General features: G+C 37.5%; 1 protein-coding gene and 2 long non-coding RNA genes across 5 annotated transcripts; 1 reads left to right on the forward strand and 2 right to left on the reverse strand.

Annotated features, from left to right (window-relative positions):
• Positions 1-48,658: 48,658 nt before the first annotated feature.
• Positions 48,659-74,213, reverse strand: ANKEF1 (ankyrin repeat and EF-hand domain containing 1). Of its 2 annotated transcripts, XM_012455430.3 has the most exons (10): positions 74,188-74,213; positions 69,101-69,490; positions 64,419-64,618; positions 63,214-63,363; positions 62,063-62,186; positions 57,523-58,345; positions 55,825-56,051; positions 54,456-54,616; positions 53,098-53,235; positions 48,659-50,287 (listed from the first exon to the last, which is right to left on the reverse strand). In XM_012455430.3, the coding sequence occupies exons 2-10, from the start codon at positions 69,444-69,446 to the stop codon at positions 50,129-50,131; spliced, it is 2,328 nt and encodes a 775-aa protein (XP_012310853.3). In that variant the 5' UTR covers positions 69,447-69,490; positions 74,188-74,213; the 3' UTR covers positions 48,659-50,128. The 2 variants fall into 2 exon arrangements, with proteins under 2 accessions (XP_012310853.3, XP_012310854.3); XM_012455431.3 differs by lacking the exon at positions 74,188-74,213 and having other exon boundaries at positions 69,101-69,521.
• Positions 74,214-75,142: 929 nt separating this feature from the next.
• On the forward strand, positions 75,143-87,481 carry LOC105719122 (uncharacterized). The gene is made up of 3 exons (XR_001107902.2): positions 75,143-76,147; positions 81,296-81,405; positions 85,043-87,481. It is a non-coding gene; the product is annotated as an uncharacterized LOC105719122 (long non-coding RNA).
• Positions 87,482-92,880: 5,399 nt separating this feature from the next.
• On the reverse strand, positions 92,881-119,888 carry LOC105719374 (uncharacterized). Of its 2 annotated transcripts, XR_001107967.3 has the most exons (3): positions 119,821-119,888; positions 119,375-119,641; positions 92,881-100,221 (listed from the first exon to the last, which is right to left on the reverse strand). It is a non-coding gene; the product is annotated as an uncharacterized LOC105719374 (long non-coding RNA). The 2 variants fall into 2 exon arrangements; XR_001107966.3 differs by having other exon boundaries at positions 119,375-119,886.
• Positions 119,889-131,376: the final 11,488 nt, after the last annotated feature.

Genomic DNA, 131,376 nt, shown 5'->3' on the forward strand with positions numbered 1-131,376 from the left:
GGTGTCATATTTTGTGTGAATCAGATACTGCTGAATAAAAAGCACTACTAAAATGGAGTAGTTTAGTACAGCAGTTGTTAATTCTCACTGATTTTTCCTGGATTTGGCCAATCTGGGCTGGGCGCAGCTGGGTAACTGTGCTTTATTCTGCAGGAAGTGAAATGGGGAATAGAAACCGTGGCTTCTTTATCTCCCTGCTCTCCAGTCTTCTGTTGGTGTCCCTGATAGCTAAGCCTGATTATAGCCAAAGGACTAGGGTGACATTGATGCATACATAAAGCCAGTCTCCTGGGCACAGAGTTGAGTAGGGAAGGTGACAGAAAGCAACAGAGAATGTCCAGTGCATGACCCAAGGGGAACCATGGGCAGTTGGAAAATCACTGGGAGACATAGGCCACGTGCAAATACGAAACGAGGAAGACTCACAAGTTTAAAAAAGATGTGATCACCCAAGACATGTTTTGGAAACCTACTTTCTTGGGCTTTTAGAAATTGGCAACTCTTGGCTCAGATGGAGGATACAGAGGCAGAGGGGACCACGTTTCTCTAAATGGGAAAATCCTGTCACCTTTGGAAGCTTGTCTTACACTCAAAGAAATATAGCACCCTGTGGACTTTTATGACTTAGATCTCATTAATCTAGGGTTTTATACTAAAAATAATGAAAAGAGAGCAAATTTTTCCATTCAATGGATGCTGCAGTGACAGTCAGAAAAGCTATTGAGTTCCAGCTCAGCTGCTGTCAAGCTCTGTGACCTTGGACAATTCACAGGGCTTCCTTAGCCTCCAGTTTCCTGCTGTAGAAAGCAAGGAGATTGAATCAAATGCCTTCACATCTCTAAAAACTCAGATACCTACAGCTTATAGGTGGGATAAATGGCTTGCATTTAAACATTTTTATTCAAAAATATTTAACAGTAACTACCCATGTTCTGATTTCTTTGTTGAATCACCTAAACTAACAGGAAACTTAAAAAATAACTTTATATTTTCCATCTTCTCTACTGTAATTCTTAAGTCCATTGTTTTCTTCTATGCCCCCAAGCAAAGCAAAGCCATCTCTGACAGCCGCTCAAGGCAAAACACGGTTTGATAATGGTAAAAGGAGAAGCTAGCAGTCTATAAATTTAGATTTCCAGCATGTGTACTGATTTCCTGGCCTCATAGACATCCCAGTAATTATCTAGAATTATACATAATTTACCTACTTTCATTTTCTAAGAAATTGTCAGTTTTGAGGTCAGAGTTGGACAATTTATTGGTTTGTCCTGTAGAAATAAATTGGGGGCATTTGGAGCTGGAGTCTTTAATGTGTGCGGTTGGGGCGGTAAATGTGAAGCTGCCTCCTATTTATAGCTGGGTAAGCTTAATCATTGCTTTTCAATCTAAATAGAAAGGCTCTGTTTACTGCTGCTTTTAATTGTAGCAAGCTGGTGAAAAAGCATGCAGGGCCTCTTCAGTAAAGTCAACTCAATAAAAGCATTTTGTCAATAAATTATTATTGCCATCATGAAAACCATGCACAGCATTCAAATATAAAGCAAGAACTAGCTCAGATTCTCTCTTCAGTGGAAGAATCTTTGATGAACCCAGTGTATGGCTTTTAAATGTTCTTAACTCATTTTTTTCTCATTGTCTTAGAATATTAGAGCTGATAAAGTCGTGGTTCTCCTTATTCTTCAGATTTAATTTTAAGGATGAAAACCTGAGTTCCTTCCTCAGATCTGAGACATGTTTGTGTCCAAATAAAAAGGAAAGATTATTTGGGAAATCAGAAGGTCAACCCCTTTTCTGTATGTGCCTGTTTGAAAGAGAATTATGAGGCACACTGAACCTTTATTTAGAGAGTTCCCTCTTTGACAAAGATCTTCTCAAAAGTTTTCTGCCAAATGTATCATTTTATTCTCAAATCCCTGGAAGTTGGGTAGCATAGTGTAAGGATCCAATTCTGATCTGGAAAAAAATCACAAACCCAAGTGTTTGAAAGAAAGCTCCAGAAGGAGAAGCTTTGTGTGGGAAGGTAGGTATGAATGGAGGATTATATTCTCCCAAAATGACCACAGCAGTAAATTCAGTTCCACATATTCTTCTAGACCTTGACAGTCTCCATAAAAAAAAGGAGTCTGTTTTCCCATCTCTTGAACTTTGATAGTCTTTATAAATGCCTCAAATGAGTAGAATGCAACAGAAGTAATTTTGAGTGACTTTTGAAGTTAGGTCATAAAAAGCACTACAATTTCCACTTTTTGTCTTTCAGGATGCTCACGGAGACCAGCAACAATGTGTGAGGAAGCCCAGGCCACGTGGAGAGGCCCCACGTAGGTGTCCAGTTAAGGTCCCAGCTGACAGCTGGCATTGACACGTGAGTGAGACTTTGAACTCTCCCAGCTGATGACGAGTACAGTTTGAGTGAGCTATCCGTGTTGGGCCTGTTTCAAAACTGCAGATTTCATGAAGAAAGTAAGTGTTGTCGATTTAAACCAGTAAGTTTTGACATAATATGTTACACAGACATAGTAACTGGAAGAGTGCAAAACAAATACTACTCTCTTGTGTCTCATTTCTTTATAAAGTATATCTTCCCCCTTACCTGCATAGGGATTCTTTCTCCTTTTCTCTCAGACAGTTCTGCTGTTATTCCTACTAGTGATGCTATTACTACTATTGTTTCTATATCTATTACTACTACTGAAAATAAGGTAATTTTATAACCAATATTGAGTATGCATCTACTGTATAGATTTACATCCTTAACAAATATTAATTCACTTAATCCTTATATCCAAAGCATGGAACTGTATCACCCCCAAGACTCATCTGTTGAAGTCCTCACCTTCAGTATTCACAATGTGACCTATTTGGAGATAGTCTTTAAAGATGTGAAATGAAGCCATTAAAGTAGTCCTTAATTTAATATGACCAATGTCCTTATAGGAAGAAAAGATAGGACACAGACACACACAGAAGAAAGATCAGGTGAAGATATAGAGAAAAGATGGCCATATACAAGCCAAGGAAAAAAGTCCTCAGAATAAACCAACTCTGTCGACACCTTGATCTTGGCGTTCTAGCTTCCCAAATTTGAGAAAACAAATTTCTGTTGCTTAAGCCACACAGTCTGTGGTACTTTGTCAGGGGAAAACCTGGAAAACTAATACAACTTTATGAGTAAAGTACTATTAAACTTTAGATAAGGAATTCACAAATGAGAAAGCTGGCACACTGTAAAGGTGTGTTATAACCTTGCCCGAGGTTATACAGTTTTATTTCCTTTCAGAAATAAGAAAACAAGGGCCAAATAATTTGACTTCCATGAAGTTTCACAGTCAATTTAAAGAAAGATCCAAAACTAAAAAAGTCAAACACTACCCTATATTTGCACTATTTAGTATCAGAGTCCTCCAAAATATGCCACTTAATCCTAAGACTTAATTTAATCCTAAGACTTAATTTAATCCTAAATTAAGTTAGGATTAAGACCACTTAATCCTAAAGCTAAGTTAAGATAAGAAGGCAGCATTATTGAGCGCCAACTACTCACATAGCACTTAACAACCTCCGTTTTTCTTCCTAACAGAACCTCAATTTTGTTCAAGTGCCCTGTCTTCACGTAGCCCCTGTGACTCCAAGGAGTCCCCTCAGCTTCAGGAGTAAATCCGATTGGGCTAAGGGTTAGCTCATGCCCCCTTGTCTGTGATTGGTTTCTAAGAAGTCCTGTGACCCAGTTCTGACCAGTGATATGTGATGGGAGGTTCGTGGGAGACTTCTGGAAAAGTTCGACCTTGCTCTAAAGAACAAGCTATTCTACCACGCTCTCCCCAGATTTGAATGAAAGTGGATGACTCCACAATTGTCCTCTGGTGGGAACCAGCCTTTAAAATGAAGCCATCATGTGTATAGAAAAGACAAGAAATGTAGAGAACCTGAGCCCCAGGTAATAACATTGGGGTGCTGAATCCACCAGCTCTTATTAAACTTCCTATTAAATGGGCTTATAAATTTCCTCATTTTAAAAAGCCAGTTTAGAGTATATTGAAATCACTGAAAGTTAATGGCTGAAAAAGCGTCCCAGTAGAGTTGACCCTTGAACAAGGTCGGGGTTAGGAGTATAGGCGTCCTGTGCAGCCAAAAATTCACATCTAATTTTTGATTCCTCCCAAACCTAACTAGTAGTGGCCAACTGTGTGCCAGGAGCCTTCCTGATAATGTAAACAGCCAATTAACACAATTTTATATGTTATATATATTATACACTGTATTTTATTCTTACAACAAAATAACCTTGAGAAAAGAAAATGTTATTAAGAAAATCATTACTATTCATTAAGTAGAAGTGAATCATCATAAAGGTCTTCATCCTCTTCTCATTTGAGTAGGATGAGGAGGAAAAGGAGGGGCTGGTCTTGCTGTCTCGGGGTGGCAGAGGCAGAAGAGGTGGAGGAGGTGGAAAGGGAGGCAAGAGAGACAGGTGCTTTTACTGAAAAAAGTCCACATATACGTGGACCCACACAGTTCAAACCCATGTTGTTCAAGGGTCGACTGTAGTTCCAAATTTCTCCGATGGACCAAATGATCTCTACCCTCTGTCCCCATAGCAGCAATAGCCAAGATTGGCTTTATCCCGCCTAGCTCTGTCTCCTTATGATATAAATGCCCAAATGGTTTCATTCTCACATGAAGGATCGTAGGATGAACTCTGTGCAATCTCCCCAAACCAGTCCTGAAATAGAAAATGTTGGAACCTCAGCATTAAGGTGGTCCATTCTGTACAACATAGCTTAAATGAGGTTATTTCACAGCAACCCTTGCAGCAGAAAGAGAACATGTGGCATATCCCTGGCTTCTTGAGTGAGTCATAGGGCTGGAAAAGAGATCAGGCTCTTCTCTTCTCTAGTCCGGATTGTTCTTTGCTTATATTTCTGAGATTTACTGACTGATGATGAAAGTGAAATTAGTTGGTAGTCTTAGTCAGGTAATTGTATTTCTAAACTACCAGGAGAAATAGGCTTTGAGGCATCATTTATGTAATGCAAGCTTTTAAATACCAAATATTTATATAGAGCCTTGGTTCTTACGTTTTTAAAGTTTTTATCTTAATTAGTATAATTTTTACCTATTATCAACTCTGGGAGATAACTGTAGTAGGTCTTGTCAATCGCATTATACAAATAATTTTGGACAAGAGGAGTTATTTTCTCAAGTTGGTTGAATCAAAACTTGAATCTAAAACTCCTGACCCCAAGTCCAGAACTCTTTCCAATTATTTCTCCACTTGACTTCTTTCACATTTAAAATTCACTTTGGCCTTAATTTTTTTAAAAAAATAAACTTCTTGAGATAATTGTAGATTCACATCAAGTTATAAAAAATGATGCAGAGAAATCTTGTATATTCTCCCAATGGTGACATCTTACAAAACCATAGTGTAATATCACAGCAAGCATATTGATATTGATACCGCCAGGATATAGAATTTTTGCATCACCGCAAGGATCATTCATGCTATACTTTTATAGTCAAACCAACTTTCCTTCCACCCTTACCTGGTCCTTAATCCCTAGCAACTACTAATCTGTTTTTCATTTCTCTAATTTTGCCATTTTAAGAATGCTATATAAAAGGAGCCTTATCATATGAAACCTTTGGGGACTGGCTTTTCTTTTCACTCAGTGTAATTCCGTGGAGATTCATTCAGATTGTTGCATGTATCAATAACTCCTTCCACTGTCTTGCTGAGTAGTATTTCATGGCATGGAATAGTTTGTTTAACTATGTATTACCTGAAGGGCATCTGGGTGCCTTGTAGTTTTGGGCTATTATGAATAAATCTGCTATAAGCATTCATGTACAGGTTTTCGTGTGAACATAAATTTTATTTATCTAAGATAAATGCTCAGGAGAGCAATTGCTGGGCCATGTAGCAGGTGCCTGTTTGTTCTTTTTTAAAGAAACTGTGAAACTCTTTCCAGAATGGCCACACCACTTTATATTCCCAGCAGGAATATATGAGTGATATGGTATCTCTGCATCCTTTGCAATATTTGGTTTTGTTAATTCTTTTTTTAATTTATCTGTTCTGATAGCTGTATAATGATATCTCAATGTGGTTTTAATTTGCTTTTTCCAAGTGGCTAATGATGTTGAACATCTTTTTATGTGTTTAATTTCCATCAATATAACATCTTCAGTGAGATGTCTCTTTCGCCTATTTTCTAATTGAATTGTTTGTTTACTGTTGCATTTAAGAGCTTTTTATGTATCTTAGATACTAGTCCTTTGGCATGTATGTGATTTGCAAATATTTTCTTCTAGTTTGTATCTTGTCTTTTTATCTCCTTAGTAGTTTCTTCACAGAGAAAAATTTTCTAACTTTGGTGGAGTTCACTTTTTCAATTTTTCTTTTTATTGATCACGTTTTTGGCATCTAATCTAAGAATTCTTTGCCTAGTCTTATATACCAAAGAGTTTTCTTGTGTTTTTTTCCCTAAAAGTTTTAGAGGTTTAGTTCATTTTCATACTGCTATGAAAAAATACTCAAGACTAGGTAATTTTTAAAGAAAAAGAGGTTTAATAGACTCAACAGTTCCACATGGCTGGGGAGGCCTCACAATCATGGTGGAAGGTGAAGGAGGAGCAAAGTCATGTCTTACATGGTGGCAGGCAAGAGACCATGTGCGGGGGAGCTGCCCTTTATAAAACCATCAGATCTCATGAGACTTATTCACTAAGAACAGCATGGAGAAACCCACCCCCGTAATTCAATTACTTCCCACCGGTTCCCTCCCACAACACCTGGGAATTACGGGAGCTACAATTCAAGGTGAGATTTCAGTGGTTGGTGGCACAGCCATATCACAAGTGGATAAGAAAGTTTTTAGTTAGTTTTTGTCTAAGATGTGAAACTTATTTATTTTATAGTTTATGGATGTTTAATTGTCCCATCACCTTTTGTTGAAAACATCTGTAGTGATATTCCCTGTTTCTTCCCGATATTGACCTTTCTCCTCTTTTATCTGCTTTAATTGAGTTTTGTAAATATTATTGTTGTTTTCAAGAAATCAGCTCCTCACTGATTTTAAGTTTTCAATTTCATTGATTTTTGCTCTTCTTTTTGTCATTCCCTTCCTTCTCTTTGAAATGGAGGTTAGATTTTTGATTTGAGACTTTTCTCCTTTTGCAATGTATCCACGTAGTGATATACATTTCACTCTCAGCACTACTTTAGCTATGTCCTACACATTGGTTACTTGACACTTAATAATTGTATAAATGTATGTAGTACAGTATATTTTGACTCCTATATACAATGTGTAATGATCAAATCAAGGTAATTAGCATACCCATTTTCTCAAACATTTATCATTTCTTTGTGTTAGAAACGTTTAAAATTCTTACTTCTAGTTATTTCAAAATATAAAATATTGCTAACTGTAGTAACCTTAGAGTTAGGTTAGGACTTATTTATCTTACCTAGCTGTAATTTTATATCTGTTAGCCAACCTCTCCCTGTCTCCTCCTTCCCCCTTCTCTGACCAGCCTTTAGTAACCACTGTTCTACTCTTTACTTCCATTGCTCAACTTTTTTAGCTTCCACATATAAGTAAAAACATGCAGTATTTCACTTAACAGAATGTCCTCCAGGCTCATCCATGTTGCCACAAATGGCAGGATTTTACTTTTTATATGGCTGAATAGTATCCCATTGTGTATATCGTATTTTCTTTATCCATTCATCTTTTTTTGTTGTTACCAAACATTCATTTCCATTAATCTGTGGATGCATACTTATGTTGATCTATATCTTAGCCATTGTGAATAAATGAACATTGGAGTTTATTGTGGATAAATAATAAACATGAAAATGCACATATCTCTTTGAAATACTGACAGTCTTTCCTTTAAATATATATCCAGTAGTGGCATTGCTGAATCATAAGATAGTTCTATTTTTAGTTTTTTGAGAAAATTCTCTACTGTTACTCATGTCTGTACTAATTTATATTCCCACCAGCAATGTACAATAGTTCCCCTTTTCTCTACAGTTTTGCCAGCATTTGCTATTTTTAATTTTTTTTTTATAATTAGCCATCTTATGGATCAAAGACTTAAATCTAAGCCCTGAAACTATAAAAATTTTAGAAGATAACATCCCCAAAGTCTTCTAGGCATTGGCTTAGGCAAAGAGCTCATGACCAGGAATCCAAAAGCAAATGCAACAAAAACAAAGATAAATAGGTGGGACTTAATTAAACTAAAAAGCTTCTGCACAGCAAAAGAAATAATCTACAGAGTAAACAGACAACCCACAAAGTGGGAGAAAATATTCACAAACTATGCACCCAAAAAGGACTAATATCCAGAATATACAAGGAACTCAAGCAAATTAGCAAGAACAAACAAATAATCCCATCAAAAAGTGGGCTAGGGACATGAATAGACAATTCTCAAAAGAAGATATACAAATGGCCAAAAAACATATGAGAAAATGCTCAACATCACTAATTATCAGGGAAATGCAAATTAAAACCACAACGTGATACCACCTTACTCCTTGCTGGTGGGAATGTAAACTAGTCCAATCACCGTGGAAAACAGTACGGAGACTCCTTAAAGAACTAAAAATAGAACTGCCATTTGATCTAGCAATTCTACTACTAGCTATCTGCCCAGAGGAAAATAAATCATTATATGAAAAAGTCACTTGTGCACACATGTTTATAGCAGCACAATTTGCAATTGCAAAATAAAGAACTAGCCTAAAGGCCCATTGACCAACGAGTGGATAAAGCAAATGTGGTATATGAATATACACCATGGAATACTACTCAGCCATAAAAAGAAATGAAATAATGGCATTCACAGCAACCTGGATGGAGGTGGAGCTCATCATTCTAAGTGAAGTAACTCAGGAATGGAAAACCAAACATCATATGTTCTCAGTTATAAATGGGATCTAAGCTATGAGGATGCAAAGGCATAAGAATGGTATAATGAACTCTGGGGACTCAAGGAAAAGGGTGGTACTACACATTGAGTACAGTGTACACTGCTCAGGTGATGGGTACACCAAAATCTCAGAAATCACCACAAAAGAACTTATTCATGTAACCAAATGCCACCTGTTCCCCCTCAAACTATTGAAATAATAAGAAAAAAGAAAAAAATAATTAGCTATTGGAACTGTGATGACATGATATCTCACTGTGGTTTTGGTTTGCATTTTCCTGATGATCAGTGATGCTGAGCATATTTTCTTATACTTTTTGGCCATTTGTATGTCTCCTTTTGAGAAATGTCTAGTTAGACCATTTGTACATTTTAAAAACTGGATGATGATGATGATGATGATGATGGTTTGCTGAGTTACTTGTATATTCTGGTTGTGAATCCCTTGTCAGATGAATAGTTTGCAAATATTTTCTCTCATTCTCCAGGTTGTCTCTTTACTCTGTTGATTGTTTTCTTTGCTGTACAGAAGGTATTTAGTTTGATGCAATCCCGTTTGCCTGTTTTTACTTTTGTGGTCTGTGCTGTTGAGGTCTTATTTATAAAATCTTTGCCCAGGCCAATGTCCTGAAGCATTTACCTTATTTTTTTTTCTAGTAGTTTCATCATTTCAGGTCTTACATTTAGATCTTTAATTTGTTTTGAGGTGATCTTTGTATATGGTGAGAGATGGGGATCTAGTTTTATTATTGTGTGTGTGGATATTGAGTTTTCCCAGCACTCTTTATTGAAGAGACTGTCCTTTCTTATTATACTCAAAAAAGGCAGTATCTCTTTACAGGCCACACCAAGACACCTAAGCCTGTTCTAGAAGTACATTAGCTGCTCCTTCAAAGTAGATTTTAAAGCCTTGGGGAAAGTTGGGAATATTTACTGTTATATTCCAGAATCCCCTTTTCCATAAGAGGAGATGTCTCTTCACCCATATATCCAAAAACTATTTTCTGTTTTTTTTCTTTCTTAGACTAACTCTGTCTCTGGATTGAGAGGACTCAGGATAAGTCTTTATTTAAGATTTTTTTGTTTCTAACCACATCCAGACAACCAGCCAATTGCATGGTTTGACTCAGTGAGAAGGATGAACCTAACTAATCCTTGTACTCACATTGGTGTTGGTGATGGCTGGTGAGGGTCCCAGGCAAGCAAGCATTTTTTGAGGGACCCCTTTGCTTTGGGGACTGTGCCCTCCTTGCTTTAGACACTATGAGTACATTATTTTATTTGAGGTTTATGACAATTCCCTGACATCAGTACTATCATTATCCTCATTTTATAAACAAGAAAATGGAAACTCAGTAAAAGGTAGTATTTGTCAACAGTTACTCAAAATCTGTATCAGTGTCACCTCTTGAACCCTATCAACCCTTGCTAATTACAGGAGAACGTCATATTCTTTCCTCTCATTTTTTGAAATTTAAGATAAAGATAATAAGATAACATCCACCTAATATCCATTATGAGGAACTGATTAACATTTTATCTCATTTGTTTAAAATATTTTAAAGAGACTGTTAAATGCTTTTGACCCTCACTTTCAACCTCATCCTATTGTCACTCTCATTTCCACTCCTACCCCCAAGAATAAATTCCTTTATTATTATTATTTTTTTTTTGGTAGAGACTGGGTTTCACCATGTTGGCTAGGCTGGTCTTGAACTCCTGATCTCCTCAGGTGATCTGCCTGCTTTGGCCTCCCAAAGTGCTGTGATTACAAGTGTGAGCCACCACACCTGGCCCCTCTTTTTCTTATAGCATTTTGTGAAGGCTAGCTCTGGGGTTTCTCTAAGTTTGCAAAAGACATCAAGCGTTCTCTCTCATTTACACTCAAGGGAGAAAGGCAGTATCTCTTTAAGGCCACACCAAGACACCTAACTTATAGCAAAGAATAAATGTTTACTATTACTATAGCAAGAATAAATCCTTACTAGAGTTTATTGTTTTTTCTTGCAGTCCGTTTTTCTGTACATCTCAAAGATCTATCTTGAACTATAAGGCTTCGTTCTCCGTATTGCTTCTCTTCCTAGGGGTTTTGTGAATTCCAGATTTTAGAAAATGCCACCTACTGTAGCCTGTCCCTTTGTGCTTTGGCCCCCATGGTTTGCGACGTTGCTGCCAAGGTGCGAGCTCAAGACAGAGTGGTGGCCTTGGTAGAGTGGAAGCGACCCATCATCGCTTTGGCTGGGACAGTTGTTTGCTCTCAACTCATGCTGGTAATTGTTAAATTCCAAAGACGACTAGGAACATCCCTTTGCATTTTGCTTCCTGAGTTATAGGACAACTTAATACAATGCCATCTAGTGTTCTAACCTTTGCCAGCAAGAGAAATGAGGTATCACCCAAAATACAGTCAACAGACTTAAAAAAAGAAAAAAAGACATTTTGACTAAAATAATGTAAATCTGAAACTTGAGGTTTTTGTTTTTTCTTCTTAATAACCATTGCACTGTAGGAGATGCTGTGGGTTCCCTACTCATACCCTCCTTCCCCTTTTATTCTCTTTGCCTAATCGCAGGCCACAATGGTCCAGCTAAGCTAGCTGCACCTGCACATCTTTTTTTTTTTTTTTTTTTGCAAAAGGCTCTCTCTGACCTCTTAAGCCACATTGCCCACAGTGGAAGGCTGAAATGATAGGGAATTTCTGTGCTCTGAGAGCAGCCCTCAGTAAATGACCATTATGGACTCTATTCTTGCATTGAGGTATATGTAAAGTTCCAGTTCCTCCCATTAAGAAGTGGGCTCACCTTGGGTCTTGCTTTGGCCAGTAGAATACGGAGGACATGATAACATGCCAGTTGCAAGCCTAGGCTTCAAGGGATCTGGCACATTTCTCCTTTTTCTCAGAGACTTGTGAGCAAGAATACATGGTGGTCGTTTAAAGAAACTAAGTATTGGGTGATTTGTCACGCAACAGAAACTGATACGACTCCCACCCCAAGCACATTTTTGAAACCCTCTTGTGTGTTTATTCCCTTGAATGAGGGTATTGTTTTCCCTAAAGAAAAGCATCTTTTCAGGCACAGAGAGGTTAAATGACCTTCTCAGATTTGCTCAGGAGAATCTGGGTGCCCGTTGTTGGCAGTATCCTGGCGTATTCCCTAGCCTCAGGGCCTCTATGCTGAATCACCTTGTCTAGGTTTGCTTGCTAGCTGCTGCAGTTCCTCTCTGCCACAGTGGCCAGCACAGCTGCTGTTTTTTTCCAAAGCCCTCTTTTACAGAGCTGTTAGGTAGGAGACCACTGCATTTCCATGATTGTGTGGATGACATATGTGTCTCACAGGGATTCTAGCACCTGCAAAGCTGGCCTGGGATGGAGAGCTCACCAAAAAAAAAAAATACTGCAGTTGTTGGATTCCAGGGAATTTATTGAGCTTTGGAGCCAGCAGGATGTGGAGTAAACAGCATAGAAAGAGAGTGAGTCAGGATGCTTAATCCTGGCTTTTCCTCTTGGCTAATTGTATGGCCTTGAGTGGGACCCCTGACCTGCATTTCTTTGAGACCAGGTAGCCTCTGAAGTCCCTTTCAGCTCTAACATGCTAGAATTCAAGGACTGAATAGTTTTTTTATAAAAATGAAAAACCAGAAAGCATGGAGTTAGTTGTCTACTTAGAGGAAATTCTGATAGGCTATACCAGTGGCTCTCAAAGTGGGGTCCCTATACCTGCAGCACTGCATCATTACCTAGGAACTTGTTAGGTCATAGCTCACTGCAGCCTTGAACTTCTCAGCTCAAGGGATCTTCCTCCCAAGTAGATGGGATGACAGGCATGTACCATAATGCCTGACTAATTTTTTAAGTTTTGTAGAGATGGGTTCTCACTATATTGCTCAGGCTGGTCTCAAACTCCTGGACTCAAGTAATACTCTTGCCTCGGCTTCCCAAAGCACTGGGATTACAGGCATGAGCCACCAAGCTGGGCTTTCTAACAGAACTTGTTAGAAAGGCAAATTTTCAGGCTCCCCTCCAGACCCTCCGAAGCACCTTCTCAGTAGGTACTCATGTTGACATGAGAAAGAAGTAATCAGCTCTGTTAGCAAAGTTAGATAATTAATTGATCCATTTATTCATGGATAACCTATTTCTGTGTGCGAGAAATGGTTCTATTTTTGGGGTGAGGGTAAAGGCGTAGGTGCAGGGCTATTATAAGAGAGTCTTAGAGTAGGGCCCGGCAATCTGTGTATTAACAAGCTTTCCAGGTGACTTGAATACAGGTTCAAGTTTGAGACTTACTGATCTAAAGCTGTGTTATTCCAAGCGTGGCTCACAGCATTGGCATCATCTGGAAACTGCTTAAAGAAGCAACAGCTTAGCACCACCTCTTTAGAACTCCTGCACCGGAATTTCCATTTAACAAGATTCCCAGGTGATTTGAGTGAACATAACAGTTGAAAAATCCTGGGTATAGCCTCCATTCTTGGAGACTGTAATTCAATAGAAGCGGAGTGGGGGGAGTGGTGGCAGGAGAGCCGCAATTTATATTTCTAGAAAGCTCCGAAATACGGCTGATGTTGCCAGTTCAGGGACCACTTTGAGTAACAAGGCTCTAGATTTCAGTCCGGGCTTAGAATCTTGAACATGGAAGTGTTTCAACCCAGAAGTTGGTTTCGGCTACACGGTACAGATGTGCAGGTTGTGCACTGCTGAACTCCAGAAGGCACCGTTTTCATAGACTGAGTCAAGAACCTGAACCCCAAAGCTAAGGCAGGGGCTAAAGAGTGTGCTTTAGAGAGTGTTAGAAGTGGGTTTGGATCCTAATCCTGACACTTACTTAGTTGAACCTGAAAAATACATTTAACTCTGAGCCTCAATTTCCTCATCTGTAAAATGGAGATGAACATACTTGTGTCCCAATATAAGATACTCAGTAGTGAGCACCCAGTAGAAGCCCAGCTATTTGCAAATAGCTTTTCTCTCTGGCCTTTCCTTTCAGCCAAGGGAACCACACTCATTATCAGATGGTATAGGTTCCTTTCCTCTTTCAGTCTCATCCTGGCCAGTGGCCTAATCGCCTGGTCAGGCTGAAGGCCAGGTGAGTATGATGGGGTTTCTTTAGAGCTCCCAGGGGTCAGATGAAGGTGATACCACCATAATGCAGATTGTTTATATTAAGAAAGCTTCCCAAGGGTTTGTACAAATCAATTCATAAAAATGACCAACACGGCCAGTTTCAAATCATGCCCTGAGTTCACCTACTTACCAAAGTCACAAAAAACAGTAATAGTTCCTGGTCCCACCAAGGCTTTGGTACTTGGAATCACTCAAGGGCTTTGCAGGGGAAGGCACCTTGGCCCATCGGGCCTGGAAATCTTCACTCTTCTGCATAAAGAACCCACTTAGACCCCTTGTGTTTTTGTGCAAAAAAGACAGTCAGGAATTCTCTGAAACAAACCTAAAGATGCATTTGGGGTGAGGGAGAGCCATTTGGGGTACAAGCAGGCAAGCAGGATACTTTTGAAAACCAGTTGCTTATATATGTATAGGTCTGTGTGTGGAGTCTGTACTCTGTCCATTGATAGTTATGTCTATCCTTATGTCAATCCATGCTGTCTTGGTTACTGTAAGTCTCTGGTATAATCTTTCAACTGAAAAGTAAAAGCTCATTAAAACACAAACCAGGGGAAGGCTATGAGACCAGATAAACCTTGATAAGAAGCTAGACATAATTAAATTTGTTTTTTTGTTTGCAATTTAAGAGAAGCTAAATAATTTTCTTTTTTTTTAATTCAGGGGCTGGTTGAATTTTTAGCAGGAACTGAGAGGCTGGGTTCTGAGGGATTTCAGCCTAAGAACAGCCACTAGAGGGCCTAGGAGATCAGAAAAACTGCTTGGTGTTTGCAGGAGCCCCGCCCAGAGAGCGGCCAAGGTCTTAGTATGGTGTTCAGGTGAACCTGATTCCTGAGAACCTTCTCACCAGGTGCTCACCTTTGCATGAGAAAGAAGTAACCAGCTCTGTTAGGGAAGCTAGATAATTCATTAACCAATTTATTCACCAATAAGCTATTTCTGTATGCAAGACACCGTTCTATTCTTGGGGTTAAGGAAAGGTGAGGATGCAGGACTATTAAAAGCAAGTCTCTCACTTAGGGCTCAGTGGTGGCATCAAGGACCAGCTTGGGAGGCATGGGCTTTAGTGCCCATTATTTCCATGTGCTGCACCCATAAACTTAAAATCAAGATAAAAATAGCATGTGTGCTATGCAAATATAGCTTCAAGCAAAATCCCATTAGGTCACCAGACTGCCATACTTTAATCCCACAGTAGAAATTCTAGGGTTTTGTGACTGGAGCTTTGTGATGTATGTTGAAGCAGGGATGAAACTGATTTTTTTATTATTGTTTAAAAAGTCCTTAAAGTATACAGTAAGACAGAATACAAAGAAGTTTAGAAACTCACCTTTCCTAGAGAGATCTGCAAAATAGGAGGGGCTATCTAGTTACGGCATGTGCTAGAAAATGACCTCCAAAGTATGTTCTAGCCTGAGGAATTGCTGGCATGTGAATCATGAGGACAGATGCATGGGCAGAATACACTGTTTCCTCTGTCAGCATCTGCTAGGCAAGAGATGCCTTCTCCTCCGCCCCTTGGCTCTGCAGTTTTCCCAGCTATGGGAGGCCCTTTACTAACATGACGTCTGCCACCCACCCTCACTCCCACATCACCACATCTGGCAGCAAATTTTGTGAGCCAGGAAGGCTGGGAGCGGGTAGGAAAGGGGACTCCTTAAAGTGAGAGAAAGGTCTCCCAGTCCATGGATAGCTCTAAAAGAGCTGAGTCCTGGATGACTTGCAGATATGGTCTCCTCTGTGGGCAGGGCTTCTAAAAGAGGAAAGAAATTCGTTTCAGCATGCTTCCTGGGCCACAGGAGAGAAACAGATAAAACAAGCGAGATAAAACAGATGATATTAAGCAATGCAATGATGCTTCCCTTTATTATAGAAATTTCCTTTTCAGAGGCTAAAAACCCAGTTAACTTGTCATATACCAGTTTCATCAGGATATAAGGAGGGTCTTGACGGTCAGCTGTCTGGATTACTGAGGCCAGCCCCTCTGACTTCTTTCTCTCTTTCCACCTGTTTATATTAGGAAAGCTTCCCATGGGTTTGCACAAATCGATTCATAAAAATGACCGACACTGTGAGTTTCAAACCATGCCCTGGGTTCATCTACTTACCAAAGTAAAAAAAACAACAGTAATAGTTCCTGGTTCTGGGAAGAGAGAGGTCAGAGGGACTGGCCTCAGTAATCCACATCCATCCTCCTATGGATACAACTTTTGTCTGGTCACCCTTTGCTCCATAGCTTCTATCATGAGTTCAAGCGTCCTTACCCAACTCCCAAGGACAAGCCATCCTTTCCACCCGCTACTCACCCTTTACTCGTGTAACTGCTCAGCGGGTTCATTCTGCCAGCTGTCCAGATAGAAATGATTTATCAAGACAGAGAATTGCCATAAAGAGTTTAATTATTGCAGAGCCGGCAGAATGGGAGACCAGAGTTTTATTATTACCCAAATCAATCTCACCAAAAAGTCGGAGACTGGGGTTTTTAAGGATAAATTGATGGGTAGGGGGCCAGGAGGTGGGGAGTGCTGATGGGTTGGGTTGGAGATGAAATCATGACAAATTGAAGCTGTTCTCTTGTCCTCATTCCCACATGGTTAGGGATTCTAAGTCACAGGATGAGATAGGAGGTCGGCACAAGATACAGGCCATAAAGACCTTGCTGATAAAACAGCATGCGGTAAGAAGCTGGCCAAAACCCACCAAAGCCAAGACAGCAATGAGAGTGACCACTGTTCATCCTCACTGCACATTATAGGTGAACTGCAATGCATTAGCATGCTAAGAGACACTCCTACCAGCGCCATGACAGTTTGCGGATGCCATGGCAATGTCAGGAAGTTACCCTATATGGTCTAAAAGGCTGAGGAACCCTCAGTTCCAGGAATTTCCCAGCCCTTTCCCAGAAACTCATGAATTGTTTAGCATATAATCAAGAAATAACCATAAAAATGGGCAACCAGCAGCCCTCACTGCTCTGCCTATGGAGTAACCATTCTTTACTCCTTTACTTTTTAAATAAACTTGCTTTCACTTTATGGATTGGCCTTGAAATCTTTCTTGTGCAAAATGCAAAACCCTCTCTCGGGTTGGGATCGAGACCCTTTTCCTAACAGTCTTAGTCTCAACTTCTCATCTCACTCTCTTATGTAAAGATCATTGATATTGACCCTTCTGGACTTCTGCTCATGCAGTTCCCTTTGTTAGGCAAGCCTTTCCTTCTGGCTGGCGTAAGTGTACCTAAGCTACTTTTCCTCTGGAGTCTTTCCTGACTACTTTAGCCCTTATTGATTGCTTTTCTTTTGAACTCCATCTTTTTACAGATACTGAGGGCCTTAATCTAATACCGGTGGGGATTTTTCTGTTATTTTAGGAAACTTGATTGTGGCTTGGCAATCGGATCGCTAGATCCTTGAGGACAGAGGTTTGTGTCCCAAGACTCCCCGTTGCACACATTAGAAGCCCAATTAACATTTACCTGGTTAACTCCCATGCATCCTTGAGATCTTAGGTTGACCCTCACTTCCTGAGGGCAGCCCACCCCATTAGATCCAAATCTCCCACTACAGATTCTAATACAACCAGGCATCATCCCTGCATAGCACTACTCAAAGATGCACAGTTTTATTTGTTTGATTTTATTACTCAGTTCCCTCCATGACGGCTGGAAAATACATTTGGTTTTATTTCGTGCCTGGCATACACTGAGTAATCTATCAATATTTATTAAATTAGTGAATACGTGTTGGTTGGCTGAACTGAACTGTGATGCAAGCTTCTTGGGAAATGAGAATAAAGTTGAAGATGTTAATCTCCTGGGAGCCAGTGCCCTTGAGCACGGTCCTCAACAGACTCTAACAACTAAGGCTCAGATGGGCCAAATGAGCAAAATTATTGCAGGACCATTAGTGGCAAGGACTGGCGTGATACATAATATATATTTTCAGAGATTTTATAAAAAATCTTTATAGTAATAAAAGTAATATATGGCCATGTGGAAAACATGAAAACTTTAGAAAATTATAACTGGGGGAAAGTAACTACAATCCCACCACTCAAAATTATTTAAAAGTTAACATTTTCTTCCAATATTGGTTCAGTCCATGTTTTTTACAGTGTGGAAATCCTGCCAGATATACAATTTTAGATCTTGCCTTTTAAGAAACCACTTAATATTAAATTATAAATGCCTTTCCTTTTTATTGAAAGCTCTGAATCATAATTTTATATAAATTCAGAATATGTGCTATATGGATGTACTCTACTGTTCCCGCAATACAGGACAGGAAGGTTGATAAATATAAGTTTTGACCCTTATGATTTTGAAGGCATTCTAACTCTAAAGACAATTAAGATCAACGGGGGATGTATTCTATTATAGGCTTCCCAGGCAGTTTCAACAGAACGCCTATTGTTGTTTGTTGAGACCTGGCTATACAGTTGTCAGCCATCCCCAGGTGAGTGCTCCTCATTCCCTGCTCTCTCATCCTCCAGCCCCTACTCTGTTACCCTCTACTTTTCCCCATATAGCAGACATGATTGGTGCCCTATTTATATATCATCAATACTCAGCATTCCTGCACATGCCAGTGGTTTCTTACTGCAAGCATCTTGGATTCTCTGCTGAAGAACTTACTTTGGCTGCCGGAGCACGATCAGTTATGAGTAAGGCAGGCTAGGAGTGCCCAGGTGCAAATGGGAGTTATTGGGTAAGTATCCCAGCTCCTCATCACACATGGGGAACAATTTGGAGCTGTGTTCTACACAGAGCTTTCCACAGGGACTGATTTCCAGTTACCCGCTCGTTAATGCACCTGTGTTAGCTTCTTTCCCTTCACTGTCTCTTTTCCACATTTTCCTACAATAGTTACTGGGGTCACCTCACAAATAAACCATTTGGACTCAAACCCTTATTTCAGTGCCTGCTTCTGGGGAACTAGTGTAAGATACTCCTCCTTCTTAATTATGAGTTCTAGCACTCTCCAGCTTAGACTTGCCCTCTACTTTTTTTTTTTTTGACTAAAGTGGAAGCTAAAAAGTCTAAATGATTCAACATATATTTTAAGGAACAGTGTAAATATGCAAAACGGTGCCAGATTGCTAACTCTCTTTTCGTCAGAACTCTGATAGAAATGCTCCCAACAGGGAATAAATTATACAGAGACTCCGGTCTCTCTGGAGGTGACTTTGAATTGTTCTTTGTTTCTCCTCTCTGTTGTCCTCTCTTGTTTCTCTCCTAATCTATTTCCTCTGCAGTAGAAGAGGAATAGCTGACTGTTTTTGCTACCAATCCCTAATTAAGTTTCCAGATATACCCATAGGCAGGGGTGTGATGCTAGGGATGTTATAAAGGAAGTTTATATGTTTATTTTATATAATTAATTGTTACTCCTAGTTACTAAAGACCTGATATATGCTGAGCATTTACTAGGTTCTGCAGGAGATTCTGCAGAGATCAAGATGTCTTTGTAGGGAAGATAAGACAAATTATACAGGTGGCCTCAAGCACACGTAGATCAAAACCAGTAAACAACTCTGGATATTCAGAAAAAGCTGTCATTCATTCTGGTTGGATTTTGAGAAATCTTCATGGAAGATGCTAGGAATGGATGGGTTGAGTTTTAATAGGTTAAATAGGTCAAGACGCAGAGAAGAAAGGTGATCCAAGCCTTCCCCATTTCAATTCCTAGGGGACTTCTATATGAAGTTAAAGAATGAGACTGCTGCTTCCATGCTGTCCCCTCCTTCTGCCCTCAGTAGGCCATAACATCTTCAGTTTCTTTCTATCTTAGTTTCTCCAATACCCAACGGGGGAAACTGTACCATCTTTCTAATGTAAATAGGCTAAGCCAGTTCCAAGCCAAACTATAAATTAGGCACATAAGTTCGAAATTCATTTAATTTTAGATATCACATTAGCTATCACCTATCTAATAGGGGCTTCAACAAAATGAACATGAATTTTAGCTTTAAGAAAAAGAAGACTGAGGCATTTGTTACTGGTGGTTTAACTAACTCAGCAACATCATCAAAGATCCATGCTTTTTCCATCTTGCCACTCTTCCCTCCTTAAGCTGTTGACTTTTCAACCTCATGCTGCTCCCTTCCTGGCTGTACCATGGCTGCATTAGGTTCGGCCATCATGGCTACCTTCAAGGCAGGAAGATGGGAGAAAAGCAGTAACAGAAATCTCTTTTCACGATGGCAAAAGTTTTCCCAGGAGATCCTGCAAGAAAAAAAAAAGACACATGTATCACTGGCTAGAAATGCATCATATGGCTACTCCTAGCTGTAAAAAATTCTAGGAACTTGAGTATTTCACTCTTTAGATTCTATAATTAAGCAAGGAAAAGGGGCCAGGGAATGGCTACAGTGAAGTCTACAAATTCTGCCTTTTCTCTTACAGGAAACTCTACTTGCTGTGTTAAGACATTCAGAGCCTCTCTCTGTCTTAGCTGAATAACTAGTGTATAACTTAGCTGAATAACTTGTGTCTTGGCTGAATAACTAGTCAACTGTTACTTTGACCATACTGCACAACAAACCACCCCAAATCTCAGCGGTGTGTAATGATTAGCATTGATGATTGGCCAGGATGCCTCTGTTCCATATGGCTCACATTCTCTAGAATAGAAGAATGGTGTGGCAGAAATACAAAAGGGGTGAGCAGAAAGTGACAGCATTTTTGGGGGTGTAGGCTCAGAACAGTACATCCTCACTTTTTCCCATATGTCACTGGCCAAAGCAAGCCACGTGGAACAAAGCACACTTCCTAGTAGAAGGAACTGGAGAGTTCTTAGGCAAGGACATGGGTATGGGGAGTGAGGAATGGGGAACGTTCCCACACCCCAGCTGAGTAATTTAATACATTACCTACACAACAGTGGTGGTGGGGCTAGAATGTTAATGTGTTTCCCCCCAGGTAGCAAATGTTCCTGTAATGAGCAAGGGCCTACTTGAGGCAATGCCTAATCAGAGAACTGACCCTAGGGTTGTAATTTTAGACTAATCTTTTTGGAATAACAGAGTATGTGGTCCCTTGAATAACCTTTTATAAGTGGCTCTTTCCTTTTATTTATTGAATGTATCCAACAATTAAGGGACTCTAAGACTCTGTTATTCCCCATATATCAATTTGGCATTTTCAGGAGCAGGCAATTCCTATTCCCAGTCTTCCTCTGTGTCTGTGAGTTTTTGTGTCTTAAGTAGGGACTGAATTCTTCCTTCCCCAGCAGTGGTGTCTGGAGATGTGACCTTCATATCACAAGGAGTTCTTTCCCAGTCAAACTACATTTGCTATAATTAATATCCTATATAACTTAATTAAACCAAATATTGTGACAATAAGAATAGAATGGGGATGGAAACATTTCCTCATGATACTCGTAATATCCAGACTGTTCCCTGATGCTGTTACATTAGGCAGAGCTTCCTTGACAGGAGGACTGCATTGGTGTTAATTTAATTACATTCTAATGTAGACTCACAGAAATTACAATACAGATGAGCTGCATTAAAGGACATCCATGTGTCTTAAAAAGTGTCTACGTCCTTTCCTTTGAAAATGAGACTCATTCATTTAGTAAACATTTCCAGTAGTTTCTCATGTCTCTGGAGGCCACCTTGATGGGAAGAAGCCTAGATGAATTCATTTGAGAAGTCAATGAATCGTCTCTTCTGAGAAAAATGTATAATACCACACTTCTGCATATTTATTTAGTGGGTTTTCTTTTTAGCCCTTGTCATCTGCCAGACTCTATTGCAAGAACTTCACAAATAAGAACAAATAGGAATGATCATAGGACCTACCTCATGCATTTATAATAAAGATTACATTTAATCTTATATAATAAGATAATGTAATAAAGATTATATTTAATTTTTATTATATTATAGGACCTACCTCATACATTTATAATAAAGATTACGTTTAATCTTATATAAAAAGATAATATAATAAAGATTATATTTAATCTTTTATAAATGTATGAGGTAGGTCCTATTATCATTTCCATTTTATAGATGGAAATTCTGAATCATGGTGAGAGTAAACAACTTTTTCAAGGTTAGGTAGCTTTAAAAAGGTATGAATTCCCACATGACTGACTAATGGGGAAAGGAGATTAGGCGTTTGGCAGATGATACAATTTTCTTTGTAAAACACTTGAAGTCTGAATAAATTATTTTGGGAGAACCGACCAGCCTCCTTATTGCCAAAAATCTTGATATGACACGCAAGAAATTTTTCCTGCCCAGCATCCATTCCCTCTTCTCCTAGCTATAGCAACCTGATTTTCCTTTGGGAGAACAAAGCACTCTCCCTTTTCTAATTCATGAAGTTGAGTGGTCAGATCCAATCCTCCATCTTCAAGGCTGGGAAATTCATCAGGCCTGGCAATGAGTGGAGGAATGAACGTGAGCTCCATGCCCAGACCAAAAGCATCGGCCCAGGACATTGGCTGGGGCTTTGCAGAAAGAAGTATTCTCTTTTTGATAGAGATGTTAAGAATAGACATAGGCTGGGGTAGTTGGTGGCCATCTTTCTACTGTGGTGAAACTTTGATTGGGATTTAAAGCAACACAGAGACATTGATGCAGCGAGATTAAGAAAAATAACTTTGTGATGACATTATTTGATCCTCTGGATTTAGCCATGCCTGAGCTTCTCACTACAGAGCATGTGGATGTTTTATTTACTTGAATTGATAGAGTATTTTTATTGTCAAAGTCAGTTTGAATCAAGTTTCTGTCATCTGTAAACAAGAGCCCCATCTGAAAGAGTGCTAGAACAATTTCCAGGCCCATCCTATTGCCCTGGGAACCTCTATTCTTTCTGCCCAACAGATCTTGGAGGGTTAGCTGAAGCTTCCACCAGCATCCTCCCATTCTTTCATGGAACTTCTCTCCTTTTCTAACCTTTTTCACTTCCTTATTGACACCAGTGACAAGAACACAAGGGCTTCTCACTTAAAGGCTTCAGACTAAACATTATGAAGAAAAAAATGGGTCACATAGAAAATTAGCAGAAAAAACTTATGAAGTTGAAACAAGTCTGACACTCTTACAGTAATTGTCTATGATCTAGTATTGTGATGTTCAATATGGTAGCCATAAACTACAGGTGTCAATGAGGCATGTAAAATGTGGCTACTGTGGTTTTTTTCTTTTTCTTTTCTTTTCTTTTTTTGTTTTTTTGAGATGGAGTCTCTCTCTGTCATCAGGCTGGAGTACAGTGGTGCGATCTCGGCTCACTGCAACCTCTGCCTCCCAGGTTCAAGCGAATCTCCTCCCTCAGCCTCCAGAGTAGCGGGGACTAAAGGTACACACCACCACTCCCAGCTCTTTTTTTTTTTTTTTTTGTATTTTAGTAGAGACAGGGTTTTACTGTGTTGGCCAGGATGGTCTCGATCTCCTAACCTCATGATCTGCCCTCCGCGGCCTCCCAAAGTGCTGGGATTATAGGCGTGAGCCATCATGCCCGGCCGGCTACTGTGATTAAAGAACTGAATTTCTGTTTGAGATCAGCCTGGCCAATAACATAGTGAAACCCCATCTCTACTATAAATACAAAAAAATTAGCTGGATGTGGTGGCGTGCACCTGTAGTCCCCGCTACTTGGGAGGCTGAGGCAGAAGAATAGCTTGAACCCGGGAGGCGGAGGTTGCAGTGAGCCGAGATTGTGCCATTGCACTCCAGCCTGAGCAGCAAGAGCAGAACTCTGTCTCAAGAAAAAAAGAACTGAATTTCTAATTTTATTTAGTTGTAATTAGAAATTAAAATGAAAAAAATTGTGATTCACTTATTGGAAACTTTTTAGTGTACACTTGGAGCAACTTGAGTATGTGCATATTACTTGTCAATTATAAATTTTATGAAATCTAAATACAGATTATTTCTGATAAATTTTAGTATCTAAATTGAGATATGGTATAAGTATAAAATACATATCACATTTCAAAAATAGATTTGAAAAAGCAAAATATTTTGTTAATTTTTATATTTGTTACATGTTGAAATAACATTTTTGCTATACCAAGTTAAATAAGATAGATTCTTACCAATAATTTCATATGTTTTCTTTAAGTTTTTTGAGCATGGTTCATGCTGTATTTCCAATGGATGTTTCTGGTCTATAGCTTCTGTCTAACCTGTGATTTGAAGTACTCTGGAGGGTGTTTACCACACCTAAGATTGGGCGTAGTCTTTTGTTCTTAAACCATTGAGGATTTGAGCTTTTATTCTGGAAATACTCATTGAAGAAATGTGTCAGCAAATTTATATTAGTCTTCCTTATAAAAGTCTGGAACAGTCTAACTAAACAGTTTTTATTATTTTTCATGTCATTAATTGGTGTTTGAACAATCTTTTTGGTTGTTTTCTTGACCTGCATGATGCTTTTCTAGTTCAAGTGTACAATACCTGAGTTTCTGAAAAATAAGGAATAAAAAAGTCATTGTATTTAATGCAAAATATAAGATGTTATGAATTGTTTTCTGAAATCTTTCCATATAGCATTTTTGTTGCTATTTTGTCCATTTTTTTTTTACTCACACATGTCTGGTATTTTTATTAAAATAATTTGGCAACTCTGGAAAAAACTCCATTTTGCTTCATTTTCCACCCTTTCCAGAAATCACAACTCTTCCTTTCAGTAGACTCCTTCTTCCCATTCAGAAACCTAGAGATATAGTTTCAGCAGAATGGTAAATGAAGGCGAGTGTCTACCCATGTACCTAAAGTGTAAAGGGACTTGCCAACTGGAGGGGTCCAGTCCCCGTGGGCCCCATGCTGTGTGAGGTAACATATTTAGTTTCCAAGGATTAGAATGTGGACATTTTTGGGGAGAAGGCCATTATGCTGCCTACCACAATAATTAACAGCGGGAGGACATTCTGTATCTGTAAACTAAAGGCTCTTGTTAACCCCTCCTCCATCTAGTATGCTCTTTTTCTTAGAAGATAAGTTTTATTCAAGTTCAAATTCACAGCAGTGAGGATTTCTCTTCTTATTATGCATAGCCAAGCAGAAAATTTGTGTACGTTTTTACAATAGAAGACAATGAAGAATTAACATATTCATTAAGATGGTTTTCAGTGCTCTTCTACATTTTCCTTAATGAAGGGACAGGCATCATTTGCTCTGATTGTTGCTTTGCTATAACAAATCGTTTTGGCCATAATGACAGATTAACACTGTTCTATGAGATAGTGCATCTTTCACTGGTTACAGTGCTTCTACTGAAAATAGATCAATTTCTTGGGAACCAGGGCTGAACTTGGTAGGTATCTAGAAACTGGATCTTGGAACTAATTATTAGAAAGTGCTAATGTTTGCTGACCTATGATGAATAAACCTTCCAAGCCAAGTAGATTAATTTCTCTTTAAGGAAAGAGCTAATGAAGTTTAGAAACTCCCAAATAGATCATGTGTAGACATTTGATTAAGCAAGCAAGTTAAAGCAAGAACTTGGCACATAACCATGAAAACAGTTCTTGACAAGTCTCTTCACATTTCATTGAGCAATTGCATTCCTCTAGCAACCAAGAGGATGGCACATTAAATGTTCAAGAACTGAAATCATGCAGTCAACCATCAGAAATGCTCAAGCTGCCCTTCCAGTTAGTCAGAAGTAACTGGTTTTTCCCATCATCCTCCAAGCATTTGTACGGTTTTGTCTGTTGTATTCCTGAAGGACTATTTTAACAGGAAGAATTTGTTCCAAAATTAAGATTGAGAAAGGGACATTTCTCTGATTTCATAGCTCAAGTCAAATGCTGCTCACCAAGGTTAGCAGAAAATCTAATAGTTGTCATTATTATTATTATTATCATCATTATTGTTTTTTTCCTCTTTTTTTAGATTAATGAAAACCAAGACTAATGGGGATGTGGCTTCTGGGCTGCCAAGATATATATTAACTATCCCAAATTGGACCAGTAAATTGTTGGCAGTCATGTTGGCAGTACTTGCCCTCTCTAGGAGTCCTGGTTGGGTGCAATGCACTTCACAGATGCCCCCAAGGATGCAATGCTTTGTGTTTTAAACTGATTCCCATAGAATCTCTTCTTGAAAGGTGCTTCCATGGGAGTGGAGTCCTCTATCCTGTTAGTCTTGAGAAATCCAACCCTGTCCATGGCCTAGCTTCTCTACCTGTGAAGGGGAAGGTGAAAATGACCTTTTCAACCTTTCCATTGGTATTTATTGAATGTTGTCTTACTTTAGGTTTCCTTAAAAGCAGACTCAGAGACAAGAATTCAAGTGTAAGTGGTTTATTTTGGAGGTGATCCCAGGAAACACTAACAGGGAAGTGTAGAAATGGGACAGGAAGGAAAGGCAGACACAAGGAGGCGAGGCCATTATCAAGTAAGTTACCACTGTGGGCAGCTGGAGCTCAAGCCCACTGGGGAACTCTGGGAAACAGTGTAGAACACCCAGAGTTGACCAATGGAGGTGTGAGCGAGCTGGCTTACATCCACCAGCTCCTGGATTGAGTGCTGCCAGCAATTAATTTCCCAGACTGTCCAGTCTACTATGCCTGAGGCCAGACAGGCTTCCTGCTACTTGGGAAAAAAGCTCTCTGGCAAAGAGATACAGATGCTTGCAGCAGGAGGTGGAATAGTCTCATGCTGCAGTGGTGAGGCCCAAGGGGCAGTAGTATAAAAAGTTTCTTATCCAGACTATGGTTAAGGCACTGAAATAGGTGCTGCAGGAAAGCTTTATCTACTTCATTTAGTCCATTAGGGAGAAGCAGCTATGTTTTGCTGACTACATGCTCAGAATCATGCCAAATGATGTAGGGGAAACAGAAGAAATAGGAGGCATAGTCTCTCCCTGATTTGGAGGAACTTAGTAAGTAAGGAAAACAACCCTGGCTCTACCATCCACCAATGGGTAAATGGACAAAATAAAATGGTGATTTAGGCATTAGGAGACAATTGGAATTCTGGGAAAGGCTTCATGGGGAAAGTAGGAAATGAAGGATAGTGTTTTCAGAGAAGAGCCAAAGCCTATGTAATTTGAGGGACAAAGAGAGAGGAAGCCTGGAGCCAAATTTAGCCCAGCATGTTGGTAGACAGTGAGCAAGCCCATGAGAATGGAGAAGGAACATGTTCAAGAGGATGGGGAATCTTCACACTTGACTGAATAGGGCAGGGCCAACATTGAGAGGCTTGAAAGCTAAATACAATCTTGGCTTGTTATTGTCCTGAGTGCACATTTCCTCCTGAAAAAGTCCACTCATGCCTGCAGTACTGTCAAAGAAGTGGTTGTGTCGTGGCAGATGACCCTGCTTCCACAGTTGAATCTGATTGGGATGGGGCAGGCACTTGACCTTGGATGGGCTCATCCGACTCTGTTTTTTTTTCTCTTTTCTTTTTATCTGGCATTTGGACCTACAGAATTAAGGGACTGGAAAAATTGGTTCTCTGTGGAGCCAGGGCAAGAATTTATTTTCCTTAAGAAGCCACAGTCATGTGCAAACACATTACATTAGAGTAAAGCATCATAGGCAATATGGGACTACAGCAAAAAAAGACAACTGCAAGACAAGAAACAGAAGAGAGAGACCACGTGACTCTAGCAAGTAAGGGTGACTTCCAAATTCCCCCAAGGCCATCAAGTACTTCTAGCAAGGTAGTCTTCTGTAAACTTTCCACTCAAGCTAATTTGAGTGGAAATCGAGGCTCCTTCTCTAAGACGACATGGCAGTCATTAATTCCCTATTGCCTACTTTGCTTCCAGTGCTCTGTTTTTTGTTTTTGTCCTATGGGTTGATGTCATAGCTGTTGATCTCCATAAGCAAACCCTGATAATTGTGTGCAAGTGGTTTACTAAAGAAGGCTTCTCAGAGACATGAAGATGGTGGCGAATTCAGACCACGTCTCTGGAGCCTGCAGGGGGCGCTGCAGTGGACTCTTGCCTCGTGCGTGCTTTTCTCCTTACCTGGACAGGGGAACTGGGGTAAGAGTCCACTGCAGCGCCCCCTGCAGGCTCCACAGACGTGCTTATTGTTCTGGGGATGTAGAGGTAAATTAGACAAGATCCGTGCTCTCATTTCATTTACAACCAGTTGGGGGAGACAGGCTTGCAAACACAGGCAACTAGAAAAAAGGCTTCTGGGTGGAGGAAAATGAGAAACATTCCACCTAAAGGAGGTTCTCTGCCAAGGGTGAATGATTTAACATCTACGTGCCTCTCCCCCACCAAACATGTTAGAATCACTCAGCAACAAAAGCATGGCTCATTTCCTCCCACGTACTATTTTCTTATCTCTTCCAGAAAACAGAACTTCCTGAAAAACAACTATTGAAGGAATATGGTAAGAACCTGGCAGGAGCCCAGTTTATACTCAGTAGCTTTGACCTAAGAAAGAGAAAAGTAAATATCAAACCCAAAGTCAGTAAGACTTTTGTGTATTTTTTCTGTTTCCTTTAAAGGTATGTTTGTTCTTTTAAGAACCGGGAATTTATTGTTTATAGTATTTTTGGTGCAAGGGTCAGGCTGCCAGGAAAGCAGTGAGCATCTTTTTGTGGTTCTTGGGGTTTTATCCAGTGTCTGCAACCTCAATCTAGTGCAGGAAGAAAGTGTGGTCCAGCATCTACCTGCCTATCAGGTGTCTTAAGGGCTCAAACTGATAGAACTCTAATAGTTTTTTCCTTATTATGGGAAATGATATGCAATATGATATCATTTCATTTTTAAATATATAACCAAATGCCACCTGCTAGTAAGTTACTATATTAGGAACTCACATTTAGTAAGATTTGGTAATTCGTACATTTGAAATAGCACAATACTGAAACTTATTGAGAATAGTAATTCAGGATTCTGTGAAAGTCAGTTTCCACTAAATATTTCACAGCACTGCAAAACTTGCACTGCTGCTGCACACAGGCAAACAGTATGAATTCCCACAGGGCTTGGCCAAGACACTGTGTTATCAGTGCAGCCCTCGTGTTATCTATAGTTTCCAATTGCAGCTATTCTTGCTGCTTAATCCTCATTGTTGATTCCAAACCATCTTACTCTACAGTCTTTTGTATTTGATTTTCCTTTGTAAAAAATGCCTTTTGAGTTTGTGTCTCCCCAAAAGTAGACTCTAAGAGAAGGATGTGAGCACAAGTGATTTGTTCCAGGAGTGACCTCAGGAAACACTGGACAAGAGTGGGGAAATAAGATAGGAAAGGAAGAAAATTACTAAAGGAGTGTGCTAATGTGCAGAATTACTGCTGTGGGTAACTGGGGATCAGGCCCTTGAGAACTCTGGGGAGACTCTGCAGGACATTCCTCAGTGTTGTCCTACCCAAGAGGCGAGGAGTTGGGATGTTTATCCAACATTTTCCATCTGATGTCTGTTGAGGGCTACTTCGAGAGGCATCAATTCACAGATTCTTCCAGTCTGCCCTGCGTGCTGAAGCATGCTCCTGCAGCCAGAGAAAACCCTCAGGAGAGCACCAGTACTTGGTGAGAGGCTGTCAGTAAGAAGAAGAATCAGAGGAGACTGTTAACAGGAATTGGGTGTGTATGGGAGCTCTGACAGCATCTGGTATAAATGTATACTTCCATAAACAGCAGTTAGGGCCCATAGTCTTCTAATCACTTGACTTTGAAACACACGTGTTGCATTTCAATGTGTTATGTAAGATCAAATTGCTAATCTAATTGCTAAGTATTCAGAGAAAACTGTATATAAGGATGTGATCTTAAAATTGAAACCTGGATAATGGGAAGAAGCCAGCCATATGAACAGTGAGGCGAGAGTGGTCTTAAAGTCTTTCTTGTTGCCCATTTGCTCTTTTATTTTATTTTATTTTTATTCTTTTAGATACAGTCTTGCTCTGTTGTACCCACGCTGGAGTGTAGAGGCACGATCATAGCTCATACAGCCTCGAACTCCTGCATTTTGCCCATTTAAATTCTGAGCCTAGAACAAGGAAATTTAAATCCTGGATTGCTTGAAGACTGATTCTTGGCAATCACATTCTCATTCAAAATAAAATCGTTTTTAGCCATCTCCTTCAAAATAAACTTTCAAATTGTCCATTTGATATCGTTATAATGTTCATGCTTCTCTTATCTAGTCAGTTTCTCTATGCCCATCGTTAGTGAAATTTCCCCATCTCATTTCCCCAAACACTGCTCTGGCAGTTCCCGTTTTCCATGTTAAGTTTCTCTAAGCCCCCTCAGAGCTGCATGGAAACTATAGTTCCTTAGATAAAAGAAAACCTTATTTAAGACTCCAAAATCTCAATCCCCTGTGGCAACAGCAGAGGGGACAATTTGGATACCTGAGCCTGGATTTGCTCAAATCTTTCTAGTTACAAACTGCCCCCATTCTGCCCAGCATCTCAGGCAAAAGGTAATTCCATATCTCTTAGACACAACTGTTGAAATTTTTTAGACTCTTAATGTTCTCTGAGTAATTACATGGCATGGGGGAGAAAAAAAAAGATGAGTTTTTGAAGGGGGGGTCTTCCCTCCTAGGACCTGAGTCACAGATTTTTTTCTTGCCATAGAGTCACTGTCAAAATTGTGAGTCATCCATTTCTTTTTGCCATTGCAGCACACTCCCAAGGGACATGTGGCTTCGCTCCTGAACAAGTTCAGTAAGCAGTGCTGGAGAGAATACTGAAAACCTTAAAAATACAGCTCAGATCTCACTTTTTTTTTTAGATTTTGGAAATTCATTCAGGTAGAAATAGCATTTTTTGCCATCACATGATGGTGCTGTCCCCCTCTGCCATAGTCCTTGTCAATTCCATCTTGCAGTTTCTCTAGACATGTCTGACTTTTGAAAGAATCATTTTCTCCAACATGTATTTTGAATTATCTTCTCTGTACATAATTATCTTCTATCTCCTAGAAATTCTTCACCTTGTTTGTTCCTTTAATGGAAAATTTCTTATGTACTATTATGGATTATTTTAATAAATCCTTCTTTTTTTGCTAAGGTTTTACCGTGAGAGTAGATACCTGTACTCAGTTTGTAAGTTGATAAAAATTTTTAATAGCCCACTATATATGATTTATTTTTGCATATCCAGCAACATAAAATTGGTTTCAATAAAGGTTGAGTAAATAAAATGTTTAAATTGTTGCTTTTTAAAAAGTTCCAACCTAGTGAAGTTGTAAGCAAACTTGAATGATGTGTGTTAAAATAATTCTGGGTATCAGGTTTTCCAACCTCGTATCTGAAATCTTGTATCAACTTAGTTGAATTTGTTTATGCAGTCTTAGGTAGCAGGAAAAACAATTAATACATAAGCATATCTTCACATAGCTCCAACAGAAAGAAAAATGCCCTCAAAACTATAAACCAGTATTTTAATGTATGTATAATTCCTGCTTGATACTTCTCATTTACTGATATTCTAGGATTTTTTTTTTTTTTTAATACTTCCAATGGCAGCAGACTCCTGATACCCTCATAAGGCAATTGAAAGCAGTTTTGGAAAGTTCTAATTGTTGGGGGAAAATTATTTAGGAGCCAAATTATGTATTATGGACTGTTTTAAGTGCAGTGCTAAAAAATGTAGATAGGTTTCTGTGTCAGTCACCTTAAGAAAACTGCAAATAAATCATGTTAGCAATAAAAATGGAAAAGGAAAACCATTAATATTGAGCCTCAATGTCCCCTACTATGTGTAAAGCCCTGATTCCCTATGCAACACATTTGTTTACCTAGCAAATGTGTATCCATTTGAGTACCTGTCTCATTGGAGGACTATAAATGACTATGGTTCAGTAAGTATGTTGTTCAGAACAGATTTATTATCTCTTCAACTTCTAGCCTCGATAAATTATCATGGGCCAAAGGAATACTTCCCTACTTCTTTTGCAAAAGTCATGTTGCCCAAAGAGAAGTTCTTGAGGTGATCACTCTGAGCCATCTGCTCTCCATATGTGACATAGCATAGGTCCCTTTTACTGGATTTCAGTTGTAGTGTCAGAATCTTAACCAGGTTTCTTACACTGATCCCTTTAGAATAGAATCCAAGATTTATTATTTGCCTTGTTTTTAACCTCATATTTTAAGACTGAAAGGAGATTATCAAAGTGGGCCTTGAGATATTGTCTTATTAATAATTTGGCAAGCATGATCAACAGCTAACATTAATCCCAAACTGCATGTAGATAGGAATAGTCTAAGCCTCCTTGACATCCTTAATATTTATTATATTACTGCTGCCTTCATTTAGGCTCTCTCCATTTCTAATCTGGATGATGACCACTGTTTACCGTTCTCTTTAGCTTCAGCCTTGCCACATGTCTTATCCGTCCCCTCCTGCAGCCAGAGTGCTCTTTCTTAAATGCATACCTGAATATGTCACTCTGCTGCTTAACTGCTTTGTTGTCTTTTGCATAAAATTCAGGCTCCTTATTATGGAATACAAATCTTGCAGGCCAACTTCTCCCACCTCATCTTCTGTCACTATCTTCCTATCCTCCAACCATGTGGAATTACCTTTGATCCTGAACTGTGTATGCTTGCTGGTGACTCTCTTCCTCTGTCTTTGTCTGCATCCATGAAGAACTAGTCTTACTGCACAGCCCCCAGGAAGCTTTTGATTTCCCTGAAACCTTCTTCTGTACCAGACTAGGTTTGTGTTCCATCGCAGTGCCATTGCATCCTGAACTTATCTCAAATTCTAGCATTAATCACTCGGCATTATAATTGTTTCATAGTCTACATGCTCAGACCTGGAGCTTTGGGAGAGGACAGGCTAAGTTTTATTTACATTGATAACACCAGGGTGTAACACATTGTTGTTTCCTCATATTGCAAATGCATGATGTGTGTGGGTGCTCAAACTCAGAAGTGAACAAATATTTGGCACTCTGGAAAATGCAATGGCACTGCTAAGGACCATTCTGCAGAATACACCTTTTGAGTGAACACTAAAGTAGCTAAGTAATGGCTGCTTTTAGGGGAAGCACTAAAATATGAATAATGATTATCTCTGATGGTTTTTTCCCTGGGTTATGTTTTTGTCTTAATAATTTTTCATATTTCCTTATAAGGATCTATATAGATTGTATTTATAATTACACATGAAGATTTAAAAACAGCATATGTTATTTTGTGTTCTATTGCACCTTTATGGCAAATGTTGGCAGAATAAAAGGACGAGGGTAAAGTCCTCAAGTAGTTAACAATGATATTTTTCTGGGGTTGGAATGATGAATGATTCTTTTCTTCCTTGTAATTTTCAGGTTTTTCTCTGATATGATTTTTTTATTCCTTTTATAAGAAAAAATCATTTTAGTATTAAAAATTAAATAGATAGCATGATGATTAATAATTTGAATAATCAAATAATCAAACCACCCCTGTCAAGGGATTACGAATTTAATCGATTCTTACTTATTGTCAAGTCATTTAAGCTGTCATTTTGAGAACACATGGAAAACAACATAAATATTGCTATATTTTTTAATGGAGAAAAATATGACTCTGGACATTATAAAACTGGCAAATGGGTTTTAGAGCTTTGGGAGCTAAGTGTGCCATTGGGTTGGAAGCAGAACCCATGTCCAGTCATGAATTATGGAATTGGTTTTTAATGGAATGTAACCATTTTTGCTGCCAAATCTATTAGCCTTTAGTACATAATACACCGGAGATTAAGACCCCACATATTGAGCAAAAGATTTACTGTGAAGCATTAAAAATAGATTTAGTCATAATTTATACAGGTGCATATTTATAGGTAGAGCATGTTTGTAAAAAAGGCAATGAGAGAAATAATTCAATATTATTTTAGAATGTTTCATTTTGATTTTCTCCTTTAAACCCAAACAGTTTACATCTATAATGAATTAAAACTAAACACTTCTTTAATATTTTCAAACAGTTAAGATTTATCTCAATTACATTTGGCAAGAGCTGAGTTAATCAGTTGCATGTCATTACTTATTGAAAAGGAGATTAGATATGTTTTCAGCCATTATGAGTTTACGTTTGTGAGCAAAGTAATGTTAAGTTATTGGAGGTTCTTGCATATCATCAATTATCATAAATCAAAAATATGATTTACAAACTTGATGACCAATAATTTGCGTGTGTAATTAAATGTCAGAGTAAATGTTTCTAATGGTAACTTGAATCATTCATTTCTAGGCTTGAAAATTAAATCCTGAAAGCTATGAAAATACTAACACTTGGGCAGAGTAATCCAATAATGCTTATCTGAAATACAGAAACATATTTTTAGCACTTTGTAGTGTGCCAGATAGTACAGCAATTGCCTAGTGTCTATTATCCCGTTAGGTTCTGGTATGGTTTGGATCTGTGTCCCCACCCAAATCTCATGTCAAATTATAATCCCCAATGTTGGAGAAGGGGCCTGGTGGGAGGTGAATGGATCGTGGGGACAGAGTCCTCATGAATGGTTTAGCATCATCCCCTGCTTGGTACTGTATAGTGAGTGAATTCTCATTAGAGCTGATTGTTTAAAAGTGTGTAGCACCTCCCCCCATCTCTCTTCCTCTTCCTCTGGCCATGGAGCGCCTCGCTCCCCCTTTGCCTTCTGTAATAATTGGAAGCTTTCTGTGATCTCCCCTAAGCCAGAAGCTACTATACTTCCTGAATAGCCTGCAGAACTGTGAGCCAATCAAACCTCTTTTCTTTATTAATTACCCAGGCTTAGGTACTTTTTTATAGTGGTGCAAGAATGGACTAATACAAGTTCTTATGGCAAACCTATGAAGTAAGTCTGTTAGTGAGGCTGGTCAGCAACCTGAAGTCCCATTTGTTTATAACCCACCATGTCCATTAATGGGCAACTCTGCATCCTACTCCATATATCCTAGGCTAACAGAGCAGCCAGCAGCAGAGGGGAGGAGAACTCAAAGAGCCTCACACCTGCAATCAAAAGCTCCAGCCTGGAAATGGCAAACATCATTTTCATGCATAGCTTATTTGCCAGAACTAATCGCCTGACACCACCTAACTATAAGGGAATGAAACAGGGAGTGTAATTCTACCATGTGTCCAGAGTGGAGGGAACAGGAAATATTTGGTGAATAGTACTAATCACTACTGTAGTGTGTCCCTATTTTGTACACGAGGAAACAGAATCTGAGAGGTCAAACAGCTTGCCAAGTCACATAACTGGTGAGCAGAAGAGCTAAGATACTATTAAAGAACAAAGCATGAATTTAACAATTTCTATAGCAAATTCAAAGCCTACCAATTCTGTGTCACTTAGAAAGAGACAGGAAAATTAGAGATTGAACAGAGACTAGCAGATGTCTCTTGGTCTCACATTTGAGAAATCTGAAGTTCTTTGGCTATACTTCCGGCTGACTATTTCAAAAGCTAGAGACTAAAAATACTGATTTTCTATTATCAGAGCTGAGTCCTTTATAAAATTGTTATGACCCTAGGAGTTCTTGAGGATAATTTAGGGATGATACAGAGCCATGTGACTTATAATCACTTGGGAGATGCTATCAGCAATGTGAAGACCAATAGTTCTTAGGAAGAGACAGTACTATCTATCCAACCTGTCTTAAAGGAGTGCATTTTTTATTAAGATGAATTATAGACAAAGCTGTCATGTCACACAATTCCAGGAGGAATTCCATATAGTATTTATGTTAATGGGGCCACCTGGAGTTGTGCAGTGCATTGGTGAAAAAACTGTATATGGGGACAAATGTCCTATTTTGCCTCCAATTTCAGCTCTTCTCAATAGTATTTTGCATCTTATGAATAGGCATTGGTAGGGAATTATCAATAAAATCTTAAAATCTTCAGAAGTCTACAAACTTCACACTTCCATTGAGAGACTTGGCCAATAGAGTTTCTTTCTATCATTTTCCTTTTAGCATCTGGTATCTTGTGATCTTCAGCACTTGCCCATAAGTATTGAAGAATCCCCACTTCCCTAGATATTCCAGCACCAAGAAAACAACAAACTGACAAATTCTACACAGTACCAAAAAAGTGGCCTCCACCTTGGCTGCACGTTAGTGTCCTGGGGTGTTTTTTTAAAAAAACCCTTTTCCTATTCCCATTCTTAAGATCTGATTTAATTGAACTGAGGTAGAAGAAACAGATTATGAACATTTTTTAAAAGCTCCCAGATGGTTCTAATAGTAGATTGGGTTGAGAACTACAGACTAGGAAATCACTAAAAAGTGTCCTACAACAAGATTATTTCCAAGTGTAGTAGTTTTGTTTAGTAGATAAGGAATGTGGGAAGGATTGAACACTGCTCTACCAAAAGAATGTAAGACCATAATAGATTTGACTCCTTAACCAACTTAACTTGCCTGCTGTCTCCAACATTTCTCCAAAATGGCTCTTGCCAAGGTCTGTAAATACTTCCACATCACAAAATCCATTAAACCATTGGTTCCTAACTTTGTATGTTAGAATCTCCTAGAAAGATTTTGGAATCCAGACACCAATCCACACTTAAGCCCAATTAAATCAGAATGTTTATGGGTAGAACCTGGGCATCTGTATTTATTTAACATTCTTCAGGGGATTCTGAAATATAGCTGAGGTCAGGAATCACTGCACTAGTCACTTTTCAGTTAATATTGTACAAAACTTCTCAGCAATTTTTGACATTGGCTTCTTCTTCCTTCTTGGGAAACTATGATCTGGGCTTCCATGATGCCATACTCTCTGTTTTTCTCTTTCCTTCCAACTCTTCTTACCATTATTTTTCCCTTTGCTGGCACATACCAGTTTCTCTTCTTTAGATTTCTACATTATGGAAATCTTCAGACTTTGGCTCTTGAGGCAGAATCATCATCTTGGTCTAATTGATGTAATTCATTCTTATGACTCTAAGTTCCATCACTAAGCCAAAAACTCTAAAATTTGTATCACTAGCCCAGATTTCTTTTTTGAGCTTCTTTACCTACTTGGATGTTTTCAGGCATCTTTAACTAAACATTTCTCAAACTAGACCTTTTACTTCAGACGTGGTTCTTTTTTTTTTTTGAGACGGAGTTTCGCTCTTGTTACCCAGGCTGGAGTGCAATGGTGCGATATCAGCTCACCGCAACCTCCGCCTCCTCGGTTCAGGCAATTCTCCTGCCTCAGCCTCCTGAGTAGCTGGGATTACAGGTGTGCGCCACCATGTCCAGCTAATTTTTTGTATTTTTAGTATAGACGGGGTTTCACCATGTTGACCAGGATGGTCTTGATCTCTTGACCTCGTGATCCATCCACCTCGGCCTCCCAAAGTGCTGGGATTACAGACGTGAGCCACCGCGCCCAGCCCAGACGTGGTTCTTTTTGATGCCTTTCTTACACTCACTATCTGCTACAATGTCTGCTGTTGCACAAGCCAGAAACCTGGGAGACGTTCTCAGTACTGCCCTCCTCAACCTCACCCAGAAATGCAGGCTTTCATCACACCTTACCTGGTTTTCCTCTAAAGTATGCACTCTCTTCTTTATTCTTCCATGACTAAATTAGTCGTCTCTTCCTGTATAATATTTTGTCCTAAACTTTAGTGCTTTAAAAAAATGAGTGTTTTCTATCACATACAGTTTCTGTGTGTCATGGCTTAGCTGGATCATTCTGGCTAAGAATCTCTTATGAGATTGCAGTAAAGTTCTTGGCCAAGGCCACAGTCATCTGAAAGCTTGGCTAGAGCAGGAAGGCCTACTTCCAACATGGCTCACTCACATGGCTGTGGAGTTTGTGCTGGTTGTTGGTGGGAGGCCTCGGTTTCTCTCCACAGGGAACTCTCCCCTCGCAGCTGCTTGAGTGTCCTCACAACATGGCAGTTGGCTACTTCCCAAGTGAGTGATCCATTAGAGAGCCATCAGAGGCTGCAATGTCTCTTACAGTTTCCCTTTGGAAGTCCCATACACTGTCATTTTTGCATGGTCTTTTTGGTTGCACAGGTCAACACTAATTAATATATGAGGAAACTACACCAGGATGTGAAAACAAGGAGGAAAGTATTCATTGGGACTAATTTGAAGACTGGCTAACACAACAGCCAACACTCTTAAGCTATGCTACAATCATTTCACATCAAGAGTACTACTATACCCTTACTGATCAGCTTCACATCTAACTTTGTCCTCATTTCTGCCTTTTCCACAAAACACTCAGAATGACATTTTACTGAAATGAATTGGATTATGTCATTTGTCAGCTTAGATTCTTTTATGCCATTACATTGAATGTAGAAAGAAATCCACATTCCTTACTCTTCCCTGCAAGGTCCTCCATATCTGGCCCAGTTTTCCTCTTCCTCCTCATCCTAAGCTGGCTTCCCCTTGCCACCACCATCTTTGTTCAAGCTTTTCTGGTTTTATTCCTGCTTTTTACCAAGCCAGGCTCTTTCTGGCCTCAGACATGTGGCAGGTACTGCCCCTTCATGTGTCGATTGCCTGTCATTGCTATAGTTTGAGTATCCCCTTTGAAAATCATGTTGAATTTTAACATAATGTTTTATTTGTAGTTTTTGTGGGTACATAGTAGTTGCATTATAGGGTACATGAGATGTTTAGATATAGGTATGCAATGTGTAATCACATCATAAAAAATGGGGTATCCATCACCTCAAGCATCTGTCTTTTGCATTGCAAACAATCCATTTATACTCTTTTAGTTATTTTAAAATGTAAAACTAAATTACTATTGACTACAGTCACCCTGTTGTGCTATCAAATACTAGGCCTTATTCATTCATTGTAATTATTGTTCATACTCATTAGCCATTCCTACCCTTTCTCCCCTCCCCTCACTACCCTTTCCTAGCCTCTTGTAACCATCCTTCTCTCTATCTCCATGGGTTCAATTGTTTTGATTTTTAGATACCACAAACAGGTGACAACATGCACTGTTTGTCTTTCTGTGCCTGGCTTATTTTACTTAACAAATGACCTCCAGTTCCATCCATGTTGCTGCAAATGACAGGGTCTCATTCTTTTTTATGGCTGAATAGTACTCCATTGTGTGTAAGTACCACGTTTTCTTTATCCATTTATCTCTGATGGACACTTAGGTTGCTTCTGAATCTTGGCTATTGTGATTCAGAGAGCTGCAACAAACATGGGAGTGCAGATACTGCTTCAGTATACTGATTTCCTTTCTTTTGTGTATATACCCATCAGTGGGACTGCTGGATCACATGGCTGCTATTTTTTTAGCTTCTTGAGGAACCTCCAAACTGTTCTCCAGAGTTAATATTGAACTTCAATTGTTAATGTAATTCTATCAAGCAGTGAGGCTTTTAAGAGGTTAGTCATGAGGGCTCTGTCTTTATGAATGGGTTAATGCTGTTAATCTTGGGTTAGTTGTCTTGAGAGTTTGGCCTCCTTTTCCTCTCTGTCTCACATACTTGTTTGCCCTTCCATTTTGTTATGGTGCAAAAAGAGGGCGCTCACAAAATGCAGCCCCTTGACCCTGGACTTTCCAGCCTCCAGAACTGTAAACCAAATAAATGTCTATTGTTTATAAATTACCCAGTTTGTGATATTCTGTTATAGTAGCAGAAGACAGACTAAAACACCTTTCTTACCCCTAATCTGACAGCTTCTACTCATTCTTTAGATGTCACCGTAGACATTTCTTCAGAGAGGCACTCCCTGACTCTCAAACTAAAACTCCACCCAGTACTTTTCCATGGTAATATGCATCCCAATTTATAATAATGTAGTTGTGTTTATTCAATTGCTATCTCCCTATCATAGTGGCAGGAACCAAGGGAGCAGTGACAGCTGTGCGTAGCAGCAGTGTCAAAGAGGTCAACTGGAAAATGGCAGATCTTTAGTGTTTATAGAAAGAAATAAATGAATGACTTTTAATCTTTAAGTGAGGATTTCAAGTGAGTTCCCAAAATCTGAATTTGTTTCTCTTCTTTTTTTTTTTTTGAAATGGAGTTTCGCTCTTGTTACCCAGACTGGAGTGCAATGGCGCGATCTTGGCTCACTGCAACCTCCTCCTCCTGGGTTCAGGCAATTCTCCTGCCTCAGCCTCCTGAGTAACTGGGATTACAGGCACGCGCCACCATGCCCAGCTAATTTTTTGTATTTTTAGTATAGACGGGATTTCACCATGTTGACCAGGATGGTCTCGATCTCTTGACCTCGTGATCTACCTGCCTCGGCCTCCCAAAGTGCTGAGATTACAGGCGTGAGCCACCGCGCCCGGCCCTGTTTCTCTTCTTTAAAGCTTTATCAATAATTCCAGTGTTAGCAATAATGAAGTAGAGATGGAAAAACCAGAAAGAAGCAGAAAAGTTTAGCTAAAAAATGAAAACATTTATCCTCTCTATTCTGGTTTTTGGTTTGTTTTTCAAAAGTCTGAAAAGAGTTAACCTCTTTGGACTATTGATTTTTAGAATGAAGTATAAAAGATTTAAGAACATTTTGCTGCATTTGAGATGAATTTTACAAGTAGAAAGGATAATATAGAAAACCACCAACCCAATTACTGCACTTGAATCGATACATATGTTTTCTTTTTTCTTGTCAGACATTTCTTACCAAATGGCTTAAATAATATCATCTGTTCTTGTTTTTTTGTACATTCCTACTCATATATATCAAATGAAGAAAAGCCAAAGGCTTTATAAAGCACTGGAAAGAATTTTGTTGTCAACCAGTTCATGCTACTGCAATTCTGTGTGTGGGTCCATGACACAGAGGAAAATATATAAGGCTATGTACTGATTTGCATCACAAAACACATGGCACATCCAGGAATGAGCACCACAAGGGTAATTTTAATGCTGCAGAACACATGTATCTGCTGATATATGGTCTAGGAATACACTGTTTTTATTCTGCCAGTTCTGACTCCCACTATTCCTTCTAAAAAAGGAAAAAACTCTTGCAAGGTCATTTACAAAGAATGTTTAAAACTACTTTCTCTTTGCATATTTGCAATCCCTTCACTTCTTAGGAATGATTGGCAATGTTTATGTATCCTGAAACCTGGCGCGGAGTTAAGATTCTAACAGGAGACTAATGGAGTAAAGGAGCCCATCTCCTGGTCGGCAGAAATTATAAGCAGCCATTTAGGCTACTTATAGACCTGGGATGGCTACAAACAGCTATGTTCCCAGTGGCAAAAGGGAAAGCTAATAGAGTCTAGCAGAAAAAAAAATAGGAACCATTCAAAAGAATGGAGGCAGGAACTCAGGAGTACAACAGTCAGGGCTGAATTAGTATGAGAGAAACTTCTCTCTCCACATAATGAGGCACTGAGAAAGTACATATGTGGTTTTCAGTTGTGCACAAGTTGTAAAATAATGCAAATTTATATTATGTTATAATCTCATCAGTGTGGCTAGAAAATATGTGGTATATTTTGGAATGTTCAGTCATGATAGTTATGGGGTCAAATAATTGCACAGGTGAAGATATAGCTGCAGCTGTGGTAAGTGCTGTGAAGGAAGGTGCATTGTGATCTATGAATGTATATAGGAAGATAGTTTAACTTCATGTGAAGGTGAGGAAGGCTGCCCTAAACAAAGAGATGATTTCTCTGCGATGAAAAAGGAATGGAAAATTAAGTAGATGAGGGGTTGGGGGAGAGGAGGGAGAATGAATTCCTGGACAAGGAGGATACAGTTTATGCAAAAACTTAATGGAAGGTGGAAGCATGTACATAAAATAAAATAACAGACTGTCTATAGCAGAGTGTTTAAAGGCCTGATCTGGGGGAGGAGTAAGTGTGGCCAGACCACTCAGGGGCTATGTTCACATACATTGTCTTGTATTATTAAGAAAAATGATAATTTTGAAAGTATTTTAATTAGATGGTAGGTAGAGTACTGAAATAATCACTTTTCATCTTTGAAAAGATTTCTCTGGCATCGATATATAAATAGACTGCAGGAGAGAAGGAGATAAAAAGAACAGATCAGAATATTTCTCATTCATTTTCTGAGTAAGATGATAAGGTAGATTACGGTGGTATGGGTGGAGATAGCAGAAGGAAGAGTCACAAGAATTTAAGAGATTAAATGGAGTTAAATTGGGGTGGATGTGTGCTGGGGAAAGAAAGTTATGGTAATATCTGGGAGTCTGGCTTTCGTAGTAGAATGGTTGGTGGTTCCTTTACTGAACCCTTACAGGCTGAATGGACAGAGGGAGTGGGTAGTGCTACCAGAGCCTAGAGATCAGGGTCACCTGGGGGAGGCTAGGACCATACCAGGATAGTCAGTGGGGAGCTGGGGCTATGGGGGAGACAGACACAGCTGTTGCCAGGGATGCTGGTGAAGGCGAAGATGGAAAGGCAGAGCGACCTGGCTCTTCCTCTCCTCCCTCTCTCACCTTCTCTTGTCTCCTGTTGTCTGGATCCAACTGGAAGCCAAATAACGCAGAAACCTGGGACATACAAACTGGATGAATTGCTCTCCTGTCATGCACCATGAAGAGAGTAAGAGGCAGACCTTGGATTTTCATTATCAGTGTTCAATAAATATTTGCTGAATGAATAAAACCAAATTGTGTGTAGAGCAAAGACTGCTGATATATTCAGCATTCTAGTGGTACCAGCCCTTGACAGCATGAAAAGTCTAGATCTCTACTGAGATGCATGTTTATTATGGACTAGAGTTCTGCAGAGTCTGAACACACAATGTCTGCCTAGGTACTCTCATTTTGTGATCTTCTATTGCTGATCAATCCTCTTTTTTGTTGACTTGTTAGCTTTAGGAAGTGCTGCTTTGGCTTGAGATATATTCAGACATCAATAATACTCATTACACATTTCATTCTTTATGTGTTAATTTCACTATTTAATTTTTATGAGGGAATACTTATTTCTCTCACTCCTAGTGCTTTTCAGAGGAAAGCATAGAACTGTAGCCTGCGGGTCTCAATAATGAAGAACCTAACAATCTCCCGTATTTTGAAAAATGTATGGCTATTTCAAAACATCTTATAAAAAGTCAATAAGCCTATGAAAAATAAATCATCTCTTTGCATATTAATTCCTCTTCTAAGTCTTATCTACTGAAGATAAAAGAAAAATACCGTCATTATTAATCCTGAATAAACACATACCTACACACACATCACATCACGTCACACATCACATCACATCACACAATACTCAATTATTAATCTAGGATAAAAGAAATCTCCAGTCAGTTTCAGAATCTTAACATAATATTCAGTTATTCCTTATTACTCAGATGAAATTCACAATGCAGTAATAACTACCTAAGGATCTAAGAATATTAACATGAGGTTCTTTGATATGTACAAACACCCCTTCTACTTTCATTTGTAAACTTCCCCTAGGATGCATTGTTACAGAAACAGAAATCCACATAACAAAATATACATACGGTATGAATAGTTAATAATACCATAGTTCAGCAGATGACTATTTACTTCACATTTATGCCTGGTGTGGAGAAGGCATTTGAATTTTCCTATTTCTCTCTTTTTATACCACCCTTTTTAACAACCAAGTACAGGCTCAGTAGTTCTCTTGGGCACTTTTCATGGCTAAACTGTGAATTTAATAAAAGTTGCTAAACTAACTTCACTGGGGATGATTGATTTGTATCAATTAGACGTGACCTTATCCTGAGCATAAGGCTGAGTACATCTTTCTGTCTGTCATGTTTATAATTTTTAACAATTGATAACACTCAAGTTTGAAGAAACAGAAACCACCAGTGGGATTTGTGATACCCCTTTCAAGTAGCTGCCAAGTCAGTTCTCAACGCTGTTCTTGCTCATTCATCTTTATTCATAACAATGAGGCAAGTTCGGAAGTTTGTTGAAGTTACATTCTTTTTAAAAACAGTGCGTCATGCTAAACGATCTCGAGGAGTCACCTTCTGAAATTTTGCACCTAAACTTTGCACACAAGAGCGTGCCATTCGTAGAAGATGCTGTTGGTGCGCTGCCCAGATCCCCTTAACCAGCTGGCCTACCCAGTGCTCAGCTGCTGTGGTTGGAGGCTAAGCGCTACCCACTTCTCTGGAGATTGCCTTTGGCTGGTCACAGCCACCTTGCCAATCAGGCAGGTGATATTTGTAAGGTTTCTCTCCCAACAAGGGGCCAGCAAATGACTGATCGATGCAAGATAGAATAGCCCAGGCTTCTTGCCTCTGGGCAGGACAACCTCTGTGGTTCCATTCATCTTCCACAGCTCCCCGTGAAATTAGGCTGGTGCTAAATCCCTCCTGAGATCACATCCTTCCCTCAGGTCTTTCCCTGCTTTATTCTGCTTCTCTCATTCCCTGACACATTCCCCCTCAGTAAGTCACCTGCACTAGATTCCCCATCTAAGCTTCTATTTCTCGGAAACTTGACATAAGACATTGTTTTAACTACCTTATTAGTAATTACCTAGATAACCTTTGGGCCACAATCCACTGGAACTACTACTGAAATTAGTAACTATATCTCATGGCAAATAGGAATTTTTCATTTTTCTCTGATTGTCAGAAACTAGATAAAGTGGATAAATATGCAGATAAAATATCTGCATGTTTAGGACCAGGTGCGGTCTAATTACAGGCTCAGGCCTGTAATCCTAGTATTTTGGGAGGCGGAAGCAGACTGATCACTTGAGGTCGGAAGTTTGAGACCAGCCTGACCAACATGGTGAAACTCTATCTCTACTAAAAATTTTTTTTAAAAAATCAGTAGGCAGAGGCAGGAGGATCGCTTGAACCCAGGAGGGAAAGGTTGCAATGAGCTCTGACTGTGCCACTTGTGCTCCAGTAAGACCCTGTCTCAAAAAAAAATTCTCTCTATAGATAGATAGATATGATAGATAGTGGTGATATAAAGATATATAGTGGTGATATATATATAGCGTGATATATATATGGTGTTATATCTATATGTATATATGGATAGACACACCCACACATATATCTGTTTAAATCACTTTGATGGTTTGAAAGTGAATCTGCTCCAGGAAGCCCTTTCTGTTCTGACTGCCCAGGTCTGGGTCCTTATTCCTTCCTGTGCCTTCTTTTGATTCACTTCTCCTCCTGAAAGATGATTAAAAACAAACCACATATGACCACCAACTAGGCATAGGCACAGACTGAGCACCCTTAAAGACATTATTCCACTAGAGTCTCATAAGAGTTCATTGAGGGACATATTATTATCCCCACTTTATAAATGATAAAATTGGGAGTCATGACCATTCATAACTTAATCCACAGGCAAGCAGGCAGTAAATGCAGATTACTAACAGTATGCAGATTCAAATCCAGGTCTGCTAATATAAAACCCAAAGTCTTACCCAGTTCACCAAAGTGTAAGTTTGAAGGTAAGTGCTTGTGTCCCCTTTCCTGTGCTATGCCTGCAGCTGTAGCTTCTGCATGCTTTCTAGCCAATAGTTCCCACCATGACCTTTGCAGACTTGCCCTTGAGCACTGGATCAGCCTTGCTAGTAGACCTTCAAGCCTGCAGCTATTGGCTGATACAGGAACCTCGCAGCCCAGCTCCTTGCCTGTGCACTACAGATCCCGCGGGCTACTCGGAAACTGTGGCTTCATCTGAAAGCTCACCCTTCTTTGGCTCCTTTCATGTCCCTCTCCTGTTTCACACTCCTTACCCCATACTGCTCTCCCCTGGGAACACTCCCTTCACACATTATTTCCTCCTGAATTCTTGGCTCCATGTCTTCTGAGAGAATCTTAATGCGATGCACAAAAAGGCATAAAAGTGGCAAATACTAATAAACTCACTTTGGTATTAGGGACTTCTGTGTTAACTTGTGTTTTTTCTTTTTTTAAAAAAATTGTTAATTACAAAGTACATGTACAATACATGTACATTGTAAAAGAGAGAGAAAGAGAGAGAAGAAAAGAGAGAGAGAAACAGAAAATACAAGTAAGCCAAAATAAAACAATAAAGGTCGATAACTCATAATTCTAAGACCCACAAAAATTACTATTTATGTGCGTGTTGTGCATTTACAAGTTTGATATTATACTACTTACTTGTAGTATACTTTTCATGCAAGATTGATGGTCTTTTTATGCCAGTAAGATTTCCTCTACAACTTTTTTGTTATGCTCATATAGACTTCAGTACTATAACTTTGGGCAGCGGGGAGTGGGACCAATCTCACCGTGATGCTGATGCTGCTGGCCCATGGACCACTCTCTGAATAGCATTGATGTTCTTCTAGGCCACTGTTAGAACTGTGGCTCTGCTCTGTTTGGGTTTAGTATCAAACTCCAAATAAACTCAGTCAATTGTGTAACTGTTCCCCTCACACAATTCCCCTTTAAACATGTTGTTGAGGCATTAAAATAAAACACTCCATATGTGGGTAAAGTTAATAGGACCTAACATTAATGCTCACTCTCAGTTTATATTTGCGAGTTGCTGAAGGTGATCCCAGGACACCACTATATATCAAACTGACATTTAAAAAATGTTGTACTCACTAGAGTGAAAACAGAAAGTGATCACCTCTGAAAATCTGCTGTTGCACTCATTTTCCTTGTTCCTGAGGGAAGCCAAGGGTAGGCATTTTCTCTCACATTTAAGAAATAAAGAGTCCTCTGATTATTTTAGACAATAAAATGTCTTTCTATCAGGAGCCAGCTTGAAGGGTTTTCCACCAGTTAAATTAGGAACAATTTGAACATCAAAATTAATAATGATAGTAAACGATCATATAGGGGAGAATTAACTTTTCCTCTACCCTCTTAGGTTCAATGCCTGGGGCCTGTGAATTAAACTGACAAAAGGCATTTTAACAGGCGAAAAAAAAATTATTTATGCATGCAAGGCATATACACTTGGGAGAACTCAGTGATGAGTAACTCAAAGGGATAGTTTAAATTGGTGGCTCCTATATCATCTTGATAAGTAAAGGGGAGGGGGAGAAGGCATTTATGTAAACACAATGACTTTTTTAAAAGATACATGGGTTTTCAGGTGAACAAACAGGAGATAAAAATACATGTGATAATGTTTATCTATACAGGTATAAATGGTCTTTAAATTTCCTTCAGGACCATAAAACACTTGTGGAGAAGAGATTTGGGGTAGGATTATTTGTGTTCTAGAAGCAGATGAAACCTGAAGGGAATTTATGGCAGCCTTATTTTCTAGAAGTTACTGCTTGTAGTCAGATAAGCAAAGGTGTGAGAAGGCTTTTCTTTCCTTGCATATGGTATGTTAAATCTCAAATGTCTTTGGCTTAAAATAATCTTTATATCAACTCGGGAGTTCTGAGTTGGTCCCCACACATATACAATTCCCATTAAATAAAAAGGGAATTCATGAGTCTACACTGATTTGAATACATAAATCAATGAGGAAGAAAGAAAGCTCTGCCCAACAGCAGAAGGCTAAATAAGAAATGGAAATAATGATAAAATGTAGAAATTATTTTACTGCAACTGATACTGTAATAATTATTTTAGGCAAGAATCATCCACAGATGGTAAAATTAGTAGGTGAAAGTATAAAAGTAAAAGCGAATTTCCATAGTTTCAAAGTACCTATCCATAAGCTATTCATTACGTATAAGGAAAACTACTAGCGAGTTAGGGGTACTGACTCTCCTTGCAGTCAAAAGTCCATGTATAAGGTTTGCCTCCCAAAACGTTAGCTACTAATAGCTTACTATTGACTATAAGCCTTACTGATAGCATAATCAGTCAATTAACACATAGTCAGTATGTTATATATATTGTATTCTTACAATAAAGTTGAGAAAAGACAACATTTGAACTCGACACAACAGCAACAGGAGGTGGCTATGAAATTATTACAGTTGTACAGTATGTACTACAGTTAATTTTATGCAGTTATGATTTGTTACTGCATCTTTACTTTTATTTGCATTTCTCTCAACTGCAAATGCAGTTAAAGTTTACAAAGTTTACATCATGTATCAACTTCATGTGCTCCTGATATGATGTACTGAGAAGGGTGCAGTGACATCTGTAGCACTGCCCCCAAAGCATCACCTGAATCTATTCTTGAAGACATATAAGACAAACCAAAGTTGAGAGACATTTTATGGGATAACTGGCTTGTGTTCTTATATACTGTCATAAACAAATAAACAGGCAAAGAAAAATAGACTTTTCTAAGCTAAAAGAGACTAAAGAGATGAGACAAGTGAATGTATTTTATGACCTGGGAGTACAAAGGAAATTATTGAGACAGATAGCAAAATCTGAATAAAGTTTATAGATTAAATAGTTCATTTAAGTGTTAATTTCCTTATTTTGCCAATGGTAATATTGTTATGCAAAAGAACACTGTGATTTTAGGAAATACACAATGAAATATTTAGTGGGGAAGAACATCAAGTCTTCAACTGACAAACAATTGGGGAAGAAAATTAAACATACACACACATATATGTAGAGGGAGAAAGATATAAACTAATGTGGTAAGTGGTTAACATTTAGGTAATCTGGGTAAAGGGCATATAGGAGTTCTTTGTAAAATTATTGCAACTTTCCATAAATATGAAACTAAGTCAAAAGAAAAATAACAAAAAACGAAAACAAAACCTTACATAACAGACAAAATGTAGTTGTAATAGCAAATCTCCTGGCTCCAAATGGCAATGCTTGTAAGCAACCCCTGTTCAGGTCTGTCTCCTCCAAAGAGGTGGACATGGTTACCTGCTTCACTCACTCTCTTCTCCTCCATGACTGGCTCCTGTGAAAGGTTCCTCCAAGGTTGGAAAGAGAGGGAGGAGGTTAGAGGAAAGGGGTTTAATCCATATGTGACTGACAAATTGTAATCTGGAGTTAGTGCCTTCTGGTAAGACAGATTCTAAAGTGACTTCTTTTTTTTGTCAGTGGGACATTGGTTATTTTTGGAGCTCCTGTTTAGTACCCACTGCATTTCCTGGTGTGAGTAATGCCTCAGCTAGCTTTTTATTCCGGAGTACACCTCCAGAGATAGTCAATTTTATGTCTCAACTTGGCTAGGTTATAGTAAGCAGTAACTCAATCAAATACTAATCTTAGGTGTTGTGGTGAAGGAATTGTGTATATGCAACCAACGCTGACTTTATGTAAAGGAGATTGTCTTAGATAATTTAGATGGACCTGATCCCATCAGTCACTTTAACAACAGTTGAAATTTTGACAATCGTAATCTGATTAGGTAAATGGATGCCTTTTCTTTTAGGAAACACATACTGAAGTATTTAGGGATATGAACAAAACTGAGGTTTCTGTGATGAAGAAGAAATTCCACTTGTGGACTTCACGGACAGCTCCTGCATGTTTCCAGCCTGTACTTCCTGACAGCCTACCCTACAAATTTAGCACTTGACCATCCAGGCCCCAAAATTATGTAAACCAACTCTTTGCAATAAATCTCTTCATCTATCTATCTTTCGATCTATCAATCAATCATCTATCTGTCTCTCTGTCTGTCTGCCAGTTAGTCTGTCTTTCTAGCTAGCTAGCTATCAGGTTGAAGCAAAAGTAATTGTGATTTTTGCTGCAATTAAAGGTAATGGTAAAAATTGCACTTACTTTTGCACCAACCTAATATCTGTTAATCTAGGGCTAGGGCTATGTATCTGGGGCTAGGGCTTTTAATAGCTAGGGCTGTTGAAAGTCTATTCAACCCAAGGTATCTGATACACAAACTTTATAATAGCATGTGAGAAATAAACTCCTTCCTTAAAAGATTAAATGTTGCTTCTTTTTCTAAAACCTAAATTGTTTTCATCAATTTCCACTAGAAATGTATATTTAATAAGCAGGCTTGGCACAGTAGCTCGGACCTATAATCCCAGCACTTTGGGCAGCCAAGTTGGGAGGATTTCTTGAGCTCAGGAGTTTGAGACCAGCATCATGGTGTAGACCTGGTAAATCTTTTGACAGGAATGTTTATAACCCACATGCCATGTATTTCACTACCTTCATAAAGGGGATTGGGGATTTATCCAGAATGACATAGCACTCATCTCAAAATAACATACACCTTTTCTCTAGACAGCTCAGAATACTTATAGTTGTTAAAGCAAGAAGAAATATTTGGTAACAAGTTCTTGGTGTATAGATTGCTTTGGCTTTGATGGAAATCTCTACTTTCTCCAAAGATAGGTCCCTGGGTCCCAAAGCATTTATCCCAAGAAGTAACTGCTGTGACTTAGGTCTTCAAGGCAGCTTCCATTGCTCGAACTTTTTCTGTGATGTTCTTCTGAAAAGGCATCATAAAATCATGGAAGTCCACTTCATATGTAAACCTCTCCCGCCGTAGTTCCCTCTTCCTGATCAGCTCTGCTGTTGTGGCTTCAGGACTCCAAATCTTAAAAAAAAAAAAAAATAGCCATGTCCAAGCAGATATAAGTATGACAGCCAGTAAATATGCTATTATCCAGACAATTTTCAGTACACAGTTTTAACTTAAAAACTTCTTTATAGTTTTAACTTAAAACTATTAAATTAACTTTTAGACGTGTTTTAACTTCTTCCCCTCTCTCATATGACACCAGTGGTTACATGAGCATCATCACTGTTTCTGATGATGACTGTCTAGACATCTAATGTCAGAAATGTTCTTCAATTACTTCTCTGGCCAGTTATGCTCAGACCAGCTGCTGTTTGTTTTTTAGGATGCCAAAACAGGGAAGCAAAGGAATTAGAAGATCATCTGGGCTTACTACCTATATGTCTTACATAGAAGTAAAAATTATTTTTATAATAGAAGGCGAGGGGAGCTGCTTGTTCAGCATGGTTGGATGGGCAATGAAAAGACAATTATTTTCCCCATAAGATGTCTCCACCTCTTTAGTTGTGGATGTTTTAGGAAGCTGCTGAATAAATCCAGTCTTGTTTGATATGAAACTCCCACGTGAGCTGGTAGTAGTAAGTACAAAGAAGGGTTGGGTCTGTGAAGTACTCCCCCAAAAAAGGTATCCTTAGGACTTGGTGACTAAATAGCTGCAGAACATGCCATTGGTTCACAAAGACTTCAACCTTTCTAGGAAAATGTATATTTCAACACAGAAATAGTAATAGAAAGAGAACCAGATGCCAGGAACTATTAGTTGGGCATACTGAGTTGAAAATAGCAGAACCTGACAAAAGAACATTCGCAAATAGTAACTGTGAAAGACAAATTTTGTAGATTTGTTTGGATATTCTACATAAAAAGCATTTGATAAAAATGACATTATGATACAAAATCAATGTGCAAAAATCACAGGCATTCCTATACACCAATAACAGACTTAAAGAGAGCCAAATCAAGAACGAACTGCCATTCACAATTGCTACAAAGAGAATAAAATACCTGGGAATACAACTAACAAGGAACGTAAAGGACTTCTTCAAGGAGAACTACAAATCACTGCTCAACGAAATAAGAGAGGACACAAACAGATGGAGAAACATTCCATGTTCATGGTTAGGAAGAATTAATATCGTGAAAATGGCCATACTGCCCAAAGTAATTTACAGATTCAACGCTATCCCCATCAAGCTACCAATGACCTTCCTCACAGAACTGGAAAAAACCACCTTAAACTTAATATGGAACCAAAAGAGAGCCCGCATAGCCAAGTCAATTCTAAGCAAAAAGAACAAAGCAGGAGGCATCACACTACCGGACTTCAAACTATACTACAAGGCTACAGTAATCAAAACAGCATGGTACTGGTACCAAAACAGAGATATAGACCAATGGAACAGAACAGAGACGTCAGAGGCGACACAACATATCTACAACCACCTGATCTTTGACAAACCTGAAAAAAACAATCAATGGGGAAAGGATTCCATGTTCAATAAGTGGTGTTGGGAAAACTGGCTAGCCATATGCAGAAAGCAGAAACTGGACCCCTTCCTGACACCTTACACTAAAATTGACTCCAGATGGATTAAAGACTTAAACATAAGACGTAACACCATAAAAACACTAGAAGGAAACCTAGGCAAAACCATTCAGGACATAGGCGTAGGCAAGGACTTTATGACCAAAACACCAAAAGCATTGGCAACAAAAGCCAAAATAGACAAATGGGACCTAATCAAACTCCACAGCTTTTGCACGGCAAAAGAAACAGTCAATAGAGTGAATCGGCAACCAACAGAATGGGAAAAAATTTTTGCAGCCTACCCGTCTGACAAAGGGCTGATATCCAGAATTTACAATGAACTAAAAAAGATTTACAAGAAAAAAACAAACAAGCCCATTCAAAAATGGGCGAAGGATATGAACAGATACTTTACAAAAGAAGACATACATGAGGCCAACAAACATATGAAAAAATGCTCATCATCACTGGTCATTAGAGAAATGCAAATCAAAACTACATTGAGATACCATCTCACGCCAGTTAGAATGGCGATCATTAAAAAATCTGGAGACAACAGATGCTGGAGAGGATGTGGAGAAATAGGAACACTTTTACACTGTTGGTGGGAGTGTAAATTAGTTCAACCACTGTGGAAAACAGTGTGGCGATTCCTCAAGGACCTAGAAATAGAAATTCCATTTGACCCAGCAATCCCATTACTGGGCATATATCCAAAGGATTATAAATCGTTCTACTATAAGGACACATGCACACGAATGTTCATTGCAGCACAGTTTACAATAGCAAAGACCTGGAACCAGCCCAAATGCCCATCGATGATAGACTGGACAGGAAAAATGTGGCACATATACACCATGGAATATTATGCAGCCATTAAAAAGGAGGAGTTCACATCCTTCGTAGGGACATGGATGAACCTGGAAAACATCATTCTCAGCAAACTGACACAAGAACACAAAATCAAACACCGCATGTTCTCACTCATAGGCGGGTGTTGAACAAGGAGAACACATGGACACAGGGAGGGGAGCACTATACACGGGGGTCTGTTGGGGGGGAGGGGGGATAGTGGGGGGGGTGGGGAGTTGGGGAGGGATAGCATGGGGAGAAATGCCAGATATAGGTGAAGGGGAGGGAGGCAGCAAATCATACTGCCAGGTGTGCACCTGTGCAACAACCTTGCATGTTATTCACATGTACCCCAAAACCTAAAATGCAATTAAAAAAAAAAAAAAAAAAAAAAAAAATGACATTATGAGCTTCTACCTTGCTATGAAGATCCTTTCAAAGCACTTACCCTCCGTGGAATAAATGTGATATCTACTTTCTTGGTATAACCACTGGTAATCAATGAATTGAGATGAACCACACTATCCCTTGGCATTTTCTTTCCCTCTGATATGGTTGGTACAGCATAAATTGATGACAGTGGTTTCTGGAAACAACACCAAAAATCATAAATTGCAAAAATCTATATTCACTTTCTAATATTATTTGCTGTTTCACATCTTACTCTGAAGCCAGAAAAAAACTAAAAATGCTACCGTGCAAGTTATAATTTGAGATAAAATGGTATATTATTATAACTTCGAAGATGGGGAGAGATAGTTTGCCTTATTTAACTTTAATTAGAAGTATTGGTAGAAAATAACATAAGTCTTTGAGATACCCATCCTTGATCTGTGGCCACTCATTAATCAGAAGGATGGAATCCTACTAAATAATGGTGCATAAAGGAAGAACTTTAGTTCACTGATCCTCCTTTAGTTGACTGATCCACCTTTTGTCATCCTAACATCCTCCATATTTATAACTCTGCTGTCTGTCTATTCTATAATCCTTTCATCCTATCTACTCCTTACCCTACATTTCCCCAACCTTTTCCAATTTGATGACACTAAACCTTTTCCTTCTTGACTTTCATTTCTTGTCCTGTGTCAGCCAAGTGTCTCCAGTAAATCTGCTTCCTTAAAAAAAAGCATCCAACCTAGAGACACACTTAGGGGTTCCCTGCTAATGGTAAAGTCTTGATGTCTCAGTAACTCCCATGAGCAACAACTTCAACTTTCTGCTGCAGTTTAGAAGGTCTTAAGCCACTCTGGATTACCAGAAATGTTTAAAACCTTCTACAATCATTTTGCAGAACAGTCTAGCTACAATGGTTCCATATCCCAGAATTCAGTGGTAAAATTCCTGGGGTTAGGCGGCAGGTAGGGGGAAGGGTTATGGTAGGCAATGAAAGGGGATATGGTGGACCAAAATGAAGAAAAAATCATGCTTTGTTTCAGTCCAAATAAGGATTAGCCTCCTTCCCTATTTGGACCATCTCATCAAATCTGTATAATTCAGGATCAAATACAAACATATATAATACAAATTTTGGGTTGCATTTTCAACATTCTAATTGTATTTGGATGAACCCATTTGGTTTTTGTATGGTTTCTCTTTGCAGTGAGTACTTTTTAGGCTCTTCAGTGATAGGAATTTGATTAGATATTTCTTTAAAAGTACTACATAATAATGGTACTGAAAGGATGCACTGCATATTATCTTGCCCATGTTGTACAACAATATATAAATAGTGCTGCTGGCTTCCCCAAAACAGATTTTTAAAGAGTTTCAATTGCTAATGGGTAATCAACCTTTTTTTCTTACCTCTTCTTTCTTAATTTCAGGGCCTTCAGTCTTCAGTATAGGAGTCTTGCCTTTTAGTTTTTGAGTTTCTGCTGATTTTTGCAAGTTATCTAGCTTTTCTTTAATCAGACCAATTATTCTATAATCAGCATATGCCTTTGCAACGTCCATGGCAGTATGCCCTGTTGAAACAAATATAAACTCAGAGTAACTATAAACATATTAGTGATAAACCATGTAGAAAAATATCTCAGCACATCAGCTCTAAGCCTGCCCTAATAAAGGTGATTCCTATAGCAAATGATATCTATATGGAAGTCCACAGAGCTAGGTCAGATATTCTCTATGGTAGCCCCAGCTCTAAAATCCCACAATGTATAGTGCCATTTAAATACACAAAATTATTTTTTCTTAGTTTTTTGACTATGTTTCTTAAAGGAGTGACAGGAAATATTAGATTACATTTTACATATCAAATTGCTTGTTCTCTCCCCACATTGTGTGAATTTCCTTCTGTGTGATAGTTTTGCATTATCTTCCCCTTTCCTTGATGTAAGGAGGTAAATTCCAAAAGGCCTGGGGAAGCTGATGGCTGGGCATTATGTTACCCATAATATCATCAGGCAGGACAGGTACAGTAGTACCTATGAGTCAGAGGCCACCTGAACCAACCAGAGGTACAATGCCCACTCAGAGTCAAAGCAAGCAATGACTTCCAAAATAGGAAAATGATACTTCCAAACCAGAGCTCAAATATATTCAAATGACTTTAAAATTTTTCCTGTATGGTATTTATGGTAAATACAAGGCCATGTATTTACTTCCTAGAGTCAGGGAAGCCTCAATTCAGGAATTACTTTGTCCAGCTTTAAGAAATCCAAATTCTATAGAGTCTGAGTCTTTAGAGTACGCCATTATTAGGAATTAACAGTAATAACAGTGTAATAATTCAACGTGTGATCTGCAAACTGGCGCAAGTTCACAAATAGTTACTGATCCATAGTAAAGTAACTACAGAAAATAAGTGTTTATAAATGCTTATAGCAACTTAATATAATTTTTTGTCATTAAAATTTAAAGATTAAAGAGAAGATTTGGCCTTGTATTTTGTTTTTTTTCTTTTATTTTTCTAATAAATCATTTTTATTGTATTTTACAAAAGTATTTCAGTCCATGAAAGATTGCAAACATAAAGAAATGGCCCTCCAACACCAGTGAGTTGAGAGGTATTTGGTATAAGACAAACTTCCGTAACATTTAACTCAGGCTTGTGTTTGCACCAGGAACCCAGGGGACAATGCAAGCCTATGAGAATAGAATCAGAAGGGGCTTACAAGCTAACATAAATTCTCCTTTTCTAACCCTAATCATCAATAATATGAACACATACCTTTTCTATTTTCCAGCTGGAATTTAGCACCAATATCAAGTAGGTATTTCACAGTATCCAGTCTACAGCTTTCAATGGCTCTACTTAAAGGAGTTGAGTTGTTGATTGAAACTGCATCTATTAAAGCCCCAGATTTAACAAGAAGCTCAACAATGTCTTGTTGGCCTGCATGGCATGCAAAATGAAGTGGAGTCCACAGAAAATTATCTGCTGCATTAACATTGGCTCTATAAAATAAGATAGATGCACAAACTAAAAATACTGGTTGTTCCAAGGACTGGACACTGAAAAAGCAAAGTAAGATTTCATAGAGTTCTATCAAGTTGTTAAACTGTAAACTCTGTACCATAATTTTTCTTCAAACCTCTTTGTTCTGCATTATTTGAGAGTTTTAACTTCCTTTGTGTATATCTACATTAAAAGGCACTTTAGATTCTAGGGATTACAATTTTGCAAAGGTTAAAGTCAAGGAAAATTATAAACTAGATCCAATGAAGATAAAAGCTGACGGGGCATATAAAAGTTATATTATTCCATTTTGTGTCTACTTTCTCCTCACGTAATACATTTTTAAATGAAACTTCATTGTTAAAATTCTAAATATTACCATGTATTATTTAAAATTTTAGTCCTGTTTAGAAATTCACTGTCCAGAAGTTCATGTTCTCATTAGTTGCTCTCTTGATAATATAAAATTTGAGTCTTTCTTTAACATTAAAGTACCAGTAAGATTAATACTTTATTTCTCAAGTATGCAATTACTGTGTTAGTAAGTGCTTTACATGTTTTAACTCATTTAATCTTCAACTAATCTTGTGGCATGAATCTCACTACAGTCTCATTATGTAAATACACAAGAAAACTGAGGCACAAAAATGTTAAGAAACTCACCCCAGGTAATACAACCATGGAAGAAGAAGGAATTAAACCTGAGTGATTGTTGTAGTCTAAAAAGTTAATTATTATAAATATGTCATGTATTGATAGTTTAAACATATTTACATGACAAGGAAAAAGACTGCCCCACTCTGGAGGAGGGCAGCAAGTTTTAGGACCAAAACATGTTATTATAGCCACCATTCCACTTGTTTGAAGTTGTTGAGATCCCCAAAATAGAGGCAGATTAAAAAGTGACTTCACATCTTCTAGGTGAAGCTCTGAGACAGGACTGAGCTGTGCTGCCACTGACAGAAGGCCAGTAGTAATCAGAAGACTCCATTAACCCCGAGTAAACACTGCCTTTCACTTTGTGCATAATTGGCAAAATATCCTTGTGTACACACAATCCTATGCTCCCATTATCCTGGTTTCCCATGTAAGATCTATAGGCCTAATTAATTTATTACAGGCTTTAATAAAGGGGCTTAGAATTTAACATAAATTCTCCTTTTCTAACCCTGACCATCAGTAATATGATACCTTTTATAGGGCATTTTATAGACTTTAAAGCCTATAATATATCAGCATTTTTAATAAAGCATTAATAGCATTCTTTAATGAAGCCTATAAGTTAATTATTATAGCCTTAATAAAAGGCTTTTATATATTAAAGCCTTAATTCATTATAGACTTTAATAAAGTAGCAATTTTCTATGTTACAAAAATTCTGGAATTAAATGTTTCTTAATGTCTTCCTTTTACTTCTTTGAAATGTGAAGACTCATGAAAATTTAAACCACACTCCACTGAGATGCATACCCTTTTTCAAGAAGAAACTTGACCACATCTATGTTTCCACTTGCACACGCCGTCATTAGTGGAGTTTTGTAATAATTATCCTTCATATCCACAGGTATTCCTGATTCAAAGGCCTTTTTCAGAGAAGCCAGATCCCCTGCCTTGGTGATAATATTAATGTTTGAAAATGCCTTCTCTGAATCATCAATGTACCAAGCAGAGTCATCCTGAATGGGATGTTCTGGGGGATGATCTCTGTTAAACCGGCTGCTATCAGTGGCATTCTTGTAGGTCTCAATCATGTAATACGGTGGCCCACCATCCTCCCGGCGTGGAAATGCGTTGTCAGGAATGACACAGATTGGAAGGGGTAAGACAAATTTACCTTTCTTTCCTTTTTTGCCCATCCTTTTTTTCTTTTTCTTAGGTCCATAGGATCCTAAAACAAAAGACTTGTTTAAATATCTGGTTCCTTTAAAGAATTCATTAATGTTGACTCCTCCTCCCCGGATTTTCTCGTGAAGTTGGGCGATGTCAGCCAGCTGCTCTGAGCTTGCATAATCTTGCCTTTCCTCCAACACCATCACGAAGTCATTCTTGCTGACGCTCCCATCGCCCCTGTCAACAGCAGAAAAGGCTTCCCGGAGGAAAGCCTCACGTTCCACGGACCAATCATGCAGTCTAAGGGCCCAGAGTGGATTTGGATTTTTGGCTCCTGGCCTGGCTAGTTTATTAGCAATTCTCTCTGCTCGGTGTATTTCTTTGCTTGCTGCTTTGAAGCCGCCTTCCTTAGCCACAGCCCTGGGCGTTTTATGATCTAAATTCTTCCATTTCAGGTCACATCCTAAAACATAAAGCATCATAATTATGAATGGTGCCAAGGCATCTGCATGGCTAATAAGTGACATTCATCCAACTGTTTTCTTAATTTCTTGTGATTTGTCAAAAATGTGTCCCCAAATTATATGTGTATAAAGATGCATACATTTTGCTTTATAATTACAAAATTGAGCTGTGATTTTTTTCTGTGAGCATCACTTTGGTGAATTCTGAAGAACATAAGTTAACAATTTATAATAGGATTAGAACATTTATCCTTAGCGATATTTGAAACACATACCATATCGGTAGACTTGCTCAGGGGACTTCAGGCCAATAGGAAAAGATCAAGGATGCATTTGAATTTGGAAAGAAGCTGGATTCAAATAGCTTACCTAGGACCTTATGAACTCAGATCTGAAAAGCAGCAGAATACACATGTCCTTTTGAATGATTTAGATTGTAAATCTGTGTACAAACTTAAAGTCTATTTTTTCTGTATTCTTCATTAAATAATGTAATTTATACTAATCTGCTGTTTTGTGGTACGGCCATGTGAACAACCTTCACAGAGGAAAAAGTAATTTGTAATTCAATCTGAGGAGTTCAGCATTATATTTATGTATGTGCAAGTTAGACATTAAAATTCATTTTCTTTTTTGGTCAGTTATTTAACAAAATGATGAGACCAACATTATTTGTAAATATTCACCAAAGAAATAAACTTTTTTGAACATGTTAGGGAATCCATTTAGCGCTACCAAAAAGGCTGTGTTGTCTATAAGTGTTTTGAGACATTAAAAATCCATTGTATGTGTAAGTAAGGCTTTGCAGAAGTAGTCAGACTATGTTTTTCAGGATTAATACTTTCCTTGGTATTGTAAAAAATTAAAATTTTATACTATGGATAAAAAAACCAAGAATGAATAAAATGAATAAGACCTACTATCTGATAGCAAAACAGGGTGACTATAATCAATAATAATTATACATTTTTAAATAGCAAAAAGAGTGTAACTGGATTGTTTGTAACACAAAGAATACATGCTTGCAGGGATTGATACCCCAGGCTCCAGAATGTGATTATTAAGCATTGTATGCCTGTATCAAAACATTTAACATACTCCACAAATATATATACTATTCACAAAAAGATAAAAATTAAAAAACAAAAAATCTATTTTACTACACACACATACACACACACACTTTTTATACTAAGGCTGATAATTTTACCAGTAATAGAAAAACTAAAAAAGGCTATTGAGACAATAAAGATTCCAAAATTTCTCTATTGGACAGTTATAAGAACAGTGACTTGATAGCATAATTCCATAGCATAGTAATTCCACAGTTAATTCCATAGTAATTCTGATATGCTGTTTTTACTTAGCTATTTTTTTCTTATTCAGGGTTTCTGGGGGTTTTTGCTCCCACTTCTCAAGCCACTTCTTCTGTGTTCACTCAGCACTAAGGACCAAAGGATTTTCATCCTGCTTTAGCTCATCCTCTGCAGCTTCCAGCTTCCTCCTGGTTAGAAACCTCCATGTGTATAAAAGAAGACTCCAACATCCCAGTTTAAAGAGCTAAAGGAAGTTTTTCTGTCCTTTTGACTTGGAGCTTCCTGTCTCCTCTTTTATGATTAGTAAATAAAGATCCATTCATTCTCTGTGAGATTTATGCTCCTCTGTGGTAAAGATGTTCAACTTTCAGCTCGCTGGTGCTGCAGAACTCAGGGAGTTGAGGGCCCAGGAAGAGGAGGAGGACTCCCCGAGCTCCCCTCCTCTGCCCTTGGATGTGGCTCTCACGTGCTTACAGGGGGAGTCATAAATTACTCCAGCAGGAGGATGAGAGGCCAAAAGAGGACCATCAAGAGGAAATGTGAGAAATGAATCCAACCAGCACAAGTGGTTTACAATTAAGTACAGAAGAGACTAAACCTAGGGAGCTTATTCAGAAACAAGCATTTTATTGCCAAGGGTTTCTTGCTGCTCTGACTGCCTTAGATATAAGTTTCTAAAGGTGGAAATGTAACTGACAACACTTCTGCTGTGAAACTGGGTCACCCACACAGGTTCTGGTGACGTGTTAATATTTCCAAACACACAGAGAACTCAGAACATTTTCAAACATTTGCTTTAAAATAGCCTCATGGCTTATTCTTCTAGGAAAGTGGATCTTTTCTGCATCATTGAGTTAGCCCTTTTTGCATGACCCAGGCTCTGGTCCTTGGCTTCTCAATGTGCTTTCTGTGACGTTATTCCAGGAATACATAAATGAAAGAGTATGTGTGACATTTGTCCCAATAAGAAATAAGTCAACATATTAAAGTTAGAGAAGCTCGTCTCAACCTGGATGGATCTTTAGTTTTTAGAAACACACGATGTTAACTGAAATGCCAAAATAAACTGCTAATAGTGACAGATTTGAAAACAAAACCAATAAGACTGTTTGAAAGAACCAAAATTGCATTTGATATATTTTTTTCTCATTTGCAAAAGGGTTTATTATATTGGGGGCACAGGAAAGTATACATTTATAAAAGTAAAAATGGATCTGTTCTTATGCTATTATAGTTATGTGGGCATGTTAGTCTTATAATTTTAGTGACTTCTAAAATTTTGTGTCTATGTGGAAGACAGAAAAATAAAACACTTTCTTTGCTCTATTATAGACTTGTTAGACTTTAAGTTTTTGCCTATTTCTCATAAACTCGAAAAAATACCTATAGTTCTGCAAAATGCAGTTCTATCGATAACAGTTAAAAAGCTTTTAGTGTGCAATTAATTAGCATGTAATTAACAAAAAATTAATTCATATCCTTAAATGTAATTAACTAATATCTTCATTTTAAGAAACTCATTAAGCTATAGATGATATAGTTCATATTTCTAAATTAATACTTAAAAACTACAGGAAAATAAAAAATTAAAAATTTTGCTTGCGTTTCAAATTTTCCATGAAAGTTTTCATTTCATGTTTTCCCTCAAATTATTTTCCCCATAACTGCAAATTATCCAGAAAAGTTATCTTTGTATTTGATATAATAGAATATTTTTTAAAATAAAATAATTAAAAATTCAGATGAAAGCAAATGGTTTTCAGTGTATGTCCTTTTTTAGATTGATGTTGGCATTTTTAAAATAAGGAATTTAATCAGGTTTTTTTTTTTTTTTTTTTTTTGACAGAGTCTCACTCTGTCCACCAGGCTGGAGTGCAGTGGTGCAATCTTGGCTTACTGCAACCTCTACCTCCCAGGTTCATGTGATTCTCATGCCTCAGTCCCCCAAGTAACTGGGACTACAGGTGCCATCACCACACCCAGCAAATTTTTTTTGCACTGTTAGTGGACGTGGGGTTATGTCATGTTGGCCAAGCTGGTCTTGAACTCCTGATGCCTGCCTCAGCCTCCCAAAGTGCTAGGATCACAGGCATGAGCCACCACAACCTGCCCTCAACCGTAAGTATTTTAATAATTAGTTGGCTCAGGAACAATCCCCTTTAGGTTTTAACAATAACCTAAACATTTTGGAGAAATGGGTTTTCATCACTTTTAAGACCAGATTCATGATTTAACAGAGGGGTAGTATAAGAAATAATTTTCAACTTTCTTTCTACATATGGGTGAAATTTTGCTGTAGAAAAAATAAGCCACTGACAAGTGATAGGCCCAAAGTCTCTGCTAGTCTATGACATGAGTAAATCATAAATACTTTAAGCACAAAATGCTAGACAATTTTACCTCGTTGAGCTATATATTTACAGCAATCTGCAAAACCACCCATGGCAGCATAATGAAGTGGTGTGTTCCCATTTAACGAAATCAGTCCCATGTTTCCGTTGTAGGCAAAAAGAAGCTTCAATATCTGTAAAATAAATAGTGGATATTGTGGAGGAATAGAAATGTACATTTATTACATAAAGACTGGCAACTAGACCTGTGCTACCCAGTATATTATCAGTTAGCCATGCATGACTATGGAACATTCAAATTGAAATCAACTAAATTGAAAATATTTAAGTTTCATTCGTTTGTTTCACTAGCCACGTTTAAAGTACTCAAAAGCCACATGGACACAGTGTTGCACTGTGTTGTATAGCACAAATACAGAATATGTCCATCATCACCAAAAGTTCTATTAAATAGCATTGATCTGGAGCATAGAAAACTCTATACTTAGACGCGGCACTACCATTTTTGTTACTGTAGGTAATTTAAGAAAGCATGAAAGCATGGAAAACAGCATCCAGGGGGAAATTCTTCACCGAATGTGGTTTCTATTTTTGTGTACACTTTTATTGCTGGGAAAATAGTGATATAAAGAAGACAACTATGTTAAAACTCGAAGAAAATTAAGAAATTTCAGATGAATTTCAGAATTTAAAAAAATAGTACTAATTCCTATTTTGTTTCTGCAATGTTACTATATCAAGAGATATTCTTTGCTCTATGTTTAGGTAATCAGAATACTTGAGTTTAACATTCAGGTATATCATTATCTAATACACACAAGCATCATGGACATAAGAGTATAAGGGTACTGTTCTCCCATAATTAGATCGTGTCATATTTTAAAGATCCTAGTATGTATTGAAGGCGTAAAATACGGTAGTCCCAGGTGGCAGAAATTTTAAATTATTATCATCAAGTGCACAGCAAAAATACTATTAACAGTATTAAATAAGTAAATTTGCAAACACATAAAACTAAATAAAGAGATAAAGTTTTAAAAAATATAATTTTAGAATAATTTAGGGAAATCAAGATGAAAACAACATAGACAACTCAGAAAAAAGTCTGCCTTAGTGTACTCTAGATGACACATAAACATTTTGAGAAAAGGGACAGAAAAGTTTTAGCAACAAATTTTAAAGCAAGGAATTGATTATTACATCGAAAAAGCCTCCTTTAGCAGCAAAATGAGCGGCGTGATGCCTGTCATTGTCAAATGTATTCACTTCACCTCCTCTTTCCAATATGCCTCGAACTATTTCCACTACCCCTTCTCTTGACGCTTCCATTAAAGCCGTGCGGCCTGTGGACTGGACATTAAAACAGATGAGATGCTGTTTATACCCATCATATTAAGTCACAGAATCAGTACAAATACAGTCAGAATCCATTTAACCTTAGCTTTACACTTACAAGTTAAGTTCTCTACATTTCTCTTATTACAAAGAGGAAAAATTAATCAAGTACAATGGGTCAATATCTAAAACATAGAATTCTAAAATCAGAGTCAAGGTCACACTGCATGCCCCTGTGAGAATATCGTGCTAAAAATGTATTTCTTGCAAATACAGCAGAACAAAAAGGGAAAAAAAGAGATAAAATATCAATACCTAACATAAAATTAGGTCACCAGTGTTTTCTAATGAGAAGAAAAACTATTTTTAGTGTCAAGAAAGAGCAATTAAAAGAAAACTTAATAAAATTAGCCAAATAAGGAGAGTGAACAAAATTGATGTAAGAAACAGCAGAAGTAGGCTGGGCATGCCTATAATCCCATCACTTTGGAAGGCTGAGGCGGGTGGATTACTTGAGGCCAGGAGTTTGTAATCTGCCTGGCCAATATGGTAAAACCGTGTCTCTACTAAAAATACAAAAAAAAAAAAAATTAGTGGGGAGTGGTGGCATGCACCTGTAATCCCAGCTACTCTGGAGGCTGAGGCAGGAGAATTGCTTGAACTGGGGAGGCAGAGATTTCAGTGAGCCAAGATTGGACCACTGCACTCCAGCCAAGCAATGGAGTGAGACCCTGTCTCCAAAAAAAAAGAAAAAAGGAACAGCAGAACTATATGTTTTCTTTCCAAAAAGATATATCCTATTAGGTATCAGCCATGCCTTATTTACTATTCCCTATAATGACACTTTGATATTATGCATAATAAATACCAAGTTTTCAAACATAATTAGGAAACAGACTGTAGAATCATAGCAATATGAAGATAATAAAGGTGCACCCTCTTGAAGCATTTTGAATCAAAATGAACAGTCTATAAGCTAATAGGATTATGTCATCATATTTAAATGCAAAGATTATATACTATGCTGTAATTGAAACAAGAAATATTTGTATTCACAAGAATAGCCATACTGAATTGATTGCATTGGGATTGGCTCCTTTTTCCAAAAGTGTCAGGCATACATCTTTAACATCACGTGCTTCTTCACAAGCTCTAAGGAATATTGGCTTTCCTTCATAGGTAGAATTGTTGAAATCTGCACCATGTTCAAGGGCAATCAGAGCACAGCGATAATGCCGTTTAGTTGGTAAAATGCAGTAAAACAAAACGCCTGCAGAGAAATAAAATCCCCAGAGAGCATTTAATTAACAATCTATATATATTTGACAGAAAGGAAAGTAGAATTCTTAAAAATCCATATTTAGCTAGTTATTAAAAATTATTAAATATTTTTAATAAGCTAGTTATTAAAAATTATTAAAAATCCATATTTAGCATATCTGCCTTGGTTTCCTCTCTGAAACCAACTGAAACACCGAGACAGAAAACAAAAAAACCAACATCCTTAATTCCTGACATACTTAGAAAATAGTCACAGCCACATGTGATAGGACCTGGCTTATGAAAGAAATGGAGCGTTGATAGGTGAACCCTGTTGACACTGAGTATTTGGTACCTTGCAATATGTACCCTGAGTGTCCCTTGCTGGAATGCACGGGGGTATGTGCGCTAAAGAGCTACTGGCAAGTCCCCAGGTCCCCTCTAAAACTGCAGAATGGCAAAAGAGATGGTACTGGGTGATGAAATGTGTGTAGACTGGTCATGTTTGTAAGAAGCAGGCTGTCGGTATAGCAGTAAAGAGATGAAAAATTAGATGGCAAGTGTCTCTGCCGCATTTTGGCAAATCATTTTGTTCCACTGGAGAAAGCAAAATGCTAAATCCCTACACCCAAGACCTGTAACATACAGGCCATCCATATAATCCATGTCAAAAGCATACTACACATCAGGGTTACTGTTATAAACCCAGGGCAGAGTGTCGCTAAGAAAAATCTAGGTAAACAACAATCAGACTCCAAACTGACTATGTAATGAGCTCATTCCAAAAAGGGGCTTCATTTAAAGAATAACCAAAAGAGAAAGCAGTATGCAAACTATTAAAAAAAAATACTGCAAGGAAAACAGGAAACTGATAATGAAAGCCAAGCAAAAAAGATACACACTAGAAGCTATCCCAGTGAAAATCATTGGCTGATTCATTTCCATGATAGCAAAGAAACTAAATATAACTTGTTCTAAAATAAAAGTGCAAAGATAGACCTGAATCTTAAGATTAAAAGGGCATGTTGGGTCCTAGGAAAAGTTGATTAAGAATAGTCAACAAGGCATGCCTGGGTAAAGCTAGGCAAAGAAAGTGACTTGTGAGAATCCATGCAAAAATTCAACTAATCTATAAAAAGGAATACTCGAGCTGCCCTCAAAAATTTATCACAACAACATTCAATACTACGGTATAATTAAAGGATCTCTACACTATACTTGGTGAAAAAACAGGGAATTTTATACCCAATCAAGACTTTATTCATATATAAAAGCAACAGACACATATAATCTTAAGGATGTAAGAAATCAGGGATATAAGCCCAAAGAAGTGAGTTAAACTACTTGATTGCAAAAGTGAGTCTTCCAGAGACCAATAGAGAATATGTCACTAAAAAAAGTGATAAATACTGAATCTCTTTAGCCATAGAACCAAAGCTAAGTCACCGTAGTAATTTTAGATAGAGAAAAGAATATTGCAATTCATAATAATGTAAAAATAATGTAATTTAACAAAAATGTAGAGAGAAGGGAGGAAAGAATAGTATAAGCATTTGATGTTCTCATTTTTGGGGGCTGAAGACTGAGATATTATTTAAAGCAGGTAAGTAGATAAAAGACAGGTACTTATTTAAAAGTATACAGGGAATCATTGAAAGAACTAAGTAATTATAATTAACTATAAAATTGGATGGTAGAAGGGAAGTAGTAGAGGTAAGAGGAAGGGTTATTGTACTAATCTTATCTAATTTGTACTATTGTACTAATATTACTAATCAGAGTACAGAATCAGTGAATACTGTTTAAGATGCTAACTCAATAAATAGGTTTAAGGGCATACGAAGTATCAAGCTAACCATTAAAAGAATGAAAAACATCCCATCAATTTTAGAAAATATACTTGTAAACATATAAAGAAAAATACACATATACAGCAAAATAAAACAAATATATGGACCATATATGACAATAATTTCACATATATTTTTATGTATTATATTATGCACAATATAAAATAAATGACATTTCTGAAGCCAAACCTATGGGAAATCTAGATAGCTATAAATTGCATAAATTCTACCATTAAAAAAAATAAAATGTATATGAAAATCAAAACTTAAATATATTTTATATAAACTGATATACCTAAAATAGAGTTACTCAGAGTAGTTAAAAAAAAAAAAAAAAGACGGTTAAGGATATTACTGAAAAGAGAAAGTCAAAGACAAAGACATAGAAGGCAAGAACAGACCAACAGTAACAACGAAAACAACAACAAAACAACCTAAGCATGATACCCGAGGAGGCTGAATCCATTACACAAGGTCCAGAGCCACTTATGAAATGACTATTTCATAATGATGGCACGTGCAACACACAGTTAAAGTCTATCTGGGTTGACTCTTTAAGCCACAAAGAACACGAATCAACATTCCTCAACTGAAGGAAAAACAAGATTGAAAAATATTGTACCTTATCATAGAACTGGCATACTGCATTGAGGACTTAGTAGACATTCCTATAAAGAGGAAAACTAATGGAATGGGTGCTATAAGGAACTACTATAGCTTACCTTTTAAGGAGAATAATTCTACACTGTAATTAATTCCCTAGGACAACATACAAGAAAGAATGTATTGGCTTAGAGCTTTACCTTCTCCACATTCTGTAAAATTGTTCAAAGAGAAAGTGCAGCTTAAGCCTATGTCATGTCTCACATCCTGAAGATACACTTAGCCATTTAAATGTTTGCTTATCCTTTAGAAACGATGTACAGTGAGTCAAACATTAGTCACCAGAAAATAGGATGTCAATGGCAGAGGGTGTACTGTGGAATAAGCAAAGCAGTTTGGCCAGTGGCAGCCAAACGGAGGGATGCACAAGGTGAGTGAGGCTCACTGATGTGGAGAAAAGACAAGGTACACTGTACAATGGGCAGTATCTTGAGTTATGCAGTGAAGGCTGTAGGCAGCTATCCTAACAAGCTTACATGTGAAACAAGATTTTACATATGTTTCTTTGTACAGTTTCAGTTCTGCCTATGAGATTTGTTTCCTCTAGCCAAATGCCTGTTGCATTTGCTGCAAGTATTTACTTGACCTTGTTTCCAATTTTACCTTCTTTAAAAAATTTTTACACTTCTACATTTTTATGCTATAGAATTTCTGTCTTTGTGATTTATCTCTCTGTGTCAAACTCAGTAAGTTAAACTTTTCTCTATTATAGTGTTTCCCAAAAGTTAGTCCACAAAACTCCAGGCATACAAAATGCCATCAAAAAACTATTTTATGGTCAAATAAATAAGGAAAATGTCACCATTTTCGAGCCAACAATGTGAAAGATACAAGCCTAAAATGTTTCTCTAATGAATGTGACAGTGGAACCAATTTCTCATGTAGTACTTCTCAACATCCTGGCAATTCAGTGGTCCATGGAATACACTTTGAAGAATGGTATTCTACAGAGCTTTGAGAGGCTACCGTTTTTTCAGGATTTACTATTTCAAAACACATTTGGCTCCTGAATGCATCTGAAGTTTATTTTGTTATGTGGTACTATTAAATATGTAATTATCCCTTTTCTTTGTCCTCTTTTGTTTTAAGCAAGTAACTGTATCAAACACCAAGTCTGGGGAGAGTTAGAAAGTAGATTTTGCTCTGGTCAGTAAACATTAACATTATAAAATGAGATTCATTCCTCCAATGCAGGGCTGATGTTAATGGCTTTGCATCGGCAGCAACTCAAGACAACTGCTTAAACTTACTAGTTTACATTAAGTTTATTGGTAATTATCTCAGTTATTTTTATGAGATTGTGTCAATTTTTGCCTGAACCTCAAGTTATTTGGGCAAGAAGTTCTCAGACCATGGTCTTGAGATGATGGGATTACAGGTGTGGAAGTGCAGCTCTTTCACCTGAATAATGGTTGAAAGGTCATGTCTAAAGTTTGAAGTAAGTTGTATTTCCAAATACATTTTTAGACAATCCTAGAAAGTTGGAGCTTATGCCAGAATTGACTTTAATCCTTTCCAGTTTCCAGGTGCAAGTCCTTCCTACATCAGACTGCTACTGAGGGGATCAAAATCCTTTTGGAGTCCTACGTGTAGTGATGCCTGAGATTCTAAAATGTAAAAAAAAAAAAAGAATAAGAAATGTTCTACCTCATCTTCGTTTTAAACAAGAGTTTATATTTTACAATGAATGATCAGTGTACATAATGTTCAAAATTCTCCACATTTAAAAGAAACCACCAAACACAAATTAATCTAATTATATGAGCAAGCTCTAATAACTGATTTCCCTAAGATAGAGCAATCTCATTTTCAAATCATGAGGAGGCAGTAGCTTTAAGTATAATAGTGAGAATTTAGCCTTTCACTTAAAACCATAAGTAATTCACTTCTAAAGTTGGAAAACAAAAAAGTCCATGTTATTCATTTCTGGCTACAAAGTGAATTGCAAACTGCTGTAGAGGATGCTGGGATTTTTTTACCTTTTCCTTCATTATCAACTATAGTCATATCAGCCTTTGCCTTTGCCAGTATTTCCATTGACAATTCATGGCCCAGTTCTGCAGCCCTCATGGTGGGAGTACAGCCCATTCGGTCTTGCACATCAGGGTGAGCACCAAGGTCAAGGAGAAAGCTGACCATATCAGTATCGTTGGAAACCGAGGCTAAGTGCAAAGCACTAAGTCCATCAACGGGGTCTGTAAAATTGATTAGTTCAGGGTATCCAAGTTTGGTCAGCTTCTCTATCTGCTTCTTGTCTTTGTTCCGCACACATTGAAGAACTTTGTAGATCTGTAAATTTTCAAGTCTCTTATCTGCTAAAGCCATGCCTGACTAGCTCCTTGAAAACGCTTTCTGGACCAAAACTAAAACTGAAGCAACAAAAAAGAAAAATAATCAGTTAATTTTATCATCTTCATTTTGATTAAATAACAGTATCTTGGAACTTCCTTAAGAACAGAGATTGTTTTTTATGAAATGTTCAGAAAGCAGGATTTGCACATAAATACAAAAAATATTGAGTAGGCATAAAGTTAAAACAGTTCAAAACAAATCTTCCATTATAATGATAAATAGTTTGCCAGGTGGTTTTCTTATTATCTCATTTAAACTTTCCTCCTCACCACACTTTCCCATTTTACCATGAAGAAGCTGAGGTTAGCTAAATTGCCATGGCAAGGGGTTGAGTTCCCATATTATCTGCATGGTTTCATATCAGCACAATATAGAGATCATACAGGTTTTAATAGTCTTAAGGTGTTATAAAAACATGTAATTTTGAGTTGTTCTTTGTAAAAAGAAATCTACTGGGCTTTGTAACATATCAAAGATGTGATGAGTAATTTCTGTGTCATCTTAAGTGGGAAAGACGTAGTTAAATGGCTGCAAGACAATTGTAAATCTTCAAAAACAATCCCCCTGTTAAATTGTGATGGGCATTCTAGTATGTAATTTTACTTCTTTTTATGGAAAAATAATCTTTTGGATTGAATAGCAGGCCATGCTAGGTATGCCCAGTTGTTTTTCTTTCTTCATTTCTTATGAGAAAAGAATTCCATTATCACACAGGGAATCCTATCCAGTTTGTTTGGATGGGGATGTCCCTTCTGTCCCCTACCAGAGGAATGGGTCTGTAACCTAGGCTTGGCCTTTTTGAAGGAACCGTCCCTCTCCAGGTACACTGAAGCTCAACCATATATGTATAAAAGACATCAACCAATTAGCAGCCCATCTTCCAGAACTATGAGGGAAGACGATTCTGCTTAAATTATTAAATAGTATGATGTGAGGCTGGGGCTACAGGTAGCTCTCCTGGCTGACATAGAGAGAGTCCATTCTTGGAAGATGGAGAGAGACTAAGACTGCTGACATTAATTGCAACATGGATTCCATGGTGCCAGAAGCCATTATGTCCTCTCCCTGTCATCTTATTTTGGCATAAGCTAGTCAGCTGGGTTTCTAATATTTGCAATGAAAAGATTCCATCTTACTACAAAAGCTGAAACCATGCACCATTTTTCTCTACCACAAGCCTGCTCCCCCACCTACATTCTCTATGGCAGTGAGCTCTCTCTCCTTTAAATTGTGTCTCTCTAGGAACCATAACATCTCCATTGCCTGCTTCCATCCAACACCACTGCCCACTCCTTCTGAGCCTCCTTTGCTGACTCCCCGTTTCAAGAAGCCTAATTGTTGGGTGGCCAGGGCTAGGTCCTCAAGACTCTTTTCTGTCCTCACACACTCCCCTGGTATCTCGCCTTATCTCATGACCCTCAACCCTCAGCCCAATTTTCATCTTCTAATTGTTCACTCTCAAATTGACACAGCCATCTCTGATTCTCCCCAAGGCACAAACATATATCCACCAGCCTACTCTTCTTTCTCCCTTGGATGTTTAACAGGCATCTGAAATGTAACATGGTCAAAGCACGACTGTTCATATCATCTGATCTTCTCCATTTCTCCCCATTTCTGATAATGGCATCACCATCCATCTACCTACTCAGATTAAAACACTAGGATTTACCCTTCATTCTTTTTTTCCCCTACAGACCCCCTCAGTCTTCACATTCAGCAGCCATTGCTGTCAACTTCACCTCCAGCGTGTATCCTGACCATCCCCATGCTACTCTCCTAAGCCAAATCATTCACCTCACTGCTTCCACAACAGCCCCCTCTAGTTATTCTCTAGACATTTGCCAGAAAAATCTTTTAAACACGTAGTTCAGATAAAATCAGACAAGCTTACAGTCCCTAACATTTTAGTGTAGTTTTAAACAGAAAGTGTGTGTTGAACACCCAAATAAACACCACTAAAATTCTATCATTAATGGTTTCCTTGCTTTATCCCATCTTTATCTCTCTATCCTTTAATCCACCTTATCTTTTAATCTGTTTCAAAGTAAATTGCAGGCATATTCCAACACATATATCCTTAACTGGAGTTCGAATATTTATTTTGTATTTCTTTTTTATTTTCTTGTCTTTTGAATACACAATGAAACATACAAGTGTTAAATGTACAAATGCATATAGTTGTGAGTTTTGACAAATGTATACACTTGTGTAATCCAAACCCCTATTAGGATACAGAATATTTCCTTCATGCTAGAACGTTCTCTCCAAGTTATCGTTTAAAAACATTTCAATAGCTCTCCGTTGTAAAATGAATAAATCCAAATTGCTCACTACAATCTCTTAAAGACACTTTCCCTACCTCTCTTCACCCCAGTCTCTCCTGACTTAGTCATCTCCAGCCACACTGGCCTTTTGTTTATGAATAAAAGCTCATTCCTGCTTCTGGAAGTTTGTACTTCTTTCTTCTGCCTAGAGAGCTCTTCGTTCAGAGTTTACACTGATTGGTGTTTCTCACCACTCCAATTCCAACCACCATGCTATCTTTTCCTCTTGTTTTATTTTCTCTAAAGCACTTATTGTCTAAAAACATTTTGTTCAGATAGAGAGATGTTTAATTTCTGCATTGTGTGTCTCCTCCACTAGAATACAGTCTTTATGAAACAGAAGCTTTATATTATAATTGCCATTGTTTCCCTATCACCTTGAAGCTAACACATGAGGCATTCAGTAAAAGTTTGCTCAAAAAATGATGACTGAAAGTTAACAGAATTGAGGGAAAGGAATAAAGGAAAACTCCTAACTTTCTGGCTTGAACAACTAGATACCTGTTTCTGAGATGGGGCACTTAGAATGAGGTCCAGACTGGGTGGGTAGTGTAGATCATTAATCTTTGGGCATTCAGAGTTAAAACCTATGAGGCAATAAGGTACATATTTCAGGAGGCCAGGAGAGAGATCTAGGCCTGGTCTATAGGGAATTATGACAATTTTGGTGGTTGCAGAACAAGCCAAGACAAGAAGTCAAGGAGAGAGACTACCAATATCAAATGCACGCTGTTGTCTCATTCTTTCTCCTACTCTTCTGCCTGCCTTTTCTCTGTGCTTCCTTCTTTACTGCTGGGACATGAGCCATCATATGGCTTGTGGCTTCAATATCCTGTTTGCTATAGCCCCTCTTTTGCTTTTTCTTTTTTTTTAAGACGGAGTTTCCCTCTGTCGCCCAGGCTGGAGTGCAGTGGCATGATATTGGCAACCTCCACCTCCTGGGTTCACGTGATTCTCCTGACTCAGCCTCCTGAATAGCTGGGATTAGGGGTGCCCACCACCACACCCAGCTAATTTTTTGTATTTTTAGTAGAGACAGAGTTTTACCATGTTGGCTAGGCTGGTCTCAAACTCCTGATCTCAGGTGATCTACCCACCTCGGCCTCCTAAAGTGCTGTGCTGGGATTACAGGCGTGAGCCACTGCACCCAGCCTCTTTTGCCTTTAATCTGTTTATAACATGTGCTGGACTAGGGAACCAGTAACACAGCTTGTTAGAATCAACAGCTGAGGCTGCCTCAGTCATCCACTTGGCCTTTGCTGCATAGCTTGGTGACATTCACCTTAGCTGCTATTTATGGCTTGCTTTATTATTATCAGCCATATTCCGATTAGGTGCAGTGTCATCATACTGCATATGTACATGTGTCATCTGTGGAATAGGACAAGATGCTCTTACATAGGTAATGACTGCACTGAATCAATGCCACCTGATTGGTGTCAACAGGAACTTCCTAATCAGGGACTTCAGTGTTCCCTCTGTTAGCATCCATCCCTAGTCGAGAATTAATTGGCACCTACGATGATGAATTCGGCAGTCCAAGGGACAGTTTCCTGTGGACTGCCTCCCCCAATTGCTGGGGAGAGGGTAGCACCCTGTGTAGTGTCCTTTATAATCAACTGCAAAGACTGACCAAGAGCTAACCCCACTGCAGGAAATCACACAAGTGTCGCTCTCGGGTCCTGGGTTCGTTGTAAATTGAGCAGCATATAGGATCACTCTGGAGGGCCTCCACATATAAGCACACCTGCCCTTTTCCCCAGCATGACCCTGGGCCACCTTAGACACATCTAACCATCTACAGTGACAATCTCAAAGGGGAGTGGAATAGAGCAGAATGTCTTGACTTAAGGTCCATGTTCAGGGTCTGAATACTCTGAAATTACATGAAAATCTGTGGGAATGTTTGTGTGTTCAAAGAGGGCTGTGCGACAAGGGAGGATGATTAGAGAGAGGAATGGAGGAAGACAAGCTTGGTACAGTGGTGGAAGTGTGGGGTTTGAGGTGGGGAAATCTGTTGTGATCCTCCCTTCCCTGTATCATTATTTACACAAACTAGCTGGATAAATATGGACAGGCTACCTACCTAGTTTGTACCTCAGTTTCTGCATCTGTGAAATGGGAATAGCAACGGTGACCACTTCCTGGGTCTATGTGAAAAGGAAATGAGATAATTCTTGTAAAGTATTTAGCAAAGTCCCTCAATATAGACTCCTTAGGAACATCAAACTTTTGTGGGTTTCAGCTCACCCGCGGTGTGACCGAGAGTTTACATTTTGGGGGTTCTCTACTGTGCTTTCCACTTTTTAGTCTCCAGAAAAATCCGAAGAGAGGAGTGGAACAGGTAGAGACGTAACGTCAAAGGAAAGGCCAGGTGTCACGCTCACCTCTTAGGCGTCCGGGCGATCAGGAGTCACGGATCTCTGGGCATCTATGCGCCTGGGCCTGCAGGGGGCGACCGGGGCTGCTCCTGCTCTTCTACTCTGACGCTCGGCGCGGGCCCAGCCGCACGTTGGGCTCCCGGAGCCCGGCGGAGGCGCCCAGGCGTGAATGGTGTCCCTTTGGGCAGAGCAGGTGAGGTGGCGCGCGGGGCAGCAGGGCCGGGTGCGTGTGTCTATGGGCCCGGGGTCCGCGGAGGGCGAGCGTGCAAGCAGGTGAGCGCAGGGGGCGGGGTGGGAGCCGCCGGGACTGGCTGATTGTGAGCGTCCGCCACGCAGGGCGCGGCTGCCGAGGCAACCCCCGGGTGCGCGGCTGGGCGGGGCTCGCCTCCGCCTCCGCCTCCGCCCCCGCCCCGAGGGTCTCGCGTCGCCGCCAGGTGGCGTGGCCGGGCCGGGCCGGGCCGGGCGGGATGGGGGAGCTGCGCTGGGCTCTCCAGGAATCCTGGACCCCAAGGGCTTAGCGCAGAATACCGCGGTCTTCAGGATTCCGCCCTTCTTTCATCCTCTTCTCCCACCTCCTGCCCTGAGTCAGAACGTAATTTAGTTACACAAGTAAAGCTGCATATGGTAATTAAAAATGGAATCAAATATACAACAAAATAGTTTACAAAGTACAATTAAATGAAAAATACAATAAATTACACAATAAAACGAAAAGTGAATATACTCTCAACTGCTGCAGATTCTTGTAATTCTTCCCAGAAATTTTCTTTCCATACTCTAGGATGAATATATGCTTAAAAAATATTTATACACAAATGGAAGCAAATATGGAGATCATTTCATTTCAGGGCTTACAAGCGCGCCATAACACCCCTCCCTCTCCCTCCACACATATTTTTTGGCGGAAAATTCTGAGAGCTTTGGTTTGATTATGTGAATGTAAAACATATATTTATGTGTGTGTGTATATGTGTATATGCTTTTTAATGCAGTATGTAATTGCTTCCAATTAAAAACAGTAATTCCTCACACCAACCTATCCTATTCTACTCAGAGACTGTTTAAAAATGTTAAGACCAAAGACATGGAATCAATCTAAATGTCCATCAATGATAGAATGGCTAAAGAAAAATGTGGTACATATACACCATAGAATACTATGCAGCCATGAAAAAGAACAAAATTACTTTTGCAGGAATATGAAGCTGGAGGCAATTATCCTTAGCAAACTAACCCAGAAACAAGAAAACCAAATACTGCATAGTCTCACTTATGAGATCTAAATGGACACATAGAGAACACATGGGCACATAGAGGGGAACAACACACATTGGGGTCTATTGGAAGAGTAGAGGGTGGAGAGTGGGAGGAGCAAGAGGATCAGGAAAAATAAGTAATGGGTACTAAGTTTAGTACCTGGGTGATGAAATAATCTGTAGAAACGAACCCCATGACACAAGTTAATCTATATAACAAACCTGCACATGTACCCTTGAATTTAAAAGTCAAATAAAAATAAAAAATAATAAAAATGTTATTAAGGACTATTTCATGAGCACTAAAATATACTATGTGATATATAAAAAGTACAAAAAAATACAATGCATACCATGGCTAAAGAAAAAGAAAGCTGGGAAAAATAAAGGAAAAAGAACAAAAAGTCCAAAAGTCTGTCTCTACTGCTGTACCCCTGGTGTATTTCTTCCCAACACTGCATCCTCCTCTTCCTGTTCCTGGAGGTAGTACCTATTCTGAATTTTATATTTATCATCCCAATCATCCCAGCCTCTCTCTCTCTTTGTTTTTTTTTTTTTTTTTGAGACGGAGTCTCACTCTATCACCCAGGCTGGAGTGCAGTGATCTGATGATCTTGGCTCACTACAACCTCCACCTTCCAGGTTCAAGCTATTCTCCTGCCTCAGCCTCCCGAGTAGCTGGAACTACAGGCGCGTGCCACCACACCCAGGTAATTTTTTGTATTTTTAGTAGAAACAGGTTTTCACTGTGTTAGCCAAGATGGTCTTGATCTCCTGACCTTGTGATCCACCGCCTCAGCCTCCCAAAGTGTTGGGATTACAGGCGTAAGCCACTGTGCCTGGCCTATCATCCCAGCCTCTTAAAAATGCATTGCTTTATATGAATGCCCTCCTAAATAATGTGTTTAATATTGTGTATTTTGAGAATTTATAAAAATGAGGTAGAATGTTGTGTATTGTTTTGATGACATTTTTCCTTTCAACATCTTGTTTTTGAAATATATCTTTGTTGATACCTTTGAGCTCCTTTATCTAAACAGCTGTATGCTATTCCATTCTATTACCATACCACACACCTTTCAAATCAATTCTACTATTGACAGACATTTGGTATATTTCCAGAATTTGCTGCTAAAAGAAATACTACTATGATCATGTCTATACATGTCTTGGGATGCACACATTCAAGAGTTTCACTAGGGTATATGTCTAGGAGTTGAATTTCTGGGTTATAGGTTATTTGTAACATCAAGATAAGGACAACTTGTTTTCCAGGAATATATAGCAATTTAGACTCCCATCAGCAGTGTGTATCTTAGCCAAAACTTGGTTTTGTCACACAAAAAGCTTTCTGCTAATCTTGTGGGTATAAATGTACTTTACATGACCTGATTACTAATTACTAATCTGTAAATTTGATTCCTTGGAGATGTTTGAGTGTAAATTTATTGTCAGGCTACCCTATTCACCCTCAAGTATTTACAACATAACTCTCAGCTTATTTTAACAGAACCAGGGCATCATTTCTTGAATGACTGTTTCTCATTGTAGGCAAAGTCTCACATTTCAGTTTGTTTTTTTGACATAATGGAGTCTAGCAACGATGAACAAGTCCTTCAGGTTCCTTGGGTCTCACCCTCAAAAGCCATAAAAGAAGTACGCATAACAATGGAATAAGCTCCATCGTGGCTCTGTAGTGGATTCTTCGGGAATACTTCTGTGGATAAACAGTTCCAACTATGTGTTACAAGTTGTCAATAGATTTTTCCAATGATAATCTTCCTCATGTTTGAAGACAAAGTTGATGTCAGTGGCAATCTTGTTTCTACTTTGGAGAAAGTTCCTAAAGTTATTTGAGAATCGGGTAGATTTTGGAGGAAACACATCTAGAAGAAATTTGCTTGGGTCATATCAGGATTACTGGTGCAAATATTTTGAATAGAAGTTGGGTAAGCATTTGTTGGTTGATTGAGACTCTGGAGATAAGCATGTGGTCTGATTCATTCTCCTAACTTCATTTTAGGGATTTTTTTTTTCCCCTGAAAGGGTACTGTCTGAGTTTCATGAAACAATCTTTGATTTTATAATCAGGTAGCTGAATAGTAGAACAATAGATAAACACATTGAATTTCAATCTTTTTAACCTAGAGAGGCTACTTATGCGTTATTGCTGAACTATTTAAATAACAACTTCATGATAATGAGGGGGCAGGCATGGGTAAAATTTTGGAAATCCCAGATAAGTAATTAGACATAACATTTCTCCTCCTTCACCAGAGGAGAACTGAGAACATTGCAAAACCTTCTTAACTTGAACTTTATTATTTTTGCCCTGAGCTGTCTGGCACTAGAATTGTCAGAATTTGGACAACACAAAGGAAAAATGGGAGGAAAGGGTATTAAATATTCCTGCTGCTCAAAACATAGCTAGTTGGGAGATGACAGAAAAGTTCACGTTGTTCTTGCCAACAAGTTAGGATACAGACTGATGCATTGGCTAAATTCTCCAATAACCAAACTCATGCTTCTGTCTTTGGTATGAAACAAAATTTTATTTTTAAATTACAACTATCTACTCAAAGGTCTTGCAAATTTAATACTTCTTACATAGTCCTAGGCATTCTGCAAAATGCGTGGCAAATTAAATGTGATTCTATTGAATTACTGCACACTCTTTTATAAAATTTTTTCTTAAAACCCAATAAGAAACTGCATTTGGTATCACAAGCCCTTAAACTCTTATTTACTGTTCTGAAAGGCAGGCTATAGAGCTGTTGTTCTATAACAGCACCTATATTCATTAATTTAAATTAGAAGATAATTAAAGTATGAATTAGAAACTGATATGGCATAATATTGGGTGATAATATATTTAATTGGAAATAAAATTTGATGAATCACTATGGAACTTTTTTATAAGACTGAGGTAAGGTTAGTAGAGTTTTGTTATCATTGTAGTTTTCAGAATTATTTACACAAATATAGTGCTCATGTTTTACAATTTTTTTCTTCTAAAATGAACAAAACTTTTCAGGATGGCTTTGTGTTGTGAAGTCTATTTGCCATTTTACCCCTGTGCAGTGATTTAGAACTTTATTTTACAAGTAAATGATGGATTGATAACATATTTAATTGTTTCCTTCCCAAAAGGACATAAAAGCATGTCAAATAACTTTTGAAATGGGAAATAAATTAGTTGACAACATAGAGCACTACTTAATACTTCCATTAAGAAACTGTTTTGACTTCTTTATATTGGAACGATTACAAAACAACTCTTGAATGAATGAGAGTTGAACAGTATTACTTTAGAATATGAGCAGTTTGTAGATAAATATATTCATATCAGGATCTGCACTTCTCTTTGGCTTAAAGTAAAGCGTCTTTAAGATCGCATGGGAGAGTTATTGTGAATTTGAAATGCATATCTCAAAAGCTTTCTTGTTACTTAGTATATTTTCATTCTTTGTAGGCTATTGAATCTTGGTTCTTCTGAATTCTCTTATCTGTTCCTAAGAACTTTCCTCCTCCTTCTGTTGTTCAGAGTATTTAAAATACAAATTATTTATTCTTCAAGGATAGACAGCTATGAAATCTAGTCTTGCCTTGTCTGCTTTCTGCTTTTTTTTTTTTTTTTTCTGGAGTGCAGTGGCACAATCATAGCTCACTGCAGCCTGGAACTTCTGGGCTCAAGTGATCTTTCTGCCTCAGCCTCTCAAGTAGCTAGAACTACAAGCATGAGCCACCACACCCAGCTTACTCTTTACAGGGTACATTTTTAATCGTCTTTCCAAACTCTTGCATGGAACTTGATTTATTCCTGTTTTCTACTTCAGAATAAGGTCAGTTTTCATAATTTGCAATTTGTTACACAATCTTCTGTGTCCTCTCGGTTTTCAAATTTATTGTCATATAACTGTAATTCTTTGAAACTTCTCTGATTGTGAAGTTATATCTCCTTTCTTATTCTTAAAAATACACACACACACTTTTTTTTTTCTTTTAATCTGAATCATGAAGGCTTTCTGTTTTACAGATTCTTTAAAAGAGCAGATTTTTTAATCCTTTTTATCCTTTCTAGTATATTTTATTGTTTTCTATTTCATTAAATTCAGCAATTTTCCCTTTATTATTTCTTAGTAGTATATTTCACTTTATTTGCTTTTTTCCTAATTTCTTAGGATAATCACTATTTTTTTCTTTTATTTACTTTATCAATATAAGCATTTAAGGCTATACATTCTCCCTGAACACAGTTTCATCTGCATTTCATAGGTTTTGGGTTAGTGTCCTTTGAATTGCTTCCTAGAGAATTAGTAACATTAGTTGTGATTTTCTCTTTGATGTGGAGAGAATGTTTCTTAATTTGCAAATACTTAAACTTTAGGCTACCTTTAAATCATTTGTCTTTGACAGCCTATGATCAGATAATATGACTATTAAATCTCGATTTTTTAGAAAAGTTGGGTTTTTTTGTGTGTATATGGTTAAATACATAATTGATTTTAAGAACTATTTCATAGGCATAAAGTATATTATCTGGAAAATAAATATATGTAATCAACTTTGTTGTATTATTCTATTTTCCTAAATATTTGATTATACTTCAATTTACTGCCTCAGTCTAATTTTTATGATATATTAAATCTCTTGTAATAAGTGTATTTTAATCAAACTCTTCTTATATTTCTAGTAATTTTCAATTAATGTATTTTGTGGCCATATTGTTTGTGCAAATAGATTTATGTCTTTTCCTAACTTTTGCCATTGTTACTATGTCATCCTTTTTCTTAGGTAATGTCCATAACCTTTACTTTCTCCGTGTTTAATATTTATTTCTTTTTGTTGGTCTCAAATCTCTTATTTTTAATCTTTCATTATCAATTTGTTTTTAAGAATGTTTCTTATAAATACTATATAATTAGCTTTTTGTTCTTCTTTAATCCAAGTTAGCGTTCTCTGTTTTTAAACGAGATAATCTAGTATAATAATATTTAGTGTAACAAATGATAGACTTGATTTAATTTTGTTAGTCTCATTGATTGCTTATAATCTAGATTATTCTACTATGACATCTTTTTTAAAAACATTTTTATCAGTTTGGTCTTCAAGACCCTCCTTATTAACCTGGAGAATCTGATGACCTTTTTTTATCCCATTAATAATCACCTTTAGTTTTCAGGCATTAATAGTCAAACATCTATTTTTTTTTAAATAAAAGTAAAATAACTCTTTCTACCCATTTCTAGATGCTTGATTCTCCCAATGCTTTTCCAACCTAAAAAAACATTTTGTCTTCTACCTCCCCATTTCGTTTTCTCCTCCTGGATGAGATCTTGAGAATGATCTTATATCCTTCCAACCTTCTAGCCAGCCCTAAGTCTTGAGTGTGGCCAAGATAAGTTAGAACTTCTAATTCCAGGCAACTATGGTACTATCACTGGCAGTATAAGTGCTCCATGTCAATGCCCATGACATATTTGAAGGAATCTTTCTTTCTGTTTTCGTTGAAAGGCAGTTAGTTTCACGTTGTGGTTATGAGCTTGGGTGCTCGTATCAGACTACATGTATTTTTTTTCTCAAAGATGTTGCTTGCTAACCATGTAAACTTGGACAAATTAAATATGTTTTTTGTGCTTCAGTGAAAAGAAGAATTATACTGTGGTTGTTCAAAATGTCCATACATTCTTAAACCCTTCCACAAAAAACTGGAGCCTCATACTCCTCCACTTTTCTGTTTGCTGAATTTAGTCTCTTGCTTCTAGTAAATAGGATACAGTGGAAATGACAGCGTATGACATATGAGTTGAAGTCATGAAAGATTGTGCTTTCTAACTCTCTCTCTCTCTCTCTCTCAGAACATTCACTCTGGTCTGGGGGAAGCCGGCTGTCATGCCGTAAGGATACTCAGGCAGTCCTACGAAGAGGCTCATGTGGTGAGAAACTGAGGCCTCCAGCCAACAGCCATGTGAGTAAGCTATTAAGGAAGCAGATCCTTCAGATGCCTACAGCCCTGACTGACATCCTGACTACCACCTTAGATGATACCCTGAGCAAGAGCCACTACTTCCAAATTCTTGACCCCCAGAAACTGTGAAATAATATTTGTTGTTTTAAACCACTAAGTATTGGGAGTAATTTGTTATATAACAAAAGATAATTCATACATCCACTTCCTAAAATTATGGTAAGGAATTAAGGATACAGCGTGGAAAGAGCTTTGCTATTACTTTTGTTATCTGATCCAATTTATATTGAAGGGCCTTCAATACTTTCTTCTTTTAATCTCTCTATCTCGACATTTGTCTGAATCATTCGTTTGTTTGTTTTTTAAAGATGGGGTCTTGCTATCTTCCCCAGGTTGGAGTGCAGTGGTTACTCACAGGTACGATCCCACTACTGATCAGCACAGGAGTTTTCACCTGCTCCATTTCCCACCTGGGAGGTCACCATACTGATGGCAAACTTAGTGCGGACACCTGATCAGCATCCGTATTTTAACCTTTATTTTACCATGTATTGTTTATAGGTAAATGATAGCTGCGTATTGAATTTCTGGTATTTGTTTTTCTTCAGTACTCTATAAATGTTATTCCACTACCTTCCAGCTTCTCTTATTTTCTCCTAGTGAATGGTTATTCTGTTCTTATCTAGCAGGTGATAAATCTGCCAACAGATAGTTTTTCCTTTTTGTTTTGTGTGTAAGTTGTTATTTCTTCGTTAAAGTTCGTAATCTTTTCGCATTTATTCTTTAAATTTTAGAATATAACCAGGATGTGTTTAGGTTGATATCTTTGCTTACCAGTTCTGCCTGGAAATCAAGAACCTCTTCCAATAATCAGACTTGTGTTTTCAGCTCTGAATAATTATTGTATCATTTGTTTGATTATTGCCTTTGGTCACACTGGATCTTAATTAAAATGCCCATTCTGATTCAAAGTATCTGGAAGACAAGTATTTGTAAACTAAGGGAAAGGTGACCATTTATCATTGGTTTTACTGAGACAATCTGGTTTACACCTTCATGCTTTATACTTAGAAAATACTGCAATCATCTTCTGGTCACAAAGTGACAAACTTCAGGACAAAAGCCAACCAGCTAAGACTAGCAGAACAAATTCCAAGAACTTGGGGCTTTAATTAACTTGAGTTAATTTGGACTTGCCCTACTTTTAACTTCATACTAAGTGAGATAATAATTCCCCATATTTTCAAGCCATTTTTGAGATGAGTCTCTTATGGCCAAAAGCATCCTAATTTATACGACATCCTTTTGGTACCTAACTAAATATTCACCAATATTTGGCATATTTGTTTAATAAATCTTCTGGTGTCTGCCTCTTCTATGCAATGTAATATGGTCTGAATATCCATTCAGAAATTATAGTTGATTTGCAAAAATAACTATTATATAGCCTATATTAATTGATAGTTACTTCTTCCCAACCTTCTTTTACTCCTCCATATATATGCAGAGCAAATCTACATCATTATGTTGATTAAACAAAATAGCAGTGACATCAGGAAGTTACTGCTCATTGTACATTTATTTCAATTAAAGAAAAAGCCAAAACTTTACTCCCTTATTTACTTCTCTAGAAAAGCTGTTGAAATAACCTAATGTCATTCTAAAATGATTTGTGCACTATGAAAAGCAGAATCTAGGGCTGTACCTAAAATATATAAATGAAATTATTCTAGAAGTTAAATCTTCATGAAAAAAACAAATGGTTTGCTAGCCTCAAGCTGATTAAATATTTTGATTAAATGCAGCCTCAGCTAGCACCTCGTTTCATGGCTGCAATAATTAAGTATAATAAATATTTAAATCAGTAATTGAATTTGTTAAAAGAACATGCTCAGCTCCGTGAAGACTTTCTAATAAATAGAATTCAAGTACCATATTTTCATACTTCATGACACTTGCTTCATCTTAGTTTAATGACTGCCATTTCTTGCACTATAACAAGATTTTATTTTTATTTTGTTTCATGCTATTCGAACAAATACATTCAAAGTCATAGGCTACACCTCTGTATAACCATATTCTGGGAGTTGGTTTATACGTTTGTTTATTTTCTCACTAGCAAAGATAAGTCAAATGTTACCAAATTAGTAAACAACTAAACTTGAGATGAGAAATACTCTAGAGACATAATCTAATTAGTTTTGCATACTTTTAGTCAGTTTTCCCATCACTCTGTCCAGCTTTTCAGTAATACGCATAACATTGGCTTCATTTCACATGACCACGCAGTAAAGTGATTACTGCACTTAGAATTTTGTTTCTTTTCCTGTGCTAACATCTTAGAAGTTTAAGATAAGTGACGTTCAAAACAGTGTAGATTTCCTTTTATAAACAAGTTGGAAAGGACACTGTTTTTATGTTATTATCCTCAAGTATTTTAATTAATTTAAAATGTCTTTCAATCTTTCAGGCAAACCATTTAGAAAAATAGTACAAATAATAAATTTATATTGTGTTAAGCTGTGATCATATTTTTTTCTCTTGCATTACTTTTGAAATTATCCTTATGCACCTGGTGATACTGAAAGATGAGCCCAGTAGTATAATATAGTAGGGCAATATGAACTTCTGTTCTAGTTTCCATTAGTTGCATCAATTCAAATTGCATCTGGAAAATATCTAAGCATGATATAGAGCCAAGACAGCAGATGAAGGTAATGGCAGACAATAATAATATTTAGATCTTTGTCTTCATTGCGTCATTTAACTTTCATTGGCATCACAGTAATTCACTAACATTCATTTCTTACAGGCAGTTATAAATCATTGAACAATTTTAAACATCATCTCATAGGCAAAAGGATATTTATTAATTGGCTTAGATTAACAAATAATTATTAAACACCTAGTGTGTGCCAGGTACTGTTCTAGACACTGAGGTTATAGCAGTTAACAAAATAAATACACTCTCCAGTGTCATGAAATTCACATACTGGAAGGGGAGAGAGATACATACAGACAAGAATGCATGTATAATAATCCACAAATTGATAAGTGTTATGAAGAAAAATAAACCATGGTAAGGGTGACATAGAGTGCTGGATGGAGGTTTTAGTTCACATAGGCTGGCCAGAGAAGGCATCTTGGAGAAATTGCTGTTTAAGAAGAAGAGGCTCAGTGGATTCTGAGGGAAGAATAAGTTCGAGATTCTGAGTCATTCTTGTCCTTGGCAGATCAATAAAGAGGAAGCAGATGCTGTGGCTAGAACTCAGTGTGCACGTTAGGGCAATGGTAGGAGGCTATGGTAGTAAGACAGTGCCACCTCCCATACGGTCTTGAAGACCATAGGAAAGACCACCGCATCTCCTCTCCAGCGGTAGGTCATTGGAGGAGTTTGAGCAGAGGAATGGTGGCATTCTACTTAGGATTTAAAAGGATTTCTCTAGCTGATCTCTGGAAAACAGGTTTTAAGGCAATACAGTGAATGAAAGGAGAGAAGGTAGGAGCTTGCAAACATCCAGGTGAGAGTTTATATCGGACTGTGATGGTGTGGCAGATGCATTTCATGTGATGGGCTTGATTAATGACCTCCGTGTTTCACCTTTCTCTTTCTTGGAATTGGCTTGCCTGCTGGAAGGTGAGGAAACAGAGCCTGACGTCCCAGCTGAGGCCATGCTAGATCAGCCAACTGACAGCTCCTTGTGTGTGAATGAACCTCAGCCAAGAGCAGAAGACCTGCCCAGCTGAGCTCAGCCAAGATCAGCAAAACCTCTCAGCTTACAAACGTATAAACTTACCAGTTTAGGTGTGATTGTGACACAGAATTATTGTATTATTGTATGCATTGTAAGTATTATGTATTATACATGGCAATCATAGATACGTTGAAAAGTCAGTCATTTCTGAGTATATATTGAGGTTAGAGCAAATTGTGTGAAGTAGAAAAGCCACATACTCCAAGTTTCTGGTCTGTGAGATTGGAAGAATGAATATGGATGATGGAGGTGGATATTGAATCCAAAATGAATTTTTTATTTGTGAAATTTCATTTTGTGTTGAATATCTTGTGATACACTGAAATGAAAATAATAAAATAAAATTTGTCCCAAGTGCATAAATAATTTATAATATCGTGCTGTTCTTTATGAAAAAAAATCTGGCTAGGCATGCTGGCTCACGCCTGTAATCCCAACACTTTGGGAGGCGGAGGCGGGTGGATCACTTGAGGTCAGGAGTTTGAGACCAGCCTGGCCAACATGGTGAAACTCTATCTTTAAAAAGAAATCTATCACACATCAACATGGATTTGGCTAGAGATGCAACAGAAATAAAAACTCAGTTAAAAACCTGCTTCTCTTTAGTCACTCTGCTAGAGGAAAAGTATCAAAGTCATACAGCCTCGTTAATTTTTAAAATAATGTTATTAAGTATTTCTCCACTAATTGTGGAACTGGACCTTCGTAGATGCTGGCCCTTTACCTGACCAGTGTGTTTTCCCCCTGCTGCTGTAGGTGCCACTGCTAGTGGCTCACAGCTGTTCACTCTCACGGGAAATGCCCTTGGTCAGTGGGGCCCACCTACCAGCAGATGCCTGGGAAGTTACAACCGGCTCATCCATCAAATGAGTAGTGCAGGGATACAAAAGTCCAGCCCCTTACCTCATGGTGGGACAACTCAATTTTGTCTACAATGCAGACAAAAGTCAGCATTGTCGTTTCCTCCTAATTAATAAATATTTAATACTAGTTTTTCACTGCACAGAAATTAAAACCCTATAGTATCTCATTGTTTTCTCTTATCTAAAAGCATTTAAGTCACTGTGTTTAGTGTCCTTGATTCTTGCTCTGTTTTCTGTAACTATGCTGCCTCAAGTCACTTTTTGTTGAAGAGCTAGCAGAGTTATGGGACAGAATTTGGCAGTGCTGCATGGAATGTCGCTTGAGTTGAGTTTGTCAATAGAACAACACTTCACCATTTGCACCAAGAGCTGCTCTGGTAATCTGGCAAAGGTCCGATTCCAGTTGGATTCCCATCTCTGCTCAGCCCCCTTCCCCTTCCCTCTCTTGTTTTCCTCAGCCTCTTACCAGTTTCCTCTGAGACCACTTCTTCAATAAATCACCAAACAAGAAAGAATCCCTGCCTCGTGCTCTACTTCTAGGAAGCCTGAAGTAAGACAAGGCTTTATTAAAATTGCAAAGTACATCTAGGCTAGTGATGCCATAGGAAGATGAATATTGCTAAATGCCTCCAGTTTGCTGGCTTTTTACAAAAACATTCACAACATCTTGAAAGCTATGAATCACATTAGTAGCCTTTTATGCCAATGTAGTAATTTACACACTGATTCTTATGAAATTGTTAGTGTGAAATTTGGGGAGAAGATGGGTATTAAATTATACAGAACAGGGTTAATCTGGCTGGGGCGGAGAGTCTTACATGTAACTAAATCCCATATACATTAAATTTAAGGAATAATGCATTGTTTCCTAAAACTATCTTGCGAGTTAAGAGAATATATAGTCATGACTATAAATGCTGTATTGAATTTGATCTGTTTCTGTAACTATGTATAAAAAAATGAGACCTCACAGCCTTTGTTCAGAATCGTACTTCATATTGCTTGTGACTGACTCTGTAACCGTTCATAAAATTATATAGTATGTTTGGATATGATGAAAATTTAGCATCATCTAACATAAAACCAAAAGAGAGAGATGTTGGAGAAATGTAGTCCAATTCTTTTATTATTCAGTTGAAGAAATTGTAAGTTACAAATATTAAGTGGTTTGTCCAAAATCAGAAAGGTAATTGGTGTCAGATCTGGAGCCAGAAAGTAGAACAGCATTTAGGAAACACGTTCATTATAAGGTTTAACTGTTTAATTGTTGCTATTATTGAAAAAAGAATAAAAAAAATGCATTGAAAATGAAATGTAGAATTGACAATTACCAAAATAATTGTTTCAAATGACTCACTGATCTACATAATTCAGACAAAAGCCAGCATTGTATTTTTCTCCTAATTAAATAGATATTTAATACTGGTTTTTCACTGCAAGAAAATTAAAACAGAAAACCCTTTAGAATCTTATCACTTCCTCTTATTTAAAAACATTTAATTCATTGCATTAAGTAGTATCCTTAGTTCTTATGCTATTTTCTGTAAGTAACTATGCTGCCTCAAGGCATTTCTTGTTGGAGAGCTAGCAGAGTTATGACAGAATTTGCCAGTGCTGTGTGGAATGTCATATGAGTTCAGTTTGTCAATGGAGCAGCACTTTGCAAACTTAATGTTCATAAGGATCATCTGAAAGCCTTGTTAAAAGGCAAGTTTTAAAGTGCATGGCCACAAAAATGAAATTAAGAAAATTTCAGAATTTTATTAATTATGAAAATTATATAATTAAGAAGAATAAATATTTGGAAAAAGTCTAACAAAAGAAGTTCAAGACTTGTAACTGAAAACTACAAATCATTGTTGACAGAAATTGAAGACCAAATAAATGGTAAGCTATCCCACATGCATGGACCAGAAGATGATGTTAACATGGTAGTACTCCAAAAATTGGACTACAGATTCAACACAATCCTTATCAAAATCCTAGCTGTCTTTCTTGCAGAAATTGACATAGCTGATCATAAAATCCATATCAAAATTGAAAGGATGCAGTATGAAGAGCTGAGCCAAAACACTCTTGAAAAAAAGTGAAGTTGGAGAACTAGCACTTCAGAGTTCAAAATTTACTACAAAGCTACAGTAAACAAAACAGTGTGGTACTCGCATAAGGATAGAGATATAGGTCAATGAAATCTAATGAGAGTACAGAAATAAAGCAATACACTTACGGTCAATTGAATTTTAACAAGATTGCAAGACCATTTAATGGGGAAAAGAATAGTCTTTTCAGTAAATGATACAGGGACAACTGGATATCTACATGCAAATTAATAAAGTGAGACCTCTACCTCACATCTTATACAAAAAAATTAACTCAAAATGGACCAAAGACCTAAATATAAAAAGTAAAAATATAAAATTCTTAGCCAAAAACATAGCAGTAAGTCTTTGTCACTTTGGATTAGGCATAATACCGCTTAAATATAATACCTAAGTACAAGTAACCAAAGAGAAAATATAAAAACAGGACATCATTAAAAAAAAACTTTTGTCTTATAAAGAATAATATCAAGAAGTTAAAATCCACAGATTGGGAGAAAACACTTGCAAATCATATATCTGATAAAGTTACAGTATCCAAAATATTTAAAGAACTCTTATAACTTATCAATAAAAGACAAGTGACTCAATCTCAACATTATTAGTCATGAGGGAAATGCAAGTCCAAGTTTCATTAAATACTACTTCATACTCATGAGGGTGGCTATAATCAAAAACATGGACACTACCAGGTGCTGGTGAGGATGTGGAAAAGTTGAAACACTTAGACATCACTGATGGGAATGTATAATAGTACAGCCATTTTGGAAACCAGTATTGCAGTTTCTCAAAAATTTAAACAGAGCTATCATATTCACTAACAGTTACCACTCCCAGGCATATATATATCCAGGAAAATTGAAAACATATGTTCACACAAAAACTTCTATATGAGTGTTCATAGCAGCATTATTCATGATAGCAAAAAAGGGAAACAAACCAAATGCCCATCAATTATTGAATGAACAAACAAAATGTGGTATATCCATAAAATAGAATATTAGCTACAAAAAGAATTAAAGTACTGATACATGCCACAACATGAGTAAATCATAGAAATATTATTTTAAGTGATAAAAGCCAAATATTATATTTCATCTATATAAAATTACATGAATGTATGCAAAATGTTCAGAATAGACAAATCAAGAGACAAGAGATTGATGGTAGTCTAAGGATTAGGAAAGGAGCAAATGAATAATGACTGCTAACGGGTCCAGGATTTATTTTTTGAAGTGATGAAAATATTCTGGAATTAGGTAGTAGTGATGACAGTACAATATGGTGAATATACAAGAAACTCCACTGCATCATACACTTTAAATACAGTCATGTGTTGCATAGCAAAGTTTTGTTCAATGACAGACTGTATACACAATGGTGTCCCATACGATTATAATGGAGCTGAAAATTCCTATCACCTGGTGACATCTTGACGATCCTGACCCTGTGTAGTACTAGGCTAACATATATATTTGTGCCTTAGTTTTTAACAAAAGAGTTTATAAAGCAAAAAATAAATAATTTTAATAATAGAAGAAAGCTTATAGAATAAAGGTATAAAGAACATATTTTTGTATGATGTGCTTGTGTTTTAAGCCAAGTGTTATTACAACAGAGTCAAAAAGCTAAACAAAATTCAAAAGGTAAAGGTTACACTAAGTTAAGGTTAATTTATTATTAAAGAAATGAAAATATTTTTATAAGTTTAGTGTAGCTTTAATGTACAGTGTTTCTAAAGCCTACAGCGTATACATACAGGAATATCATAGGCCTTTGCATTCACTCACCACTCTCTTGTTGACTCACCTAGATAAACTTCCAGTCCTGCAAGCTTCATTCACAGTAAGTGCCCTTTATAAGTGTACCATGTTCTGTTTTTTATACCATCTTTTTAATGTACCTTTTCTATATTTAGATTCACTAATACTTACCATTGTGTTATAATTGCCTATATTATATAGTATAGAATATAGTAATACGTTGTACAGGTTTGTAGCCTAAGGGTAATAGGCTATACCTCAAAGCCTAGGTATATAGGTTATGCCATCCAGGTTTGTGTGAGTACACTCTATGATATTTGAACCTACAAAATCACCTAAGATGCATTTCTCAGAATATATCTGATATGATTTGGCTGTGTTCCCACCCAAAATCTCATGTTGAATTGTAATGATCCCCACATGTCAAGGGCAGGACCAGGTAAAGATAATTGAATCATGGGGTGGTTTCCCCATTCTGTTCTTGTGATAAGGAGTGAATTCCCATGAGATCTGATGGTTTTATAAGAGGCTTCCCCTTTCTCTCGGCTCTCATTCTTGCTCCTGCCACCATGTGAGGAAGGGCATGTTTGCTTCCCCTTCCACCAGTATTGTAAGTTTCCTGAGGCTTCCCCAGCCATGCAGAACTGTGAGTCAATTAAACGTCTTTCTGTATAAATTACTTAGTCTTGGATATGTCTTTATTAGCAGTGTGAGAATGGACTAACAGTATCATTGTTGGTAAGTGATGCATGACTGTAGATAAATCTTACAGAATATGAATTATCTTATATTTCAATTTTTAAAAATACATGTCTAGAGTGGGGCCTCAGGATTCTTGGTTTTCTGAAAGCTCTGAAATGATGTTGATGCTTCTTGGGATTAAAAAGGGCTTGGAGAACTCATTAGGTCTGGTGAGGGATATATCACTCTATTTCTGAACGTAGTATTAGTGATATGTAATTTTTCTGGAAAGGGAAGTTTCTTTTATATCTCCACTGTTAAAGTGGTAACTCTGAACAACAGATCTTGGGTCAATGTGTGATGTATGTATCCTGCAATGTGACATAGACCTGGTGTCATTAGGCTGACATCTGACCCATGAGGATCAAAGTGGGCTCTAGTGGAGGGAACATCGGAGACATAGACCATCTGGGAAACTAAAGAGTAGGTTGAAAACTGTGTCAAGCAGGGCCCTACCATGAAAACAGAAACCATTCTAAGGTATTTAACGCAGATGAAAATTTACTGGGAAATGGTCATATAGGTGATGGAGGAACTGAGTTGCCAAATGGAATGGTGAGACACCCTAGAGTTTACATACAGTAGGAAATTACTAATAGTCCTTAATGGAAATCAAAGGAAGTTAGGGCCAGGTTATACCCAAGAAATTGAAGCCACAGTAAGTCTGTCTGGCAGGAAGTGGAGGCACAGGAGGACACAGCTAGAGCCACCACACAGAAAGAGGAAGAGACACCCTTTCTCCCACCCTCCAGGTTCCTGAAAGAGCCTCTCACTGGATATTGGGTGAAGCTCTTTGGGAACAGCTATCTCAATCTCATGAGTCTGGGAAACAGCCTATGGGTATCCGCCCCCCAAAATCCATGACCCACAGCAAGGAAAGAATAATGGTTTAGAGGGCAAATAGGCAAAAACTGGCATAAGACCCTTAAGGGAAGTGTGCATTTGTAATTTACCATCATAAATGCCAAGGAATAACAAAATGGAAAGGGCTAGCTTGAAAAGCTATCAGCCTTCATGCTTCCCAACTTTGGTTGCACGTTAGAATCATCCAGAAAGGTTTCAAAAATTCCCTGCCCAGGCAGCACCCCAGACCAATTACATCAGAATCTCTGTGGATGGAATCCAAGCATTAGTATTTATTAGAGTTACCCATAAGACTCCAACATCCAGCCAAGGTTAAGAACCACCACTTTAGAAAAAGAGATTGTGCATATAATATTTTTTTGTGACTCACTACCAGGAATTACAATAATAGAGGTTATCATTTTTCTATTAGCCTTGTATTTCAGTAGCAAAATAACTACAGCAAGAGTTAAAAGGAAGGAAATAAGGATAGATAAGGAATCTTTGCAAATGGAATCAATTTTATGGTGAATATAATATTTTAGAGAGACCCATGTAAAAGGTAAGCAAAATATTGAGGCGGCAGACTTTAGCAGAGGCGTAATTCAAAGGGAGAGTCTGATTAGGAGGATGGTAAGGATCAGTGTAAGCTCATGAAAACAAGAGAAGTTAAGGTAATATATTCAAGAGAAATTAGACAAATCAGCCAGACACTGTAGAGAGAGCCACAAAAGAAGAAAAAGGGCAGAAGTGGGGAAAGAATTGCATTCTTTTGACCATAAAAGTGAGACGATCCAAACATATAAGAGAAACGCTACAAGTAGGGTTGCAGTCAGTAGGCACGTGCATGTGCTGGTTCTGGTTGCTCAGGCAACAGAAGCCCTTTCGTCATGTTAATGGCAGTATAATGAGGAAAACCACATGCAGATGCAGTACAGAATAATTAAAGGTGAAGTCACACCTGGTCCAGCGAGCTTCTTCCTTTGGGGAATGCTAAGCAGGAATTTGGGTGAGATTTATGTGAGAGGTTGTGAAGATGTGAAGGGGATAAACTTGATTTTTGTGTGAAAGCAGGAAGCTGAACCTTTTGTAGAGTGTCTGGTCATAGGGTATGAACCATGTGTCTAATTCTCCATATTGTTTCTTGATGCACTGTGTAAGTTCACCTGGGGATGGGGAAATCCAGACAGATGGGGCTTGGTTGGCTTTTTATTCAGGAAGCAGAAACATACTGATTTTAGATGCAAGAGGGAAAACTACAATCTGCAAAGTTCACCCTGCCCTTCTTAAAATACGTAATTTTTTAAAAACTCAGTTGTCCTGCTTCCCAAATTATGGAAAAATTCTAATTTTGTGTTTAACATTTGAACATTTAAAATTATTGTTTAATATTGTGAAAGGATTATCTCCACATATTATCTTTGATATTTGAAAACACTTTCTAGTATTTTTTCATATGTTAAAAAATAAATTTAATGAGATAATATTTTACTTTTTAAGCAGTTTCTTTGTCAGTGATTGAAGGAGAAGAAAAAATGCTTAATATTTAAAGCTTGTCTCACAACTTGAATGTGCATAAGAATCATCTGGAGATCTTATTAAATTCCAAATTCTGCTAGTTTGAGGTGGGAACCTGCCATTCTGCATTTCTAAGTAGCTCCCAGATAATACCGTTGCTGCTGGTCCAAGGACCTCACTTTGAGTAGCGAGATTTTAATTGATGATAATAGTTACCAGAATCTATAAATGGTAAATTGGTAGTTAAATATTGATCAAACATAATATTTTTGTTTCATGAACTCTTTTCATTTGTGAAAACAACTTTTGTCAGATTTATTTTCCTTTGATAAATTATACAAGTAATACATTGTTATTTTAAAAATTCAAAACTATAGAAATATGTAGAGTAAAAGTAAAAGTCCATCTTCATTCTTCATTGAAACCTTTTTTCTTTTCTAATTTCTCTTCTCTGTGGATAATATTTTGGTATAATAAGAATATATATATGTGTGTATACATATATACACACACATACAAATAAATGAGAGTACTCTATGCATTCTCTCATAGAGATTACTCAAAGAATTCTCTATGAATACTTTGGTATTCATAGAGAACTTTTACAATGCATTTAGAAGTAGATTCACACACATGTGCACACATCTATGCATATGAAATAGAAAAGAGGATCACATTATATGTAATATTTTACATGTGCTTTTAAAAAATTTAATAACTTCAAATTGATTTTTTAATGTCAATATTTATTTAATTTTGTGACTGCATATTATTCCATTCTATTGACTGAGGTTCTTTCCATTGGTCACTTTTAGAAATAAAAATCATTTTTACATGTACTTTTGCATATATGTGAGTATTTTAGTAGGCTAATGGTTAAGTTAAAGTTGATTTTTAATTTGACTGGTAATGCCAAATTAACTTTCAACATTGTGGAGTAGAAAGCTATTTTCCTACCTCCTCATTAAACATTAAATATCAGAGCACTCTTAAAATTTTTGTAAACTTTATAAATGTTTGTTATTTTTAAATTGCATTTCCCTGATTGTGAGTTTGAACATTTTTTCATACATTTACTCACCATTTTTTTATTCTTTTGAAAATTGCTTATAGACACTATTTCCATTTTTATTTCTATAGAGTTGTTTATTTTTCATATTGATTGATGGGAACTCTTTGTATGTGATGGATGCCAACCCTTCGTCCAATATATGTATTCACATATACATATTTTTGCCAGAGGCAGTGTATCCTGCTGGTAAGTAAGTGGATAGCATTGGCTCTGAGTTTGCATCTTGGTTTCACCACTTTGCAGCTATGTGAACTTTGACAGGCTATTTAACTTCCCTATAGTTCTGTTTCCTCAACTGTGTAAAGTGTAAATGGAATAATAATGGTATGTACCACATATTTAAATACCATTTACTTATTCCTTTCCTACCCTTATAAATGCTATTTGTTTTACAATATTTCTGGCTGTTCTTATGCATTTACTCTTAGAGATAACATTTTGAATCACTAGACTAGCTTCATTTAAAATTACCCTTAGAGTTTTAATAGGAATAATGCTGAAAAGGTAGATTAATTTAAGAAGAAATGTAACACTTATAAATTTGAGGCTGCCCATTTCAAGCTATGTTACTCACTTTCTTATGTTTAGGTTTATTTTTCTGACCTTAAATGTGACTTTTTAACAACTTTAAGATTTTATGGGGAAACAGATATTATGCTTTTGTTGTATTTTGAATGGAATCTTTTTATTGATGTCTCGTCATTATATTGAAAAGTCTATGGTTTTTGTATGTGTTATTTCTAGACACTTTGCAAATCTCTTCTATTTCTTGAATGTGTTTTTATTTCATTATTTTCAATTTTAATGTGAAAGGATTGAAATTTTTTAAGTATTTGTCAATGTTTTGGTCTCTTTTTTATAGGACCCTCAGGAGTATTTTGAATAATGAGGATTTTGTGGCATTATTGCCTTGTGTCTGATTTTAATAGGAATAAGTCTAACATTTTATTATTGGTATTTGAAAGTTTTCTTGAAGACAATCTGTCAAATTTAGGAAATGTCCTCTTTTACCCAACTCCCTGAGAGTTTTTAATTTTTTAGATAGGGGTGGCTAATATAGTCTGTCAAATACTTTTTCAACAACTGTTGAGGTAGTATATGGTTTGCTTATTTATTCTTTTAATACAATGCTTTAAGCATACATGCATTTCCTATTACTACAACATTCTTGTACTCCTAAAATAAACCTTCCTTGATTGCCATGCATTATTAATACTTTAAGATGTTGCTACAGTAAATTTGAAAATATTTTATTCATTATTTTTATTTGCATTGCACTTGATGTCTATTCTCTTTACTGCTGCTATCTTTATTGGGCATATTATTAGCATTCGTCAAGCTCCATGTAATTATTTAGGAAGGTTTTCATCTTTTTAATGTTCCAGAATGGATTATAAATGTCAAAGGGATTATTTATTAATTAAAATTTTGACAGAAATCCCTCCCCACAAACCAGTAAGGCTTGCTGTCAAATTAGGGAATATGGGGGTGCAAAGCCTAGATCTTTGACTTTCATCTCAAGTTCTTCAATAATGTTAATTTTCTAGGCTATGCACAGTGGCTCACTCCTGCAATCCTAGCACATTGGGAGGCCAAGGCAGGTGGATCACCTGAGGTCAGGAGTTCGAGACCAGCCTGGCCAACATGGCAAAACCCCATCTCTACTAAAAATACAAAAAAGTTAGCAGGGCATGGTGGTGGGCACCTGTAGTCCCAGCTACTCAGGAGGCTGAGGCACAAAAATTGCTTGAATCCAGGTGGTGGAGGTTGCAGTGAGCCGAGATCATGCCACTGCACTCTAACCTGGGTGACAGAGCAAGGCTCTGTCTCAAAAATAATAATAATGTTGATATTCTAATTTGAAGTATGTTTAAAATCAATAAGCAAACATTCAAAAGCACTTATATGACTCTCCTAAATCTTTGGTATTTAAATAGTTTTCTATTGTACTTGAAAAGATTTGAAGTCATATCCTTCTCTCTCCAAAAGGTCAGTACAATGTTATATACGTATTATCTTCATAGTACAACTATTTGGAATAAGCTTTTCTTCAGCGATGCATCAGCATAAAGGAGCTCTGATTTGTTTAGGTATTTTAAACGGTATCAAAATATCTTTTCATTTGAGAATCTCTCTCATATACTCAGGAAAGCTTGCCTATTAGAAACCAGAGTGTTAAGTATTTGCAAACATTCTCTAATGTTTAATTATAAAAAACATAAAATAATAAATACAGACGAATATTATTTTGGAGAGCCCTATCATCTTCACCTACTCAGATCATCCACAATCACTGCAGAGGAGGCAGAATTTTGTCTCTGGGGCAGTAGTCACTTGACCCAGAATTCTCTACGGATTCCCTCCAGGGACCCCTTCCCATTGGCTCTTTCCTAATCATTTAATGTTTTTTTAGTTTCCTCAGTTAAATCCTAGGTCTTAGCAAGAGTCTTTATTCCCCTATTATAGTTACCACCCTAACTACAGACAAGAAAAAAAATCTAACACTTAACATCAGTCAACTATTGCAGCTATAATGCTACCTCACAGATTCACCCACAAATTTAGTGGTTACAATAATCAGCATCTACTCTCATACTTGGGTTCCTGAGTTGACTGCTATTGACTGATTTACAATATGCTTGATTGGGCGTCTCCATTTCCATATTTATGTTCCAAGACTGAAGCTCTTGGCTGTGATGGGTTTCAGTTCACTCCACGTTTCCTTCCAGGGCCTAGACAGGAGGAGAAGACATAGCAGCCCCTGGGACACGTTTGTCTCATGGATGATCACAATTGCCAAGAAGAAAAGCCAACATACAGGTTATGCCATGTCTGCTAACAACTTCTTTTCCAAAGCAAGTTACAGAGCCAAATCTAGAAGGGGTGGGGCAGCCCACTCAGTCCATGAGGCAGAGGTATGCATTTATAATTTAGTTAAGAGAAAATGAAGAACTGGGGTGAATTTTTAAAATCTATGATACCACTGAGAGTATTTCCTTTCTAGACATCAGTCCCCATGTGATCTTCACAGAAACAGAGCCAGTTACTATTTAACATAGTTCAGCGAGGTTCTTGGTTTATAGGTGAAAGCAATAAACATGTGGGTTTCTTTCCTCATTTATTCTTCAGAAGCAGCAAAGGGGATTTCCATTAAGGGGATCCAATTCCACTTTAAAGTTTTTGTCTGCAAAGTTCAACAGATAGTCTTAGTTTCAGAGTTCATTTTAACTGCCTCTAACCCTTTACTAATTAACTTATCTTCTTTCCTTCTAGATGCCAGAAGAAGGCTGTTGCTATTGTTTCTCCATGTTTCAGGATTTTGCCCTTTGCAAAATAATCTCAGAATGTATAGTAGAAGCTATTGATGCCCCAATCTACATCCCTCAGCCAAATGTCTGGATTCACTGCAGCTGTACAACACATCCATATCTTTCTACCTCAACCATCCATGCCTCTCTTCCTGCTTCTCTGCCTATGGGACTTTCTTGGCACTAGAGGAGTTTGCTCGGCCTATATGCATGGCAGCCTAGAAGTGCCATGGGTTTAATTTCCGTAGCAGCAATGTTCAACCAATGAGAAACTGGAGCTGGTGCATAAACAGCCCAGCTTCCCTATCACTCTTTGGGCCACACTCCCAGAAAGGCTGAGGTGGTAGTAACCTGCTACCTCAGGCACACACCTTTCATTCCCTTTTCTACGTCACTCTTCACTCCCTTGCTGCACTTCTTGGGATCACCTCTCAAACTACCCGGGGCATGGTGACATGCATCCGTGGTCCCAGACACTCAGGAGGTTGAGGTGGGAGGATTGCTTGAAGCCAGGAATTCTAGCCCAGCCTGGGCAACATAGCAAGACTCCTGTCTCTGAAAAAATAAAATACCTGTATCTACATCCTTTTCTCAGGATTGGCTTTTGGAGGAGCGTAAACTAAGGTTGTAAGCAGGAGAAGCTGAGAGCTCTCCCTAAAATGCACAAAACTCAGAGAAACTAAAGCAATAAAGTAACTTAATTTACATGTAGATAAAAAGTGTCTGGGAGATGGCATTGTTCTGTCAGAGCTGGCAAGTTAAAATAGCAGCGAAATACAGAAAACGTGCACAGAAGAAAAAGAAAAATGTTACATCCAGATGTTGGTCTGTGTTTAAAGCCCAGAGAGGTGCAGTCTGGTCTTAGGCTTCTTCAGTGCCCTGGTATATTAGTCTGTTCTCACTCTGCTATAAGGACATACCCAGACTGAGTAATTTATGAAGTAAAGAGGTTTAGTTAAGTTCAGCATGGCTGGGGAGGTCTCAGGAAACTTCAGATCTTGACAGAAGGGGAAGCAAACACGTCCTTCTTTACATGGCTGCAGCAAGGAGATGTGAAGAGCAAAAGGGGGGAAAGCCCCTTATAAAACCATCAGATCTTGTGAGAACTCATTCACTATCCTAAGAGCAGCATGAGGGTAACTGCCCCCATGATTAAATTACCTCCCACCAGGTCCCGCCCCCAACATATGGGAATTACAATTCAAAAGGAGATTTTGGGTGGGGACACAGCCAAACCCTATCATCTGGCTTCTTCCACTCCCCTACTAGTTTCACCAGATCTTTTCTCTCCATGGGTGCCCCTTTCTCTGACTGTTGTCTAGAAGGGATGAATATGGTCCTGTCCTTATTATTTCAAGAACAATAGATTTGCATCAGACTCATGTGCTTCTGAGAGTTGATGGTGAACCACTCTTGTGTTATAGCTCAAATCCTCTTGGCCACATTTTTACAGACACCAGTGTTGTGATACTGTCACTGCCAGCACCTTGCATCAGGTGCAGCACTTATCTCTTGCTTCTCTGTTGTCATCTCTTAAGATGCCTTCTGCAAACTACTCAGCCACTCTGTAGCAGGTGCAATCTTTAAAGTTCAAGGTCATGAATACCTTCTGGGCCAACATGACCAATGGTACAAGAGAGCCAATGGATCATCTCTCCTCTCATTTGTCCTTCTGGTGGACAATTTTGAGGTGTATTCTGTGCAGTTTCTCAGAGTGTCCCCTGAGAACTGAGTCTCATTTGCTCACAGCATTGTTTAGATTAACACACTTTCTTGGTCTTACTTTTTCCTGTACAGCCTTGTGTCTAACCCAGCTTTCTGGGAAACCCTGTGCTGCTTGGGTCCACATTTCCCTGTTTCTCCCTTCCTAATGGCTCCTCACGTACCCCTGGACCAATTTTTCTGACAGCAACATGTTCTTCATCTTGTCTTAGAATGAACAAAGGGGTAAAGGTTTAAAAATGAGAATCTTGCTGCTGACTAACTGCTCTGAAGGCATTAACCATGTGTAAAGTTATGAACAAATGTTTATAACTAACTTGTTGAATACTTGTTGACTTTGTTAAATTTTTTAAAACTTAATGAACATACTTGTTGAGTTTTTGAGAACTCTAATTCTTCCTCAGAATTGGTCTTTCATTAATTTCCACTTTTCTTTGGATTGCACACTATTTACAACTATGGTTATACATTTTTTGGGGGTTGATTATTGATTCAGAAAAAAATGCTTATTAATATTTATGGCACTTAGGTAGGCACTATTAAAAATACAGAATGACTAAAATGCAGTTGCTAAAATTTAAGGATAGTCTACTGATGAAATAGGAAAAGCTTTACAAATAACCAATGCAAGTGCAATACAGAGTATGGTCAGTATAATAAATAAAGTGTTTACATGATGTTATAGTGACAAGAGACACCCATCTGGTCAGAAGCATAGACGGCACACTGTTTTCCAGTTGGCTAATGAAAGATGCACCTCTTGGGCTATGCTGGAGACTAGCAAGGGCGATTGGCCAGTTTTTTTTGTCACAATGACAAAAATGTTTGTATTTGGTTGGCTAAGACATTTTGAAGAAACATTTTTCAATTGAATTCTTGAGAACATTTTGATGGCTCTGGACATCTCAAGCTCCAAAGACATTTTAACAAGTTTCAGTGCTGTGTCAACAAATAGCATATTTCTCCTCTCCAAGGTTGAGCTTTTAAGAGTTATAGGGTCTACTCTTCCTGAGGTCGTGAAGTCCTAACACACGCACTTTTGAAGCATGATGACTTTTCATGCCTCCTGGGTATTTCTGCTTCTTTATGAGAATTTCATTGCTATTCACGTGAAGGTGACAGTTTGAATGACCTAGAAAGAACAAAACATAAAAGTAATGATTACATAATTCATGTCTTTCCCAATTAACTATGTTTTGTTTTCTAAGAGCTGCAGATGTTATATTGCTCATAAAAGTCTGTTCATATATTATTTATGCCACACAAATAAATGTTTGTTAGCTTGAAACATGTAAGCAATTTCTCTGTGTTTCTTTAAATTAAAAAAGCAGGTATGAGGGCATATTAACCATGTGCTTTTGATTTTCTATATTCTTAAGTCTTGACATCCAGGGCCTTGCTCCTGCCTCACAGGGTTCACTAATTCTTAGAGACAGTAAGTGAACAACTCTCCTGCTAGCAGACCTTTCAAATGCAAACCAACCAACTCAGAGCCACAAACCCCAACCACTTCCTTATCAGGTGCTCAAATGCCAGTCTCTCCACCTGCCCAAATCTCCCCAGGTATCAGACAAGGAGGGACAAGACCTGTGCTTGATACCATTTTTATAAGATAAGCACATACATGTTTCACAACAAGTCTGAGAAAAACTTGGAAAGAGCTCTGAACAGCAGTGACCTCAGGGCAAAGGATTAGAGAACAGATTTTTGAGTTCTTCCTTTCATAGGATTTTTTTTGGTGAGAATATAGTATGTTATTACATTTTTCCCCTTCAAATTTTGAAAAGTATAAAAAGAACTGGTGAAATTAGTTTACTTAAGCACGTATTTCATAACTTTGTAAATATTTTTATAAATCCTCCAGAGTTTCAGTCCCCTTTCTAGAGTAAAATGAATAAAATTAAAATTAAATCTTCTTGTAGTTACGCTTATGAAATTGATAAATGGCACGAATTTGGTGAGAGGAGGAATGTATTTATTATGGTACCAAGTTGGGAAGAAGGAAGAACATGGAATTCTACCATTCTCTAACATTGAGAAAGATGAGAAAATAAGAATACAGCCAGGATCATGATTCAAATAATTTAGTGAGAGCCTTAAACGAAATTAAGAAGTGACCAAAATGAAGAAACAGAATGAAAAAGTGACCAAACTGGGTTAAACATTTGGATATGTTTTTAGTGTTTATTTTTAAGTATTCAAGTGGTATTATCTTTCTTTCTTTCTTTTTCTTTCTTTTTTTTTTTTTGGAGGCAGAATCTCGCTCTGTTGCCCAGGTTGGAATGCAGTGGCTCAATCTTGGCTCACTGCAACTTCCGCCTCCCGGGTTCAAGTATTCTCCTGCCTCAGCCTCCCAAGTAGCTGGGAATACAGGCACCCACCACCCCATTTGGCTAATTTTTTTTTTTTTTTTTTTTTGTATTTTAGTAGAGATGGGGTTTCATCATGTTAACCAGACTGGTCTCGAACTCCTGAGCTCAGGCAATCCACCCACCTTGGCTCCTAAAGTGTTAGGATTACAGGCGTGAGCCACCACACCTGGCCTCAAGTGGTATTGTCTTTCAACCCTGCAACTTCCTGCTGTGGCTGCATGTGACTGTATGTGGAACGGGATGAGGCCTCCTATAAATGTGAGGCCTGAGCCCTGCCCCTCATCCTCCCCATGGCAGGCACTGATGGATGAGCCTCACTAATTCTTCCATCATTCAGAAACACCTAGTGGAAGCAGTGAGTTCACTGTACCATGCCTGTGCTTAGAAAATGTCCAGTATTCGTTTCCATATTTCTTATGATAATGAGGCAAATTTTGTCTCACTTTCATGAAGTGATACATTTAAAATGAAAGTAAATGAAATAAAACATTCTTACATTCTTATCTGTTAGGGGAAGCTATGAGCAAAACCCAAGAAACTGCAGATTTTTCTTTCACAGATAAGCCACTGATAACAACCTTTCTTATGTGGGTTCAAGGCAGTGCAGTGAGGATGAGATGAATGCAAAAAGTATTTTCACTTTTGAAACATTTGCCTATGCTGTGTATGTGTCTCTAGCATAATGTCTACTAAACTGACATGCACCTAATAAACGACTACTGATTGAAAAGATAAATGAATAAACACATGAAGCACTTTTAGAGAAGAGGGGATCATTTGTTAGCCCTCCACGAGGACTGAAAATTCATGTTGAAATAGATTATTAAAATATTATTTTAAGTACTATATACTTGTAGGGAATTCCTTATAACTATTGGTAATCAAAGAAAGCTGCTTTAGTGATCAGGACAGGCAAACAGATCAGCATGGCTGTGGGACGATTCTTTATTTTGCAACATTAAATGCTTCTGTTTCTCTCATTACTTACTGGGAACCCAAATGTGATCATATATATCCATGTGCTAGATAAAATGTGGGGTGACCTGTGGTATTTTGAAACTGACTTTCTTCAGCTGTGATAGTATAGTGGTTACTATAGTTGTGAAATTGGCTTCCTTCAATCAAACTTAATGGGAAAATCTAATTACCACTCATAATGGAACATTATTCCCTTTACAAAGATATTCACCTTGAGGCTTTGATCTAAAAATATTTAAGTATTTAATTTTTAATGCAATTCTCTTAACATTTAAAAATAATCTATAACATGCCAGGTGTCACAGATTTCTGAAACTATGAAACACAGGCCTGACCTTGTGAAGCCTGGGGTTTAGTAGGGAAGACAGGGCTATATATACTATCACAATACAAAATGTGAACAAAACAATATGAACTCACAGAGGTGGTGATGATATAGGAATTCAGAAAAAATTAGGCAGATAGTGAGGGTACGGGAGTCCTTAGTAAGGTTGTCCTTCTAATGAAAAGCAGACCCCAAATTAATTATTTTCTTTTCTAACAAAGAGCAGCCTGTAAAATCAAGCTGCAGACATAGCCAAGTAAGCTGGAAGCTTGCACGGGTGAATGCCAGCAGCTGTCCCAATAGGAAATGATTACCTGGGACTAGGCATGTTCAAAATGGCGGCTGCATGTTCCCTTCTTTTACCAGCCACGTGTACAGTAAGGAACAGACAAGATGGCACCAGCCAAGTGGAAAGCCCGTTTGCATAATAATATTAGGGTGGGGTGGTCAGCCTTCCCTGTGTGCTGTGTAAACGTCAAACCTGGTCCAACCAATCTGTGGGCCCTACGTAAATCAGACACCGCCTCACCAAGCCTCCCTATAAAATCTGATGCAGTATGCCACAGGCTGGTTGGCTGTTGCTTTTGGGAGCCCCTCTCTCTTACGTGGGAGAGAGCTGTTCTCCTTTCTCTTTCTTTTAGCTATTAAACCTCCCCTCCTAAAGTCCCTCCCACTGTGTGTCCGTATTTTTAATCTTCTTGGCGTCAGACGACAAACCTTAGGTATTTACCCTAGATAATGATGCAGCTTCAATGAAGTCACTAAAAAGGAGAAATTCTAGTTTGAACTTATTTATTTATTTACTTATTTAGTTTCCATCTGTTTTGTAGTTCACTGGATAAAAAGGAAAAGAAATGAATTAGTGAATAAATAAATGTCCTGCCCCAAAGAGACAGCAAGGGCAAAGGCAGAGAGGAATTAAAACCCACGGTATTGCAGCACACTCACTGTGCAGTAGCTAGAAATAGAATACAAATCATGCATTGTTCTTCAATGTCAAATTACTGAAAGCCATATGGTATCTATTTGGCTTGTTTAAACTGCACTTTCAAATACAAGAAACAAAACAAATTGTATTCCAACTTACTTGCTTCTTTCTAAAGGAGAAATCTGCTCTTTCTAATCTCCTTGTCTAGAAAAAACAAACAGGTTTGCATCAGCAACTATTCTGTTGGTGTAATATGCATGTCCAAAAATAGCACCAAAGCAAATAGTTTGAATCCTCAATTTTGTTAAATAGCTGGATATTTTGTTCCAAAATAAATCTAAGTAAATATCGAAAAACAAATCTCACTTTCATGAAGTAATAAATTTTAAATGAAATTAAATGAAATAAAACATTCTTATCTGTTGGGGAAAGCTATGAGCAAAACCCAAAAGAAACTGCAAATTTTATATGGTATACTTTAGAACTATGAATAATGATCTGTGGGGTACCCAGGCAGGTGTAGAAACAGATGTTGCCCAGCACAAGATCTCTGGGTCTGTTTCTTCCAATCTCTACCCACCATCACTCTGGCTTGACTCCTTCATCATCAGCCTTTGTGTTCTACACATGATTGCGCCTTTATTTTATTTTTTTCCATTTGCCTTACTACAAATAAATATATAATCTAATTTCCCATTAAGCTCATATTTTAAAAAAAATCATATAAGGACAATTAGACAGTTTAGAAAGGAATGAAATGAAAAAGGAACTTCTCTCCTTCCTCTGCAAGTTTCTTTCCCACAAAGGTAAGTGGTATCAATTCCTTGTGATTGCTTCTAGGAAGTGAATATGTAATTATGCTACATCCTCTGACTGGGGTCAACGTTGGGAGTTCTGTTTTGCAATACAATGCTCAATATCACTAAAATTTTCCAATTTATTTGTAGAGTGTAACATACTTTTTTTTGGGTAATTTTAAGTTCCTCTGTTTTTGGTTATTTTTCATTTTCAAATTTTAATTTTGTGTTTTCTCCTTTTGGTGACTAGTTTTGTTAGCAAGTTATAGTTACTATTCTTCCCTTAGTTGCTTATTTTCAATCCATTTACCCACTTTCTGTTTCCTAATTAAGTTTGTTTTTATCTTTATTATGTTCTTCCTTTTTTAGGTTTATTTTGTTATTTTCTAACTTTTGGTCTTGAGTAGTTAAATTCCTTTTACTTTTATTCTTTCCTGCTAGTTATATAGATATGCAAGGCTATGTATTTTTCTTTACTTTTTATTTCTAATATTTATTGTTTTAATTTCTAAATACTCTGCAATTATAATTTTGATTACTTCTTTGATCTTAGACATTTGTGGGAAAAAGATTACAAATTTCGGAGAGAGATCCAAGATGGCTGATGATTAGCAGCTCAGGCACGTACCTCCCAGTGAAAGCGCAAAGAACGAGAGGACGCCACACTTTCAGACGAATATTTGTTGCTCACGGACCAGGAGATTCCCAGTGGAGGAGCCCCACGGGTCGCCAGGGCGACTCTTGTGGCCGGTGTGGTGGTTTTGCTGGTGCCTTAGCACGCCAGTTCTTGGTGCAGAGTCCGGAGATTCCCGGGCAGAAAAGCACCATCAATCTTAACACCACTGTTTTGGCCGGCTCAGTGGATTGCTCAGATCTCGGTGCAGGGAATCAACAAGTTGGACGTCAGAGACCCAGTTAGAAAGCCAGTAATTATAAAGACGACAGACGGACAAATATATAATGAAGGGAAGAAACCAGCGTAAAAAGGTAGAGAATACTCAAAATCAGAATGCCTCTCCCTCTACAGGGGATTGCAATTCCTCATCAGTAACGGAACAAGGCTTAATAGATTACACGTGTGTTCCAATAACAGAAGCAGGTTTCAAAACGTGGGTGATAAGAAACTTCTGTGAATTAAAAGAACTTGTTCTAACCCAATGCAAAGAAACTAAGAACCTTGAAAAACGGTTTGACGAACTGTTAACGAGAATGGACAATTTAGAGAAGAATATAAGTGAATTGATGGAGCTGAAAAACACAACACGAGAGCTTCGTGAAGCATGCACAAGTTTAAACAGTCGAATTGATCAAGCAGAAGGAAGGATATCAGAAGTCGAGGACCAGCTCAGTGAAATGAAACAAGAAGACAAGAATGCAGAAAAAAGGATGAAAAGGAATGAGCAAAGTCTCCAGGAAATATGGGACTATGTGAAAAGATCTAATTTACGTTTGATAGGTGTACCTGAATGTGACGAAGAGAATGAATCCAAGTTGGAAAATACTCTTCAGGATATCATTCAGGAAAATTTTCCCAACCTGGCAAGGCAGGGTAATATTCAACTCCAGGTAATACAGAGAACACCACAAAGATAGTCTTCAAGAAGACCAACCCCAAGGCACATAATCGCCAGATTTATTAGGGTTGAAATGAAGGAGAAAATACTAAGGGCAGCCAGAGAGAAAGGTCAGGTTACCCATAAAGGGAAACCTATCAGACTTACAGCAGATCTCTCAGCAGAAACCCTACAAGCCAGAAAAGAGTGGGGACCAATATTTAACATCCTTAAAGAAAAGAACTTTCAACCCAGAATTTCCTATCCAGCCAAACTAAGCTTTATGAGCGAAGGAAAAATTAAATCTTTTGCGAACAAACAAGTACTTAGAGAGTTCACCACCACCAGGCCTGCTTTACAAGAGCTTCTGAAAGAAGCACTATACATATAAAGGAACAACCAATATCAGCCTTTCCAAAAATATATCAAAAAGCAAAGAACTTTAACACAATAAAAAATTTACATCAACTAATGGGCAAAACAGCCAGCTAGCATCAAACGCCAGTATTAAACCTATATATATTTTAATTGGATAAAAAGCCAAAACCCATCGGTATGCTGCATCCGGGCCCATCTTACATGCAACAATACACAAAGACTCAGAGAGAAGGAGGAAGATTTACCAATCAAACAGAGAGTAAAAATAAACTAATAAACAAAAAGCAGGAGATGCAATTCTCGCCTCTGATAAACTAGACTTTAAAGCAACAAAGATCAAAAGCGGCGAGGAATGACATTACATAATGGCAAAAGGATCAATGTAACAAGAAGAGCTAACGATTCTATAGATCAACGAGATAGAAAATTAACAAGGATATTCAGAACTTGAACTCAGACCCGGAACAAGTAAACTTAATAAACATTTATAGAACTCTCCACTTCAAATACACAAAACATACATTACCTCACACCTATTCCAAAGGTGACTATATAATTGGAAGTAAATCACTCCTCAGTAATCGCATAGCATTTCATAGGTTTAAATTAAATATTGGTTGACTGTTTGTTTGTTATCTTCTTCCCTTATTCCTTCCTGACTACATCATTAAGTATAATTATCAGTATAAAAGAGCTTTTCAATACCCATTACTAAATTGCATTCTAGCCTGGGCAAGAAAGCAATACTCCCATTCTCTCTCCCTCTTTCTTTTCCTTCTCCCTCCTCCCCATTCTCTCTCTCTCTTTCTCTTCCTTTTTCCTCCTTCCTATTCTCTCTCAAAAAAAAAAAGAAAAAAGAAAAAAGAAAAGAAAAGAAACAATTAGCCAGGTGTGGTCGCACGAGTGGTCCCAATTACTGGGGAGGCTGAAGAGGGAGGATCGCAAAAAAAAAAAAAAAAAAAAAAAAAAAAAAAAAGATTACAAATTTCAGGGTGGTTGTAATTTTGTCCTGGATTTCGGTTACTACTTTTTACATTTTCTGTGTGTTTGTGTTTGTGCATCAAGAATGTAGTCTGTATTATTTCTTCTTTTTCCCTAATGTATAGCCAATTACTTTATAAATATAAGTGATTAAAGTGAAGCATATTCTATAAGACTATAGAATTTAATATATTACTTTAGCTTCAATTATTTTGTTCAGAATTTCAATTTTTTTCTTATCTATTTTTTCCTTAGCATTCCTTGAAATTTATGGTTTTGTCATTGTTTTTGCTATGTCATTTATTGCTATCTTATCATTTAGGTAAATGTCTGTTACAAATGTTTCATCTTTATGTGTTTAAACTCTTTTAGACTCTTCCTTTAATTCAAACTTCTCTGACATTAGTATCATACTTTCAAATTTGTATTAATATTTTCCTGGTGTGGATTTGTTTAAGCTTTGAAAGTTTTACCTTTTCAGAATTTCTCTATATTATCCATACTTTATACAATATGTGTTTGCTGCTTTTTTATGCAATTTGTAAAAATTTTTTATTCATTTTAATTTATATCTTGACATGTTTGAGAGCAAAGTTATATTTAGACTTAGTTCTGTAATCCTGACATCTTTTCTGTTTTCAATACTATGTGTTCAATTGAACTAGCTTTTAAATCTGCAAACTAATATTCATTTTAGTTTTGTTTTTTTCATTTGGGTTCTTCAGCTTTTGGTACTGGCAGTGCTGTTTGAACAAAGTATTTTGCTACTTGACTTTTACTCCTTTTTACTTATACCTTTTTCACTATTTACTTTTTGCTATGTACTTATTTACTAGTTAGCTAGTCTAAGGTATAGGGCAACAAGATAAGAAATTGATTTGGTTCCTTAATTCAAACACATTTTATAGAGGTTTCTATAAATGTGCTTAAGCCAACGAATTTATCTCACAACTACAAAACCACTGTAAGTTTGAGCAAATCTATCATGAAAATAGCAGTTTCTGTGGGGGGAAAATTAAATTTTTTTTAGAAAGCACTGAGATATTCTAAAAAATGCTGCACCCCTAGCATGAGTTGGCACAACTCAAAAGCAGTAGCTAAGAATGATAAGTTGATATTACTGCTTAGAAGTTTATGGGTCAGCTGGATGGTTCTTACGATCTCACCTGGGCTCTCTCACACATACCAACATATGTCACAGAATCTGTGATTTGTTGTGGGTCAGGTATGCAGCTCTGCTAAACTCGGGTGCCTCTCTCCATGTTTGGGAGACAGGTGGCTGAAGCTGGTCCAGGCTGGCCTCCCCTGGGATGGTGTACTCTGCTCTTCGTGCGTTCCCATCCATCTTCTAGAACTTGTTCCCAAGATGCTGGTAGGACTTCAACAAAAAGGGAGCAGAAGTGCCAGTCCCTTGAGACCCAGGACAAGCCGGGCTCCTTGACACTCAGGCTCAAATTTCTATTGGCCTCACCAAGTCCAAAGGTCAGCCCAGATTCAAAGGTGGCGAAACACACGCCACCACCCTCTGTGGGGAGGAGTTAATTGTACAGTCACATTGTCAAGATCACAGAGACTTGAGGAATTGAAACCCTTTGGCAATGGACACTCCACATGCTACTACTCAGAATTGGAATCCTTTTGAATTCATGCTATCCTTTCCCCAACTCATGCAGCCCAGGCCTTGTCAGGGTCTGGAGCATTTTTCATTAACAGGAAGACTATTTTATCACTTAAAAAAGATGGAATGAAGTCTGCTGTGTGACAATTCATTTGGGGGCTTTTACTAAGGTGTTGTTCTGTGACATATGTCGGTATGCTCACTTTGAAGTTTCAAGATGGTCTCTACCCTAGGATAATTGAAAATGTTTACATAGCAATTTATGAACTTTGCAAAAGACTATACTTTTCAGACTAAAGCCACCCTAGGATAATTGAAAATGTTTACATAGCAATTTATGAACTTTGCAAAAGACTATACTTTTCAAACTAAAGACAAAAGTGTTGGAGGAAATTTATATTTATTCACACTTGTATTTTATATTAGTGTTTATAAAACACTAATACATTTCAGAAAGATGGATTTTATATATAGCTGTTCATTGATTTTATTATAGTCATGTTCATTTTCAGGGACTGATTTTTCTCTGAATGATTAATTTATATCTCTGAGATTTGTGATATATAAACACAGTTCCATGATTCCACAAGTTATGTTTATATTAATTTTCCTCGATCATACTGTAAGCACTCTCCAATTAAATGAATCTAGCTGTAAGAAACATAACACAAGGAATAAAGTGTCTCCAAATATATTGCCTAAATTTGTCAGGCTTACTTCAGAAACATAGTCTTGTTTTAAAATAAATCTGTGATTGGCTCTTTTGAACTTGTCGAAACTACCAATGACATGAAATCACGGTGTTTCACAAAGATGTTATTAAATAAAATTGCTAGAGATCAAAATTCAAGATGAAAAATAATTCCAGGATGTATGTCTCAATCATTTGTTTTGTTTTTCAGCAAACCATTGACACATAAAGTGAAATGGAGAATTTTAGCAATTCTTAATTACTTTAACAGGGCTGCTTGATTGAATTTTAGTAAGTCTTGAGATATTTATTGAGATAATTATCACATATAATAAAAATGAGGAAAAAATTACTTGCTTCAATGAGACATTTCCTTTGTGGTCAATATCTATTAGGTCATATCATGCAATGGAAATTTTGAAACAATTATTGTGTCCCAAATGATTGAAACTGAGTTTACATGATTAGCTAATGGATCATATTTATTATGATCTACCTCAGTCAATGGTCTCTAAGGACAAGAATTAATATAGGAATGCCATTAGCCATTTATAAATGAAAATTTTTGCTTTATTCTTAATGACAGTTGACTACTAGCTAAAGACAAAGTAAATTAAGTAAACACAGTAGAGGAAAACTAAAATCTATAGAAACTGTAGTCTAGACAAATTGCAGTTATATAATTTCAAAACTGCATAACAATGACTTAGTTAACAGCCACATATATGATGGTGGTCCCATAAGATCAAAATGAAGCTTAAAACCTCTTATTGTCTAGTGACGTCCTAACCATCACAACATCACAGCATAGTGCATTACTTACGCTCTTTGTGGTGATACTGGTGTAAACAGAGCTACTGTGCTGTCAGTCATATAAAAGCACAGCACATACAGTTGTATACAGTATGTAGAAATGTATAATAATCATAAATATGTTACTGATTTATGTATTTAGTACACTATAATTTTTTTTTTGAGACAGAGTCTTGCTCTGTCTCTCAGGCTAAAGAGCAGTGGCACCATCTTGGCTCACTGCACTCTCCACCTCCCAGGTTCAAGTGATTCTTCTGCCTCAAACCTCCTGAGTAGTTGGGATTACAGGCATGTGCCACCATGCCTGGCTAATTTTTGCATTTTTAATAGAGACAGGGTTTCACCATGTTGGTCAGACTGGTCTCGAACTCCTGACCTGGTGATCCACCCCGCTCAGCCTCCTAAAGTGCTGTGATTACAGGTGTGAGTCTCTGCAACCGGCCATTATACTTTTTATTGTTAGAGTATGCTCCTTCTACTTATTAAAAAAAAAAATTGTAAAATGTCTTCAGGAAGTTCTTCAGGAAGTATCCAGAAGTAGACATAGTTACCACAGAATATGACAGCTCCATGTGTGTTATTGCCCCTGCATATCTTCCAGTGTGTAGGTGGAAAACAGTGATATTGATGATCCTGACCCTGTGTAGGCCTAGGCAAATGTGTTGTTTATGTCTTAGCTTTCAAAAACATAAAAATAAACATAAATAGGATTTTTTTTCAAAAAACATGGATATAAAGAAAATATATTTATACAGTTGTATGCTGTGTTTGCATTTTAAGCAAAGTATTAGTGTAAAAGAGTTGAAAAGTTTTAAGAATGAAAAATTTTTAATGTATAATAAGCTTAGGGTATTATTGAAGAAAAATATTTTTAATAAATTTAGTGTAGCCTAAGTGTACAGCGTGTATAAAGTCTATGGTGTACAGTAATGTCCTAGGCCTTCACATTCACTCACTGCTCCCTCACTAACTCAGCCAGAACAACTTCCCATCCTGCAAGCTCCATTCAGGGTCAGTGCTCAATACGGGCATACCATTTCTTATCTTTTGTACCATATTTTTACTCTATGCTTTCTAGGTTTATTTATGTTTAGATATCTCTGTGTTACAGTTGCCTGCAGTATTGAGTACAGTAACATGCTGTGCTGGTTTACAGCCCAAGAGCAATAGATTATACCATATAGGCAGGTGCTGAGTAGGCTATATCATCTGGGTTTGTGTAGTACACTCTATGATGTTTGCACACAATGATGAAATCACCAAACTACATTTCTCAGAACGTATCACCGTCTTTCAGTGACATGTGACTTTGGTTTTATAAATAAGGATATCTATTTTATAATTAATATTTTGAATTGTGTTTTCTGATAGTATCTCACTTAATCAACACAGCAACCCATTAGTCAGTTCAGGCCTGACTATAAAACTATACTTTTTCTTTTAAAAAGTTACTTTTTTTGAAAACCAGTTACCTGGAGGCACTCAGACCACAATTTCCCCCCAATAATTGTGGCTTCGTCCACCTCCCCAAAGTTTTTCCACTGGGTTAATCTTATTATATATATTATATATGTAGATATAAATATATCTATCTGCCTACATAGATAGATACCTGTTATATCTGTCTGTATATGGATAATTATATTATCTATAATACAATTATATAGAGAATATAATTATAGATATAAATTATAATTATATTCTAGATAATTATCTAGATATCTAGAATTATATAGATAATTATGTCTATATACAGGCAAATATAACAGATATCTATCTACATAGGCAGATAGATATATTTATATCTACATACATAATATATATATAATGAGATAAACCCAACACAAAAAATGGAAAAAATGTGAGGAGATGGTCAAAACCACAATTATTGGGTGGAAATTGTGCTCTGAGGGCCTCAAGGTAACTGGTTTTCAAAAAAAGTAACTTTTTTAAAGAAAAATAATTTTATAGATGTCAACACAGCTGGCTGGATTGAGATTTTTAAATAATCCTCTTTAAAGTCATTTTGGAGACCTGTCTTGTATATAACAGCACTGTAGCAATAAATGTGGCATTTTATAATGATTAAAAAAAAATACCAGGGCCAGGCACAGTGGCTTACACCTGTAATCCCAGCCCTTTGGGAGGCCAAGGCGGGCAGATCGTTTGAGTTCAGGTGTTAAAGATTAGCTTGGGCAACACGGTGAAACCTTGTCTCTACAAAAGAAAAAAATACAAAAATTAGCAGGGTGTGGTGGTGCACACCTGTAGTGCCAGTTACTGGTGGGGCTGAGACAGAAGATAGCTTGAACCTGGGAGGTTGCAGTGAGCCGAGATCGCACCACTGCACTCCAGGGTGGGTGACAATGTGAGACCCTGTCTCAAAAAAAAAAAAAAAAAGCCAAAATATAATTGATCTACTTTCTTCTTATTATTATTTTTTACTGTGTTCAAATATACAGACTGTGAAATTTATCATCTTAGCCATTTTCAAAGTGTACCATTCAGGGGCAGTAAGTACATTCATGTTGTTTGCTACCATTACCACCGTCGCTCCACAGAACTCTTCTTCTTTGGACGAAACTGAAATCCTGTGCCCATCAAACAACAATCTCCCATTCCCCCCACTCCAGTCTCTAGCAACCACTATTCTACTTTCCATCTGTGTGAATTTGACAACTCTGAGCACCTCATTTAAGTGAAATTATATAGACGTATTTGTCTTTCTGTGACTGGCTTATTTCATGTAACATAAAGTCTTCAAGATTTATCCATGTTGTGGCATGTGTAAGAATTTCCTGCTTTAAGGCTGAATAATATTTCATTGGATGTATACACTGCATTTTGTTTATACATTCGTTCATCAATAGACATTTCAATTACTTCTACCTTTTGGCTATTGTTAGTAATGTTGCTGTCGACTTTGGTGTACAATATGTGTTTGAGACTCTGTTTTCAATTCTTTTTGGTATATATCAAGATGTGGAATTGCTGAATCATATACCTACTTTTTAATTTTTGTGGAACTGCCATGCTGTTTTTCATAGTGGCTGCACCATTTTATACTCCGATGACTGGTACACAAGAGTTCCAATATCTCCACGTTTTCAACAAAACTTATTTTCTCTGCTCTTTAAAAATAATAACCACAGGCCGGGCACGGTGGCTCAAGCCTGTAATCCCAGCACTTTGGGAGGCCAAGGCGGGCGGATCACGAGGTCAAGAGATCGAGACCATCCTGGTCAACATGGTGAAACCTCGTCTCTACTAAAAATACAAAAAAAAAAAAAAAAAAAAAATAGCTGGGCATAGTGGCGCGTGCCTGTTATCCCAGCTACTCAGGAGGCTGAGGCAGGAGAATTGCCTGAACCCAGGAGGCGGAGGTTGCGGTGAGCCGAAATCGTGCCATTGCACTCCAGCCTGGGTAACAAGAGAGAAACTCTGTCTCAAAAAAAAATAATAATAATTATAATAATAATAACCACTCTAATGGGTATGAGAGAATATCTCATTGTGGTTTTTATTGAACATCTTTTCATGTCATATTGGCCATTTGTATATCTTCTTTGAAGAAATATCTATTTAAATTTTTTGCCCATTTTTTAATTGGGTTTTTAAATTTGTTGTTGTTGCGTTGTGGGAGTTCTTTACATATTTTGTGTATTAACCCCTTGTTAGACACATGATTTGCAAATCTTTTCTCCCATTCTCTGGGTTTCCTTCTCACTCTGTTACTTGTGTCCTTTGATAAAAAGTTTTTAATTTTGAAAAAATTCCTTTTTTTACCTGTGTTTTTGGTATCATACCTGCGAAACCACTGACAAGTAGTCCATTTACTTTTAGCAAATTCTGACTTATAAGACAAAAAAGATGATTTGCAATCCAAAACAATTAGATTTTCTCATTCAAAACACAGGATATTAAAAATAAATAAAATTAGAGCTGGCAAACTCTGGGACTTTATTGAAACTTTAACTTTTGAAAAAATATTACATTTTATTTGTTTAGTTAATTACTTTGCCTGAGGTTTCTAATTCACATTTAGTTCATGGATGCTTTCAAATGGAAATAATATGAGAACTCTTTTGAAGTCTACATCTATGTGTTATGTGTTTTTGTTTTGCCAAACCACCTAGTAGAGGTAATAGCAAAGAGCAGCTACTCAATATACCCTTAAAATAACGTTAACCCAGGTGGGACTATTTGATAGTATTTACACCGTATATTCATTTTATAGTTGAACAAATTGATACCTTGGGAGGCAAAATAATCTAAGTGATTAATACTGAGTATAAAAACAGATGCTTTGCTTGCACATAGAACAAAAATGGATGGGTTTAGACGTTTAGATGGGCTGTCCTAACGAACGGGACAATGGATACCTGAGGGATGCAGGTGTGCAGATCGTGTCGTACTTTAATTGTGAGCAGGTGGTGCAAGGGGGACACGAAGATAAATGTCTGGTCCCCAAGAAAATTTATTCTAGAAGTTTACCCGCAATCCTATAAGTGGTCCTGAAAACTCTCATCTTGTCCCTTGGGGATTCCCACAACTCACATATCTCCCACATATTAGCAAAGTATATTGACAAATGCTGAGAAACCATCTGTGTAAATTACCATCTTGGCTGACCAGGCATCTTACTTTTTTTTTCTTTTCCCCAAGACAGAGTCTTGCTCCGTTACCCAGGCTGGAGTGCAGTGGCGCTGTCTCGACTCACTACAACCTCTGCCTCCTGAGTTCAAGCAATTCTCCTGCTTCAGCCTCCCAAGTATCTGGGATTACAGGTGAGTGCTACCATACCCAGTTAATTTTTGTATTTTTAGTAGAGATGGGGTTTCACCAGGTTGGCCTCGAACTCCTGACCTCATGATCTGCCCGCCTCAGCCTCCCAAAGTGCTGGGATTACAGACATGAGCCACTGCACCTGGCCAGCATCTGACTTTTAAACTCATTTTTTAAATAAAATTTATAGTATTTTAGGCCTTAAGGGGCCTTACAAGGCATTAGTTGCATATACCTTTCTTTTCAGATGAAGAAAAAGGGGCTGAAGGAGGCAGTGACCTGATACAAATAAACTGCCAGTAAGTGGTGTGGTCCAGATCTTAAAGGGACTCCCAGATCCACAAACTTTTACTGTTATCCCTCTGCATTCATGGGAGATTGGCTCCAGGATCCCCAGTGTTGCCAAAATCTGAGGATACCTTAGTTCCTTAAATATAATGGCAGAGTATTTGCATCTAATCTATGCACATCCTCCTTTATACTTTAATCACTAGCTTACAATAGCTGATAAAGTGTAAACGCTATGTAAGTAGCTGTTATACTGTATTTTTAAAACAGTATTTTTTTGTATTCTTTAAAAAAATTTTTTGAATTTTTTTTATACACGGTTGAATTAATAAATGTGGAACCCACAGAGAGAGAGGGCCAACTTTATATTATTAGAAATGTCGCCAGAGGCAGAAACAAAAAAGGGACTATAGATATGCATTCCAGGACTTGAGTTTTCTCCTTGTGTTCTAGAAGCTTGCTCACCCTCAGCCATCCACAAAGCCAGAAAATCTTTGGCTTCTAACACTTTGACTCCCCTAAACCTACTAACAAAGCCCTGGCGATCCTGAACGTGGACTTCCCTACTCCAGCCCAGGGCCCCTTTAGCTGAATCCACTGCCACCAGAAATGGGTTGGCTGGACTCTTTCCCAATTTTCTCCACTCTCAGCTACCTTTGATGAAAGGGGCTTCATTTGGTAAAGATTAGGATAGCTTGCTACTCAGGGTATTCCTGTTTCTATATTCACAAACAACTGTACTGACAATTTTTTTAAATACTCAAATTTATCTGACCTTACAAAGAACATCCACTGGAAAATTATCAGACATTTGTGACAGTCATTTTGAGTTGAGTTAAATTTTTGATGTGCTGTGAAATTGGGTCAGTGCATTAGAATTACATTTTAATAGTTATGAATGCACTAATAAAATGTTGTTCTTCCATGCAAATTGGCAACACTCCCAGACTTGAGGAAGCTTTGAAGAAAAGGATTTCAAAATTCCTGATTAACAAATATGTACAAGAAGTCAGAAAAGACAAATCAAGAATTTTCTTATAATATACACAATACATTCTAGATTTATCTTACTATTATGATCTTACATGGGTTTCATTTGCAATGAAAAAGACAACATTGTTCAATGCTTTCAGTAAAAAGCAGGAAATTTATAAAAGGAGAAGCTGATCTTTCTTCTTAGAGTTTGTGGTTCCAGTGAAGTCATTGTACATAGTCAACTATTTCCTGAGTCGCTTAACAGAGTAAAAATAGGACAAAGTGATGGAAGTTGTGGGGACTCAGATTTCCACCGTATGTTATAAAGAACTTCTTAACAACTCACTGCCTTGTGAGGGAAAAAATTGCATCTCATGCAGAATGTCTAAGCCGAAGTTGGACAACTATCTTTCAGGGATATTGTAGAAGGTATATCCAGTCTTTTGACTTCCCTGGGCCACATTGGAAAAAGAAGAATTGTCTTGGGCCACACATAAAATACATTAACACTAATTCTAGCACATAAAATATACTAACACCAGCACATAAAACACACTAATGCTAGCACAAAACACACTAACACTAATGCTAGCTGATGAGCTAAAAAAAAATTGCAAAAAAAAAGAAAACTCAAAATGTTTTAAGAAAGTTTATGAATTTGTGTTTGACCACACTAAAGTTGTCCTGGGCCACATGCAGCCCGCAGGCCCAGGACAGGTTGGACAAGCTTCTTATAGAAGACACTTCATAATGTTGGATGAGAGGTATACTAAATGACGTTCAAGATCCTTTTGAATTTTAAAAGTGGGCTAGCGTAGTCTAAAAAATAGAGCCAAAAGTTACGCGGGTTCCCTGGTTGAATCACTGCTAAGTAGCAAGTCTTAGAAATGAATTTTCACTTAGCCAATTTTTAAGTTAGGAGTATTAAACTTACCTTTCTGGAACCCACATAGAAGGTAAGAGAGAGACAGCTTTGGATGCAAAAATAACTCAAGTGGGGCTGGAGGAAACTGACAGGTTATACAAACATAAACACCTTGCAGAGCCAGCAGCTCCTCTGAAGCCAGGTACAAGACAGGAGTATAGTGGAAGTTGAGGGCCAGCTTCAGATGTTCAAAACCATAAAGCATTCTTTAATTTTCTTTCTTATCAAATCATTGCCATCAACCCTAATCCTTTACATTAGGAACACATAGGAGACAAACAAGAGAACTCCGGGACAAATGGCCAAGACCACACAAGAAATCTTTGTTGGGGTCCAGTCATTGCCCATCCCCAGTGAATGTTAGCACAGTGGAGTGTAGAGTTTTCTTCAGTATCTAAAAGCTTACATAAGGCAAAAGTGAGTGTTTGCCTTGGTACCCTTCAGTTTTATCGTATCCAAGGTTCACATCGTGTCTCTTTTCCACAACCCTCTTCCTTACCCCTTCCCCTTAGTTCTTCCCCGGGATACCTGACTTCACCAGTGCCTCATGTGCAGGACCTATTCTTCTGCTCATCTGAATCAAAATTTACCTAAGTTATTCCTCATCCCTCTCGACCCTCTACATACGTTGTGGAGTGAATTAATGGCAAGATTTAAAGACAAACAGAAACATACTCTATGTGTCTCTTCCATGATACTTGCATGGTAGTCAAGTTTTCTTAAAACTGAAAAACCATTTCATAAAATTCTGCTTCCATAACTGTAAATTTCATGCAGGTAATCAGCAGTTAAGGGCAATTGTTTAAGGTGTTCTTTGGTTGTGCATCCCACCAGGCAGGTCAGCCTCTCTACATCTGTGCATAAACCTGGAAACGATGTAATGGGAAGACTTTAAAATCCCTTAATACAATCTGTACTCATTTGACAAAACTGAACCAGTTTTCTTCTGTGGAGGAGCTACTGTACTCTTCGGTAAGCAGCATGACTGATCTATGGATAACATTATTTACTAAATTAAATTTATTTTTTCTGAAAGTTTATGCATTTATTGTCTCTGGGGTTAAGCCTATTATTTTTTCTTTATTGAGTATGATTTTGCTACATTTTATAAGGAATTCATTTAAATGTTATCTGACATTTAGACTAAAATGATTTTTCAGTTTGATCAGAAGAAATACTGTAAAAAAGTGTAAGGAATTCATTTAAGTATTATCTGATATTTAGACTAAAGTGATTTTTCAGTTTGATCAGAAGAAATATTTTTAAAAAGTTAAGAAGTCAGAAGTCCATAAGGCAATGGAGATGAAATATGAAAACAAGGATTTGGTTTTAAGAAGTTGTAATCACAACTGCTAAAATTAAATCAACCTACTGGAGCCTTCTGAAAACAAAAATACATGCAAATACCATAAAATATACGGATTTATACCACAAAAACCCGAACACAGGGAACCTATGGTAGCCGTTTATCTGACAACAACTGAGGCAAAACTGGTCTTTTTTTTCCCACTGAACCAAAGCTGTGAAATAGAATAGGGATGATCAAAGCATCCATTTTCTCAAACTTTCTCTTTTACCAAACCTTTTAGCCAAACTGCTAGAGGAGATTAAAACCGAAGTTTCATCTTCTTCTGCTCTTTGTATAATCAGTGCTTGGAAGAGACAGTAACATAGGTAAGATTCCTTGGTTTGCCGGGTAATTGAGACTCAGCTAAAAACAAAAGCTTTTTGTAGTATTTATAGAGGATGACAACTCCAATTTTGAGAACTGGAAGGCAGTGATTAAAAGGATTTGTTTTTCTCCTCTCGTCTCATGAATGCATTTTACTTGTATTATTCATAAGAAGGAAAATGAAGTTCAATGTCTAACATACTCACCTTAAAAAGGACCTCTCAGTCCGGTGGGTGCAGCGTTCTGGGAAGTCTTCACATGCCTTCTCCTCCGCAGAGAGCTCCTTGCTCTTTAGAAGAGGGGACCACTCTCCCTGGGCAAGAAAGATCCTTCTTCTACAGCTGGAAAATGGACAGGAAGCAGCTTGGAGCTGACTTTCTCTGAGCCACCTGCCAAGGCCTCCCCAGTAGCATCGCTAGAATCCAGGGCCCAGATGTGGCCCTTGTTGAAGTCACAGTTTTTTTCCATCTCCACTTTGAAAATATAGAAAATGACCAAGATGAAAATACAAGTGGCAGCCATTAAGTAAAAGATAACAAAAGCGGCCAAAGCAAGCATGAAATCCACAATGAAAATAATCAGTTTTGCCAACATGTTTGCATTTCTCCTCACTCACAGAATGTATTTATTTCAAAAGTCCCAAGGCACTCACCATGCAATTATGTCTTTGTAAAATGTGGGCAGGAATATGGACGTTTCTAAACATGCTGAAGAGTGTTGTAATTCTTCCAAGTATCTACCAGGAAGGCTTGTACGATGCAACTTTTGATTTCCCAACTGGTTCAAAACAGTGGCTAAAGGTAAAGTACGGAATATTGCTTCACTGTGGGAACTCCAATGGGGAGAAGTCCAAGGATTTATTTTGTCCCCTAACTGTGTAATTACTAGTTCACTTGGATTTTAATTTCCGTAGGGTAAAGACACACTAATGTGCATTTATATCTCGAAAGGCTATTATAAAAATCTGATGTTTCTTGGAAAATTAAAATGTGCCAGTCCAGTGTGAAAGGAAAATAAAGCCATTTTCAAACATGCAAAGCTTCAGAAAGTTTATTTCTCTTGTGTATGTTTTTTTAAAAAGTTACTAAAGAATATAATTTAATAAAATATTTTGTTTGGCTGAAAGAGAAATACTTGGCATGTAAGAAATTGCAAATTTAGCCAATAGAGTAATGAATTTGAATCCCAGAATCATAGCTCAGCAGCAGACATACAAGGTAATAAATTCAAATTAGAAAAGGAACTTAGTGAGCTACCAGAGATAGTCTCTAAGAAGATAGTCACTTTCCTATGCTAAGTGATATGATGAAAAAGCATGATGATCTAAAAATAAAATGGCCAGTATGTATCTTAGTTAACAAGGTAAATGAAAGGTAATAAGAGAATTCGAGAAAAACCACAACATTGAATAATGAGCTATCATCTTCATATGAAACAAACTAAACTGAAGCACAATTCTGACAAATTGATGGAATAGAGGAAATGAGAATTTATTTGTGCTTAATATTCAGAATGTTTCTTCTTTAAGTAGCACAGATTGAGAGTGGGAGATAGCACTTCCAAAGGGTTCAATCACACTGCTTGGCTGTACAATGAAGTTGCCAAACTCATAATATTTCAAATGCTGTCACATGTTTTACATATCTAGAGATCTAAAACAAGACAAGAAAATTAAATTTATTGAAGTGATAGAACAGAATAAAAAGGTTATGAACCTTAACAATTTAAAAGTAGTGCTATAGCTTGACAAAAGTTTGGAGGCATAGTGGGAGAGGTGGAGAGAAGTGAGGGGAATATTAGTTTCTACACCTTGCATAGCTGGAATTCCAAGGATATTTTCTAATATTAGTGTAAGAAAAGAAGGGTAAGTATAGTTTTCGAAATAATAAAGAAGATTAATGGGAAAACTAAAAATACATATTTAATGAGATTTGTAAGATAGAATGGGTAGTACAAGATGTTAAATTCTTCATCTTTTTGGCAGGAAATTAGCAGATACTGTTTAAAATTACCAGACAAAAAATTTGATTTATTAGCATATTATCTAGATCTTCACTGTCTAATATGACAGCCACTAGCCACATGTGGCTATCGAACACTTGAAATGTAGCTAGTCTGAATTAATATGTGCTATAAGTATAAAATACAGTTAAGATGTAACATATAATTTAAAATATTCATTTTTTTAATGTTGACTATATATGAAATATGAAATAACATTGTGGATAAATGGTATTACATAAAATATATCATTAAAATTATTTTCACCTGCTTCTTTTTACTTTTTAAAATGTGGCTACTAGACAGATTAAACGTGGTTCACATTATGTTTCTATTGAACAGCACTGGTTTAGAATTTCCAAGCTAATCATCACAAGAACCAAAACCAAAAAATGTTAAACATAGTCCTCTTTGGAAAGTAAGACAGATGTGGGGAGAGAGAAAGATTTTACATTTTTACTTTGTGCCCCTTTTTGTAGTCTGAATTTTTATTGTCAAGTCCATGCATTATTTTTCAAATAAATATCGAATGAAATACACATAAAATATAATGTACAATGAGTAAAGATTATGATACATTTTTAAAGAGTGTATTAGCTGGGTGAACTGGAAGCAAAAATCAAATGATGAAATGAGAAGCGTAATTTAGACAACATGCAAAAACAACATACCTATAGGAAAAGAAGGAAAGGGAAGTGTAGATAATTGTAATTGGGAAGGGAGATAGATTATAATACATTTTAGATATTAAATGTATTGTAATCTACATTTTAGACATTAAATTTAGATTATAAAATATAGTAATCAACAGTGCATTTATTAAACTTAAGCTCTAGTTTTAGAAATCATTGGGGAGTTTTCTGCATATTAAATTAAACAGTAATTTTTAATAGCCAGTAGAAGATGGCATTGTGATGGTTAATGCAGTGTACCTAGCTTTATGCTTAAGTAATACACACAGGCTCCAATTTAACAAAGACATAAATTTGGCGGTAACTGTTCTCAACTAAAGAAGCTTGTCCTCAACTAAAAGAACCAACAAAGAATTTCAGAATTGAACACCGTTAAATATTATCTCAAATTCAACTCCCTAATTTCACAGAACTGCTGGAAAAGTAACAAAGGCAGGGAAAGAATCCAGATTTTTCTAATTACCATTTTTAAAGATTGAATGAAAGTAAATTCACATACAACATTTAAAATCAAATGTAGAGTCAACATTTCTCAGGAATATTAATTAAAATTAAATAAATATTACTATTAATTGGAAAAAATATTGAGTTCAGTCTTTCATAATGAAGAGCAAATTTTTAGAGGTCACTTGGGAGAAAATTCTGTTCCTTTAAGAATTTGTTCCATCAAAAATGCCTGTAAAATTGTCAGAGGAGTGGACAGAAATGTAACATCCATATGAACGAACTGTCCTTTTGAGTATTTGTTTTTAAATTTGCTCCACTGTGTGATTTTAGAAAGAGAGGACTATATTCCCACTTTCACTTTCAGTTGTCTTTAATTTCCCTTTAGATCATCCTTCCTTTGGCCAAAACTTTGTTTTCTACTGGTGTTTGCATACAATGACCTTTGCTAATAGGTTGGATTTCCTCAGCCTTTAAGGTATCTGATGGTAAATTTTAATTAAAAATAACTTCTTTTAAAGAATAGATTTTCAAAGAGAAGATAGACAAAGATGAAAAGATAGGAAAAAAAGAAAACGGGAATTGAGGCATTAAGAAACACCGTGAAATTCAAGGCGAGCGTGGTGGGTCATGCTTGTAGTCCCAGCTACTCAGGAGGCTGAGGTGGATGATCGCTGGAGACATCCTGGGAGACAGAGGGAGGCTCTGACGGAAAAAAAAAAAAAAAAAGAATTCAAACAAAAGAAAGTGGTACAGAATGAGTTGGGCTCAGAGATTATAGCAAATTTCACCTGCTCTACAGATTTGGAACTCCAGGTGTCTGGCTAGTGTGAGACCATGGAGGCATGAATTGGAATTGTGGCTTCTCATGTCCTTCCACATAAAAACGACTGTGATTTCAATTGTAGATTGATTTGTGGCTCAAGACTAAAAAGATCACAGAAATTGTTTTCATCAAGTACGAGAACTTTGGGTTCTTATCATAAAACATATGCATGTAAAAGTTTTTAGATTTAGAACTAGCTATGGTAGAGAACATTGCTTTAAGATATAAAGAGGTTTGCTGACATATATTTTTATTGATGGATGAGTTTTTTTCTGAATATAAATCAGATCTTCTTTTTGACTGCCAAAAATCACATTTAACTCTTCACCCTAAAGAGCTCCCAAAATATATTTCAAATTATTTAAAATTCATTTTAAACCGGTAGCAATGAAGGCTTCAGTCAATTTAAAACTACTACAGTTGATTCCTGCAGCTAAATCACCCATTTAATATATCTTACTTTTCAGATAATCAAATCCCATAAGACTTACTATAAATCTTTTCACTTCCATCCCAAAATGACTTGGGCAGATACATTGTGAATTAAATGATGTTATAACTTGATTTATGTACATCTGGACTTTCAACCCAATGGCTTCCTAGAACTCAATCAATCTTTATGAAGTCCTGGTAATGTACTCCAAAAGAACTGCAATGCAGTGAGTTATAAATGAAGCCTGGAATTTTGGCAATGTTACTAAGTAAGGAGCTGTGCGACCTGGCCCGTGCTTTACAGCTGCTGATGGAGGAGCGATTCCACTTGGGGCTCAGCAGTTCCCTGGGCTGTTTCCTGCCCTTTCAAGTCAACTACTATGACCTGAAATGACTTTTTATTTTTTTCACTGTGCCACTGCTGAGAAAGGTTGAGAAGAGCTTCAGTGTTTAGACTCCTTTAATATTTCTTTTAATAGAGTTAGTTGAAGCTTCTAGAACTTGCTTGTAATTTTACCCTATTATTTTTTCAGATAGCAGCCTCCTTACACCTAATATAATATAATTCAGTAAGTCTGATCATTATATTATCGTTTCCAATATTAGGGGACTCTCCATTCTTATAAAGGATTAAACTTTCCTTTTCCATTGACATCAGGCTTGGCCACATGACTTGCTTTGGTCAATGAACTGTGATCAGAAATGTCAGAGGCCAGTTCTGAGCAAAAGCTCTAAGAACCACTCTGTGGTTTCACATCATTCTCTTCTCACAGCCAGTGGCCTGGTAGGTCCCAGGTAGGGGCTGCTCATTCAGCCCGCGTGGCTCCAGATACAAGAGCCTAAGTCAATCTGTGATTGACATGAAAAATGAGCAAGAAAGAAAACTGTTGTTGTAAGCTAGTAAGATTTGGAGGTGAGGGTGTCTTTATCTACTGTAGCACAGCACAGCCTAAGCTGACTGATACAATAAGTGTCTTTTATAGAAACTGTAAGAAATGCCTGAACAGGAATAAACCAAGAAAACTCAGCAAAGCTTTGACCAATGAGAGTGATATCTCATTTTGTTAAGATTTGGGACTTCTATACCTCTGTCCTACCATCCTTATGTATCCTTGGGAAGATGTTGGGGACGGGGCAAGCTGCTTTCAGGAATGCTGGATTGCCTATGCTTGAAGGTATCTGGTAATCTCCCTTTTCTTGCCAAAATGGAGATATGTCTGGAAACTTAAAAGTCTGAAGACCTCTCTGTTCCCCTCCTTCTTTGAGGTCAGCATTAAATTGGCCACTATAAATTTCTCAGATGAGAACTTGTATCTGGGAAGAGTCTTGGAAGAGCAGGCTGACTCCATTTATTCTGGAGCCTACAGAGATGAGTAGGCATAAAATTCCAAATAGCACAGTGGTCAAGTGCAGAGAAGTATCTGTGGTAGACCAGCCTACCACAGCCTGTGTGTAGACAAGCCTAGATGGCACTTCTATTCAAGAGGAATGTAATTTTTGGCAAGTCAGGAATTATCCAAAGAAAAATGAAATATAATTCAAGGAAGACCACCAGGCCACAAATCATCAATACCTTGGTTCTAAATTCAGTTCCACCTTTAATGGCTTGCTATATAAACTTTAATGTCTATTTTTACCTCTAAAAATGATGATGCAATGATTGTGTGAGTTTTTCAAACTACCTGAGTTTTAATTCCAGCTAGCTTACTTGTTGCATATCCTTGGGAAGCAACTTAACTTTTCTCCATTTTAGTGTCTTTTATCGGAAAAGGGGGACAATAATATACCTGCCTCATACGGCCATTATAAGATTAAATGATTTAATAGGTTTAAAGTGCTGGAAAAGTGCCTTAAGTACTCAATCAGCGTAAGCTGACATTATTAGCGATTTTGCCTATCTTAAAAGGTTGCCTAGACTATCAGGTGCATAGAAAGAACTTTATAAGCTTTATAAAACATTGTTTTTATTTTTTCACTTTTTTTTTAAGAGACAGAGTCTCACTGTGTCACCCAGTCTGGAGTGCAGTGGTGCAATCATAGCTTACTGCAGCCTTGAACTCCTGGGCTCAAGCAATCCTTTTGCCTTAATCTATCCAGTAGCTGGTACTACAGTTGCACACTATCATGCCAAGATATTCATTTATTAAAATTTTTTTTTTTAGAGATGGAGTCTCGCCAGGTTACCCAGACTGGTCTCAGCTTCTGGCTTCAAGCAATCTTCCTGCCTCAGCCTCCAGAATAGCTGGGATTAGAGGTGTGAGTCACCATGCCCAGCTGAGGCATCATTTTTTTTTGCTTCTTATTTCTCACTTCGCCCTACAAGGCAACTTATTTTTCTTTGACTGCAACTCTTCAAAGGGTAGCAATAATTGGAGATGCTTAATGGATTAGTTTGAAGAGGCCAGTATCTTCTTGTGTGACCATTGGAATCAGAAGCAATTTGTCTCCACAAATCAGTCTGAAAATGCATGTCCAGTATGGTAAAATATTCTTAATTTGGTTGATCATTTGTGTCAAATTTTAATCCCAAGATGACTTCCTTTTCACAGCTGGACATCTTTCCAAACCGTGAAGTCTGATTTGACTAAACTAACACTAGAATGATAAATCTCATCACAAATAAAAAAGAAAAAAAAAATTCCCCAGGCCTAAAGCAATACTTTAAAGAGACTTTGATATTTATTAACTATTCATATTGCTGCTTTTTCCTTTAGCATAGCTAATGCTCCTTTTGAAAACTATTTTAAATTTTATGAAAATTTATTGCAATTTTTTTTTTTTTTACTTTATAAACTGTATTAGTCTGTTATCATGCCGCTATGAAGAAATACTCGAGACTGGGTAATTTATAAAGAAAAGAGATTTAACTGACTCACAGTTCCACATGGCTGGGGAGGCCTAATTGTAAGCTTACAATTATGGCGGAAGGAGAAGCAAACTTGTTCTTCACGTGGTGGCAGGAGAGAGAAGTGCAGAGCGAAAGGAGGAAAAAGCCCCTTATAAAACCATCAGATCTTGCGAGAATTCACTCCCTATCATGAAAACAGCATGAGGGGACTGCCTCCATGATCTAATCACCTCCCACGAGGTCCCTCCTCCAACATGTGGGGATTGCAATTCGGATTACAATTCAAGATGAGATCTGAGTGGGGACACAGAGCCAGACTGTATAACAAACTTCAAGAACTATTCCCAAATAGTTGTCATTTCTTTCCCAAAAGATAACTGGAATAATTCTACCAAATGTTACAGAAATCAGATGTATTCTGAGGAGTTTTTGAACATCCTCTATTTTTAAAGACCTCTGTTCCAGTTAGTATATTTATCTTCTCTGCATGTGGATGTCTTTTCGGATCAGCTTAGTAATATCAGAGATCTACTGAATCCTTGCAACTTTCATATGAAAATGCCACGTTGGCCATAGTTTTGGCCTGGAACACAAAAATTGAGCACTTCAGTTCAGCAAGATAATGATAAGTGGTGGAGCTCAGACAAGAGAGACAAAGAAATGACACTGCCATCTTTTGGAGAATTCAGAAGTTGGGGTATGTTTTTGTCCTGTGCTCTTCCTGGCAAGTATTTCCCCCCATGCGTCGGCTTGTCTTTTGCTGGTATTACACACAGCAACAGCACCACCTATTGTCTGTTCTGTTGGTTTGCTGTCATGAAAATTTTGGTAAAGACTCATATACGGTAATAGGGAGAATGCAGCTCACAGTTTCACTTTTCTCACCCTACCCTTGTTATCTTAATGAGCATCTTTGTTGTACAGCAGTTGTATGGTTAGCTCAAAAGCTCACCACTATTAAAAAGATGTTTAAAAATAAACCATTTCTTAGTTCCTAAACTCTCTCTTCTTTAAAATAACAAGTTGCATGAGTACCATAGATAACAAATTTTTATCAGTTTTCCTGTTACAGTAGAGGGTGAATAAGTGATTCACCTTGGGAGCCATATAAAGTTAACTTTAATAACACAAGCTAACTAACTAACCAACCAACCAACCTAATTCTGTTTTATTTTCTTAATCTCAAGTATTGTTTCTCTTTTCAGGAACAGACGTGACAGAGTTATGAGGTGATGTTAACTTCTTTTTTAAATGCAGCTACTCTTTTCAAAGTGTAACTACAAGTTGTACTTGGTATTTGTGTACAATTAAATCTTGGGAGAGCTTCGTGAATATGGTATTTATTTAAAGATCCTTATTGGAGAAAGCATGGAAATTCTGTTTTATTCCTACTTTTGCTGAATTATTCCTACTTTTGCTGAATCATGAAATTGACTGGATGAAATATGAGTCAAGACTGTTTTGAAGTTGGGTGTAATGATCTTCAGACCCAGAATAGCGTCTAAAGAAATAATTAAAGTGAGTGCTAGTAGTCTTACCCACAGCTTCCTGATGCTTGGCTACATAAAAGCAATGACTCACACACAATCAGGGATGTTAAATGTTAGAAAAACAAGGGAAGGGAAGATGGAATTAGTACAGAGACTATCAAATCACAGCACATGAAGTCCAGGCTCAAAGCAGAGCCTAGGACAGGGATCCCTGTGTGTATGATGTACTGAGGAAGCACTCTTCAGGGTAAGCCCCCAAGGGGATTAAGGGGGATGGGGAAGGATTGCAAGAATGTGGTCTCAGGTAGGTCTAGCCTCAGGGAGATCCCACGACGGTGGGGGTGGGGGTGGGGGGGAGCTCTAAAGCATAAGCTCTATCATAGATTTATGTCCCCATATCACTCAGTCATTGGCTATAAGTTTGTCCCTGGTTGTGTAGAGGGAAGATATAACTTTCCTGGCAAGACATCCCTTCTACACTGAAAGTAGCCCTCTGGGGGAAGAGCGGCTGGAAGCTATTTGGCATCTAACCTTCACAACAACTGGGTGATGGGCATATTGAATGCCTAGGAACTGAGGGTAGACTTCAGACGAGGGTGCAAGAGGAAAGAACCCAGGCTGTTGCTGATGAGCTACAAGAAGGCATTAAATGCAAAGGACATAGGAAAGGACTGATGGGAGAGACAACTAATTTTTATTCTTCCCAACCCATGGACAAAGCAAGGGTTAGGGGAACCGACCCCCTGGACAGTCTAAAACCTGTGTATGACTTTAGACTCCCTCAGAACTTAATACTAATAGCCTGCTGTTGATTAGAAGCCTTACTAATAACATGAACAGTTGATTAACAAGTATTTTCTATGTTATGTGTATTACCTGCTGTAGTCTTACAATAAAATAAGCTAGAGAAAGGAAAATGTTATTTAAAAAATCCTAAGGAAAATAAAATACATTTACTATCTATTAAGTGGTACTGGGTCATTATAAAGGTCTTAATTCTTATCATCTTCACACTGAATAGGATGAAGAGGAAGAAGAGGAGGAGGACTAGGTCTTGCTGTCTCTGGGGTGGCAGAGGAGGAAGCGATGAAGGAGATGAAAGGGGAAGCAGAAGCGGCAGGCACGCTCAGTAGAACTTTCATTGAAAAAGTGTGGATAGAAGTGGATCTGCACAGTTCAAACCCGTGTTGTTCAAGGGTCCACTGTGTATTATCAGTCAGTTAGATTTAAAATAAAATTTTGAAGCTAGATGTATGATTCATTGCAAGCTTATTTCTAACTTAACCAGACTAGTTAGAGATGTAACCCCTTACCCCAGAGATTAATTAGAATCTTTTCCTGCCAAAGGATCATGAACAGGTACCCAACCATTTCTTTTGCAGATAGCTCTGGACCAAGTTTAATCCTAGGCTAGGAAGCAAGACAACATAGAAGAATGACCCTTGATTCTAGAATCACATAACTTATTTCAGTCTTGCCTAGCTCAATTTAAAACGGATATAAGAAAACTGTATTAATCAGTGTCCCAACATAAACCAAATGATATTCTCACAATAGGATAATCCCAACAAGTTTTGTTAACAAAGGGGTTGTTTACAAAAGTGGGGGTATGAGGGACCACAATAGAGGGTGAAGCTGGTTTCAGGCAAAATGATGCAGGAAGTGAGTGGTTCCCAGAACGCAGGAGAGACTCCTGTAGAGTTGGCTGCCTTGCAAGGAATGGCGACATTTAGTAGAGAGACAGAGCCAGCCCAGGATAATCTGTCTCTTCTCTCCCTCCAATTTTTTGGGGATCCCAATTGGCCCCGAGCAAACAAAGTCAGAGGGCACAGCAGTTCCACAAATGCAGCCAGCATAGGTCTGACTTCTGGGGAGGAGAGCAGGATGAGAGAGGAAGAGAGAAGATCTTCATCTTGAGGGCAAATGGAAGATGTAAGGCACGATTACCAAGGTGTCACCAGATCCAAACTTCAATCATGGGCACCAAAGCATTTTGTAATCCATAGAGGGCTATTGATACATGGGATAGTGGCGACTTGGCTGTTGTTTATGAGTGTTCTTGCCAAGCCCCTTCTGATTTAGGAAGCCTTTGTTTAATAGATAGGCGATTCTGCGGAACTAAAAATAGTAAGCGTTTTCCATCAACACTTAAGAGAGTTGGCTTGAACATCTTTAGAACTTTCCTCAATTATGAGCCACATTTTTCCAACTTTTTCAGTATCTATTGATTCTTTGTTTTCAAAAATGAGAAAATTAGTGTAGAAAACATGACTTTTTCTCCAGAGTTTAGGAGATGACATTTTTAAATTCTATATTTATAATCTATTTGGCAATCATAATGTCAATAGTAATTTCATCTTAGTTTCATGTTTAAATGCATTCAAGATTTACTATCTATCATTTTATTTAAATTTCTATTCCTGAGTTCTTCATGTTTATTCAACTCTAAATTGACTGAACTTAATCCTTAGGAATTTCTTTTTTTCCAAAAAGAATTCAGGCATAACAGCTTATATACTTGAAAACTTTGTTTTATCTTTACATGTGAAGGGAAATTTAGGGGTTATAAATTTCTTGGGTCACACTTTTTTCTTCTCAGTAGTTTATAAATATTACTCTAATCTTTTGGTACTTATTATTTCTGGAGGGAGACAAGCTAACTTTTTCCCCATGTATGTCACTTCCTTTTTCTGTCTATGATTCCCATATGATCTTTTTATCCTTGAACCTCTGTAATTTCACCAGGATATATATTGGTGTCTGTATTAGTTCATTTTCATGCTGCTAATAAAGACATACTTGAGACTGGATAATTTATAAAGGAAAGAGGTTTAATGGACTCACAATTCCATATGGCTGGGAGGTCTCAAAATCATGAAGGAAGGCAAAGGTACGTTTTACATGGTGGCAGACAACAAAGCTTCTGCAGGGGAACTCCATCTGTAAAATCATCAGATCTTTTGAGGCTTATGCACTACCATGAGAACAGTATGGGGGAACTGCCCCCATCATTCAATTATCTTCACCTGCACCCACCCTTGACACGTGGGGATTATTACAATTCAAGGTGGGATTTGGGTGGGGACACAGCCAAATCATATCAGTGTCCATAGGTGGCAGACTGATGTCCCTTCTCCCCAGAGATAGCCACGTCTTAATCCCTAAAACCTCTGCATATGTAATGTTACATGGAAAAGGGACTTAGTAGATGCAATTAAGGATTCTGAAATAGTGAGATTGTCTTAGATTAATCTAGGATGTGTAATCACGTTGTCCTTAAAAAAAACCAAAAAACAAAAAACAAGAGATGAGAGCAGGGTCAGGGAGAAATCTGCAGATGCTACACTGCTGGCTTTGAAGATGAAGGGATCCCAAGCAAGCAGTTCCGGCAGCTCCTAGAAGCCGGAAAAGGCAGGAATTTTTTCTCCTCTGGAGCCTCCAGAAGGAAAGCAGCCCTGCTGACTCCTTGATTTTA

The sequence above is a fragment of the Aotus nancymaae genome, unplaced genomic scaffold, assembly GCF_030222135.1.
Source record: "Aotus nancymaae isolate 86718 unplaced genomic scaffold, 86718_ANA_hifiasm-v0.15.2.pri h1tg000029l, whole genome shotgun sequence".
Taxonomy (NCBI): domain Eukaryota; kingdom Metazoa; phylum Chordata; class Mammalia; order Primates; family Aotidae; genus Aotus; species Aotus nancymaae.

Excerpts from the sequence above, each read along its gene's own strand:
- ANKEF1 (XM_012455430.3), bottom strand. The coding sequence starts at position 69,446 with ATGGCTTTAGCAGATAAGAGACTTGAAAATTTACAGATCTACAAAGTT. Across the intron at positions 63,364-64,418 it reads ATCCCAATGCAATCAATTCA|TCCACAGGCCGCACGGCTTT; the intron begins GTATGGCTATTC and ends TTTAATGTCCAG. Across the intron at positions 56,052-57,522 it reads AAGTTTCTTCTTGAAAAAGG|AGCCAATGTTAATGCAGCAG; the intron begins GTATGCATCTCA and ends CTTATTTTATAG.